This window comes from Struthio camelus, chromosome 9, assembly GCF_040807025.1.
Source record: "Struthio camelus isolate bStrCam1 chromosome 9, bStrCam1.hap1, whole genome shotgun sequence".
Taxonomy (NCBI): Eukaryota; Metazoa; Chordata; class Aves; order Struthioniformes; family Struthionidae; genus Struthio; species Struthio camelus.
Genome location: NC_090950.1, coordinates 2,391,199 through 2,530,787, shown reverse-complemented (window position 1 = coordinate 2,530,787; position 139,589 = coordinate 2,391,199). Strand labels below are relative to the sequence as shown.

Genomic DNA, 139,589 nt, shown 5'->3' with positions numbered 1-139,589 from the left:
GGACTAGCATTTCTAGAGCTCAGCCCTACCAGTGCCACCTGGTCATACCCAAATGGAAGTGGCTCAAGAGAAACATCCTCATAGGGAAGCTCAGGAAGTGTGGGCTAGATGAGTGGACGGTGAGGTGGATGATTGAGAACTGGCTGGATGGCAGAGCTCAGAGGGTTGTGGTCAGTGGTGCGGAGTCTAGTTGGAGACCTGTAGCTAGTGGTGTTCCCCAGGGGTCGGTACTGCCTCCAGTCTTGTTCAACGTATTCATCAATGACCTGGAGGAAGGCACAGAGTGCACCCTCAGCAAGTTTGCTGATGATCCAAAACTGGGGGGGGTGGCTGACACACCAGAAGACTGTGCTGCCATTCCGAGGGACCTGGACAGGCTGGAGAGTTGGGCGGAGAGGAACTTGATGAAGTTCAACAAAGGCAAGGGCAGGCTCCTGCACCTCGGGAGGAGTAATCCCAGGCAGCAGGACAGGCTGGGGGTGGACCTGCTGGAAAGCAGCTCTGCAGAGAAAGACCTGGGAGTGCTGGTGGACAAGTGAAGCATGAGGCAGCAATGTGCCCCTGTGGCCAAGAAGGCCAATGGTATGCTGGGGTGCCTTAGGCAGAGTGTTGCCAGCAGGTGGAGGGAGGTGATCCTGCCCCTCTCCTCAGCCCTGGCGAGGCCTCACCTGGAGTACTGTGTCCAGTTCGGGGCTCCCCAGTCCAAGAGAGACATGGCCCTACTGCAGAGAGTCCAGCAGAGGGCTACCAAGATGATTAGAGGGCTGGAGCACCTCTCCTCTGAAGAAAGACTGCAAGAGCTGGGCCTGTTCAGCCTGGAGAAGAGAAGACTGAGAGGCGATCTGATCAATGTATATAAGTATCTGAAGGGGGAGTGTCAAGAGGATGAGGCCAGCCTCTTCTCTGTGGTGCCCAGCAACAGGACAAGAGGCAATGGGCAGAAACTGAACCACAGGAAGTTCCATGTGAACCTGAGAAAAAAATTCTTGACTGTGAGGGTGACAGAGCATTGGAACAGGTTGCCCAGAGGGGTAGTGGAGTCTCCTTCCCTGGAGATATTCAAAACCTGCCTGGATGTGATCCTGGGAAATACGCTCTAGAGGTCCCTGCTGGAGCAGGGAGGTTGGACTAGATGATCTCCAGAGGTCCCTTCCAACCTCAACCATTCTGTGATTCTGTAAGGGGAATCTGTGATCCTGCCTTCCACATCCAAGGAAAACAAAGTGGCATATGGGAAAGGGAAAAGGGATGCAAAGCCCAGAGCATACCCTTGATGCGCAGAAGGCCATGGGCATTCCTTATTCACTCTCCTGGGTGCCCTCCCAGGTATACCCTGAGAGGTGTTAGACCTCTGCAGCATATTTTCTGATCTGTGCTGTTTTTCCAGCTTGACACAGCAGTCAGCCATGCAAAGCATGCTACTGACCCGAGCAGGATCAAACTGAGTACTGCCAGACCTTGCCATCGCTCAGTTTTTGCCCCACCACCCTGCCTCACCCTACACTTGCCTGATGTCTGTCCCTCATATTGAGACTGCAGACAGCAGCATGATCTGCAAAAGCAGACACTGGGAAGTACCTCACCCTGTCTGGGCCTGGCTCCTTTCTCAGCAGCGTCCCTGTGTGCTGGCTCCATGCTCAGAGGTTTCTACAGCCACAGATTTTGCTTACCTGATTTATCACGGGACATCAACCCTCCTCATTCCGCTGCTTGGTAGGACCTTGAGTGCATCCCCCTGCTCCATGCTGTCCATGCTGCTTTCCGACATTGCTTTCTGACAGGTAGCCTCAGACCATGAGCCTCAGGGTCCTTTAGCGTCTCCCTCCAGCATCTCTAAGGACACCCTGACTTGCAACGTGGAGAGTAACATCTGAGCCAGCTGAGGAGGCCATGGTGGCTTGAGATCAGCTCCGAGGCCCCCTTAGCAGGATCAGCCACCTCCGGCGCATGCCAGAGCCCCACATTGCTGCACTGAGGCTTGTCTGAGTCAAGGCAAGGACCTCAAGTCCCTGGGGTGCTCATGCTGGCATTGGCATTTGGCTTTTATGCATCCCTGTTTGCTTATTAAACTCAGATACATGTTGCACTGGAGAAATCCATGCCACACCACAGTATAGATGATATGGCTCTCAGAGGAGCAGACTTCCAGAGCTTTATAGTTAGCACAAATCACCATCACTTCTCATTTCCACCCACACTAATCCTCAATTAAATAAAGAAGCACTAGCACTTCCCCAGGCAGCCAACTGCTTTATGCATATACTGGAGAGCTGGTATTTGCTGTGACTAGTGTTGTTTGTAGGCAATCCTCCCACACCTACCAAATCTGTGAGCCAGCAAGAGCAGGACTTGCAGAAGGCCACAACTCAGTTTTGGCAAGGAACAATACTTTCTCTCATTCTATCTCCTTCTTAGTGTCTGTTTTAATCCAGTAGTTGATTGACAAGAATAAATTGCAAACCGAAGTGATGATAAAATATTAACCGCAATATAATTTATTCTTGTGTCTTTTAGTCAATATTTTACATCATTCCTATTTGTGCTATTTTTAATGGATTCTTCTAGCTGAGATTGCTACTTAAACAAGTTATGACACCCCAAAACATGGTATTCAGCCATGCTGACAACACCTATCTTATCAATGTGCAAATACACATGTGCACACCCAAGAAATCAGCTCTGAGCAATTAACAGAGGTTTGCCAGAGCTCCTGTTGCTGGTCAGCGCTTCCGGGTTGTCTCTGTGGAAACCTGAAAAGACAGACACCCTACCACTGCAGCAGTTCTCAACATGGATGCAAATCTTTTTTGATCCTCTTAGTGGTTTGCCTAGGGAAATGCCCAAAAAGCATAGACTGAAATGACATTGATAAAACCTGAGAGATGCAGATGTTTTTTTTTTTATTTTACCTTTATATATACTTAAATCCTCACTCCTCAAAAAACAGAAATGCAAAACACTTAACGTGAAAGTTTATTTGCTAAAGTGACAGGGACTTTTTTGCATTTCACAACTCAAATCAGGAGCTGACTAAAAACTTTAGCGAGTCACTGCCACGCAACATTGTGCCAGAGTGATCCCACTGCTCACAAATGGATCTTGAGAAACTGTTTGTCACCGATGTGTGGTTCTCACTCAAAAGTTTTCACTCTCACATTAGTAGCATGCTCCTTCTCCAGAGCACATGGATGAGGTGCTCATTTCCTCCCAGGGCAATTCATTAGCCATCATGCGCTTTGGGCACCTCTTATACAGGCAGCCAGAGACTGGCTGATTACAGCACTGTGGGACAGTTTGCACTTCTGAGAGCCAGATTTTGCATGCTACTGGGATAAATAAATAAAAGGAACTGACTGATGTGGGGAAACAGGGCTAGGGAGCAACTGTCATAACCCCTTTGCCTGAGAAGGATTTGGCACCGCATCCATTCAGCTCTGGCCAACATCATCCAAACGTTTCCGCAGAAGACACATCCCTCAAGGATCCCCCAGAACACGGGGGGTGTTTCTAGCATGCCCCCAGGCTCTATCACAAGACTTGGCCCCAAAATCCTTAGCCCCGTGAAACATCCTTGTAAGTAGGAATAGTAATCCTCCCAGCACCCCAGGCCATCCCCTGGCCCTTGAGCCCAGCAAGTCTCCTTCTCACTCACCTTGTGGGAGTTTAACATCTATAATTCCCCTTGTTTTCCTTTAGCCCTTCCTTCCTATGATCCTCTCTCTCCCTCCAAATTTCTCTCATATTCACAGTGTCTTAAAAAAAAACAACCCTCCTGGGATTATTGTCACTGGCTGCTTCCTCTCCAGACCCACAAGGGAGCTGAGTGGTAAGTCCTTGTCCCGCCCAAAGCAGCAGAACACACCCTAGAGGAAGCTGAAAATCAGCAAGGAGACATTTCTTGGCTGCTCCATCTTTCAGCTGAGGTCTCAGCCGCTCTGATGGCCAGCAAAGATTTACCATTCCTGAGTGCCACCAGCCCTTCCTCCTTCTCCATACCCATCAATAAGGGCTGGACACCCCGCATCGACTTTTCACCATTTTAAGCAGCTTTTGCTTGAGCGTGAGGAAAATAATAGCAAAGGCGACCAGGAGAGTCAAGCAAGTTGGCAGAGCAAGCACCAGGTATAGGAGAGCCAGGTCAGCTGTCCTCCACCGGCAGCCCTGGAGGATGGGCTCCGGCAAGGCCCTGGCACTCACTGTCCTGGAGGCATAGCTGCAGGTTACCTCCTGCCCATCGCGGATGCGCACCCTCTCAACTTGCTGCAGGGAATCCCACCATCCCAGCATGCAGCAGTTGTAGGGATTTCGACTGAGGTAGACCTCATGTAAACTCTTCCCCAGGGGTGTCCATATCACATCCTGTGGAAGAGCTGGGAGACAGTTATCCCTGAGGTCAAGTGTATGCAATTTGAGGATGCTCAAAGATGCAGGGAAGATGGTCAGGGAGTTTCTCGACAGGTCCAAGCACAGCAGGCTCTGAAAACCAGAGAAGTCAATGTCCACCACAGTGGAAGAGAGGCTGGTGTTTCTCAGAGACAAAACCTGCAAGGTTAAAGCAAGATCTTGCAGCCATCCCAGGCCCGCAGACAGTGCCTTCTGGTTGTCAGAGAGGTCCAAATGTGTTAGCGGTGTGCCCTGGAAGGGGTGGCTGCCCAGCTCTTGCAGGCCACAGTTGGCCAAGGAGAGACGAGTTAAGGTTGTGATACCTCTGATGTCTACACAGGGGGGATTCTCCACCTTGCCTGCGACAACTTGCTGGGGACACAGGTCTACCCGGTTGTGACTAAGGTCAATTGTAGTGATCTTCCTGGTGTAGGTGAAAAATCTAGCAGGAAGCACCTGCAGCCTGTTGGTGCTCAAGTTGAATAGCTGCAGGCTGGGCAGCATGTCTCTGGCAGGCAGGTCCACCCGCAGCTCCGAGAGCTGATTCTGGCTTAGGTCCAGGTCTGTCAGCATTGCTAAGGGATCCCCCTCTGACAGGTGAAATGTCTCCAAACAGTTCTGGTTCAGCTTCAGGTGGGTCAGGGAAGGCATTTTTGCCAGGAACTCCTCCGGCAGGTACCAGAACTGGTTCTGGCTCATGTCCAGGAGGTGTAAGGAGGAGAGATTGCTATGGCAGATCTCATCCCAGAGGCTGACTGTAGTGACGTTGGTGGAATTGCCATCAATGAGCAGGAACTGCACAGTGACATCTGCCAGGGATGTGGCATTGGGGAGATGCTGGTAAAAGCTCATCTCATTGTCCTTCAGCAGCAAGGAGTGCAGCTTGCTTTGCCGAGGCAGCACAGGGAAGAACAGGAGCTGGTTGTGGGACAGGTCCAGCACCTCTAGCTCAAAGAGGGCATCACTTTCAAGAGCCAGAAACCACTCAATGACATTGTTGCTGACATTGAGCACTCTGATCTGGGTCAGGTCAAACTCGGCTATGCATGGGATGTAGTTATAAGCCATGTTGAGCCTCTGCAGACTCTGCAGCCCTTCAAAAGCTTGGTCAATCTCAAAGATGTAATTCTTCTCCAGGTTCAGCTCCAGCAGCTGAGTCAAGTTTGTGAAGACGGATGAGTCCAGCCTCATGATGATGTTCCTGGCCACAGACAAGGACTCCAAGGAGGACAGGTTCCAGAGCAAAACCGATACCATGTCCTCAGTGAGGTGGTTTCCAGCTAGATCCAGTTTCCTCAGAGTTGGTAAAGCAGAAAGAGCAGCTGCTGTCACCGAGTAGTTTGTGAAGAGGAGGTTGTCTGCCAAGGAGAGCACGCGGAGGACTTGACTGCCCAGGAATGCACCAGGTTCGATGAGCTCCAGACGATTCTTTGACAAGCTGAGATGCCTCAACTTTTGGTATGCAAGCACAGAGGCATTCCCTAGGACCTGTATAGTGTTGTCATCAAGCAGCAACTCCTCTATATCATCTTGCAGATTTCTTGGGACTGAATTCAACCATCTTCCATTGCAGGTGGCAGTGCTCTGCACCTGAAGGAAGTGAATATGAAACATCTCACAGGAAGGGCAACTCAAAGGACCAGCGAATCAGTCTATGCAAATAGGGGTATGCACAGAGCATCAGAAGACTCACAGCCACTGCCCGATCTGTGCCTGCATTAGCGGAGCTCCCACATCTCTCCACTTCACTCTCACTTTGCAGCCAGGAGCCTGCACAATGCCATGAAGGCAGACGATGGCACATGTGAGTAGAAGCACCAGGGGCACACTTAAACAGCAGCAGGAAGAGGAGGGACAGCCCTGAGGCATAAGAAGGGGAGATGGGATGAAGGAGTTCAAGGAACAAAGTGTGAATGGAGAAGGTGGCTCCAGAATTAAAGCCTCAGCACCCCAGTTCAACCCTTAGCTCTGATGCTAACCCGATAACTGGGTTAGGGATGCTGAGATGACCGGGATTTTTAGGGTAGGAGCAAGACATCAGAAGAGTGAGGGTTTGCAAGAGGCAACTCACTAGTCTGCAGCCCCCAGGAGATGTTGCCCAGGCTGCGCCAGCCCAATTCCCCCATCCTGCTGCTAGAAGGACAAGAACCAGGGAGAGACCTGGGAATGGTGCCTCCATCTCAACAACAGCACTCCTGTGAAGACAGAAATAGAGAAGAGATGGTCAAAAGCTGCTGCCTGCTCAGCCTGAAAGGCCCAGGCTTCTCCCAGGAAACCTGTCACAATACCTGTCCTCCCTTGAAGTGCCTTCGGATATGCCCTTACACCTCTTCCCCAGCAGTTGCCCTGTTGCTGTGCTGGCTGCTCGCTCTTAGAGATCCGGGCCAGCTCAAGGCTCAGGGCTTCCCTCTTACCTCAGCTATTGCCTGCTCTGCCTGAAGCCAGGCTGACAGCTTGCATCATTCTGCAGTGGGCACTGAGAGACAAAGGGCAGCACAGGCTCCCAGGTGACAAACATCTTGTAGCAGTGGCCACCATGCTCTATGAGAGACCTGGGCCACTGCAAGTTTCCCAGCTTGTGCTCTGCAGCATGGGGCATAGCATAGGCATGGAGAAATGAGGAACATCCCCCTGCACCAACCCCCAGGCAGATAGCACTCCCCACACCAGCGAAGGGGCACCAGCGAAGGGGTCATAGAAGAGACTCTCATCCTCCCTCTTGGAGATCAGCCCCAGAGCTGAGGAGGCCCTTCAGGGTTGCTACCTCCTGGCTGGCCACCTGAGGGCTGGACAGGGCAAGGGACAGGGAGACAGCAGCCTGGTCCCTGGCAGCAGGGACTGAAGCAGGAACAATCAGCAGTGCTGGGCCACAGGGCTGAGAGCCTGGGGAGCAGCACACACATGGGCAAGGCACAGCAGATGTGCAGCTGCTTGAAAACACCACTGAACTGCAACACTTTAGAAAGAGGCTTCCTCCTCTTCCTGAGCTTGCAACCCCCCCCACCCCCGCCCCGGCCAGTGCAAAAGGCTCCCTTTAGGTGACACCAACCCAATCATAGCTGAGTTTGGCTGCAGGGAACTGGTCCCCTCTAGCACCCATCCCTTCCTGAGGCACCTTAGTGCAGCCTGGTGGAAGTCACTGCCTTTCAATACAAGGTCCAAAGTTACTAATTCTGTGAAACCAGGGGTGATGACATTTGCATCTGGGCAAAAGCTGAACTTCAGGCAAATGAGCAGCTAGGTCTTGACAAGGGCTCAGCAAACAGTTTCATAACTGCCAACATTTGAAGATGAAACTGGAGGTTATTTTTGGCAGCCTGAGTAGCTGGAGCTAGACTCTAGCACCCCAGATGGAGTGGAGGATGCATTCTGGGTTTTCTTCTCCCTTGGAATAGCCAAACTGACATTGTATTGAATTCCAAAAATCTGAAGCCTTATAAAATCAGTGTTCATTAATCCTATAGAGATGAAAAGAAATTCCTCCCTCTCTAGGATAGCACTGATGTAAAGTAGTTTATGCCCTTCCAAGTCACTGACCTCCATCAGTCCCTTGTGCCAGGACATAGCTAGCAGCAGGCTCAGGCAGATGGACCCTGCTGTGTCCTTGTTGCGATGCTGTGCCCACCAAACTAGGGGCTTTGGTTCTAGCTTGTCTTTGGAACCTGAATTCCTCTCCTTTGCAGAAGGTCTTGCTTTCTCTCACTAAGTTCAGCCCTTCTCCCACCCACTGTCTCTTTACTGCCCGGCTGTCTTCTCCCCCAACATCACAAGCTCCCTCCCATCTCCATTCTCCTGCAGCCCTCCCTGGTGTGGCTCTGCCAGGCTGGGGCCAGAGGATAGCATCTGTGTTAGCTCCCCCCTATTGAGGGGCTACCCCAGCCAGGAGAGCGGGCAGCAGAATAAGCAGGAAATCCTTGCCCTGACAGCCCTGTGGCAGCCCTGGTGCCTGCTCAGTTCTGGATGAACTTACAGCCCACAGGCGAGTGGTTTCTGAGCACCAGAGGTACTCCCCACTGCACATGCCAGGCCACAGGACCAGCCCACACAACTGCAGTTGTACAACAGCCAACTCTGTAGTTGGCCAGGACGCTTTTACAAGTGTGGGCATCAATGATGCACAGCCGCCAGGTTTAGGGGTGCTTCAACCTGGCAAAAGAGGTCCCCAAACTCCTACCTGGATTCTAGCTCCAGTTCAGCAAAAGCCTGGGCTGCAAGTATTGGGGGGCAAATACTCACCGCTTGGGGCAGTGCACAGGGTTCGCAGCAACTCATCTTGCAGCTAGTGGCCCACTCCAGCTAGGGCTCAGCGACTTCTTCGGGCTAAGGTTAGCTGCAGCCCGCTGGTTTTCTCTTTCGCCCGTTTTCTTGCTTAGCACTAATATAGCTTTTGCGGAAGGAGCTAACGGAAACTGCAGTCACATGGACCCAGAGAGCGCAGCGAGTCACTTTGCTTACTGAGCTCAGCACTTACACCCAGGGTCATGCACTCACAAACAGCTCACGAGCAAGGAGGAACCAAGGCAGGGAGTGGGGGCTGAGGTGGGAGAGGCAGGGGAGCAGGAGGGAGGAACTGGTCCCAGTCAGGGTGACACAAATTTTGCTCTCCATCTCCTCCTGGGGACAGGCTGAGGCTGGGGACAATCTTTGCACCATGGCTTCTCTGCACAGCTCAGGCAGAAGATCTCCACAGGGTTTCAGACAGCCAAGCCACGCGGAGCTACATACCAAGCATCTTGATTTGAGCCCACAGCAGTGTGCAAGCACCACTGCACAGAAAGTGTCTAAACGACACTTCCAAAGCCATGTGCAACATCCTCACACTGTCCAATGTTTTAAGGCTGCCTACACAACCCCAATACCACTCCCTTGCATAGCCAGATTGCCGTATCCTGCAATGACAGAGCAACCTGGCTTTTTTGTCCACAGGTCCCTGCCTCAGAGCATGCCCGGGCTGGAGAAAATTGACTGGCTGAGCAGCAGCAATTCCATGCTTTTTCTTCCTGCTGTTACACTTGCAACTATTCCTGGCATGTCCCTCAAGTCCCACGATTCTCTCCAGAGCACAGCACAAAGGCTTTGACAGAACTTACAGATATGTTTCCCACAGGAAAGGACAAGGTGCTGTTATTTTCCTTCTGCATCCCAAGCCAAAGTTGAACATGCCCCCAGATGTTGGGTGCCTGCTTTGGGACACCAGTACCCAGCCTGCTGCACTATCGAGGTGAGTTTCTGGTTGTGCAGACCTCAGCTCACACAGAGTTCTTTGGCTCCTGGGGCTGCTCAGGACTTTGGCAAACCCAGCACCCAGGGGGCAAGTCAGATCCATCTGGAAACAAGGAATTCCCAGATTTCAATATGTACATGAATAAATGACTTTTCTCTACGTCCTCAGGACAGAGACAGATGCAAATCCACGTTCCCAAGGCCAGATTGCCAGAGAGGCATCTTTCCTGCCTTACCCAGCCTTTATCTTCTGCACAGTGCTGGTGACACCAGTACAAGCTACCTGACAAGGCAGAGCCCAGCTCTCCCAGGTATGCGCATCCCACAGGGCCCTGGGAGACCCCACCACATGGTCCCGTAGGAAGGTCTGTATCATTGCAAGCTCACGGTGACAGCACCCTGCTGTGCACTTTATCATTGCTGACAGCAGGGGACTGACAAGTCTCCGGGGACTCGCACTCCATCCCAGGCCTGTAATAGGCCATGTGCCATGGGAGGGGGACTGTCCTGCCCTCTGCTCCCTGAGCTAAGCCCTCTCCCCAGCTTGTGTCATGCCCCCGCAGGCATTAGTGGTGTTTGGCCAGACCTTAAGGAAAGGTAGTGGGGAGCCCCTCTCTGGGCTTCTTTCTCACTGCGGTCTGTACCCCACATCACCCCTCCTCTAAGGTCCTCGAATACCACTGACTACCCGTCAAATCCAGCTCTCTCCCCTCCCAGGCTCCAATGGGGAAGCCAGCTCAGCTGGATTTGTCCAGTCAGGGAAGGGTTCAAAACAGTGTAGAAAGGACTCAGCGCTGCAACTGAGCTGGCATGAGGTGATGCGTCTGGCTGTGTTCATGATTTTGCAACCCCCCCCCCCAGCCCCCACCCCAGGTGAGTCCCTCAGCTAAAGCAGAAAAGTCTCATTGTGGTGCAAGATACGTGTGTCAGGTGCCACCCCATTGAAAAGACCCAGTAGCCCCCAAGACTGGTGGCTTACTGTAGCCAATTCTGCAGCAAGAAGGTAGCCAGACCTGCAGCTTCCTCTCTTTTAGAAGGAAATGGAAGACTACCTGCACCAAAAAGACAGCAGATCCCCCCTATTGCAGCAGCTTGGGAAGTATCTAGTGAGAGCAGTGCATCCCGTCAGGCAATGTTCAGTCTTCTGCTCCCCAGATCTTTGCCCCAAAAGGACCTTCTGCAACAGTTTGCAATAGTTGGGAGATGAATCCTTTTCATTCTAGCATGCCAGACTGGAGAAGCCCACTTCCAAGAGACATCGTGGCCTGGGTCACCTCACCCTGCAAAAATAACATCTCAAATGGTCTTCAAACTCCTGCAGGTAGCACATACAGCTAGAGAAATTGTTTTTTGGCTTCACCCTAAACTTCATTTCTTCTCTATAAGGAGACTAAGCTCTCCCATGTCACTCACAAAAAAGCCCTGTGGTTTCATTTCCTTGATTTTCAAGGAAGTTTGAAGAATAACAACCAAGAAGGAAAAGAGAGAAGCATTCATTGTCCAAGTGAACTGTAGCAGATGACAGAAGCTCTGAAACTAAGCAAAATTCCCATGATGTTGCTCTAGATCACAGGGAGGGCTGAGCCCTACAATTATAATCCTTCTCCTTCTCCCAGAACACCTGAAACGAGCTGATCCCACACCAAGACCCCTCATATGTTATGACACATTCAGAGAGGCAGGAGCAGTCAGAGATTCAGCAGAAGGCAAGGAAGTCCAGCCTCACCTGAGAAAATACCCGATTCTTTGGTGATCTAGAAGGTCCTGTGAAATATTCTGAAGAAATCCCTGCTTAGCTCTTCATGCATTGACACTAAACAAGGAGATCCCCAACGAGGCAAACCAGCCTCCCCTTTGCCAGCTCTCCCTGGCCCAGGAAGAGCTGGGAGAGAAAGCAGAGTGTGCTTCATCCCCAGCCCCTGCAGGGAAGAAAAGGGTATAAAGGGCCACTGGGGAGGAGCCAAGCTGAAAGGGAAGATAGCTGTGAAATCAGAACCTGTTATGTCAGTGACCATACAGCCTTCCAAGTAGAGCATCATCCCCTTAGAAGATACCCTGCAAGTTTGGTGCTTGTCCCTAATGCCCGACAAGGACAGCTCACTGAGTGACCAATCCCAAGGAAAAAGAAGTCAGAAAGGAGAAGGACAGAAAGCATTCAAGAATTAAAGAAAAAGAATCATCTTGAGATTTTCCAAAAATATCATTGCCAGTAAGCAGCGTTCAAACCAGATACACATACCCCCAATTCAATCTATGCACAAGGACAACATTACTCCTCTCTTGCTCCTCCCTTCAGACCTCTTCCACCCTTTCTCCTCTTCCACCAAGCAGTCACTTCGGCTGACAGAAGCCAAGGCCATGTAAACCCTCCTTTCACAAGAAGCAGAGGTGCTCACAGACGGAGCACCTCGGGGACAAGAGAGTCCTCCTTCCTGCTCATCCACCCTCCACCTGCATTTCTCCCACGCTGCTCTGTCCAGAAGGCAAGCGCACATCAGGCCTGCTCCCCACAGCCCACAGAGCAGCCACGCAGCTCTATGCTCACCCACAGCCTATAGTTAGGCACCTGGCAGCATAATTTATTGCACAGTTTCCCCATATCCTGTAGCCAATTGTTTTGAAAGTGTCCTGAAGCTGCTGCTTACCCTCCTCCTCTTCCTTTCCCCCAGTTCCTCTTGACCACTGTTATCCCTCTCCTGCCAGCTCTCCCATTGAGAACTGGGAGGATTTTTTGTTTGTTTTTTCTTTCATCAGCATGGTAAAGGTATAGGACTGAGCTGCCAGGAGCTGCTGATCTGATCAGCTCTTCATCAAGCTTCAATCCAGGTCAATGGCACAGGTAGATTAAATTCAAGGAGATTCTGCTGCTTGGAGCAATTTCCACATGGGCAGTTGCAATTCCTGATACTGCAGGAAAGGACTGGGATTATCAGTAAGGTTTTGCACTTGGAGAACTTCCTCCATTTCTCCTTTCTTTTTTCCTTTATCTTTTTCCCTTAACCCTCCAGTTGTCAAGTACAAACCAAGAGAAGAGCTGAAACAAGAAGGAAGCCTGGAGAAGCACAGCATTGCAGAGTTTCCAAGAGCTCACTAAGCTGTGGAAACAACCAGAGAAAGAGAGTCATGCTCAGGTAGGATGGATGGTGAGGGGGAAGGGAGGCTCTGAAGAAGATTTGAAATTTCATGAAGAACGGAGATAGTTATACATCCTATGGCTAGCTGCGCTCAGGAGGGTGATCCTGCTGCCAGCTGCTTCTTGCCTTCCCTGGCCAGAGGTTTCTGGACTGCTCCTAGCCCTGCTTTGGGCAAAAAGAGCTGCATGAGCTTAAACAGCATAACAAACCACCACGGGTAGCCTGGCACATCTGAAGCCAGGTGAGTAAGGAGGGAACATACAGCAGCTCTGAGAAGAGATGCAGAGGTGGCAAGGCAAAACGAAGACACAGGAGGCATTAGGGAAGGAGGGGAGACAGTAAGTCCTTGTTTGCTTCTGACATGCTCTTTTTCTCCTGTTCAGGTGGTACCAACCTACTGATGTGCAGGCACCAGGACCCAGAACAACAGCCTGTGGCAGAGATTGACCCTCCCGGTTGGTTGCCACAATGCAGCGTGGTGCCCAACAAAAGACACTGTGGGAATGGAGAAACAGCAACAGAAAACGGAAAGCAATTCACTGCTGCTGAGGAGACTTCAGCACGCTCTTCTTGTCCTGTAGGAAATATGATTTCTTCTAAAGTGGAACCACCAAGAGAAGAGGTCACTCACAGTTCAGACAGCTGTCCAGAGTGCAAGGGCCACAGCCTCAGCTTAGTCAGGACAAAATGAAACAGAAATGTTTCTTGGTAGGCTTCATCCGCTCCCACAGCAATGGAGAACTGGAGGTAATTAAACAAGTAGTCCAACAAGGGAGGACGGAGCTGTCCGGATTGTGCAAAGCATTACAGGCAAGCCTCTGGCTGGTAGTTGGCCTCTGGCGTTTTGTCCATCAGGACAGGAGCATGCCCTGCAAAGGGAAAAGGATATAGGTGCAGAAAACCAGCTACTCTGAAACTGGAGCCTGGGAAACACCTACAAAAGCTTTATGATTTCCAGGCTTAAGGGAAACTGCAAAACAGAGTTACAGAAAATATTAGGCAGGCTTAAGAGCAGCCATTCTATCTGCCCCTGCTGTTTCATTTGGTCTGTGCACAACTGAGGTATCCAGTTGAGATTTGCTCGGCCAAAACTACTTCCACTACTTCCTTTCTAAAATACACCTTCTATTTGAAGCCATATGGTTGCACAGGCACCTTCAGAAGGCGACCCAGACACTACAGCTAGCACCCGAAACCAGCACGCTGAAGAGCTTCTCTGCGAGACATTCACGCTGCAACCTCGTAGCAAGCGTTTCAGGGCTCTCTTGCTAACACCCCGCTTGTTGAACCTTGTCAGAAAGGTCAGAGCAGCCACATTGTGAAGAGTAGTATCTCTCCTGGCAATCTCCTTTCTTTTCTAGGCACCGCAAAGGTGCAGAGGCAGTGTTAGAAAGCAAACCTAAGGGGGAAAAAACAAACAAAACCCAATTCGATCTTCTTCCAATCCTAATTCTAATCCGAGGTGAGTTAGAGCAAGACCTGATCAGCAGCTTTGGGTTTCTGTTAGGGAGGAAAAGTGTTTCAGTTTGGAAACTATACTTAAATATTGGTGAGTAACAACTCAGAAAAATAAAAAAAAAATCAAAATTTTATTATTAAAACCTGCATCACGTTTTCATTTGCTGCTTGAATGAGGTGTGTACAGGAAATGCAAATGTATCAATATTCCTCTGCTGACTAACTTTTCTAACTCATTCCTCCTCTGTACTTTTGAGTTTCCTTTTATAGAGGAAAAAGCATTAAACTACATGGCAACACTTTGTCCTGTCCTATGTGAACAACAAGCCTATTTTGGGGCTGTTTCTTTACCCGGAGTATCAAAGGAGGAAGTGAAGAATTTGAATTTAATCACCTGCTCCGGATAAAGTGATACGATATGATACTACCTAGGGAAGCTGAAGTCCTACCACATCTCAGAAGCCACTACTTCTAGTCATAGTTGCCTCTATTTTAAAATGAACTATGAACATAATAGGGGTAACAAATCATTTGTTACGTGATTAAAAGCTGTATGGCTTAATTTTAAACTAAAGCTCTGAAAGTTCTGCTGGCTGAATTTCTTAGGTTTCTCTGTTTGCTGCCTTGCATTGTTGTATTCTGGCTGTACACTAGATGGGAACCTACCAAGTTTATTCTCACAGAATAATGAATTACGTGCCCACCCCTAGGATGGCTTGGGTGCATTGAGCTAAATATATACATTTATGTATGTATATACATACACACATTTCCACAGCCTCATTGCTGTAGCTTAACCGGAGCTTTACAGGAAGCCCAGCTTCTATCCAGTGTATTTCTTGCAGTAGGAACTAAGAGATAGAAGTCAGCAATTTATGATCAGCTCCAAAATCTCTTTTTTTTCCCCCTAGCTGTAGCCAGGATGACCTGCTTGCTCATTTATCTAACAACGCTTTTTTCTTCTTCCAAGGACACACTTGTGCTAACTTTAATGACTAAAACTTCAGGCTGCAGTCTCCAGTTTCACGGTTGCTCACCTGCTGGGGAATCTCAGCATTCAAAGCATCCCAGTCTGTGCTGACTGTATCAACACTCTTTCCAAAGGCAGCCCATGCCTGTGGCTCTCTTGCTCTACAATTACCCATTTATCCACTTCTATAAAGCAGCTTACCTTTGCTCCCCCATTTTCCAGTAGCTCAGCCATCAAGTCTTCTAGCTCTTGCTGTGTTTTCTGAGGGAAAGTCATCTGTAATTCTCAAAGTGAATTGGTCTAGAGATGCTCTTTTGCTCAGCAAATCTGATTCTGTGTGCATTCAGTTATATTCATGGACTCAAGCAGCAAAAATACCTCTGTCTTGAATGCATCAGAATTTTTACAGCAGCATTTGCACTGTCTGATGTGTTCAGCTAATAGTTAGCACAGCAGTACAGTGGAAGGTCTCCAATTGCAGATGTTAATGCAGGGATTTGTTTCTTGCCATGCATTAGTTCCATGGAGCCAGCAGAGCTGGCTTGCTTGCCTTTGCAGCAATGTGCTCATTCCCATGCTGGCACCTGCAGACACTGGGGCTCGATGAGCAGGGAAGATAACCCCCACGGACCGGCAACATACAAGAAGCCCAAAGGAACCCAGGTGAGCTTCCAGCAGTAGCAGCTGGGAAAATCATGCCTGTGGGCTTGGAAACTGAAGACATCTGACTGAGGATCTGGGCCTCAACAAGGAACCCCACAGCACCAATTTTCCGAGGGGAGCCATCCTTTAACCTTGAAAAGCCTCAGTCTCTGAAAGCAGCAAGCATTCTCCAAGACACTCAGAAGGCAGAAATAGGTCTTAGTAGAAAGCAAAACCAAGTTTCTGAAAGTGCAGCATTGTGAGGGAGCAGGTCAGTGGCATGGCCACATCCTCTTTCTGTGCTCCTGCGCCCAGGGGGGAAGCTGCACACCCCTAGTTCCCATGTAGGAGGGCAGGCATACACAGCACCTTTCTGTAGGGGTGACAGAGCAGAGGCAACACTATCTCTGCGGTCTCCACTCTTCCTTCTCCCAAGTACGTGAAATGTAAATGAGGAGGAAGTGAGCCACAGAGGAGATAGCCACAGAAGTCATCTCATTTCCCCTCTATGTACCCACACATACAGCCAGCCCACCCCTGTGGTGAGGCCCCTGCTTTCTCCTGTAGTGTTCATCTACCCATTTTTCCTAGACTGACGGTCTGAGGTCTGCCATCAATAGGCTATTGCAGAGCGGTGACCATCACACAGGCAGGCAATAAGGGATCCACCACCACTATAAAGTGAGCCGCCTTCTTGGAAAGTAGCGAAGCAGGCTAGAGAGCATCAACTCTCAACACAAGTTCTTTGGACTAGTGCCTGCAACAGGACTTCCCAGTCATCCAGTGTTGAAATACCTTGCATTTCTATAGCAACTGGGAGCTAAGTACATCCACTTTCTTATGAATCATGACTTCTGAAGCAAAGAATACTGGGAAGTTTAGATGTTCTAGATAACTGCTTGCAACATATCTGCAGAAGAAGCAAGCAAGTGCCTAAAGTTAGTGGATAGAGAGAACTACTAATTTTTCCTCCTAGATCTCCTCAAGAGCTGAAAAGCCTCATGATCAAGTTGCTTGAATCTATAGTTTGGTCTTTGGTTGCACCTAGTCCTAAAAGTGTTGCCCAAGATTTTCTTCAGGGTTGCAAGATATGGGTAAATTGCTCTCCATTTTTTACTGTACTGTGATCAAAACCTGCTCACAGCTGATTCTTCAAGACAGCAGGAAAAACATCTGACCAATCTACTCCAGCACGTTTACCAAGGATTTGAGCCTAAAATTGTCAGGACCAGAGGCTCTCAACTCACCAGAAGGAGGTTATTGACAAGTCATTGCCTTGACATCATTCAGTAACGCAAATTGTGACAAGAAAAATTACCCCCACATATACTGCCTTCCTGCTGTTGTTCTGCTTAAGAGAAGTGAGAAACTGTGTCATTAATGCAAAGGGAAGTGAAAGTATCTAACCTCCTTACAGAGCTAAGTGTATCCCCACCCAGCTTTCCCTTCTGGCCAGAAAGACCAAGTTTCCTACTATGCAGCAATCACATAACAATTCTCAGGGTGGATTTCAATCAGCATCTGAAGCAAGCTGAAGTGTTCACACTCCAAAGTCTTCCTTACCTTGGTTTTCAGCCTTTGGGCTTGCCATCCCTACTTTCCAGCATGATACTTTAGGGACCAGTGACAAAGAAAAGCTAATCTACAGGATTTGGGGATTGGAGTGTCCTCTTACACTTAGGGCACATTCCTTAGTCTAACATAAAACCCAGGAAAAAATTGCCAGGATATGAGTTTCTGTGTTTTTTTGGTTTTTAAGAAATTCTGAGGCAAAATGACATCATTATGATTGTTTCTGAGAGACCTCATCCCTGCAGCTGTATCTGGGAGAGACTCGAAGCAGGCTTTCATGTTTTGATTCAAGATCCTTCCCTCACCCCCAGGCACAGAGAAAGAATTAACAAAGGAATGCAAGACAGGGAAAAGTTCAAACAGCTGCTTTGATTAAGAAAGTAGATCTTCCCCTCTTGTCCTCTACTATCATTCTGAGAATAGCAGTAACAACCTACCACTAAAGACAAATCACATCCCAGAGATGGAGAGCAGGCTCTGCCAGACCCTGAAGACCCACCTTGGTGGAGCGAGAACAAAGAGAGCAAAACTGGGCCAGGGCCATGGATACTAGTGAGAAAACACTTTACTTCCATATTTCATACTCACCCGAATCCCTTTCATTAATGTTTGTTCAGATTCTGCTCCTGTTCTGCACAGGTCATTAATTATTTTTTCCAGGAATAAGACCAAATTTTATGTTCAAGGTGAGATAAAACATCTTAGCAGACTACAAAGCGTGAGACTCTACCCTTGAGCTCTGCTTTTGCACAAGATCCTCCCTAAGAGCTCAGGTACCCACTTTAAGACAAGATCCACAGCGTGACAGAGTTGTTGTCACCTGAGCACAGCAAAAGAATCCAAAGAGGTAACCGGGAAGCAGAACGAGCAGAACAGTCCCAGCCGCACTGCACTGAGGTTATGACTTTGGCAGTTTTCCCGGTGTCTCTCCCTCTCCAGATTTGCCTTCTTATCCTTCCTTGGTCTGTCTTGGAAACTTGCTGCCCTTTGCTGCTGGTAGACATAAAGGATGAAGAGCTTTGACAACAGTATTCAGAATACCATACAAAAAGTATGTTGGTCAACATCCGTCTCCTTATTGGCAGGTTTGGCCAACACTTTAAAAATATGAAGTCACATACTGATAGTCTTTTGGGTGGCAGAGCAGAGTCTTGAAATTATTATTTAAAAGCAATCGGGAACAGCTTCCTTCTCATAAGCATAGGATGCTACAGTAACAGAACTTCCTAACTTCCTAAACCTTTCTAGTTTAATGACTTGCTTGCTAACTTGAAGGCTTGTAGATTCAAGTTACTGAAGCCTCTCTCTGAGCTGAAGCTGTAACCAGCAGTACATTACACGTAAACAGGTACCATTGAGATTTTGTGCGTGGAGTACAACACTTGCTCCCAAGTTTAACATGTGATTAAGCTACACAGAGTCTAGGGAGTGATCATATGTACAATATATGCTCACCTACTTTGGCTGAAAATAGGTCTGTATTTCCTGTTATTGATTAGGTATTATCTTGCCTCAATTTTCTCAATTTAACTGCTACAAACCAAATTTGACATAGAGTGCTTGGAACAAAAACATCAGGAGTTAAGGGTGCCAGTGCGTCTTACCACAGCCATGTAACTTAGCTTGAATGCGTGCAAGAGGACTACATTTTGTACCTGTAGCATACATCTGTCATCTTTCACATCTGTCATTGGCTTTAGAACATGCCCCTAAAGATGTGAAGATATAATTGAGATGTTGTGCTAAGGTGAGCCCATAATGCATTGCATTCCTGCTCAAGTAGCCAGAAATACTTGGTACAAGCATCTTGCTATATGACATAATACTTGTACCAAGAGAAGAGGATGACATCGTCTTACTTTGCAACAGAGAGAGTGCAAAGGCAAATCACCTCCTCTGTGTTTTCAACAGCAGCGTACTGCTGCCCCCTAAGAAAAATAGGTGCACGCAGAGCAGAAAAGGTGACAGCTGCTGTGTTGCACAGGTGATCGGCTGTCCCAACTGAGTTTTTACAAGCAAAATAACACTCTCTGCCCCTTCTCAGAGGGACAAGATAAAAATACAGAAGCTTTAGCTGCAGAAACGGGGAACCCACAAGAAGATTGGACGCTTAACACAAAAGTCAGAAAGATATAGGGTTATACTGTAGCTTCACACTTTTCCCCATTCAAGCACTGTCTGCTGGTAGATACATCAAACAGGTATAACGATATGGACTATAAAATCAAGCAAATATGAAACAAGTCCAGCTACCCCACAACCAATCTGCAAGTGCAGCCTTGAAAGAAAAAAAAAACACTATTGTTTGTTTAGCTTGTAAAATTGCAGAAGCGTAAACAACTTACAATACACAATGATAGTTTTATTTTAAAATCCCTTTTCAATGACTTTTTCAGCTGCATTGGTGGTTTTTTTTTTTTTTTTTGTATAATCCTTTAAGAAGTCACCGTTCCCTGGTCAGAAATCCTTGAGAGGAAGAAAAGCAAGTCTGTAAAAAATTAGACTGATATGTGTTTGACTAGAGGTACATCCTACTCTTGAACAGCAGCAGTGAAATCTTGTTGGAGCCTCTCAAATCCCCTTCTACCTTTTATCTTGGAGTCTCAGCTCTTTTTACTGTCTGTGGAAATAAGAATCTTCTGAACTGAAAGGATTTGCTCAGCCCAGTTTTAGGTTCAATGAAGAAATATATTTCAAAAATTCTATTTCTGTTACCCATTGCTCCATGATAATTTCTCTTCTCTTTTTTTAAGAGGACATAAACAAATATCAGTAAAGAAGGTGCCACGTTAAACATGTATTTGGTACAAAACTTAGGAAACATAAAGTAAAGGCTCCCACAGCACTGTTGATTTTGCCCTCTTGTGGGGAGGAGAGAGAATTCATTTTATAAGTCACATAGCTTGTATAATAGTATGAAAAATGCTGCACGTCGTATGAATTAGCAAGTTCAACATCCTTGCAGGAAAGACTTTCAATATTCATTTTTCATCGCATTAATTTTCCTTCCTGTTGAATTATACCATAGTGCAAAGTGGACTGCAATCACTTACAGAAATCAAACATGTCCTACTCCTAACCATTTAAAACCTCAGTTTTGAAAACGTGAAAAGGATCCTAGAGCACATGTCAATAATGCAGGTTTTTGCCTATACATTTCACTGATTATCTACATTGTGCAATGTCCAGAGAGCGGAAGCACATACAGGACATGTAACTGTGCTCTTACCAGCAGCCAGAGTGGAACAACTTATCAAATGTGAAGCTGGTCTAATAGTAGCAAATCATACTTAGAGGCAATTATATCAGCAGGAAATTCCTTTCTACGCAGCTGCTGATGAAAGGCAGATTCAGCAGGACAACGAAGGGAGAGAAGACAAAGGAAAGTAAAAGCCCACAGGCCATAATACCCAGGGCAAGGGAGCACTGTTAAGTCCCAAGCTTTAAGCAAAATATTAGAAAAGCAGCAGCTTGCAGCCTACTTGCAGTTCAACAGGAGTATTCCATCAGCTTTTTATGGAAAAACATGTAAAGCTCATACAGGTAATAAAGTAACAAGGTGATAAAGTAAAAATGAGAAGAAATGTAAAGATTTGGCTAGAACTGAAATGTCAGTATTGAAATGTACAGATTCATGGGTAATTCCATATGAAATACTTAGAGAAAATAAGTTTTATAAGCAGTTGCATGATCAGACTATGGTAATTCTGAGTATTATTTGAATTCATTGCCGCTGTCATCATCCCAGAGAAAATGGGATAGCAGCCATCTGGAAAACATGCCCCTATGTTAAGGAAATTAAAAAATATATATCCTCAGTAAATGGAGAGAAAAGCTAATTTGTACCAGGTTGCTATTGGATTCACAGGCCGACAGAAGAGTACAGATAGGTCCTAGCCAACAGAAATTCGGCCTCAGCATGAGAGACAGCCCACAGGATCAAGGCCATCTGCTCCCGACTAGTTTCGTCACCTGAAACATGGCCAAAATTAACAAAACCAAATGGCATTTGCTAGGAGAAGTCACACATAGGATAATTCTATTCTCAGGACTCCCCAAAATACACACTCACTAGTGCATTTCAGTTAGAAAAAATACACTAAAAAATCTTCTCCCTAGCATGGCTAGTTTTCCAAACCTTTTTGCAGTATTAGTTTACTCTGGCAACTCCTCCATCATCTTATGGAAAAAAAAAGTCACACAATTGACTTAAGGCCAGTGCCACTATGAGCCAGTGCCAAAGCCAAGAACAGACTGCTGTCCCATAACAAATGACCATACTGAGTTCTTAGCTTGTCATTCAGAGTAGTTAATCATCTGATCTTTCAGGTCATGCTTTCAATCTCCCAACAGATTTCATGGCACACTTACAACCAAAGAAATTTAGAGTTTTACTCAGTTAATAAAAAAAATGCATAGCTCATCTATCAAAAAAACGCTGGACATCCTAAAGGACTCTGAAGCCAAGACCTGAGGATATGACTGATCTCTTCCATGCGAGCTCTGAACAGCTGATGTTCTTCTTGACCAAGGTAGTCAAATCACTAGTCAGAGAACAGAAGTCCTTCAAACACAGTTGTTTAGTGAACTCTGAAGTACCTTATGCTAGAAAAACTGATTCTAGCCTTTCAGCTTGAAGGCATCAAACCTCTTCACTCCTGAGCAAGCTTGCAGAGATGTTGGCCAAACATAAAAGGAAGTTCTTGATGCAGAGAGTTTGGAAGTGTGCCAGAATATAGATCTGAAATCACGTCCATCCAACTTGCATATGCTCTCATCTTAATTTGCAAATATTTATTCCAGATTCCTGTATTTCTCTCCCTCACTCAAGACTGTTGCCCACCACACATTGACCCCTTGCTTCAACACAGAGATGACAGAGTTCTACTTGTCTTTCTCTAAGGCCACCGTGTTATAATCCAGCTCAGCTCAGAGATGAAGAGCGACTGGCTGAAGTTGAACCTCAGCAAAACAGAAGCGAGTCTGCTGGAGAGAATAGAGTGCTTCAGAGTTCACAGTCACAACACAGTCTCCACTGATTACTGATTACAGTTGCTCAAATTCACATTGCGTTTCAAGAGTGTTCTTAGATTCCTTGCTGAAAATAAGACCTCTTTTAGTAGCTTCCACAACAATCATGATCTATCATATCTGGTTGGCTTTGAGATTCTGCCCCATCCTGCAGCACGTTGCCCTGGCTGGGCAGCTACTCTTCAGTTATTTGGACTTCAGCCACATAATATACACACGCTTAAGAATTTATCACTTTGAAAGCTCCAAGAGATACAGAAGGCTATAATACCATTTCTCACCCACACAAGCTACCAAGCACACATCTGCTTTCTCTCAGATGTCTCTGCAGGATCCCATCTAATTTTAGGTCAAACAAAGTTACTATCTTTGTCTGAACTATGCCCACAAATTGCATGAAGCCCCGGAATTAAATTTGCAATTGAATTCCTCTGGCAAAACAAAACTTGATATCACAAGGGTAAAATTCATCCATACAGAAAACAGAGCCTCTAGGACCTGTCAAAGAGTGGACCGATTCTCTCCCTGAATTCAGGAACAGCACACACCTTACCATTTATATCCAAGGCAGAAAATGGTATTTCCCTAACGCTTCTCTGCTCCCATTCCTGTCCCATATCTACATCAGAACATGCATATTTAAATCCTGCCAAAACAAAATGCTCCACTACATGCTTTTGCTGTGCAGGAACGAGGAAAACAAAGCAGGGCACAGAAGTAAGCCACGCTGCTTAATGCAGCACTAGAAATACACTGGATGAGCAAAGTCTAAGAACCTATCCAGAACAGAGCAAACAGTCTGAAACCAACACAGCCTAGCAAAAGCTAAGACAACATTTGTGGAAGCATCACATAAGCCGTGTAAGCAGGCACATATTCTCTGCTCTTTACAGCTTCTAGCATTCTTAAGGTGAAAGAGAGAAGACTGGGAAGGTCCCAAAGGGAAGGGGGGGGAAAAAAAAAAGCCTGAACAGCAATACCTTAGCACAGGGGGACCATTCTTCTTGACTTTCCACATAATGAATCTTACACCCACAAAATCCTCGTTATACCAAAATATTTGTATAATCAATAGCTAAAAGAGACCAGCCTAGGAGAGGTGTAGGGAAGAAGCATACTGGGCATAGCTCACAGATGAGAGATGAGAACTGCGTCTGAGTCCCAGCTCTCCGCTGCAGAATGGGGTTGGGCAGGCTACAAGACCTTGCTGCCTTCCCTCTTCCACATCTAGGCATTCAGATTACTCAGAAATCTCTGTACCAGTTGCAGAACTGCTTCAGCATGTACCCTCAGCTCAAAATTACCCAAGAGACATTGCTGATACAAATGATCGTCCTATCCCAGCCACAAAAACAGGATGAATTATTCTGAAGGCAGCTACGGACTTGGCCTTCCAGAGACAATGTTCTTTCAGTGGTAATCTTACCATCTGTTTTCTACTAAGTAATCTAGTCCCAAAGTATGGAAGATGAACAGAGATGGCCTCAAAACATTTTACCAAGTAGAAAAATCTGCAAGCAAAGGAGTGCCTGGTTTGACAAGATTCTTGACTTTATTCCAATTGAATAAATCCACACATATGGAACACGTAACAAGCTTAATGAAGTAAGGCCATTTAAAAAGAAATACGGATGGAGAAGGGTTAAATTGGATCTAGTAGTAAAACTACCTTGAATTGTTCATATTCAAGTCTGCTGCCTCTCTCACAGTAATTTTTAAGGATGGTGAGAAAAAAGTCAGAAATCAAGTTTCAAGTAAGCGTATCTATGTAATGCTGAATAATGAAATACTCGACCAATCCAGCGGAAGTGTTAGTCAGTAATATTCTCATAAACAGACTAGCTTCAAGCGCAAGCGGCCCGAATTTGAAAGAATGCTGACAGTGTGAGCGAACACATCCCTTTCATGACTTTCTGAAAGAACAAAACTCTCAAAACATTTCTGCAGTCCTCAATGCTCTGATTGTGTGGAGAAAGTCTGATATCAAAATACCTTTTATTTTCATTAAACAGCACCGCTCATCTTGGATCTTGTAACTGGGGGGTAAAATCCCTTTTTCATTCCAGAATCCCTACATCCTCTGTGAAGTACTGAGGAACACGGAACCTCCCTACTGAAAGCTCAACACAGAGAAGCTGAGAACTTGTCCTCGGACAGAAGGCACTGCACACAGCAGTAGGGTAGTGCAAACTCATGATAGGTAATTTGAATCAAGATACCTCCAGCTGCTAGCTCTTACCCCTCCCCCTCCTGTCACACAGGAGCATTCCTGTTTCAGAAAATGTAATTTCATAAGGACTGTTATTAGACTACTGAGTTTAAGTCCTCATAACCATTAGCCAGATTCTCTCCTTGTGAACACTCATGCAGCAAATCACACAGTAACACCTTCATCTTCTTGATGGTAAGAATTTGTTTTGACACACCAAATTACTACTCCATTTTTCCTATCAATACATCATGAATGTCATTACAACAATCACACAAATATTTCCTTCTGAATTATAGCAGTTTATTTTAATATTTTGTACAGCTAGCATTGGTCTCCAGTAATAAATTTAATCTTACATAAGTGAGCCCCCCCCAAACCCACCCTTAAGGAAGGAATGTTTAGCTTCCACCATTTCTAATTTAGAGGGAAATTATTTATAGGGTAAGACACAATTTGAAGACTGGAAAGAAATCTTTATTCACAAATTAAACCCCTCAGAAGTTCTCAGGGTTTTATTTACATGTACTCGGATTCATTAGCAAGTGCAGAGGTCGTGTTTTTCAAGACTGCACGAAGAATACATTCACCTAAGAGATTATTTTCTTCTCTGTTATGGGACAGGGTTTTGCTTCCTTTTTTCCTACCTCATGCCACCAGGTTCTGCTATGTAGATACATACTTTACGGTCTACAGACATCAACATTTTAAACAGATTTTTCCAAAAGGTACTCATATACCAGTCTCACTTCATTTATTTAGTTGTTCTCAGTACCATTTAAAACATCTTCATTTCTTCCTGTGTATTTACTTTTTTGAACACAGACAAGAGAAACTGATCTCAGCAGATATTGCCTTTAAGGAATAAACTACACATAAATAAATACTTTAAAATCCTTTAAAATGGTAATAATGTACATACTCTGCTCCAGTGCAGAACTTCACTATCTGTTAGGTAAAAAGCACCCCAAGTGTAGTTCTTCAGCAGCAGACTAAGAATCCCAGTCATCTGCTTGTACCACTTTCCTTACATTACTTGAGTAATGGGGAAAAAATGAGCAACCTAAGAGAAATTCCCTTCTCTCCTGCACTCAGAGATTTATCAGTGTTTGATATTAAGCAATTCACATTCTCTAGCATAGATAAAACAAAAAGAGGTTGCATAAACATTTCCTTCTCCCTCCCTAAAAAACACGCCATCAGTAATTCTGAAACAGTTCAGATAGTTCTATTGAACTTGGAGAAACACCAACAACAAGAAATGAGAGTCAAAAACTAACCACAGGCCTTACAGATTTCAGTGCCCTATTAAAAGGAAACCCACTTCGGGGGCTAAATTAGCTTTCTTTGCGTGAAGGCTGACAAACATCCATATCTCCACAGACCTTTCAACCTCAAAGGAATGCTGTTTCACCAAAAAGTACCTCTTTACTATACCCTTAAGCTTCACAGCCTTTTCAGCCTACTTGCTGAATGCCGTAACACTGACATATCAGTTGGTTTTGTAAGAAGTTTTTAGAGAAACAGTGCAAATGAAAATCCCAAATGCTGAACCTGATCCAGAATCTCCAGAGGGAAGTGAGAATTTTAATAGTCCTGACTGAAAATGGGCAGATGAATACTTGGGATTTTATTTAACTAAAGAAGCAAAATTAAGTTAGGTTAAGTCAAGTCTTAAATCCTTATGAAACTGATTAAATTGAAAATAAGATCTCAGCTCAGAAGCTGAATGTGGATTTTTCATCATTTTGAAAGTCTCATTTTACAACAGTGATTAGAAAGCGTAAGATTTCTTTTAAAAATATGTATTTTTTGGTGTCAAAAGGAAGATCAGCTCATTACAGTGTTGTACCTTTCACTCTTAAAAGGGACCACAAATTTTGGCGAGAAGAAACTCATAGTGAAATTTTCTTGTGTTTCTTACAGAGAACAAATATACTGCTAAAGCTATGGAAACTTTCAGCTAGGCAAAAATGGGCCAATGTAGCACCTTACTCCACAAGAGCATCCCAAAATGCTTCACAATACAACAGAAGAAGTATCCTTACATGAATGTTATATACCTGTCTGAGGTTTTTCTGATGCCACGTAGTGGGGTTTTTTTTTCCCCCCTTTAAGAAGTTATATCCCAGTTAGAATAAAGCAAATTCTTCCGTTTTAATTGTTCTTTTCAACATGTTCTATATATACAACCTTTAAAATACACTTAAAAATAGCTGCACACATTTTATATCATTCTACTGGAGAAGGGCAGTCCAGATAGACCATGCTTCTCAGTATATTAAAAACTGTAAATAAAATCCAACTAGACCTACTCTCCTCTGGTACCTGTGCCAGCCCAAAGGAAGGAAGGGAAGGAACAAGCAGTTTTAAAATGGGAGTCTTTCACAAAACACGCTACTTACAAATCTCAGGTTAATTTCCTCAAGTAGTTTTATATCAAATCCTTCCTTAAATATTTGAGGTCACACACTGCCATCTCAGCAATGAAATCTGTTGCAACATGCATGTGTCAGCTTCCCACTCAACCAACTGCAACCCTGAGGATATGTCTGGCCTGGTAGAAAGAGGAAATGTGACACAATTCCTGAAGTATGGCTGGTCCTCCATTTCAAAATTCTGTATGGTTTCCTTGATGGTTCTTGGACACAAACCCACACTTTTTTTTTTTCTAGTTCACTTTTCCCTCTAATCAACGTGCAGATTTCTCCTCCGAATCATTCACATCTTGATGTCCCAATGAAACAATCCACATCATCCATCCAGAGGTTTTCCCAGGTACACCAAAGTCACTTCCGTGTTACCATACACAGCAGACACTGCTGGATACAGGCAAACTTTTGGCAGTCCTCTGAATGCAACTCCCAAAAACTCATAGCCCCTCTCAAACGCTAACGTTTTGTCTTCCATGTCCAGGATAACTCGAATCCTTTCACCTATCTGGAAACAGAAATAAGAAGAGGAAGAAAAATAAAACAAAAGAAAAAGTCAACATATTCAAATAGAGACATGAAAAATAAAGCAAAGCCCGTGTACAGTACAGCAGATCACCTCAAAGGGAGGTTTTCCTGTTTCTCAAGATTGCACTACTTTTTCCGTGGAACTTCTCCATTTCACTGATACACGTAAGATTCTGAGCATCTGTACTGGCAGTTTCCAATAGGCAACCTATATCTAACCACCAGAGTAACAAACGTAGCCCTTTGCATCAGAACATCACAATAGCACTGAGAGTTAGCATAACATATGCCATTTACTTCAGAATTCTGCAGCTTGGGGAAGTTTTGTAACGGCCTCCACCCAAAGTTACCCAAACCCTGCATTTGGTTGCTATCACTGACCAGTAATGTCCGTGCTGAGCAATTTTAAAAGACAATGAACCTGTTTAAAAACAGGTAAGCGCAACATACAAACTATACCAGAATATTTTACTGACTATACAAGTACTGTCATCGTCAGAGGGATTCCTTGGTAGAAAGGGCAGAAAGAAATTACAGTGCAAAGCCTAGGTAAATTAAGTATGAAAAACCTAAATATATATATACACACGAATGAAAAGAACACTGAATGCAGTAAGATAATCAGATCACAACATACACAATGCTCCCAGCATTCACCTACTACATATTTTTCAAATGTAAAGGTAAGTCACAGACACCAGCAGCAAGCACAACATGATACAGCACAAACTTCTGATTCTCCACAAGCCAACTGCAACGTTGGCATTTTCTTCAAAACAACACATTTTTCTTCCAACACCAGCAAACATATAGTTACTTTTAGTGTATTATATACAAGCAGCTCACTGTGCTTGTTTTACTGCATATAAAGTACTTTAAAGGATCACCAATCTGAGCTCTAACCAACTTTTAAAAAGAAAAAAGCAAGTGCAAGACCTGTTCTCCCTCGAGTCCACATGAGAGTTCTCCTGGCTCTAAAACTTTTTCTTGCCCTGTGGCTGCATAAAGGCCTAGATACAGACAGCAGAAAATGACCACAAACGGTCAAGTCTGGAAAGTGCACTTGCATGTTAAAAAACATGCAAATAGAAAGCAAACTAAATCTCTTTAAAAACACTCATTTTAGGTTTTGTTTGCAAAAATGGCAGGTACAAGCTTCAGACCAAATCAGATCAAGTGCTTGGCAGCGAGCCTTTATGTGAAATTTAGGAACATCAGATACAAGTTCCTAAGCAAATCTTCACCCACAACTGAAATACAAGCTGCTTTGGAGTCAACATTCGTACAAAACCTTCGATATTATGAGTCAGGCATTATACTGCGCATGGCTGAAGTTGTAACGTGAGGAAATCTAGCAGTCAAACCATCGTGCAGATGGCCAAGAGAGCAAAGGTAAACCACTTTGATATGGACAAAAAGACAGAATGGCACTTCCTCTTTAATAACATCTATTTATCTGAACATCACATCCCAGCCTAAAGATGTCACCTTTAGGAACAGTGCCAGGGAGCAAACAAACAGCACTCGGCATTACTGCATTTTCTTGCAGGAAAACTCTTACCTAAGCACTAACTTCAACTCCCACTGCAGGGTAACAAAAAGATAACACAGCTACCACACACACAGTCATATCACTGACAGGCAAAATCTTTACTTAAGATAGCCAGAATGGCCTCGTCAGCTTCTTTTTCAAAAAGCAATTGTCTTTAGATAAGCACCCATAGTGTGTGTTCCTCACTTCATATTTGAAATAAAAGTTTATTTGTTGTCTTCAGTAGGGGAAACAACAGAGAATGAGTTGTACTGAACATTACACACAGACATAATCGAAGGAAACATTAAGGGGGAAACCCCTTGTACGGCACCATCATTTACCTCCTGCAGGGACCGTTTTGCTCTAGATGACCACTTAAGACCAATTCAGCAAGCAGCTAACTACTACATGCTATGAAGAAATTCTTGGAGGACAGCTGCTGTTCGAGACAGTAAAGCTCCCAGCCTGCGCCAAGTCTCACCCACCTGGTATTTCGGTGCGTTATTGCACTGAGGGAAACTGCCGTTCACTTCTCCATTATGCAGTAAATTATTGTCCACCAAATTCCAGCCCCAGCTCTGGTCATCGCTCCCCAGTAGTGCCACGTAGCCCTGGCACTGCATGGCAGCCCGCTTCGTGGCAATGCCGATGACAGCCACGGTGCCCAGCGGGCCCTCCCACCACACTTCCCACGCGTGGCGGCCCTCGCTGAAGCCGATCTTGGTCCTTGCCCCATCCGTGCTCTGAGCGATGGGGTTGCGGTGCAAAGTGAAGCCGTTCTTCTTGATGTAGACGTTCCTGGAGCAATCGTTGGTGCTAAAGGCGTGGTGAAAGGCACGTACCTAGCAGAGAAGGGGAAGGGAGAGGGCGTTCAGGCAGGAAGGGACAATCCAAACCCTTCTAGCGGTGCCGCTGGCAGGGCAATATCGACCGTCTTCCCCCCCGCCCCCCGCCCGGCTCCTAACGCGGGGCGCACAACGGCCCGCAGCCCAGCCCAGGCCGCGGAGGCCCCGCGGCTCCCCCGCCGACCCACCTTGCCCTTGTAGGTGGGCACGTTGCAGAGGATGTCGGTGCGCAGCGCCTCCTCCGCCAGGCAGCGGGCCGCCAGGCTGCGCCACACCTCGCTGTTCTCGTCGCCGTGGAGGACGCGGTGCCACAGCTTGCAGACCAGGGCGCAGCTCCGCAGCTCCCGCAGCTCCAGGTAGGAGAACACCAGCTCCAGCACCCGCCCCGGCAGCCGCCACCCCGCTCCCCCCGCCAGCGCCGCCGCCGCGCCGCCGCCGCCCGCGCCGCCCGCCGCCATCGCCTCAGGCGGCGGCGCCCCCCGCCGGGCCCGGGGCTCGAGGGCCGCGCCGCGCCGGCCGGCCTCGCGCGAGCCGACAGCGCGGGGCAGGGGGCGGGAAACGACGGGCTCGCCCCGCTTCGCTGGCCGCAAGCGCGGGCGGGCGGCGGAGCGCGGCGGCGGGCCCCGGGCCGCAGGCGCGCCGGCCGCCAGCGCCCGCCCCGCTCTGCCGCCGCCGCCGCCGCCACAGGCCTCACGGGGAGGGGACGCGCGCGCTCGGCGCCGCCATAACGGCTGCGGGCAGCGCCGCCGGAGGCCGCGGCCGCGCATGCGCGGGGCGGGGCGGGGCGCGGGAGCGGCCGGTGGAGGTGAGGGCGCCGCGCGGAAGGGGCTGCGAGGCCTGCGCGGCGGTTGGGGGCGGCGCGGCCGCGCCCGGCCGGTGGCTTTTCCCGCACCGCGAGGCAGAGCGCCGCAGTTTCTGTGACTGGAAACGCCAGCCGGCGGCTTTTAAAATAAGACCGCGCTCTGAGTCCCTCGGTCTGGCCGTGACGCGCTCTCCGTGCGGCCCTGCGCGCGGCCGCGGGGGCCGTTGCCCCTGAGGTGAGGTGAGGTGAGGCGAGGCGGGGCGCGCCCCCGTGCCGCGGGCACTGCGGCTCGCCCAGCTGCCCGTCGTTCCGCTTGCCCTGACTTGGCGTTTCCCCAGCATCCTCCGGTGTTTCCTCTCTACGCTCCTTCCTTCGTTCTGGTTACAGCCCCCCCCCCCCCCCGTTTTTCTTTCCTTCTGCTTGTGGCAGTGTCAGGGTGTCAGACTTGGTAGTACAGGAACCCTGCGAGCCCCTACACGAATACAACTGCATTAAAATAAATAGGACTGGCATTGGATTCAAATACACCTTTTAAAATGTATTACCTTTAAGCAGTCAACCTATATTAATGGCCTAAAATAATTAAAAGCATTGAGTTAGAGAATCAGTGAGCACAGTATTTACTGTTGAAACTTTAACTTACTAAACTTGCTGTGTAAGCAACTGCAAGCAGAGTTTCTTGTAACAGTGGAACAGCCACTGACAGCAGTACTTTTATCTAGCCATACAAACATATTTTTAACTGTATTATGAGCTAATTCTATTTCAATAACTCGTTTATTCAAAAGCTGAGAAACCAACTGGGAGAAGGTTTTCTTCCTGTAAAGCCAGAAACTAGATATATCAGTGAGATGTACTAGGTCCCACAGTGTGGGAGAGGGTAACCAGAAATAATTTTCTCAACTTCCTGAATACAGGAACATCATTTGCTAACAACATAGCTGGCACTTTGGGTAATTTCATTTAATCAAGAAGATTGAAATTCTGTCGGTGGATAGAATCAATTTTAACTACTCTTCAAATCCAGCTGAATAAAAATTACATACACAAAAAAAGTAGCATAGTACAAAAAGGAGTACTTCACTCATTGCTTTCTGATGTAATAAAAAGGTAAATGTTACAGTATGCTCTATGGTAACTTAAGCTCACTGGCATCCAGCCGTAGTTCCATCCTGCAAACCCCATGTTGTGTCTACTCCCTTGCACAGGTACTAGCTCTCCTTTGCCCTTGTGAGCTGGTTCAGGGAGCTAAGCAAGCTCAAACCTGCTGTGTTTTTGTGTTGCTTTTCTCCCTCCCTTCCTCCTTCCCCCCGCCCCATTTCATTTTCTGCTGGCATGGCTCCCTAAACTGTCTTATCATGGGCTAGTGCACAGGAAAGGGCCAGGAGCACAGTAAGCTGAATGTATGCTGCTTTAAGACCCTAGTAAATGTGCAGTAAACAGTGTAACTACTTTTGTTAAACTGCTGATATTTTTTTCAAACACACCTTGTGTTACTGTATGTCTGTTTAGGCAAATATGCTTTAGTGTTTACCAGTCAAGTGAGAATTAACTTCAGTTTGGGAACACGAAGTACACATGCAAAACAGTTTAAAATTTATTCATACTAATGTATGCTTTTAAACCATAATTAAAGTAGTCACTTCAGCATTAATCAGTTTATCCCCCTTTCACCAGCACAAGTTTTTTTACTCCAGGTATTACAAGGTTGCTTTACAAATTAATGTTGGATATTGATTATCTAGCATATCCATACCTGGATAAAAGGTATGTTCATATGTGGTTGCCCTCACACAGACTGGAACAGTAGGACTTCTCTGCAAACTGTAACAATCTTCCCCTTTCTCCTTTCCAGTAAGCCCCCCTTGAAACTGTGCCCCTAGTTCGTCAGACACACTATATCCATATTCACTGCAAAGAAATGGCAGAGAAAGCAACCCCCACTTAGGTAGCTACTTCAGAGCAGCAGATCTAATTCATGTCCTTCACAAGCACATATGCGATCACTTCTACCAACCCATTATGTTGTTGCTGATGTAGTCTGTTGATAATGCTTGAGCCAAAGCTTCCACCTGGGTACTTACCTATAGAGGTGTCTGTTTTCACTGGACACTAGAGTTTCATCTGGTGTGTGTGACTGAGTCAACCCAATAATCTCACTTCTTAGGTAAGCTTTACATCGTAATGAGAACAACTCCAGCTCAATTCAGTTTTCCGTTTGTTTGTTTCACAGGTGGCCCTGAAATATGGCAGTCAAATGGACTGATGGGCATTCCTCCTCTATACTGTGCCTGAACATAAACAAGGAAGGGCTGGTAGCTTCAGGAGCAGAAAGAGGCGAGCTCACCATCTGGGATGGAAAAGGCATTCCAGTAGGACAGCTCCAGCTTTGTAAGGCAGATGATGTTACCTCTGTTGTGTTCTCTCCCACCTGTCCTACCAGGCTGTACACTTCCCATGGAGAAACTATCAGTTTGCTGGATGTTCGATCTCTTAAGGAGCCTACTGAATGCTTCCAAGTGAACGAGGAGGAGATCAGTTGCCTTTCAGTGAACGAGACTGACAATTTCTTGGCTGCAGCAGATGATTCTGGGACAATAAAGATTATAGACTTAGAAAACAAGAAAGTCAGCCGGTCCTTGAGACACTCAAATATCTGCTCCTCTGTTGTCTTTCGACCTCAGAGGCCACAAAGCCTTCTTTCCTGTGGACTGGACATGCAGGTGATTTGCATAAAAGTAGACATATGGTTATTAGAGAAGCTAAACAGAAACTACACGTGTGTGTAGTGAGGCCCCAACACACTTTCACCACACTTCCACAGAACAAGAGGGAGAGTCGTACAGCCTGCAGCCAGTGGAAAGCTCTTTAACTTTCCTAAAGTAGTTTTGGCAGAGAAGCTAACAGTGTTGAGACTATTAATGCTGTTTTCTGCTCAGCAGTTAGTCTTGCGATTTTTGTCTTCATTAATAGTTACAATATAGAAGTGAGGGGGAGGGCATCAGAAGATGGGGCAACTGCATCACCTCTCTGTTTCACAGAGCAAAAACACAGGCTGTCTCTAGCGATCAATTACGGCTGCAAACAAAATTTTGATGGTAGTTAGGAAAATGCAAAATACTTGAAGCTGACAAGGTGCTAGCAAGAATACTTTAATATAGATAGATAAATATCTATCCAAGTGGTATGTACCACTGTAAGGATTAAAGTTATTTTTATAAATTTATTTTTTATCCTTTGTTCACAGTATCATCTTGAAAGTGTTAAATGTACTTTTCCTTTTTACCTTCCTCAAGTGGAAATTTTGTCATTTGCGTGCTCCTAAAGAGCATTTTTAGAAGAAACACTGAACCATGCTAGAGTTAGTGGAATGTTGAGTTACACTGTCAAAGTTGGCACCCAATATCACCCAAAGCAGATTTTTTTTTGTAATTACTTCCCCGTGGTTGACGTGTGACCACTTTCCTGTTGTAGAGTGGGGAAATGCTTGGGTGTTGTTTTTCCCCTTCTTGTCTGCACAGTTCACTGGAGACCACCAAGCACTGCAAAATCCAGTTTCCATCTGATGAGAATGCAATATTGCAAAGACATAAGCAGTCTTCTCTGTTTCAGAACACCGTTTTACGGATTCCTCTTAAGGTGTCCAATAGAAGAAAAATACCTGAGATTAGAACTACCAGTTCTCCAAAGGTTTCCGTGATTTTAGTGGTGTTAAAGATGGATTTTTCTTTGACAGCTGTAAGCAATTTCATCCTGTGTTCTTAAAACTAAAGTACCTCTGACATCAGTTAGGGTGAATGCATTTTGATATAGGTGATATTTTTCCATATTAAGACCAGGGTTTATATAAATTCAGTAAGTAGATATAGTTGAATAGAGGCTGATTAATAGAAGTTTTCCAAATTTTGACTTTGACAGATCTTCAAACACAGTTGGCTAAAAGATGGATATAGAATCTTAAATGAAGTACTTTGGGAAACTTCTTTTTCAGAGATACCAAAATATCAGTTTGAGAGCAGTAAATGCTTGGCACCTTAAAATGGTTATGTATTTTCAGGTACCCTACGTGCCAATTCACAAGCCTATGGCTAGAAACTTTTTATCAGAATTTTAATCATTTATATCAGATTTCAGCGTGAGAAAACTAGTTATTTTCTGTGACATTTTTAGTTGTAGTGTGTTTTACTATAGGCAAATTAGGTTTTACGTGAAAGTCAGTACCCCCAAAATAGTAGACATTTATGAGCATTTTTGTACAATGAAAAGAGCATTTCTACAGACATCAAGGCTGTCTTTAGGATATACCATTTCACAGAGAAGCTGAGCTGTAATAAGTAAGATACTTGCTTTTCAGAAAGCTTGTTACTGTTTGGGTGCTTTACCACTTAATCCAGATGTATTTGCTAAAGCTCTTGCAGCGCTATCAAAGATGAGAATGGGACTGTTTGCCTTAAGCATTAGACCCGGCCTCTCTAATTTGCTCTATGCTGCCGAGTCATCATGGAATGTTTTCCCTTTCGTTAGGAGCAAAGCAGTTTTACCGTAGCTGCAACAGTGAGTGCTCAAACACAAAAATGACAGCAAATAACTAATATATTTTGGATGTGTCTATGTAATTTGGCTTCTGTAAATTCAGATCCAGAATGACTCTTTTTGTGGCCCCAATTTAAAGACTTGGGTACTAAAGTAAAAGTGCTGTTACAGATGCCTAGTGGTAGAATATGTTTATTAATGACAGATCAAAACTCTCATTAGAAAAGCAAACAGTACATCAATGATGCATTAAAGACTGACTTATGCTTCCATATCTGTTGGTTCTAAAAATGCTAATCATCAATTCAGATTATTATAAATAATATTTGTAATTTTTGTAAATAATGACTGGTCATGTTTTAACTGATGCAGTATAAATCTATAATACTTGAATACCTGTATAACAGACACAGGGCGCATTTGAAGGCACAGTTATTGCCTCAGGAGGGTCCTGAAGGTGGTGTGGCATTTTAAAAGGAAGTCTAAAACCCCCTCCATCAGCTCCATATCTTATCAGGAAAAGTGTGCTCAGCCCTAATACAGTAATAACACCAACTAGATCTGCCCATTGTCTATAAAAGACACACATATATTTGTACAGAATTGAGGGAATGAACTACTGTTAGCCTTTTGCTGCTTCATTTTTCAAACAAGTTAATTGATTATCTTAGAACAAGTATGTAACAGAGACAGACCTAAAATTCAGAATGATACAGCTCTCTTCATTCACTGATAACGTTTTTGTGTCCCTTCTCTTTAAATAATTAAGAAGTACCATATATAATGATTTCTACTACTGAGATGAATGCAAAAGCATTTAGAACAGCTTTTTCACTCATTTCACATTCTAAAGGTTTGAGTCATTAACTCTATTGGGAAAGGCATGTGACAGTTTGGAAAGTGTGCCATAAAGATTTGCTTTATTTATCCAGTGGGGTTCAACCACTTCTCACAACAGATCTTGCATCTCTTGCCCTCTCAGTACAGAGTCTTTGATCTGCTAGAGCAATAACTTATTTCTTTTACCATTAGTGAAAAAATCTGATTTTACTTAGGAATCAGACGCTGCGTTGACAGACCATTAATTCTTAATTTTTTTAAGGTTATGCTGTGGAACCTGCAGAAGGCTCGTCCACTGTGCACCACAAACTTGCAGGACTGTGAAATGGATGAAGCCAATCCACAGACAGCTGGCCACTTCCTTAACCCGCCACTTGCACATTCCCTGTCTGTCGCATCATGTGGCAACATCTTTGGTTGTGGAGCTCAAGATGGTAAAGTCAGAATCTTCAGGGTCACCGGTGTTAAGTTTGAACATGAGTTAGGATTTAAAGGTCACAGTTTGGGAGTGTCACAGGTCCTTTTTATGCCAGAAGCATATTGGCTGCTGACTGGAGGAAATGACGGGAAAGTCTTGCTCTGGGATGTCAGCAGTGGTGTTGGGAAACAACAGAAAAGCCCGGCAAAATCTCTCCAGAGAAAGAAGGCCCAAGCACCTACTTCCACCAAAAAAGAGGGAAAGCCCAACAAAATGGTTTCAAATGAACATGCTAGAATTTTACCAAAGCTAACCATTGAACATGGAGAGAAGGTGAACTGGATCTCCTGTACAGAGATCAAAGGCTCTAAGAGAGTATTAGTTGCTGATCAGAGTAGTTCTATATCTGTGTATCCATTACCAGAAGCCTAGGTGCTGAAATGTTTAAGGAAATTTGTGGTGAAGAATCATTTCCTAGGGTGTTTGAAATGACAGTTTCAAACTGTCAGCTACATCTGCTGACAGTGAACTGAACAATGAAACCTCCTGTAGCCTCAGGAATGGCAAGAGATTTGCTGTGTTATTTCATGCAAATACTTATGATGTTAACTGACCTTGCATGGTATTTTCCAGTGGCTAGTATTCACCTCAAAATTTTCTGGTAGAGTTGGCAATTTGCGTCTTAAATTTAAGTGAAACTGGTTTCAATAGATTTGGGAAAATATTAGTTCAAAACTGACCGGATATAATTAAGATTGGAGGAAGAAATTCACTTCAACAGGGAAACCCACAATACTAAATTAGGATGCTGAGCAGTAATAAAGATGTAACTGGCTGAGCTCCTTGCATTTGTACAGGGAGTCTGAACTATTTCAGTGCTTTACTTTACCTTCCCTATTAAACTGTGTCACAGTTAGCTTAAATTGGACACAGTGTATTTTTCGTTAATTTGTCAGTGGGTGCCTTTAAGACTAAAAACACATTTGTAAATTAACTTCTCTAATGAGTAATCAAATCCCTGTAACAGTCACTGTCAGTTGGATTTTTTTTCACCCTGTAAGCAAAGGAACTGGAGAAAATGTTAACAAGTGTTTACTTGGTCAGTCATCTTACACATGTAATTTGCTTTCAAAAATGTTATTTACTCCAGGAGAGAAAAATAACTATTGCATTTGTCTCAATAAATGCTTGATCTTTCACTGCACCCTTGAGCTCATGCTCACGCTGGTATTACCAATCTTACGGGCTAAGCAAAATTGTACCACAAAGTAGATTTTATAGTCATCACAGAGTAAATGGAAAGGGCCAAATGCACTGCTCTTCCTTACCCAAATACTTCCATTGTTTCACAAAGCTGTTCTAAATACAACAAGTAGCATTAGGCCCTTATGGCTTGTTAGAAATGCTTCTTAATTTGCAAGTTAAAGGCAGGAAAAATGTAAAAAGTGGGAATGCCTCAGATCTTGACATGCTTAATTCATGCTAAATTTCCCATGCAATGGGCAGATAATTAAAAGAAAAAAAGCTTATTTTCTCAGGCTGTCCTGAGCTTCTTACAGGCAAAGAGTGAATGCGTTGTACTGGTTAAATTGCTGTTTTAATTCATTTGTCTGTGTGCTGTCTTCAGTATTTATGTTACCAGTCACACGTTACCTACCTTTTTTTTATTTTTGATGGAACAAATTTCCAGGCCTTTGTGTACCCAGCTCCTGCAAATAATTAGCCAGTAGCACTGGCTGTTCAACCATTATGGAAGACATTCTAACAAACAGCCTTGTTTTTGCTGTACTTCATTGTCAGAAGTAATTCCCAGCAAGCCAGTACAACTTGTCATTCTCATCCAAATCTAATTTTACTTAAAAAGAAATTTGCTTATGCAGTCTCTAATACCAGGAGGCTTTGGCCCAAGACAAGAAGTGATAGGCACTACAGCAAAATAAAGCCTAAACACATTAGAAACCAGCATAGTGTAGATATCCCCTTCCACATCACCTTCAAATTCATCTTATACATGAAGACAGACAGGATCACTTGGTCAGAGGAAGTGATCCAAATGCATAATTCACTATGTAATATGTTCATGAACATGTGTCTGTGCATCTATGAACTATATTTAGATGTGCAGGCTATAAAAAGCCTCAGTGCAAAACAACCTCCAGCAGGAATCAGATCCCCTGTGCATGTTGTTGCTGACTGCTTCAGGAGAGTGCAAGCCTATTCCAGCTTTATTTCTTCTCTTCTTGTTTTCCATGAAGATGACTAAAGACGGCGTGTCTCTGCGCTCCCTGAACAAGACATTAAACAGGTTATTAAAGGGTTGTTTTAATAATACATTAAGGGGCAAGAAAGGACAATCCTTTTCCGGAAAAAGGAGGTACGGGATGGGGCAGGGGGGGAAAAGACAAGACTATCCTGTAGTGGTCTGTTAGCAACATGAACTTTTACTTCCCTTGGAATTTTTCATGGGAAATAAAGAGAATATAAATATATATTGTGTGTATATGGAAAGGGAGCAGTTCATGAGCGATCTTCTCTTTCTCTCTTATTCATTTGAGAGCGGACGGGGACAAAGCAACACGCTGCACCACTTCATGAATGCCATTCTGGACAGCTTGCAAGCTGCTAGCCCCACGTGTTTTGCTACAAGGTTCTGTGCAATTGCTTGATCAGCAAAGACCTATGGCTTCTTGAAGTGTTGCCAAGCACCTATGGGTAAAGGGAAGTTCTAGTTCACACTCTGCTATGGTGCAGTTCTACATGATTTGTGCTGAGATTCGTGCTGAATTTCTGAATTTGGACAAACAGCTGAGAATCTAGAGGGTTCAAAGATAGGAAGTAAGCAGCTATAGTTAAGAAAGATCATCTATTTTTTTTAAAGATATGTTCTAAGAAACAAAATCACTGTCACTGAGGAACTGGGACATAGGTGATGCTGATTCACCTTCCATTTTCAAAGTCTGTACCCAGAAGAGGCTTGCAAAAATACTTGACCAACAGGTTCGTTGGCTTCATGTAAAAATAACCTGACACATGCTGCCCCTACTGCTATCAGTCCACACGTTCAGCTGCAGCGTGACATTACAGTCACCAGCAGACCGTGTCGCTAAGCAGCTAGGTAGATAGAAGGATCGAATGCAAGCCACTTGCACTGACAGACGACTTTTCTAATGCAATGACCACTGCTCTTCAGGAAGAAGGAAAGAGTTGAAAAAGGGTCTGAAATTCTCCAGTTATCAGAGACAGGCAAGACACTGTTCCCTTTCAGTATTCACACATATATGAAAATTCACTGTCTTTGAAGGTACTGTGCAAATAGCAAGAAATGCGTGTGTCAACTTAGGTGACATACATGTAAATCTAGTTTATGTGTAGTAAAAATGATTACTGTCCATCAATATTATCATTGCTGATGAAATGCAGTACTTCTGTCTATGAAATTAATGTTTCAGATATTGATATTTGCCTATATATTCAAATTATGAAAATACTGTAGTCAAAGACCAGGTCTCCACTGTAACAGCAGTGGTGCGGTAACAAAGATGATCTTTTCTCCAGACATGACAATTTACACTTCAGAATACAACAAACTTCTGTGCCACTTCTTTGCTCTACATAGTGTTATTTTATACCAACAGATCTCAGCTGAGGAGAATCCCCCAGTGTAGAGACTTAGGCTTCAAGACTTGAGCTTTTACTCTTTAGTTCCCTTCTCTTTTCTGGCTTCTGTAACCAACATGTAGTATAGACAAGGCTACAGTCAAAAGGAATTGGGTCAGAAAGACAAAGTAAAAAGCATAGTAGATACAACCGCAGAGGAGCCTAAGTCAAATCGACTCCAATGGGAATCTGCTGTTTGAAGCTGGCCACAAATGACAGATGTTAACAGAAGCCCCTATATACAGTATGAGATTGCTAGGTCTCCCAGAAATTAAGATGTATTTGAACGACTGCTGTGCTGTAAAGAGGAAAATGCTTTAATTCTGCTAAAACATTAATGAGCGCATCCTATGAAATAAAGCGTGACAAACACACATGACAGAGCAGCATGCGCTTACTCAAGTATAGTACTAACACCTTCAGTGTGTAACTCGGCCTGACACGGTTGAGCATGCTCTCTAGGATGCAAGTTGTGAGGAGCATTCGATAACATGGAAGGAGGAAAGAAATTATCAGTAGACAGCAGAAGGAATGCTGTGACGGGCTAAATGGCTAGTGTTGTGTAATGACTGGCTAAATGACTAGCTTTTTACAAGGTTTAAAATAACTCAACAGTACACAGGTATGCCTTGAAGCAGAGCTCAGAGGGTTGTGATCAGCAGTACAGTCTAGTTGGAGGCCTGTAGCTAGCGGTGTCCCCCAGGGTCAATACTGGCTCCAGTCTTGCTCAGCTTATTCATCAATGACCTGGAGGAAGGCACAGAGTGCACCCTCAGCAAGTTTGCTGATGATCCTAAACTGGGGGGAGTGGCTGACACACCAGAAGACTGTGCTGCCATTCTGAGGGACCTGGACAGGCTGGAGAGTTGGGCGGAGAGGAACCTCATGAAGTTCAACAAAGGCAAGTGCAGGCTCCTGCACCTAGGCAGGAATAACCCCAGGCAGCAGTACAGGGGCTGGGGGTTGCCCTGCTGGAAAGCAGCTCTGCAGAGAAGGACCTGGGAGTGCTGGTGGACAACAGGTTACGCATGATCCAGCAGTGTGCCCTTGTGGCCAAGAAGGCCAATGGTCTCCTGGGGTGCATTAGGCAGAGTGTTGCCAGCAGGTGGAGGGAGGTGATCCTGCCCCTCTCCTCAGCCCTGGTGAGGCCTCACCTGGAGTCCTGTGTCCAGTTCTGGGCTCCCCACTCCAAGAGAGACATGGCCCTACTGCAGAGAGTCCAGCGGAGGGCTCCAAAGAGGATGAGGGGGCTGGAGCATCTCTCCTCGGAAGAAAGACTGCAAGAGCTGGGCCTGTTCAGCCTGGAGAAGAGAAGACTGAGAGGGGATCTCATCAACGTGTGTAAGTATGTGAAGGGGGAGTGTCGAGAGGATGAGGCCAGCCTCTTCTCCGTGGTGCCCAGCAACAGGACAAGAGGCAATGGGCAGAAACTGAACCACAGGAAGTTCCATCGGAACCTGAGGAAAAACTTCTTCACTGTGAGGGTGACAGAGCATTGGAACAGGTTGCCCAGAGAGGTAGTGGAGTCTTCTTCCCTGGAGATATTCAAAAGCCGTCTGGATGTGATCCTGGGCAATATGCTCTAGAGGACCCTGCTTGAGCAGGGAGGTTGGACTAGATGATCTCCAGAGGTCCCTTCCAACCTCAAAACCATTCTGTGATTCTGTGAAAGTGTGACAGTGTGACAGAAAAGATTTTGTTTCAGAAAAGACTTTGTTTACTTGATTCTACCTTATTTTGGAGGCATTTGGAGTTCTGAGTTGTGCAACATCAAGTTCAGTAAGTCATTGAAATCAAACAGCTTTTAAGAACTATACCCAGCTCCAACAATCTATAATGTGATACAACAGGAGAAGGGAGGTTCTGAGAAATAAATATCCCTGTAAAGCAAGAGAGGCCTACCAATGAATATATGTAGGATCAGGATATAAGCAACTTTCACAAGGTTATAATGGAAATCTCTGGCAAAATGGCATACACAAAGTTTCCTGAGCCTTAGCCCAGAATATCAAACACATGGACCCCGTTTTTCCCTTCTCAGAATGACTAATGCAAAAGAAGTTAGCCCAGGATATGTATGAGCTGCCAAACAGATAATAAATTCAAGGTCAGGGAGCCTTAGAGAACTATGCCACTGCTGATGCATTTCCAGTTTATCCTTATTCAGAACAATTGAAGACACTTCCCAAAACATAAGAGAAAAATCAGTTATATGGAGGCACTGTTACTAACAAAAGAATGGCTTTCCTGCAAGGGCCCAACATTTATACAAGTGATTGCGTTCCTGTTCCCTTAAAACAATAGCAGCATTCTTGTCAGAGCTGACTCTGAACAGTTGGAAATCAAGTAAGTAGAAAATATTGAAATAGAGGTGTATGCTCAAACTAGCAATTAAAATGCCTTGGAATATATCACGTTTGCAGACCACCACCGCTATGGCTTTTTGGTCTCCAAACAAGAATTTACATTTTTAAATATTGTAAAGTATGTATGAATGAGAAGGGAAAACTATTGGTAAATGCATTGATCTGCTGTTTATACTCTCTAAAGTTTTTTTTTTTTAAGGGGGCAAGTAGAGATTATGCCATGACCAGAAAGCTACTGTGTATTTTCCCCTTATAAAAAAGTTCAGCCAAGATATACAAAAATAGAACAGTAACATGTCATTCTATCAAGGCAAAGAACAGTATTTTTAAGCCAACAAATACAACGGTCTTTCAAACTGTTTAGAGCAAGGCCTGCTTTTTTTTTTCATTTTGCTTTAATACAGTATTTAGCACAAGAGGATCCCAATTCAGAATCTGGTTCCCTAATCATTAGAAGAATACAATCCAATACTAACAATAAGTCTATGGGAGTAGCTGGTGTCCTACTGATAAATCACTTGTAAAAGACATAGTAGCTAGTTACTTGTTTGGTATCCAGGAAGGAATTTTAGATAAATGTTTTGATAGCTTTGAGATCCTCAAGGTCTTTTTCAAACACACATCTAAGTGCAACAGTTAACTGAGAATAAACTTAAAGAAAACTATCCTTAAGAAAGTCACTGAAATCAAACAACTGGTAAGAACTATGCCCAGTTCCAAAAAGAACTTAAAGAAAACTGTTATGTGGTTGATAGATTTATTAGCTTTTTAACAAAATATCTATTGTTTTTCTCTTGTTTTTTAAGAAAATGTTTTTTTTTGTACTCTCTTAAATTATAATAATAAAGTAGGATGTTTGAGCCTGCACACAACTAAGAAAATTGCTCAGTTTAAGAGGAATTATTGTGTCTAGGGACAAAATATGGCGGAATGAAAGTATTTGTATTTTGTGCACATTTGTTGCTCTTCATTATACTTGAAGAGTTTTATGTGCTAGGCTTCTTTCTTTCTGGTGGTATTTTTATTAAGAGAAAAACAACAGCTACTTAGAAAGTGAAAAAGCTAATAAATGTATCAACTACAAAACACAACAGTTACTGCTGTTTCATTAAGGACTTCTTATTTTACTGTTGTTCTGTGGAAAAAAAGTCTTGTAACACAAAAGGGAAAAGCAACAAACACACTGAGGATGGCTTGGCTTATTATTTGCATAATTTTTAATTTGGAGAAAGGGAAGAGGAAAGAATGAGAAATTCTGTTCAGTGTCAAATAAAAATGCTTCAGAAGATCATGCCACTTCAAGTAAAAGCAAAAATCAGCTCAAAAGTTATTAGAAAAAAGAACTGCGCCACTAACATAAGTTGACACCTGTGACTCAAATATAGATTTATCTATAAATGCAGACATTTCGTAAGACTACATCCATATGTACAAGTTTTAAGAGTTCTACACCAGGCAAGGGTCAAAGGCACGTAGGCTGTATCAAGAAGCTGAATTTCTAGCGGTATGTATCTGTAAAAGGAATCAATGTTCTCACACAACTTGCGGAGAACCTCAAAATTGCATCTAGAACTGTTTCAGTGGAATAGTAAGCGTCATCCACTTTTAGGGCAGAGAGAACAACGTGTTGAGACCCAAGTATCGAAAAGAAAGCCTCTGTTCTCCATTCCTCAGGGTAGAAAATAAGCTGCAGACCTTGGAAACTCAGTTCAAAGATCTGAAGTCAAGCTTGGACAAACTGGCATGGAAGTTTGAACGTCACAGTGAGATGCTGGACAATCAGATGAGCCAGGATGCAATGTGGATATCCATGTCAGAAGACAGGTGAGCAACAAGGGAAGGATCAACACTCAGTCTTGTCTTGCTCCCTACATGTGTGGATGACACTGATAAGGCTATGTGTGCACTTGACAATGGGGTTACACGGCAGCCTTCGCATACTGCTAATTTTTCCCACTTTGGATTGCTAGTTACTACAGAAACAGACAATATGAGGAAAGGAAGCCTCCTTCCATTCATATTAAAGATAGTTGCTTCTTTAAAAAAAAACTACTAAATATTAATACATTTAAATATAGCTACGCCACTTCTAAGAATACCAGTGACATGAAGCCTTTTTGTGTAACACTATTCCATAATAAGAAGAGAAAAACATTAATTCTATGATTTCTTTTTCCTACTTAGTAAGGCCTAAATATTCATACTTTTAGCACCTGAGGTTAGGTTTCAATAATACTTATAGTCTTTCCTTCTTGTGACTAAAAGTTCTGAAATTCTAGTGTTTGGAGCAGCTATTGCTTTCTAAGTACCTCTGAAGAAACAGACTGCTAAATCTAGGTGCCTTTTAGTAAGATCCTGAAGATATAGCTGTTTTTCACTGAAATGTTTGATTATTTAGATAAAATTATACACTAACACATTTCCGCAAGTGGGATCAAAATATGAGTTCCAGGAGCTAACTACAGGCTCTGGCTCTTGATTTTTGAAATAGTGGCCTAAATTATTACAGAAGGTAGTCAAAATAACTGTGCATACAAAAGTGAATTCAAATTGCAAGCATCATAGAGAGGCATTTAACATCAACAAGTACAACAGAAGCATAGTTAATTGCTAAACTAACACTAGATTTAAACTAAAACAGGATTCAGCAGAGAGAGAGAAAAAAATCAAGCTAGCATTAGATTCTATATCCTTTATAGACATTGTTAGTCTTTAGGAGGGAGTTTTTCCTGAGTTTCAAGCCCTTACTTTAGTGTCTTTATTTGGGCCTAGGCTCTGTTACTGGATTATGTTGTGGGCAACATAAATCATCCTGGCAGCTGTCAGAAATTAGTAACAAAGTACGACTATTTGCATTATCCTATTCTTTTCCCTTCTGGGTGGATATCAGTCAAGTTATAAAAAATCCAGAAACAGTTAATTAGGAATAAATGAGGTGAATACAGCCAGACCCGCAGGAAACAGAGTCTGCTCCCATTAGAGTCTGCTCCCATTTGTTGTTATTCAAGCTCCCCCACGCCCGTTCAAGGGACAAACAGCTCTGCGTACATTTGAGGCTCCCCTCCCCAGGGGCGACTGCTCAGTGGCCTTTTCAAAATACAGCTCATCCTGAGGCGGGTGGCCAGACAAGCAGTGCTCGAGTTGGCCGAAACCTATGACACTGCTTGTTATTTGAATGTGAACGAACCGAGATTTTTAAGAGATACAATTTCTTTGCCTGAGGAAAAGCCCCTGTCTCTCCCTCCTTGGCAGACAGACCTCTGCAGAGATCAACCTCCTGCTCAGCCGCACGCGTGAAACCCTGGCCTCCCTGTGCTCCCTGGTGACGGCCCAGGTGCCTGACCTGGCAGCCGGCCTCCCCAGCACGGCCGCCGTCCTGAGGCGCAAGGCCAGGCACCCGAGGATCCAGCGGGCACGGGAAGCGGCTCTGCAGGGCCTGGCGCTGCGCGAGGGCCACGTCAGGGCCCTCCGCACCTTCTTTGTCGCCTACGGCCACCAGGCGCAGTACTGCGCAGCCGCCCAGAGGCCGCTGCGCGCCAGCGACATGGCCGCTACGGTGAGCGCGACGGTCAAGAGCGAGAGGCTCCGGGGCAGCCTGCTGCGGGCCCTCGAGGTGGCGGAAGAGGGCAGAGTGCGGGGACAGGCGGAGAGCGCGACCCGCCTGGCCCCGCAGCAGCCAGCCCAGCGGCGGGGACGCCAGGACCGCCCGCCCGCCTCGCGCCCCGCAGCACCTCAACGGCCGCCGCCAAAAGCGTCGCGCGGCCGCCTGCGCGTGCGCGTGCCGGCGGCGCCCGCCCCGCCCCGCCCCGCCGCAGCTCGGCGGAGCGACCGGGGGAGGGGGGAAGAGGGGTCGCCGCGTCGGCGCGCCTCGGTTGTTGCGTGCAGAGACGCGCCGGCTGATTGGCTGCGCCGCCGGCGGGGGCGGGGCCGCGGCGGCCGTTTGGCGGGTCGAGGCGCGGCGATGGCGGTGACCGTTACCACAGGAGCGGGGCCTACCTTTTCCCGCCTCCGCGGCTGGCGGAAGTGGGCCTGAGGCGGCTGCTGAGCGGTCACCGGGTCCCGCTGGGTCCCCTAGGCCGCGGGGCTGATCCCCGCTCTCCTGGCGGTGCGGGGAGAAGGGCTGGGAGCGCTGCGCCAGCTGCAGCTGCGGCGAGAGGCTCCCGCTGCCTCTCAGGCCTGGACCGCGCCGTCTCTCGGCTTTCGGCCGGGCCGCCAAGCCGCGGTCCGGTGGGGTTTTTACTTCGGCTCCGCGTCTTCCTGCCGCGCGAGACCCGAGGAGGAGGTTGCCCCTCAGGTAACAGCGCCGCGCTGCGCCTGCAGTAGCAGCGAGCGCGGAGGGGCTGGCCGGGCGGCGCCGCTTTCAGGAGGGCACTGTTTGCAAAACCGCCCGTCGGCTTTGAGCGTAACACGCGCCGTGAGAAATGCGGTGGGCTGACTTTAGTGCTTCGCCGGCCGAGGAGGCAGTCTGGCTTTTCCAAATCCTTTACTTTGTCTCTGGAAAAGGTGTCTTCGGGCACCCTTCGGAGCCGTTTGCACTGGCTTTGATTTCTTCCCTGCTCTGCAAAAGAATGGCTGACCCGGATCAGCCTGCCTGCGCAGCAGTTATTTCGGGTTTTATCTGCGCTTTTTTTCTACGTCGATTGTAAAGTCTTATATTTGAATGTTTCTGTGACACTGTTCTTGCGTTGCTGCAGTGGCTTGCTCTGCAAGCTTCCTGCGTTAATTATATGTTCTTCTGCCCTCTGTTCCCCTCGTCTGTACCCCTTAAGCTTTCACCTATAAAGTTCCTCTCTTGTATGCCCATTTTCTGTTTTTTGCTATTCATTAAAATGTCTATATTCTGTGGTGTTTTTTATTGTATTATAAGGTAGTACTCTGCTAATACTATATTTACTCTACTACACTAATCATTCTATTTAGGGATTTAGACCCTGTTCAGTCCTCAGTTTGCATTCATAATCTGTATATTGAGTCTTGAGTTACCCTGTTTTCTTTGGTTTACATAGACACTTCCTTGGAGGCAAAGTTGCATCTTTTTATGTGCTGGGCCCTGGAATTATTGGTGTATATGAGATCCCCTCATCATGTAACCATCTCTGCACCTTCATTTTCCTTCTCTCACTCTTGAACTTTCACATCTAGCCTGCTTGGGAACTTTTTTTCTGCGTGTGTGTGTGTGTGTGTGTATACACAATTGACCAGGAATTATTAGGCTTTTTTGCTAAACTGCCTGTAAAACTGGGTGTTTCAATGTTATCTAACATCCTTCATCTTAAACAAATGGCTTGTTTTATTAACAAAGCAGTAGCAGAACCAACAAAACTTGACTTTGTGTAGATCTGCCTCAGTGCTGAGTTCCTATGTGCATTATCTAGGCAACATTGAACTCAAATTACAGCCTTTATTTCAGAATAGCTAGTTTTTTTTGGTACTTTTAAGAACTTCGTGGTTCCTGTAACTTAGAAAATACCTTTTGTCCCTTTTGCTGTATTGAGGTCTGTCTTCGTACTTTCTGTTTCATGGTATTTCTGGGCCAAAGGAAAAATCCTGTGAGGAGGGTTGGTGATAAAGTGGTGAGGATCGTCTAACTTCCCTAAGTCATACAGGTCATAGTGGAAGAGCCTCAAGTATTGAACATATTGGCTAGTTCTTTGCTTATATTAACAAGAACAAAAAATATTTTGACTATTTAGTTCCAGTGTAATCAAGCAAATGACTGGGGAAGAACCTTCTTTCTGAAGAAGAACCTCTGTTGATCCATAGGACAATGCTGTATTTCGTCTTCAGAAAACGATGGAACTAAGTCTGTATCAGAAGCGGCTTTTGAAGGACATGCAGATACTGAATAATTGACTAAATGGAAGGCTTAAGTCGATAACTGTGAGAATATTTGCCAAATATGAACGTAGGTTATAACTACTAGAAAATAAATGTTGAAAGAACTTATGCCTTCTTCCCTTCTTTTCTTTACCTGGTTGCTATCCACTAGAAACACGCCTTACAATTCACAGGAAACCACTGTGGAAAACAGTGATGTAGTTTCTCAGTGAATTCTGGAAAGACTTCTGGACTCACAGAGGAAAACGTAATTTCTGGAACAGTGAACAAAAATAACTAATTAAACAGACTACTCAGATATAGCTACCTTATAAACATCACTGTAATATAAACAGAGCATTTGCTATTATATTCATTACAGGAAGTAAAATTCACATTTCTCTTTATTTTCAGGTACTGATGTTGTATTAGCCTTCTTCTGCTTTGAGTCAACATGGCGAAGAAATCGGAGGCTCCACTTTCCTTAGCTGACTGTCTCTGCCAAATTTGCATGGAGATCTTTGTGGAGCCCGTGACACTGCCATGCAGCCATACCCTCTGTAACTCATGTTTCCAACTGACGGTTGAAAAGGCTAGTCTGTGTTGCCCTTTCTGTCGTCGTCGAGTCTCTTCTTGGGCACGATACAACACCCGCAGAAACACTCTTATCAACTGGGAACTCTGGGAAAAGATTCAGAAGAATTACCCAAAAGAGTGTGAGCGCAGAATTAATGGACAGGATTTGGAAGATGAAAGTAAGTAAAATGTCACTTGTTCCACAATGTCTATGCATTACCCCAGTGATTAGTGTTAGTGGACTTTGGATGTTGTGAAATAAGAAACTATGCATAGACAGCTGTGTTATTGCTAGAAAGTGCTGGAAAGTGTCAGAGCTCTCATTTAAAAGGGACTAACTAAGGCAGAGAAATGGTCGTGCCTTTTTCTTTTGTAGTATAGAGAGGGTAAGTTATATATAAATTTAAGTGGATGTTTGTTGTTTTTGACACAAACTATTGGTGTATAGCTCACTGCTTGTAAAGACAGTAATGCATTACTAATACAACTTCAGCTGTAAAATCTGTAAACGAAGTTCAAGACTTTTTATTTAGTTATTTTTCGTCACTAACATGTAAGTGAAGTGGTGAAAATGTTTCAAGTCTCATATACTTCAGTTTATTAGCCGATTAGAAATTCCAGGGCTTCAGTTTATCCAGGAATCTCAATAGATGCTAAAATTGGGATGTGAGACGATACGAAGTGAAATCTGATCGACACCTTGCAGGAGGGTGGTTTACGTGTGTATTTTGTGTCTGGTTTGTTGTTATTGTTGGGGGGGAGTTGTGTGTGTATGTGGGTGGGGGGGGTTGTTTGTTTTTATAGACTGTTTTAAAATTTGACATCTTCTGACAGTTAATACTGGGGGGAGGCTAATTTTGAAGCGGCAACATTTTCTTTCCCCATACCTCTCTCCCTGTGCTTCCTAATATGTTCAATAGCAATACTGGCAATGATTGTTTAACACAAATCAGGGAACAATGGATGAGGTAACTTTAGAATTTCTCCAGTAAAGCAAGAACAAAACGCGTGACCAGATTGTTTTTGGTGATCTTCAGGTCTGTTGCATTAGAGTGACTTAGGACTGAAGATCTTGATTGTGTTGAGGGGCTAACTTATCCCCTCAGCAGATCATAGTATTCTGCCTAGGTATGTATAGCACAGTCAGAATATCCTTGGAAGAAAACAAAAGATTTAAAGTTCTGAATGGTTTGTTTTGTCCTTCTTGATTTTATGAGACATTGATCTACTTGCAGAATTATGAAGTCTTTTTTAATTGCAGAAAGTGAAGGACACTGTTTAACATACATACTTGCTTTGTATACAGGGCTTGGAAAATACTGACTGTTCTTGTTACTTAGTAACACACAGGCTACTCTTTTTTTAACATAACACTTGATTTAAATCAAATTATTCATGTATCAGCAAGGAACTTTTTTGTTAATTTTTTGTTGTTGAATGTCATAATTTTACTTTCTTCCTTTATTATTTTGGTTTTTTTTTTTTTTTTTTTCCTTTTCTTCCTCTCTGAATTAGTCTGTGTGTCCCAGCCACAACACCAGCTGAGCAAGCCTGGGGAACTGAGACAGGAATATGAAGCAGAGATTAGCAAGGTAAATCTAAAAATGTTTTCGAAAGTATAAATGTTTTGTATCTAGTTATTTTAATCTGAGAAGTACAGAATGACTTCATTAGCTGTTCAATTTTTTTTTTCTTCCTTTTCTGTATGATGTTTTGACACAACGATGTTATATATTTTCTAGTGGTTGTGGCAGCTGAAAAAAGCTCTTTTCCTGGTGGTTCATTTGTCTCCTGTTAAATCCTTTAGGGCAGCTGTATATGTCGTAGTATGGTGAAATGGATCAAGGAACTAGATCAGTCCACTGATCTGCTTCGCTGTCTAGTCCCCACAAACAGTTGTAATGAAATTTAGAGATACTTAAATGGAAAGATATTTAGAAGGCCATTGTTGCCACAAGAACACAGTAGTGATTCCCTAAAGATGAATTAAATTTTATCCTTTACTGAAGAGACTCTAAGGAGGATATATACTCATAGTGTACAAAATCCTGAATAGGAAAAAGAACTTCATATCACAATGATCTATAATCAAGTATGCAGAGACATTAAACTTAATGACTAGAAATGAGCCTGTCACAGAAGAGGGTTCCATGTCCATTTATGATACTGTCTAAAGTGTTCTGCTATTGGCATGTCATTTGTAACATATGAATACCATTTTGGAAGGAAAGAAGAAAGGGCAGGCAAGGAGAGTGCATGTTTTTAAGTGGAGCAAGCAGTTGTTGTTAAAGTAGAAATTACAGTTATTTTGCAGTTCGGACACACAGTTGACATAAGTTGAAAGAAGCAGACCTTGCTATTAGTTTAGCTGTTTGTGCTGGTACAGAGGGCTGTGTTTTCTGACAGTAGCTTCAGCTTGTGCCAGCTTAGTGTTCATCAAACTGCAGCCTTCTGGTCCGTGACTGTAAGTCAAGGTTGCAGGGTTAACTTTTCTAGACCTCTTGCTCCTCATCCAGAGAGTTTGGGACTTAAAACTCTTACCTGTTAACTTTTTTCACTCCTGCATGTTATGCAGGAAGTGAGGTCAGATAACTCGAATGATTTCATTTCAACTGACCTTTTATTCTTTTAATTCTAAATAAAAACATACCAATGTCTGTACTGGGTCAGACCACAGCCTCTATAGTTCAGTGTCTTTTCTCTAACAGTAGCCAAGAATGGTTGTCCAGGGAAGACTGTAAGAATGGGATAAATACGTATAGTTTTTCCACTGAGCACCTTCCCGGCCTTCAGCCATTACAGAGAAGAAACTTCCTTGTGTTTGACATAAGGCCACGTTTCCAAAGTTTTCCTCTGCCAGTTGAACTGTACCTCCTACCTTACCTTCTCAGTTGTTCCAGTATTTGTGGTAAAGGTAACATAACATGTCTTTTTATCTCTGCCAAGTAGGTGTGCTTCACAGGCTGGGAAATGCACCGAAGTATCAATACAGCAGAATGCCCAGGCAGCTATTAGTCAATACCTCACACTTCCCAAATAGAAGAGTTCTTCCAGGATTTAAGTGTCACCTTTTTGTTATCTGCATGCCTGCCCCAACCTTAAAAGGCTTTTATAGGTCCTCATGTGCACATACAGGTATTTCAGACTAGCAAACACTAACGTTTGGAGCTGTTTTGGCTTTCTTGTTGTACTCGCCTTCGTGATTTCCCTGAGTAACTGACCACAATTAGATGAACTTCAGTAATGATCATATAGTGTTTTCTTATTTACTGACTCCCTGTGTTATTCATGTTCATTTGAAAGTCGGAAAGGGAAAAAAAAAAATGTTTGTTTACTCATGGATCCTTCTTCATCCAATTCAGACATGGTACTAGTAAGAATTTCAGTTGGAAATAGTATCAGAATGCTCCTTTTTCCTAAAAGTGTTGTTCTTTGTTACAAGAGCAAGGGGAATGCGTGAAGTACGTGACCGTTGGATTCTCTTCTTGTGGTAGTTATGGGATGAGATTGATCATCAACAATAGCATCAATGGATAGTGGAGAGGGAAAAGCAGTGAAATACGAGGGGTATGAGGTGCTGTTAATAACATGTAGATATAGGCATTACAGACATATAATTTTAAACGAAGTCAAACATAAAGCTTGTGAATTGTTGCAGCTGTTGATGCTCTTCCCTAAAGAAAATTTCCAGATTCACTATCCAGTTCAAGAAAGCTTTATTCATTCTTTAGGTTACTCCAAAACAGACAGCGAAGTACTTAAGTGATTTCTTGAGTGCTTATCTGACTGAAGGAAGGCAGGCAGGTTCTTGCCCTGCTGCTTTGGGTTTTGCGTGTTCCAAGCGAATATAAGGACACAGAAGAGATCTGTACCATCTTCTAGACTTCCATGTTAATATTTGGAAATATGAAGATAAAAATAGACTGAGCAACCACTGCAGTCTAGCTCTCTTCCAGCCTTAAAGAATCTTAATTTTAGTTTCTCTGTAGATCCATATATTTGCAGATCTCTAATTGTTGTTAGTAACATTCATTTATTCACCTTTTGAAAACACATTTCCACCTTTATTAGCAAGGTTAACAGTGTAGTCTTACAAAAAACAAAAGGTAGGGCACAGTTATCAAATTGAAGAATAAAATTGATACTGTGCAGAGTCTTGCATCTTTGGAGTGTTCCTTAATTAAATATTGGTCTTGAAGTGTACAGTGTGTCTTTGAATAGTGGATCGCTCGCATTAAATGAATGTCACATAGGAAGACAATTTACAGAACCTCCTATAGTAGTAACCAGATACTTTTAAAAAAAAAAAAAAAATCAGGTGGAGGCAGAAAGGCGAGCACACGAGCAAGAAGAGAACAAAGCAAGTGAGGAATACATTCAAAGGCTACTAGCAGAAGAAGAGGAGGAACACAGATTAGCAGACGAAAGGCGGAAGGAAATGGAGAAACAGCTAAAGCAAGATGAAGAGTTGGCATGGCAACTGAGTAACAGTCTGGTGAGTTAGAATCAAGGACAAGGTTAGAATATGTTCATTTAGCGCAAGCAACTTAGACTTTTCAGAGCAAAAGTCCTAATTGAGTAATTTAAACTTATTTGAATTGTAGTTAGAAGCTGTTGTCAGCCCTCAGTGCTCCTTGACTGACCGTTAATGAAGAACCAGTTTTTGAAGAACCAGTTAGAGGGCAAACTACCCTAAACATGTCAACGTGTTTAATATGCACTTGAAACGCCTGCTAGAAACTTTCAGTGTGAAAAATTTTTAAACATTGTTTTTCTCCTTTTCCCCTTAATTTCCAAAATACTTGGAAAAATATCCATATCTATAACCTGCATTGAGAAAGGGAAAATACAATTACATTTGAGTAAGTTTAACTTGCAATATTTTTTTGCTACCTGATAGTAGTAGTTGTAATGATAAAACCTGAGGATTTACTATTCAAACAAAATCTCTTGTCCCTCAATGCTATAGGAAAGTGTATGCAGCCTGTAACAGTTCTTATTCTGTTACTATCTTACTTAGTTTTGTGAATTCCTTGGACAGAAATAACCAATTCTGTGACAGAAGTTTTCCAGTTTGTGTTTTACTTTGTTTTATATAAAGCTATTTTTACTTTTGAAGAATGAAGATGCCAGAGGAAACAGGCTCAACAGTCCTTCGCCAGCAGGCACTCTCTCATCTGAAACATCTCCAGTTAATTTATGCAAGATGAAGAACAGATCAAGCAGCTCAGGAGACATTCAGAAGTAAGTGGTCCAAGCTTCTGTTCTATAATTATTGGTCTGTTTCTTGGTATAGTGTATCTCTGCTCCATTTGCTTCATTGGAACCTTGCAGTCCGACTTCCCTGGATAATCTGGGGCAAATGTAAGCTGTTGAATGTTAAAACATGTCCTCATAGGACAATATGTAGGACAAGGGAAACACTGGCCTTGCTTCTGCTGTTTTTGTATGTCGGGGTGAAACTGAAGATCTTGATTAATGAAGGGGACTCATACTTCAAGAAAAACAAGCTTAAATAAGGTTTTTTTTTCCCCCCCACCCCCCTCCCTTTAAGGTATCTGTCTTCAAAGTCTCATCCTATGTTGGGATCAACATCGCTCTCTAGAACAACTGAAAGAGGCAGGACTGACTCTTGCTCTGTGGTAACTAGAATAATTTTCTATAAACTTCACTGTTAGTAATTACTGATTCCTCCCCCCCCCCCCCCCCCCCGGCCTCGCTTACAGTAATGCACATCAGCACTGGGCAATATCTTTCCCTTTATGAACTCCCTTTAGTATTCATGGTTCCTAAAAATGGAAAGGGAAGAAACCACGCTTGACGGTCAGCAGCCACACACCAACAGGTTGCTTGGATAGTTACCTTGTATAGCTAAGCAGAGGTTCCAGTTAATTAAACTTTACAGTTGAGAAGAACTTTGAAGTTTAAGTCTGTATCTTGTGCAGTATTTGTCTGCCCCTGGATGCTTGTTTTTTCTCAATTCATGAGTTATCACAAGTTCACAGACAACTCTAGTTGCTTTAAGTTTTTCCTCCAATTCCACAGCTTTTTTGAAGGTTTCAGTAACAGTTACTCCTCTGGTTTTGGAAAGGCATAGTTACTGTTTACATAAGCTTCTTCAGCAAGCTCTGGCCTGCAACTGATGACATATAAACTAAAATGATGATTCTACAGCTCATTGGCGGAGGTTGCACTGACTATCATTCACCATTTCACCAGTCTGTCTGTATATGCCTTGGTCTCTCCTGTTAGGCTCTTAAAGAAAATGAGCATGCTAATACCTGCAGAAGTTGATTTGAGTCACTGATAAGAGAAGAGAAGGCTGCCGTTGCTTTTTTTTTTTTTTTTTCCCAGTCTTCTAGCTAGGCTTTTCTGTAGATTGTTTTAAATACTCTTATTTATTTAACAATTTTGTATTTTTAAGGAGAGTATCCAAGGAGAAGTATCCAAGTTAATATCCCAGAGTAGTCATGAGCAGTGCATTTACAAGAAATGAAATTTGCATTTTATTCGTACCCACTGGTTTTTGATAAATTTATTTTATTGGGGTGTCTCTTTTCTTCAGGAAAGCAATAGCAATGAAAGCAGCAATTCTGTGTGGCAAGATGAGCAAGAGGAAATGCCAACACTGTCTCCCCAGCTGACCAGTGTGATTAAAGATTGTAGTGCTAACGATTCATTTTTAGAATCATGCATGAACTATTTAAGTGCCTCAGCTTCAGTGGAATTCACCACTGTCAAGCAGGAAAAAATACCAGGACCAAACTGTGCAGGAGATGAAGTTCCATATGCCATTTGTGGAATCGCAAAAGGGGAAGGGTCTAGAACTGTACTTCCTAGACTCAAAGGAGAAGCAGATGGAATTGAGTTGGACAGTGGCAGTTTAACACATGTAGAAAGCATAAAACTTGAAAGCTCACCTGAAACTACTACTTATATTCAGTCAGCAACCAATTCCATGGTGTCTGATAGCAGAAGTATAATTCATGGTCTCATGAAGGCAGCGGGAAAACCAGATGAAGAGAAACTGGAGAACCCTAAGGAGACCCCCAAAAGAAAGTTGGGGGAACCACTAGCTGAAGCAGTGGTTGACTTGGGCTTGCTTGATAAGAGGAGAAGAACTTTTCCAGAAACTTCAGAGGACCAAGGGGAGCAGATAAACGATTTTAATGTGCAAATGCAGAAAGCCTTTGAGCAGGAGTTCTATGAAAGGCGCATGCAAGAGGAGCAGGATAGGCTTCTGGCTCTGCAGCTACAAAGGCAGATTAACAAGGAGGAAAGGACACTTAATCGACGGAAGGGCTCTCCAGATGAGTACCACCTTCGCACCAAACCACCTCAGACTGCGAAAGACTCCCCTACTAGAAAGGGAAGTTCTAAGGTCGTGAAGGACTCAAAGCTACCAAAAAAACAGGCTGAGACAAATCACCGCAAGATTCGGAAAGGTTCTTGCAATGAAAACTGGCAGTCCCCTACCAGAGTCCGAATGAAATCGCCCAGCATCAAAGGCGGGAAAATTTTGAATTGCGTTGTTAATACCAGTGACTCAAATGATATTTGTTCGTTACCAAAAAATAAGCAAAAGACAATCCTTCAGATGTTTAAAAGATCTGTTGCAGAGTAGATCAACAGAACTACAGAGGCACGGTGAAATGAATGAGAATTAAAGCCATCGTAATGCTTTTTCCTGTGTTAAGGCAAAACTTCCTGTACAGTTTTAAAGTTGATGGTTTTGAGGGGAGTCACTTTGGGCCACAAGTGCAACCAAAATTGTGTTGTGCATTCTGAGAAGTTTTAGTAACTTATGCCCCTAGACCTTAAGTTTTAACTGGTCTTTTCTTGATTGCAGTTTATTTTCCAGGACTGTTTTTCATTTACATAGTTTTGAATGTAAAGGCTGTTTAAAAACTAAAAACTTAAAGTCTTAGAATGAAAATTTAGAGCCTTTTATGGGAAAGATGCGTATCTGCTGGAGGAAGCAAACAAAAAACTAGTACACATATACAGCTCTCTGCCCAACTGCAAGGTTGAGGCTTCACTCAGCACAACCACAATTTTGTTGAATTGAAGGAAGTTGCTGGAATGTAGATTGTTTGTTGAATGGCATTGTTTGCCTGGCATTTAACAAGTATTACCAGACAACCAGTCTTGCAGACTCTCTCTTTCTCTCTTACTATAATACACTATTATCCTAATTTTATTCAAAGAAGAAAAACTAGCTGCTCCTCCCACTGCCAAAGGGAAGGATCATTCATAGATGACAATAATGAAAATGGTTGTGGGCTTGTATTTGCCTCAGTTCATAGAAGTCGCTTCTGTAAATCTGACTTTCAAGACAGATAGGAAAAACATACTCTTGTCTTCTTAATTGCTAATGTTCTATAACTTTATAGTTAGATAGCAGTAAATATAAGTAATATTATAATTTCCCTTCTTAACCTGGTTTGAGTTTGATGAAAAGCATATAATAAAAAAGTAATTAGACCAGGAGACAGTTCTGTTGGCGGGGGGGGAAGCCAAAAGGGGAAAAACAACTGAAAACTTGAGTTGTCAGTAGTGAATTAACAAGTACAATTAAGGATTTATTTAATTCTCAGCTTTAGTTTAGCTATGGTGGCTGGGTATAACTTCCCCGTTTTTTTAGAGGGACTAACAAATACTGTCTTCCAGTTGGGTTTAAAAAGTAATGTCATTCAAATAAATAACAAATTAGACATGCAGAAAAGTTGATGTCTGTGAAAAGTGAGCTAGCTGCTAGTCAACAGACTAAGAGTTCCTATCATATTTCTTTCTCTGTTAGTATGAAACCAACTTTTGGCCTTTGTTTTGTACCAGTAGTTGCATTTTGTGTGTTTTTTCTTTTCTTTTTGACTAAATGTTTTTGAAGGAGAACAAAACATTAATCTCTGAAAAGTGTGTGTTGGTCACTGCAATTTAGCAAATGTTTCAAGTGTATACTTACTTGGACCTCACTGAAGATCGATAGATTGTTAACTCAGTTCTGGGAAACGTACAAAAAAACTTCTGACATTTTACATTTAAAAAAAAAAAAATTAAACTGAAGTTTTCTCAACAGCATGAACAGCCCACTAAGCCAAAAACATGGGTGTGGGGTTTGTTTGTTTTCTTTGCTTGTTTGTTTCTAGCAATTTGTAACAGTTCAGGAATGGGTTTCTCATAACTGGTTTATTCTAAGATGCTTTTTGAGAAAGTTACAACAGGCAACCTGTTATAAATCATTCACTTGTCTTCTCTTGTTGCTGCCTCAACCATTGTGCTTGGAAGCCTTTGTTCAATATGGATCTGTTCCTGTGCAGTCCTTAAGGTTGTTCAGTTCATTTTCTGTGCCACTTATCTTACCCAGCTGGTCACATATAATCCTCCGTTGATTAAAGTGTTTCTTTAAGGCAGAGGTACTGACTCTTTTTGGTGGTGGTTGTTCTTAAGTCATTTCTTCAGTCCTAGTTTACAATCAATTTCTTGAGTCTGATGTTCATTTTTTAACTTGCTCAGATGTTTAGTTTTTACTGTTGTGGGCCAAACAGTCTCTACTCCAGGACTTGTTACTTAATTTATTGTCAATTACCACAAACTTTTGATCACTGATTTGAGTTTTGAGAGAAAAACGTACACAATTAACACAGGGAAACACTTTTCCTTCCCTTTCCCCAGGCTCAGGTTCAGTCAAACACTGTTCCTTACCCCTTCCTAGTGTCAACCTCTCCTATTTTTGCTGAGAATTAGACTTCATCAGTGAAGCAATGAGTGGCCCAGGAGGTTGGGTCATGTGCCTACTGGTTTCTACCTGCTACTCTTTGCCTCTTAGTGAGGTTTTTCCAGCACTTACTTCTACAGGCTTCTCCATCTTGCTGCTGGAGCTTAGGGCACTGGTGAGCTGCAGTCACTCCCACAGAGTGGCTCGGCTGTGGTCCTTCAGGGTGTCCTTACTCTGGCATGGAGTGCCTACTTAAGCAAGGGTGCGTCTCCAGGCGTCTCGTTCCTGTTTGCTCTGTATCTCCTCACCTGTCTCCAGACGTATCGCATCTCCTCGCGTACCTGCCCTCCTAGAGGCTGCTCCTCTTTCTTAAATGTATTTGAGCAGAGGCATGGTATGCTCCTCTGCTTCGTTTAAGTTTTGGTGCAATGTGTCATCTACAGTTTCAAAGCCACTTGGAATGGGTTTTAATGGTGCAGGCAGTTCCTGGCCTCCTTCCACACAGGTCACCCCTGCTACCACTACCCTGCAATTATTGCCAATACAACTGCCTTTGCAGTTTGAAAAGCTTGACTTCTATGGCTGTGACAGTGTTTCTGTACCCCTATAAGGGTTTTGGATTTTTGCCTTTTTCTTCTGAATCACTTCTTTTAATGGCTAGCACTGAATCTCTGGTGTTTTGAGCTGCTATCCATTTATATGTAAGAAATAATCTTAACTACAGTATCAGAAGTTGTAATACATTTAATTAACTGTATTTTCCTCAGATCTGACCAACATTTTACTGCAGTACAGCTGACAGCCAGGTCCTGGTGTTTGTCATATACTCAGTGAAAAAGAGTGAGACAAAAGGGGGCTAGTTCTGACACTGTAACAAGCTGACACTGAGTAATGCATACTTAATCATAAGGAAGGAGGCATTTCGTTTTAAAAATGCAGCATCTGAGTTTATTGATTCAGCAAGGTTGTGCAGTCTAGCTGAGAGTAGGTTTCTACAAGCTGCAGTAAGCTACCCTAAGCTCTCAGCACTTGTGCCGGCTTTGGCACTCATAGACTCTCTATAAGCTAATTCAGCAATTCAGCTTGTTCATGGCTTATGGGAAGCATGCGGGGGGAGAGGGGAGGGGTTAAGGGAGAAGTAAGTCTCCCCTCTTCTGGCAGAAATGAGCCATGTGCAGCTAGCTCAGCTGCATATGAAAGCATGTCCTGATGCTTGGAGTTGCCATATTTAACACCAGTTTCATTCTCTCTTCCTCCGTTAGTCATTTTTGTGGATTCTTTTTTTCCTCCCCTTGTAATGTGTGGGTTATGTGACTCTTCCATATGAGGCTTATGAAATGCACTAAACTAATCCCAGTTAGAAGCTGGGTAAGAGGCTGTGGTGGGTTTTTTTTTTTTTTTCATCGTACTCCACTCTTTCACAAACTTAGTTCCTTGCAATAAATGGCAAATGAGCCAGTTTGTAGCTATGATTCCACTGAAAATAAAAACAAGAATTGCAGAAAGCCATTTCAAAGGTCTAAATAGTACATTGCTATATTTTGGTATTTAGTTATCTGTGGAGGTTGATGGGGTTGGGGGATTGTTTGTCTTTTTCCCCTCTACTGGATTTTGTCCTCTTGGTGTAAGCATGATCTTTTACATAAGAATCTTCTCTCTCTCTCCCTCTCTCTTTCCCCTCCTCTTCGTTTTAAGCTGTTTGGGTCTATCTTTTGACTTTGCATGCCCCACAGCTCAAGATTTTTCTTCTTTGTTCTGCATTTACACTTTTCTCAGCTTCTTAGAATTCACTTTAGCTTTGGCTTGACTGGAACAATCCTCATGTTTTGTAAAATACATCTTTCAGTGTAGAAACGTTTCAAGATTGTTGCAGTACGGATAAAAGCAAGACGAAAAAAAGGCCATCATCAGCTAACCGCTAACCTTAACTGGAAATACACCAAACCAAGAAGCTAGACCGGAAGGCCCGTCCCACAGCCCCTCAGAGATAGGTTTCTGCAATCGCTTGGGTCCCAGAGGGGTTCACGCTCGCTGGGCGTGGGGCAGGGTGAGCCCTGGCAGGCACTCGTTTGGCCCGTCCTTTTGGGCGTGGGTAGAACGAGGCCAGTGCTGAGCAAGTTTTGGTGGCACCCTATTTCCGTTGCTGCTGTGTGAAGCAGGTGAAAGCAGCCTTGGGCAGTTTGGGCCAGGTGATGGTGACTGACAGCCATTTTGTGGTGTCCCATTTGGGAAGCCGGAGTCCTCAGTTAGGCTGCCTGAGCCTATATAAGGGTTTGCTGCTGCTCAAAGGGGGTGAGCTCACCTTTTGCCTCGAGCTAGCTCAGCTCACCCAGTTGGCAGGAAAAAGAAGTGCCAAAAAGCAAAGAGTTTGGCGGGCTCCGTTGTTTCACTGGGGTCCATAGAGGATCCAGAGCCGGGTGGGAACTGGGGGTGGGAAGAGGAGCAAGAGAGGGAACCCCTCTACCCATTTTCATGGCGTTGTCCTCTGGTCTCGGGGACGAGCAGCGCGGAGCTGCTGACGGCCGCAGCGGGAGGGAAGGGGAGGCCGCGGGGCGGGGCGGGGCGCGTCGCCACGGCAACGCCCCCGCCCGCCCGGCGCGCAGTGTCCCCGCGGCGGCTCCCAATAAAGCTTGACAGCGCCATTGAAGGCGCCTCCCCGGCGGCGGGGAGAGGAAGGGGGCGCGGGCGGGCGCCGCGCCTGCGCAGAGCGCGCGGGCCGGCGGCGTGCGTGTTGTTGTGCGGCGGCGACAAGATGGCGGCGCATGGGGGCTCTGCGGCCTCCTCGGCGCTGAAGGGGTTAATCCAGCAGTTCACCGCCATCACGGGTGAGGCACACGGAAGCCCGGGCTCGGCAAGACCGTCGAAGGCCGGGGCAGTTTCTCGTTTAACGGGCTGTGGCTCCCCGTCTTCGCTGCAGCGTCCTGGCCGCCGGGGAGAGAGGCGGCAGCCCTAGCGGGCCGGGGGCGGGAGGCCGGGCCCGCCACGGTGGGGCGGGAGCAGAGGCCTGCGGCGGGAGGCGCTCCCCCCGCTGCGCGGGACGAGGCGGAGCGGTGCTGGCGGGCGGCCCCGGGGCACGTTACCGCGCGTCTCCCGAGGAGGCTTCGAGCGCGGGCGGGGCCGCCTCCCGCTGCCGTCGCCGGCCGCCTGGGTGCAGAGGAGGAGGGAGGGGGCCGGGGGGGGCCCGTCGGTGGGGCCCTCTCCGGGGGACTGGCCCGGCCCGGCCCGCGCCGGTGGCCTGTGCCGGGGGCGCCCCAGGGCTGGGACAGGCACCGGGATCGCGGTGTGCCGGGGCTCTGCGAGGCGAGGTGGCGGCTCCGCCAGCAGTAGCGGAGTTTCCGTGGTGCCTCTGCCCTGTATTTCGTGCGTGTGCTGGGATTCCTCTTCGGTTTTGAAGACAAGAGCATAGAGACTCCTTTCAGTTTTTTGCACCTGCCTGAGCTTCTGGATAGTAAACTGGAAGTGTTCTCTGTCAGTTAGCAGTCTTGATACACTGATTCTTATTCTCTTAACATAGTAAAAATAAAATACACAGTAGAGATGGAGACTAGAACTTAACCCTGAGTTTATGTTTAAAAAAAATCTCTTCAAAAAACATGGTCAACTTACTGAGAATTTCATTTTAGGTATGACCTGCTATTGCTGTTACAAGTCTAAGTTTACTTTAGCTTGTGTACTTTGAGCACTTGACCCGCTTTGCATGTAATCTCATAAGCAAGGGGGAAACTATAATGAAGCAGATTGCATATCAAATACTGAAGGAGTGTTTAATAAAACCTTTGTGAAAACATCTTTCTTTTTGAGTAGAAATAAATGAAAATACTTTTATTTCAGTGACTTTAACCACTTAAATTTCAGGTTATGCCCCTTTACTCAGACTTTAGTGCATTCGGATCTTGAATACAGGTGTTGAGGATGTTAACTGGTAAACTGTGAATGTACTGGTAGGGTGCTCTGGGAAACTATTGATCACTCGCTCGTTTTTAGAGAAGCCACTTAAAATAAACCCTCTCAAATAAAAAGAACCTACAGCCAATATGTTTTCCTTACAGTGTATGCCTGTGTGCTCTTTTCTTTTTGTTGGTTTTTTTTTTTTGTTCGGTAGAGCCTGAGATATTTGCAAAAAGCTAACGAGGCACGTTGGAGTCACGCTAACTTGTCCTTCCTCACAGCTTTTCTGTTCATACAGATGGTTTGTTAAGCACAAGAGCCCCCATCTTACACGTTCAACAAGAAAATAAGAACCTACTTGACTTCACGCATCCACTATTAAAGTAGACTTTGGAAGTTTTGTTTTTTCATTTTAGCAGAATGTAACATTATATCTAAAAGTCTCTTGTGGAGCTTGTCATGCCGCTACTGGCACTAAGTGACACACGCTCAAAAGTGCATACCCTCAGTGGTTTGTATTACCAGCTTTCAACTTTGATTTGTGAGTGTACAGAATTACTAATTATTTTAGGGAGGAGACTAAATAAATAGCCTATGACAGTTTGATTCTAGAGAACCTGATAGTGAGGAATGAGGAGAAATAGTCCTTGAATACATTTCTCTTCTCCAGATGGCAGAATAATTTTGTTTCTTTGCTGTCCTTATCAATAAAAGTAGTGCTAAAAGAATCTAGCTCCTATATATCTTTACCAGTGAAATTATGTGATCTCTGTTATCATGTTAATGTTTTTGGTACTTGTCTTGGCCAGAAGACAATATTAAATATTTGTTAAGTCTCAAAACAAACTTTGATTTCTTTAGGAGTGATGGAGAGTTGGTCCAAACACTTTGAGTGTTGGTAACTCTTTAACAATACAGAGCTTGATATCATTTTTCATCTAGTTCTTCTAAATTAACAATTTCACAGGACTGTAAAGTGAGGTTGGAGGGTGATATGTCTATTCCAAACTATAGAGGTATTGTTTAATTGTTTCAGTTAAAAGCTGATTAATTCATTTAATTAATTAATTAAAAGCTGATACCGAAATGAGCTCCTTAAAATACCAAATAACGGTTTGAATGAACGGATGCTTTCACATCTTTTTGTAGATGTCATTAGTTTTACACTTTTTTCAGTTTGATTAAGGACTTAAAATACAGCTGACTGCCGTCAAACTACACTTTTCCTCGCAAGTTGATTTAGGAAAACTAGTTCACTCAAACAATCTGTCTTTCTTTATGATTTAATGCAATGGAGTAGGTCATTGAGAATTGATTTATCTGGACAGTTTCAAAGTGTTTTACTTGCTAGACCATTCAAGCTAGAGCTTCTTGAGTCTTTTCTGGAAGATCTCAGAAACATCTAATGAAAGACAGTTAAATGCATTTTGTCCAAACAGATGTTGACTCTGATTCTGATGCTAGGAAGCAGTGTTTTCTTCACCTCAGTGACTTGCAGGGAGCCTTAAACTTGTAAGAATGAGTACAGATCCAAAGCTACTCCCAAAATGGTTCATTTGCATTTTGCTGTTGTTCTGCTCTACTGGGCTTCATATATACTATTCAATAACCCACCATCTCCACACAGATGCTGGGGTAAGCAGACTGTTAAGGGAATGGGCAGCGAGAGATTCCAAAGGTGAAGATGCTTTTGTTGGTTGTATGATTTTTGAGAAGGTCTTGGGGAGGTGAGCCTGACCCTCTGAGGCAGAGGTGATGCTAGGAACTAGTGTTTCATCTTGAGCACCAAGAAGACGACTGTGTTTAATTGGGCTTAGGAGCTGTTTGAATGAATGTTAGTCATTACGCAATTAACTGTGCAGACAGGTGCTATTTTCTGCATTTTTGTCAGCTGTTTCTTAACATCTGTGCTTTCCAAACTGAGCTTCTGATGATGTGCTTTTGCCCTTTAGATATAGGGGTGCAATAATAAAGCAGGAAACCTTTTATTCTATCTTTAAATATCTGTTATAACTTGATGAAGTTATAATTTAATGAGAAGCTTTAGCTCCTGATATAGTATTCTCCCTGTTAAAATAGTAAGTGTGGTTTTGGGTTGTTGTATATCACAACAGAAGTCAAGCTTGGTATGCCTATTAACTGTTTGGAAATTTGTATCAGAAAAAGGTCTGAAGTCTAGTAAGGAACCTCACTTTGACTGGGACAGATCTTACTTTCGCTGCTAGTTGATTGTATTATCGTAATGCTTAGGGGTCAGCGTCCTGCTGTTTTAAGTGCTGTATAAACACAACATGTAGTTGTCTTCTGTCCTGTAGCTCTTTTTATGATTGTTACTTTCTGTAAGTTTTTTTCTGTTGTTGTTGTTAATAAGGTCTCTCTCATATGTACTTCAGAACTGTTTGGAAATTTGTGTCAGAAAAAGGTCTGAAGTCTAGTAAGGAAAAAGAAAAACCATGCTAAATCCCCTCAAATGGCTTCCACTAAGCGTTCTCCTTATGGAAAGAAGTCTGACTGTCTTGTATTCACATATCCCCTTTCCCCCTGAGATACTTGTGTTTGTCTCATTTCGTTGTTATACTTTAGCGACAGCTGGTGAACTGTTCTTTCTAATTACTAAGATGCTTTAAGAGTGTGAAAGCTTGCTGATGAACAGTTCCTAGCACTTCCAATCAGAATGGTTTCTGAAGAATGCTTTAATTTTTCTTTGACATTACAGGTGCCAGTGAAAGTGTGGGAAAACATATGCTTGAAGCGTGCAACAACAATCTGGAGATGGCTGTCACTATGTTTCTGGATGGTGGAGGCATAGCAGAGGAGCCTAGCACCAGTTCTGCAGGGGTATCTGCTGTTCGACCACATACAGAGTATGTACCTGATGAACGCCTATATAAATGGGTAGTCTGTGTAAAGAACTTAATTGTGAAAGGTAGAACAAATAAAACAATTGTCATTTCTCCTAACCTGCTATCACTTCACTACTTCTTCTTCACACATGCGTCTTTGGTGATCTTGTCTAACTGATTGCTCCGATACTGTTCTTATTTAATAAGTTGTTCTGGTAACTGAAGCACAGGATTTGGAGTCTGGGCAGCTTGCACCTCACTTTGACTGGGACAGATCTTACTTTCACTGCTCGTTGATTGTATTATCATAATGCTTAGGGGTCAGCGTCCTGCTGTTTTAAGTGCTGTATAAACACAACATGTAGTTGTCTTCTGTCCTGTAGCTCTTTTTATGATTGTTACTTTCTGTAAGTTTTTTTTTTTTTTTGGTTAATAAAGGTCTCTCTCACATGTACTTCAGAAGTACTTTCCTGCTTATAATACTGCTTTGGCAGGCAGAGATCAAGACATTAAAGTGGGAACCAGTAGTAAGAGTTTCTTACTTCTAAATTGCCTCAGCAATCTTGACTTATGTTAGCTTGTTAGCTAGAAAGAATTCCATTGTTTTGGTCCTTATAAAACGTGATGGTCTCAGTCCCATTTATAAGGCTTTTCTTTTGTTGTCTTAAATGCAGCTGGATTTGGCCTTGGAAGGGCTAGATCATGTCAACTAATATAGAGAAATAAGCAACTACAAAATCTACATTAGCATCTTGCACATCTGTTCCAATGAAGGACAAAACTGTAGCACTTGGTGGCAGAGAATCTTTCAGTGCTGCTTATTAATCTGTTTGCTTGGGATAAATAGAGTATTTTGAGTGGAAGCTGACTGGTATCAGTCACATTCCTTAAGTGTGCTAAATTAAACTTAGCCAGGCTTTTCCTCTTTATGAAAACCTCCCGTTTCAGGGAAACTTTTAAAGAACCTTCTTGCCACTCGTACTTCTGAAGCACATGTATGAGTTTAAACAGCTCTTTTGATACTAACCATTAAAACCGATGTTAAGTGCCTTCCTGCTTGAACCTTTGGCAGGTAATGAAGTTAAAACTCTGTAGGTATTAGTGCTCTTATTTCTAGACAACTTCTGGCACATCAGTGACTTAAGATTCAAGTTTTTATTGGAATCCTTTCTTTTATACTTGACACCCTCCAGGTGCTGGTCAGCTTAGTGTTACTTCTAGGAAGAGAGAGACATAAATATGCAAATGCAAAATGGAGAATAACTAGCTTCACAACAGCAATCAAAGATGTGGAGGTTAATAGCAAGGTTAGTGCATCTTGCTGACATTATGACATTATGAGAGCCACAAACCACCTACTTTAGACTTTGGAGAGTTTAGGGAAGAGGGCATTTTAGGAGTAGTTGTAGGCAGGATATAGCAGTGAATTTTCCTGGGTGAGCCCATGCCCCCCCCCCCCCTTTTTTTTTTTTTTTTTTTTTTTTTTTTTTTAGATCCATGGGCTAGGTGACCACACTGAGTATGTGATACTGTTTCATAGCCCTTGTTCTTTTATTTCTTGGAGTTATGATTACAGAATATCTAGCAGTGTCTGCAGCCATAGCTAAACTGCTGATTATGTGAGGGAGTCTAGCTCTGAAAGCAAAGAATTATATCAGGGAAAATGTCCATTGTTGTTCTAGCTTACTTGTTTGTTTATGATCTGTGTGATGGCATTCTACAAAATGGGATATCTTAACAGAAATTCAGTGTAAAAAAATAATAATATATATATTAGCTGTTTTGCTCTCCTTAGGGTAAGGCTTCAGCTGAATCTGAATAGTTCACCCTCCTTCAGAAAAAAAGTATTGGAAAATTGGAGAATCCAGAGGAGAATGAGATTTGGGAAAAGTTAACTTTTTCTTAGAGGATGTTGTTTTCCTTCCTCTGGAAAAGAGAGAGGGCTATGAGTGACAAGTGGAAGGAATAAGTTTTCCAGTGGGAGAAAGCTTGTAATAAGGAGGATACAAATAATTTATTTTCCTCTATGTAAATAATCAGAGGAGGAGGGTTGCCAGAGGATTAATTAGCAGCAAAGAAGTTTAAGAAAGTTACTACAGGAAAAAATTCTGTTTCAATATTAGAATGATAAAGCCTGGGATCTGGTCATCTAGGGATTTGTGTAATCATTTTATTTCAAGGCTTTAAAAGGTCACCCATGCCAGATCTTAATGCAGAGTGTACCAAGTCCTGCCTCAGTGCCATGAATGGGAGTAGATGGTCTTTTGAGGTCCATTTTGACCCAAAGTCTCTGATTCTGTGCAACAGTATAGCAGTGTTCTTAGCTGGTTCAAGTTCCAGGAGCCTTTGGAGTACAATGGGAAGTGGTTTATATAGGCTTGGAACATTATCATCTCTCTGACTTTTTTTTTTTTTTTTTTTCCTTTTCCTCTTTGTTAGGGATGAAGTGCGAGCTCCAATTCCTCAAAAACAGGAAATTTTAGTAGAGCCTGAGCCTTTGTTTGGAGGTAAGTATATGTTCTTATTCAGTTTTTGCATTTTCTTTAAATGCCCTGAGATGAGCTAAGTGACAAAAGAAAGATGGAACTTTCTGAAAACGAAGAAAGCAGTATATATTTTTGTTCTGTTTTTCCCTGCTACAACTCTGCATCCATGTAACATGATTGCATACTGTTATTAAAGACCTCACACATTAGAGAAGCTATATTCTCAGGGATATCAATTTGCTAACTCTTGTTTCATGAGACTTTGTGAGGCAACAGACGGTTAGCTCTGCTAAATATATACCAATGAGTTAGTAGTGTACTTGGGGTTCAGAACCGTGTGGTACTGCTGTAAAAGTGTTCAAGGTGGGTAGGATAAAAGCTTGAGGTTTGACTGACAAGTGAAAATGGGTAATCCAAAGAGGACAAACACTTGCTTCTCAGGGAGATGGGAGAGATAGGAAGAAGACCTAACCTATATGATTGCTCATCATTTTCTTCATTTCTCCTTTAGGAATTTAGTTTGCTCTTCAAACTGCGTCTTGCAGCTAGTTTTCATGTTTGCTGTATGAAGCTGGTTCTTGCTTTTGCTTTAGAAACATCTTTTGCTCTAATTAAAGAGGTAATGCAAGTGCTTTTGAGTGCTTACCTAATACACTCTCTAGCACTTTTGTAGTGGTACTTCTACAGCAGCATAGGAGTAGAACTTCTGTATCATAGCTGGATTGCCTGGTTCACTGTCCTCTCCTTTTGTATAGTTCCACATCTGTATGGAGATCTAAGGCTCCCTCTGTGATGTTCCTCTAGCCTTATGAGGCTCTGTCCTTATGTTTACCAGGCTGTTTCTAGCTGTCTGTATGGCTTTCATCTGGATTCCAAGTACTACCCTTTTCATCAAGGAAAGGCATGCAAGCACTCATCTTTAAAGCAGCCTCATACCTATAGGAGATGTGCTTTTCTTATTGTTTAATTCCTGTGCTAGAGAGGAGTGTGATGCAAAGCTTCAGATTTAACCTAGAATTGACTTTCTGTTGATCCTTTTGCCAACATTAAAGTGGTCTTTCTCCAGTATGAAAAAGCTTTGAGGTGATTCGAGAGGAAGATCCCCTGCTGAGGGCTCTTTGAAGACACAACACCAGCTTGTTTCTGTTGCTTTCTTTGTGGCCCAGCGGTTTTTGACAAAGGTCTGCAGAATCCGATGGTTTCAAGAACCTAAGAAGTGCAGGAGTAAGATCTGTTGACCCTTTTCTCTTGGTCCTTCTCTACCCACCTGTCACACACTGGTCATAGGCACGCTGTCCCTGAGTGCCATACTAAGGCACGCTGTCCCTGAGTGCCATACTAAGGCAATCTGTAGCTCGGTGGTGACCTCCGAGCTCGGAGGTCTGTAGCTCGGTGGTGACTTTCTCATCAACTAGCGGTAATATTCTCACTAAGGCCACTTCTGTTCATAGCGTGAAGCAGCTGGACAACTCAGCTGAAACTGGAAAGCTGCTCCACTTCTCTTGGTCCTTTCAGCTCTAGCCTCAAGTGGGGGATGTTCCAGTTTCTGGGTGTCACAGCACCACATAAGAATGTTCACATTAGATTGGGGTCTCTTCTAGTTCAGGAGATGACCTTATCCTTCCACCAAAGCCCTCTTGCCCTACAATGAGCAAACATCTACTTGGACAAAACATCTACTGGTGGACTGCTGCGAACATCTTCACCAGCACTGGACCATTGCTCAGCCTGGGAAGGCAAATGTTGCTTTTTCTGAAGTCATCCTTCCAAGCTGCAGTTTAAGTTGCTTTAAAGATGGCTCTAATAGGTTGTGCTTGTGGCTAAGCGTTCAGAGGAGAAAGAGATGTTGCTTACAGGAGTTAGAGGCATTTCACACAGGAACGTTCCTCTTCCAGTTTTGCTTTCATTTATCTTGATACTCTGGACTTCAGAAGAATGCAATGAACAAGAATTGTGTCCCGTTCTTTACGCCCTTAGTGCGAAGCAAGATGAAAGATGCTGCATGCAATATGGTGCAAAACCAGAAAGATCTCTAAAAACAAGTTTTGGAGGTACTTGCTTTCTGAACTGTGCATAGGTCATTCTTTCTCCCAGTAAATAGATTTTTCTTATGGATTTCCGGTGCGTATATGTTCTGTTTCTCTTACTCTGTTTAACTTGTTTAATATTTATCATGTCTTGTAACAATTAAGGCTTGAAAGTACTATTTTAAAATAATTTTTCTTTCAATTAGTAGAAATTCAGAAGAGTAGTCAGATTAAGTTTTGATAGACAATTTTGTTTTGGGCCCCAAGAAGAGCAGTTTTGCTGTACAAACAGGACTTCAGTCCAAGTCATTAGTTGGAAGTGGCAGAGGCCTTTTAGATACTGTGCCCATTACCTGCCTGGGCCACTGTCTCTACCCAGCTGCAGTTAATTTGTTGTAAAGATTTCCTTACAGATAATACCTGGATCTAGTGGAAGAGTCTGGCTGTTGCCAACCCAGCCAAGAATTTGGGACAAGATCTAGATGAGAGATTGGACAGGAGTAGCAATGCACTGTAGGAAGAACAAACGTGTTTCTGTTAACAAGGAAAATTTCCTTCTGCAGGGTTTCATTTTTGGAGGTTTTTATCTACTTGAAGGCCTTTTATAAAAAATCCTGATTGAAATTTTGACAGTTTGATGCTGTGATAGCATTTTTAGTACACACTGATGAGTCTTTGGCGTGCTTGATGAACCCATCAGGGAAGGCTAACTTTAAACTTACATGTATCTTTGATTTATGTTTTGCTTCTGTGGTAAGGCTTGCTGGAGGGAGGATGTGATAGAAAAGAAGAGGTCTTATAAACTACCTATTTCCATGCTCCTTCAGGTCTTCGTTCCTCCTTTGTGTATGCTTTGAGTTCTTATTCTGTTGTCCTGCAGATGTGATATGAAGTACTAATGCATAATACTTTTGATAGTATACCTTTAAAATAATTATTGAAATACTTTTTTTTTTTTTTTTTTTTTTTAAAGCTCCTAAAAGACGCAGACCTGCCCGCTCAATATTTGATGGCTTTCGGGATTTTCAAACAGAAACCAGTAAGTATGTGCAGATCGGTATGTTAGAAGTTTTTTTTTTTTTTTTTTTTTAGTGCAGCTGTGGTTATGTAATTTCCACTGTTGACTGTGACAGGTTTCAGTCATCAAATGGTTTTAAATTGCGCACTGTATAACAAAAGTTATTTTGGAATAACGTTATTAGGCTGCTTATTGTGGTGCCAGTACTGTTTGCTGACATTTCTTTTCCACATGTTTGTGGTTCATCTAAAGTTGAATGTTTATTTTGGGGGGAAAATCTTAGATTTTTCTGGGATGACTGAAGGGAAACTACTCAGTAGTGGACATATGAAGCAGATACTGAAGATGCTGGTCCAAACACTTGCCTGTATTAGCACAGGTGAAACAGTATGCCTGTTCTCTCTGGTCTGGTATGGCAAATACTTTCTTGGTAACTCAAAAAATATATTTTCTGCTCTGGAAGGAATTGAAAAAGAGAGAAGAATCTAAAACCTGTGTGGGAATTGAAGTTCATCCACTGAATTTTTTTTAGATGGCCAGTGGTGTTTCTGGCACTTAGGTTAGGTTTGGGTAGCCCTGGGGCTTTTTCCTTGGCAGCACACAAAGTTCTCATGAATTTAATAGCTGTTTACCACTGTCTATTCATTAATATGCAGACTCTCTAAATGATAAAGCTTTGGCTGTTATTTAAAGCATTAAGTCTCATAGAAGATGATTCTATGACAGATGAAGACCAAATATATCATAGCTGAGTTAGAGTGGTCATGCAGCTGTTACCACTTATGTTCCCATGTAACCATGGACCAGGTTCCTGTGTAGTTAAGTAATGTTTGAATGCCGAACTGAAAATGAGCATCAATAGTTTCTGGTTTTCCCTAACAGGTTTTGTCAGGGTTTTCCAGTAATAAACTAATTACATACTAAAGGCTGATATGTAAATTAAAATTCACAATTTACATAATTGCCACACCCTTAACTTTTTGTCATGATCTCCATTCTGTTGTAAGACATTTAGAGAGGCACAAAACGCAAAACTGTTGTGAAGGTTTATAATGAAACTTTATAATGCTGTACGGTGATGCTTCATAGGTAAATATCGCGCTCTGGCTATCTCTGAAAAAGTGTCCCTGGCCATAAAAGTCCGGATTATTTCCTGGTTCCAAGGCCCAGTACACAGGGATACATTTTTCCCCATGAGCATCCAGTATCTACTCAAAAATGGTTTGTATGCTATGACCATTGTCAGCTATTTCACGACTGGAAAGCTTTTGGGTCGTGTGTTTGTTATTCCTCATTTTAACTGACTTGGATTCATACAGATGCACTGATGAAGTGCATTTTATGTAAGCAATTGTTGTGATTTACTCCTATTGCATATGGTCATGTGTATGTAGGTAGGAAATGTGTTCTGCATCGTTTTGAATGGAAGTGATACCACTGACAGAAACCTGCTCAAAATATGGTACTTAGTGTAAAGGTCTGAAAACCTGCTCACCTGTGAGAGATGGTGGTATCCTGAGTCAACTGTGGGAAGATTAGATATTTAATATACACTTCTGAAGATATTTCTTCACATAAAGTAAATATTTTTGTTCTTTTTAAGGAATTACCTTAAGGTCAGGAGATAGAAACACCAATAGAGGAATATTCCGAATAAAGATTATGATGTTACAATCTAGCTCTAAGTTGCCCCTTTTGAAAGTGTTACTGAGGAAAAGTCAATTGTTTTCTTCATTTGTTTGCGAGTACTGGTATATGACCACCTCCGCTGATATTCACGTTTCATAAGAAAATGTTAAAGTGAAATAAATGCCCACTGCTTGAGAGAAAATGGAACAAGCAGGGTGCTTTCAAGGACCTGCTTGATAAGCTCAAGCCTGATCTTATTAACAGTTCATTTTGTTCATTGTGGTCCAACCTTATGACTCTCGTGCTGAATTTTTGTGTACAAGGGTATAGCCAATAATAAATGTACTTCTGAGTATTTTGTCTAATTCAACTTCCTTTCCTCCTGGGGCTATGCAGTTCGACAGGAACAGGAGCTACGAAATGGAGGGGCAGTAGATAAGAAACTTACTACTCTGGCAGACCTCTTCAGGCCTCCCATTGATCTGATGCACAAAGGCAGCTTTGAAACGGTAAGTCTGTAACTTGTGCTGAAGTTACTTATGTGTGTACAGAATGAAAGCCCTGTATTAGGCCATTGGCTGATGGATCCATTTATAGAGTGATCGTATAATAAGTTACAAGGAACCATTTAATGATAAATACTTGTCTGACGCACCGCATGTTGATGACTTGGGAAGGATTTAACTAAAGGTGATGGACCACTTTTATTGTTATGTTTAAATGTCAGTGTGACTAATTGCACTTGGTCAAAGACTTCTGTGCAAAAATGAAGCTGGTCAAAATGGAAAAATTGTATCACTTGAAGTATGTCTGTAAAGCGTGGTATAGAAATAGCTGAAGTAAAACTGCTTTTGATAGATGAACAAGTACGTTACAGTTACAAGGGGCACCATAGTTTGCAGCGCAGCCCTGCTACGAAGCTCTCGGGCAGAGCTATGCTGACATGGCTAAACAGTTTCTGATACCTGACCTAGTACAGAAATGTATCTGTACATGAGCTTTATATTCAGTAGAGGTCTTGTTCTTGTACAAAATCACGGTGGCTGTCTTTCGCACCTGGTAGCGATGGATAAAATATCCACGAGATTGTCTCCCTGAGAAAGGCACTGTTAGCTTTAAATAATTTCGGGTGTCACCTTTTCTATCTGTGTAGGCATTCGTGAGTCTAGTCATAAGTTATGATTTGGATCCAGTTACCTAACTCACAATTAGACATTATAAAAATCAATATATCTTTTCATTGTTTTTAGTTTATAACTTCCAGTTATTCTTACTTCAGAACTTGAAGCAAGTACTGAACTTTCACCTGGCTCACTTGAGTAGTTAAATATTAGAGATGATTTTATGAGAGTGCAAACTACTGCTCAAATGATGCACCACAGATGCTGCAAACAGTGATGGAGATCTGACTCCATGAGCTGAATGAAAATATTATCTGGTCTTGGGAAAGACTTCATTCTTTTTGTGTGCAGAGTCTAGTAAAGTTGATTCTAAACTTATGAAATATTTTCTTCTAATACTACGCTCACATAGTAGAGCACTGCTGGGGAACTTCTGCAGAAATAATACCTTTATTGAGTCTCCAGCTCACATCCTTTTGGCCTCATTTCTGTTTTTCAGATAGCCAACAATCAGTGTCCTGTGTTCTGATAGTGTCTTCCGTATGTTTCCTTTTCCAACAAAATTCCAGATTTGAAAGGGTGCTGACAGAGAATAGCGCTGTCTATCTCAACAAGTAATCTGGTGCAATAGAAGCAGATTGGTAGATTGAAGAAGCTGGTGCTGAGGCATCTGCATGATGATGTGTGGTTCAGGGTTTACTTCAAGGAAGATTGTATTTGGTCCCCTGACTGAATATCCCCACCAGACCTGTGGTTCAGAGCTGTCTGTGACGCAAACAAATGCTGTGAACCAAACAAATGCATAGTTAAGAGGAAATAGTAAGGGGAGTTCACTGAAAAACAGCCACTGCTGCCCCAGACAAATGTATGCACAACTAGCAAGTGCCCTCTTATCTCTGCTGTGGAATTTGAGATCCATTCTGGTCTTCCATCGTGCCTTACTGAAAATGTCAAGACATTAGCAGTGTTGATAGGGCAATGTATGATTCTGCCATAGCCAAAAACAGTTTCAGCATATGAAATAACTGATTGATGGATGTGACTGTTCGAAAGTTTCTACTTTCTTATTTAGTCTGGTTAATTAAGAAAAAAAATCCATTTGTATGTATATACTTTGTCCTGCTTTTTGCAGTAACTCAGATTGAGATGTATGCTTTCTGGTATCGGCATTCACCTTTTTACATTCTTACACAATTCCTCGTCCTATGGAATACCCTTGATTTCAAAGTGATGGTCCTCAATTTCCTTACAATAAAAATCTTCAGCTTCTCAATTTGTTGACCATTCTCTCTTTCATTTTTTCCATTTATGACTGTGCTGCAGTACTACTCTACAGTTTAGGACAGTGTCTGACCCGCTGTGAACCTAGTGATCAATCTTCCTCAAAATTCACCTCTAGCAAACTTCTTTTAGCTCTGCAACTTACTCTGCTTCTTTCTTCACTGTACACTTTGATAAACCTATATAAGCTAGGTAATAAACCAGAGATGTGTACTGTGTTCCAAAGTCATTTTGATGCTCTCATGTTTTCATGTAAACCTAGGCATTCTGGGTTTTTTTTTTTTTTTGTGATATGTGGTATATTCTAAGCCCTCTGGAGGGATGTGCAAGAACATTCTACCAACACTGTGCCATACACATTTATGACTTCATTCAAACTTAGCAAGTATCTGGTCATACTAAGGTTGCCTGTATCTTAGTTATTTAAATTTGATCTTCATCTTAAGTAGATTCAGTTACCTTTTGTTTTCTGCCAAGAAAACTCAGTTACTTTCAAATACAAACAAATATTATTAACAGGAAAATGTAAAATGTTGTGGTTTCATTTTAGCTCTGTAATTCTAGCTTTTAAGAGTAGATGAGAATTAACTTTCCTTGAAGAGACATTTTCAAGTGTTGAATGAGCATTGATTTTTAACTTATAATCCAGCAATGAATAGTGTGCTTCACATACAGCGCAACTTAGGATCATTATACTTGTAAAGCTAAGTCTATGTTTAACTTAATTACACTGTGGAAAGTGTTGATGTAGAAAAGATTTGAGGCAGAAAATCTATAAAAGATTTTATTTTAATTCTGCAGGTCTTTTGAACATGATGAGTGAGCCACTGGATATTAGTTATCATTAGTTAGTAGCTAGTAGACTTGTGGAACAGGGCTACATAAACCAGAGGCAAATGACTAATGTGCTAGCAAGATGTTATCCAAAAACATCCTTTTCTCCTGCTAGAAAATTTCAGAGAAACTTTCAGAGCTTAAATATGCAGTGTCACCAAAAAGTCTGTATTTGGGGAGTGTTAAATGGTTATATAATTACAGAATAATATATGTAATATAATAATTGTAGATGTTTTTCTTTTCATACTTAATGTTGTACGATGTGATTTAATTCATGGAGGGTACCTACCAGACTGACTTAGTTTAGTGCATTTCTGTTTTGGGGAGCAGATAGTTCTAGTGCACCTAGTTCCATACTTTAACATTCACTACAATTTCAGTACTACTTTGAAGTAATTATGTGTAGTGTTGCTGAGTTTCAAGTCTTGCATCTATATGAAGTTTCTTCGTTTTACAAGCTAAATGTTTTGTAGCTGCTCCCCGCTTTACAGCTGATTGTGAATATTTTCTTTGTGTGTAGCAAGCAGTAATAGTTTGGAAGTGAATCTAGTCTTTATACTTGAGTGATGCTATTATCTTTGCATTAGGTGCTTCTAGACTGACCATTTGTACAAGCATAACCACTAGATGAACCAGCGGCCCAGGAACGGCTGGTTGATGAAAGAATGTGTTGCCCTGTTCTTCTGTGCTGGCCCAGGCAAGAAGTGCAAGCCTAGCACAGACAGGTTATCTCCTGTTCAAAAGTGGACCTCTTGCTCTGACTTTCTGTAACTGCTGTCTTCCAAACTGAACTGTGCTTGACTAGCAAATGTCTAGAAGGTCATAAGATGCTGGTTCCGCTAACTTGTTTCTCTCTGTTTACTGCAGGGAGCAATGCATTTCAACCAAGCTGAACAAGGAAGAACTGGCGCAAATATTTCCTTTTGTTTAAGGAGGATAACCTCTAGGGAATAGCCAAAAATTGCGCTTAGGGTTTTTTTTCCTGGAGTAGGACTCCTTGGCCTAAGAATGACACAGCTGAAGGGGAGATAGAATAGAAATTTGTAAGTCATGTGTGTTGCAGAAAAGTCAAATGAGAGAATAGAATGTGTTATTTAGGGTAGTAGGAGAGCTTGAGGTTATCCAGTGAAAGTCAGTAGCAAGTGTAAAAGGAGACTTCTTTCACATGTTGTCTAATCAGATTGTTGGTTTGTTGCAGTAGTGAGAAAGAATATGAATGGATAACAAGGAGAAAGATAAATTTATGGGAGACAGGTCTTTTTTGTGTCTGGCCCATTGTATCTAATGACCACTACCTCTATCTCTGGAAGTCCCTACCCTGCTGATTGCTGAAGGCTTGTACGGGAATGCTTGCGAGGAATGGTTGTTTTGTACTTGTTGTTTTCTTGTGCTTTTTGATAAGTGTTTGCTGATGGCTCTGATATCTCAAAGGAGGAGGAGAAATGAGAGGGTGGGAACTGATGTTGGAAACAGCAGGACTGAAGCCAGTAGACGCAGTCTTCAGTATATTCAAACCAGCACTTGAGCCCTGCGTTGTTATTTTCGTCACTTATCAAAATGAACCACCAATATAACCCACAATATTCCTTCCCTTTGCACTCTTAGCCTTCTTCCCTTCTTGCATCCCCTGCAAAAAATAATCAGCGGCTGTATAACAGCATGGTTGTATATGTGCGTTAGATGGCAGCAGTTTAACTGTGTCCTTTTAAATGTAGAATGTGAAGCCTGTTGTTTTTAGAAGGAAGTTAAAAGTGGTTTTAAGAGCTGTACCTGCTTTATGTGCAAAAACTCATCTTTGTAAATGTTCTGTGTGGATTTTCTGCTTGTATCCCTTAAAGAGAACATGAGCTAGACAGAGGAGAGGTAGTCAGCTTTTCGCTAGTGTTGAGGAATGCACTAAGTATAGAAGAATGAGATGCACTTTCCAGCTTTGCTAGTAGTGCATAATAATGATAGAAAATGGTATCATAGGTACAGTGGCCTTTTTTTTTTTTTTTTTTTTTTTTTACTTTTTCAAGTTTGTTCTTTTAATCCAGTATGGATTAAGTTAGACTACAAGACTAAGGCAGTCTGATAGACTTAAGGCATTTGTTGATATATGTTCCCTTTCATCTTGGGCAGTACCTCTAGGCCTGTTCTTAAACTGGTTGCCTAAAATTACTTCTCAAAAGCCACAATTAGCTCAAAACACTCTTTTAAATAAAAGCCTAATAAGTATATTTAAAACCCTTATCAGTTGTTTAGGTGCCCTCCACCCCACTTATCCCTTCTGTTAACAAAATACTGGATTCTGAGACTGGAGTGTTAGTGATAAGAAGTTAGTATGAAGTCATTTTTGGGATCAATATGACTATTCCACACTTTCTGCCCTGATTTTTTCTGTAAGATTCTTTTCTGTGAGTAAAATAAAAATAGGCTCTGCAGGCCATTTGGTCATACAGAGTAATTTTGTAGACTGAGATCCTGTGATGAAAGAGTAAGCTTATACTTTAATACCTACAAATTTAACTAGAGTATTGACGTTCTACCAAGCTAAGTATATGGGGTTCACACGTCTCAGTGTCTGTGTCAGATAGACTGACTATTCAAAGGGGCACAGGCTAAAATTCACTTTAAAAGTGAAAACTTTGGTTTGGGGTACAAAATACTGTCAAAAGCAGCGAAATCTTGTGCAAAATCCTAATTCCTCGGATTTGCTGTTAAGGACATTACAAGCAAGGTGGTGAACACACTTATAAATAATTTTTTTCCTTTTTCTTTTTTTTGAGACATTCATATGCTAGTTCCAGTCTCTCCAGGTGGTAAGAGCATTCTTTCTGTTGATATAGCCCTCTTTTTTTCAACAGGTATGACAATTCAGCGATCAGAATTACATTCTTGATCAAACTCCTACCATTAACCAACCAATCAGACAATGCCAGCTTTGTGACTCAAACCAGTAAGATTTCTTCCTGCGCCTTCCCATCTTCCTCCTCACTTACAGTCCGGATAACAAGCATCAAAAAGGGATGCCTAATTTTTCAGGTGCCCAGTAATAGAGAGAGGAGAAAAAAAAAAAAAAAAAAAAAAGGAAAGAACATACAGAGAGGGGGACCTCCTGTTGTATTTATGCAAGTTCGCCATCAGTTATGCCCTCCTATTTAAATAGAACAAGATCCACAGGTTTATCTTGAGAGTGAGCAGGTCTTTCCTCTGTTGTCAAATCAGTGTGATTGACTACACTCTGCCCTGAACAAATACTTAATTCACAGTCTTTTTGTTTGTTTGTTTTTCCCCCTGCTCCTAAAGTTGCTTTTCCCACTCTGTGCTTGGCTTGTTGAAATCCAGCAGCTCTGTTCATCGGTGTGATTCTGTAATTCAACCAATCTCATTTAAGCAGGTCTTTCAGCCCTGCCTTCTGTTTTGTGGATGCCTTTTTGCTAGTTCTATCCATCTTTTTCACTGTGAAGGGGTTTTAGTGAAAAATCTGACAGTGTTAGAAGCCATCACTGATCATTGCTGGCATTGTTTATGTCTAGCTCTTCAGTTTTGGCTAATGAAGCTTTTCTCTCTGCTTACAGGCCAAGGAGTGTGGTCAGATGCAGAACAAATGGCTCATGATAAACATTCAGAACGTGCAAGATTTTGCATGTCAGTGTCTCAACCGCGATGTGTGGAGCAATGAGGCTGTGAAGAACATAATCCGGGAACATTTCATTTTTTGGCAGGTGGGAAATGTAATGGGGCCATACTAGTAACTTGATGTCCTGGTAGATGGGTTGATGAAAACAGAATTCTTGGAATAAAATGGCTGTGTTGGTGTTCTTGTAGAGAGCTTCCGAAGTGGTGGCCCTTGTAGTTCAAGGATATGCATTTTGATGCTTAAACAACCTTTCATTTGTGGGTTCAAAATATTATCGCTTGACCTCTAATACATGAACTGTTAGAGATTTATACTGTGCTTGTAGGAGTTATGGAAAACTGAATGTACCACTTGTAGGTTCTACTGTAAAACAGAGAGAAACTTTGTAGATTTTCAAGATATAGTTTGTGTTCCCTCTGCCCCTGCCCAGTAACTTACTTCCAATGTGATACTCTGTAGGTATACCATGACAGTGAGGAAGGACAGAGGTACATACAGTTTTATAAATTGGCAGACTTCCCTTATGTCTCCATCCTGGACCCCAGAACAGGTAAGATAAGTTACAGTTATCTGCAGTTTATATATCCTGTAAGAAGGACTGGCAGTTACAGGCTAGAATACTGTCTTTGGCAGTGTGTGTTAGACAGCAACTGAAGCATCTCAGTTACCTTGTTCATTCTGTGAGAGACCACGGTGTTGCTGAAGAAGTGAAACAATATCCTTTGGAAGAACTAAAGGAATGAAACTCCTAAGGTTTGCTCAAGTTATGTGTGTGTTTGATTATGGGACTTTGTTTAGCTTACCAAATATTTTGTTTAGGAAATGAAATGAGTACCGCCTAGTGGTAAAACTGTGAATTGAAATTTATTGATGCTTCCCTTGGAACACTGACATGGCTGTAAGTGTAAAAGCTCTTAAAAGCTACTTGAAATCATGTAATGAATGAGCTAATATTAAAACCAAATGAATACAAGTCTGCTTCCTGTCCCTGGCACAATAGCTTTGTGAGGCTCAGAGATAACTCATTAAATTGTATCTTAATTTTGAAATGCCAGTTTGGCTTTTGGTTTTGTCTTTTTTTTTTTTTTTTTAAACTGAACAATCAAACTTCTTCGTTCACCTCCAGGTCTTTGGAAATCATAACTTTTTTTTTCTGTATCCCAACAGCCTTGTCTCTTTTATCATCATGTAATCTACTATATTAGCAATCTAGTCTCCTGCTTCTCAGCACTGAAATGATCACGTTCTTTGATGCAAAACCCCCAGAAACTAAACTAGTTCTTTGAAACTGAAGTTAGGGTATTCTTCTTAACTCTTTACATTATGGAAACAAATGCTGTCTACTAAGATGTAGAATCAAAGCAGGGCAGACGAAAATGTAGAAATTCTTCTTCATAAATTTAATTGCTTTATGTTTGTTTATTTTTTAATTGTGATGTGTAATTTACCATTCTGCACACACATTCCCATGAATATAGAAAAATGATGATAACTGTATTAAAGCAGGTCTGTCTTTGTGGCTCTACATGAGTGAAACCTTTTCAAGGCAGTGAAGGGAGGAAATGTAATTATCAGGAGGTGGCCTGTATGAAGCTGAAGTTCCACAAATGTGGACTCTTGCACAGTGTGTACACAGCAGTGAATTTGTTTGTTTGTTCGACAGCTAAGCTGCAATCTTTGGAGGGCTGTTGCTGAAGTTATGTTCCATGATGCCTTATGTTCCCTAGGCCAGAAACTAGTGGAGTGGCACCAGCTAGATGTAACTTCTTTCTTGGACCAAGTGACTGGGTTCCTGAGTGAGCATGGACAACTGGATGGGCATTCTACTAGCCCTCCCCAAAAATGTTCTCGTTCTGTAAGTATGAGGACTGGAGAAACTTGAAGGAAAGTCTAGCGTGCCTATTTGCAGTTGTACTGATTTCCCATTTGCTGGTATAAACAGACATAATGAATTAGAGCAAGAGTATACAAAAACAAAAAGATGATGCATCAGAGAACACTTTCTCCCTTGATGATTATTTTTGTTGTAAAAATTGTGCTCAGTATTTGTTTTGAATTTAGCAGTCACAGAATTGTGCCTATGTAGAATGAAAGAATACTACTGAAAAATATCACTCCATGTGACACTGCAAGGACAAATCCTTAAGCACTGGTTGCATGACTGGGCTTCCATGCCACTTATTCCTGAAAGCTTTAATAGCTTCCCTTTGGAACACTTTGATATGGATATGTGTCTAAAAGCATTCTTCTTACACCTTTGTGTTATGCCTGCGTTCAACAGGAGAGTCTCATTGATGCCAGTGAGGACAGCCAGTTGGAAGCTGCTATCAGAGCCTCATTACAGGAGACGCATTTTGATTCCTCACAGGCCAAGCAGGAAAGTCGGTCAGATGAGGAGTCTGAATCGGAGCTTTTTTCTGGAAGTGAAGAGTTTATTTCTGTTTGCGGATCTGAGGAGGAGGAGGAATCGGAGAATCCTGCCAAGTTGAGGAAGTCTCCACACAAGGACTTGGGGTATAAAAAAGAGGAGAGTCGGAGGCCTCAGCCTGAGCCCCCTGCAAGGACAGAGCCTGGAACAACACCAAATCACAGAGTACTGCCCTGCATTGATGCAGGGATATTGGAGGAGTCAACTGACAAGCCTGAAAGTACATTACAGGGCCTAGATGTGAATGGTAAGTTGTCACAGTTTTTTATAGTGACTTGCAAGTGTTTTGCTCTTTTTCTGAAAGTCTTCATAGACTGACAATTGTGGTTTCAGTCCTGGTTTTGAAGAACTAAATCTTGTCTTCTGTCTTCCTCTTTCCTTGAAGCTAAACATTTGGATGGGTCACTCTGCCTACAGCAGCACTTGGATGTGATGCAAACTGCACAGTCATGTTAGTCCCTGAGCTCAAGTTTCTTAGTTTAAGACCTTGTCTGAGAGAAATGTCCATTGGTGTAATACAGGTGCCTATGATGTGGCTTCTGCCGGTGTCATAGAGTGAAACAGAGTAACATCAGTTCTACCTCATGCTCCATTAGTTTGGCTGCCTTGAGGGTCTGGACTGAGTTTTAACAGTGCAAAATTGTGTTAATATTAACAAGTGCTAGGAGTCTCTGTTCCTCCCAGCAGTCTGAGTCAGGATGTAGCTGAGTAAGGTGGTCTCAAAGGCAAAGGGTAGCACCATGTGCTTTTTTCTGGGAACGCTGACATATGTCAGTCACTACAGAATCACAGAATCATTTAGGTTGGAAGGGACCTCTGGAGATCATCTAGTCCAACCTCCCTGCTCCAGCAGGGTCACCTAGAGCATATTTCCCAGGATCTCATCCGGACGGGTTTTGAATATCTCCAGGGAGGGAGACTCCACTACCTCTCTAGGCAACCTGTTCCAATGCTCAGTCACCCTCACAGTCAAGAAGTTTTTTCTCAGGTTCAGATGGAACTTCCTGTGTTTCAGTTTGTGCCCGTTGCCTCTTGTCCTCTTGCTGGGCACCACGGAGAAGAGGCTGGCCTCATCCTCTTGACACTCCCCCTTCAGATACTTGTACACGTTGATGAGATCGCCTCTCAATCTTCTCTTCTCCAGGCTGAACAGGCCCAGCTCTTGCAGTCTTTCTTCAGAGGAGAGGTGCTCCAGCCCTCTAATCATCTTTAATCATCTACTGCTAACTCTTTCAAAAGTCCTGAGTTTGCATATATTTGAATCACATGCAGTAGAAGTATCACTTCATAGACTGAAATCTTGTGCACAGAAAAACTTTGTATTTGTTTCCAATCGCTAACTCTACCGTCCTATGCAGTTAAGTGTACTACCTAAAATCTACAGAAGAGCTCAGTTCAGCTGCCTTGTTGTTTGTTAACTTGTTGTAACTTCCTTTATGCTAGGACCAAAGGCACAGCTGATGCTACGTTATCCAGATGGAAAGAGGGAACAAATTTCACTACCCGAACAAGCTAAACTTCTGGTAAGTGGAGTTAATTGGAATCCTTGTTTGAGTACAGGAGAGCTGAAACTAGAGAATTTCTTGTCCTGTGCTGGCACTATTAAAATTGTATCCAGTGAAAGTGGTATATCCAGGGAGTGCTTGCACTCGTTCTGTTGGTTTTTTTTTGTGTTCTTGCTCTCTTCTGATCAACAGACTCTGCTGGTTCTTGTATGTTTCCATTACTAGTTGGGTTGCGTGAGTATTCCGGTGACTTCCTTAGTCCCCAAACAGCTAGTTTCCTTTCTAAAATAACTTGAAATACCTTTTGCATTAATCATCAAATACCTTAAAATACTCTGAGTTCACTTGTTTGTTTGTCTCTAAAGGAAGAAGTTAAGTCATTGTCCATGGTCAGACAATGGTGAAATCAAAAGGCAAAACTTCTGGTTCTTGTTCTCCATGTCTTTCACCATACTTCCACACTCCCTCCTGGACATGGATGACAGGGTAAACTTCAGAGAAAGTTCTCCCAAAACCAAATTGTTACAGCATCATTTAATCACTCTGTTCCAAGTGTCCTTCTGAGTGATTGCTCAGGCTTGTTTATGTTGGAGAGGTTCACATTGATGGTGTTTCCATTAAAAGTCCACAGGAGTACACCTGGAAGCTTTACAGTGTTTAAAGAGACCACTGTAGTCCTGTTAGCTGTAAGTTTTCACGAGACGGTGGCCAGTAAAGTTCAGCTTTGTACTGAAGTCTTAGGTGAAACAAAAAACAACAACAACAAAAAAAAAACAAAAGCGTGCCTCTTCGGAAGGACCTTGCAGAGATGTAGAAGGAACTTAAGTGAAAATGTTTGGTTACGTCTCTTAAAGAAAATGAGACTGTAATCCATTCTGCCACGCTCAAGAGAGATACTTTGTCTCAAGCTCGTGTTCCCATTCTTACTCTTTTGCATGAAAGATTTTTTTAGAAATGTTGCTGCTGTTGCACTGTCAGCTCCTTTAAAACCAAGCATAAGTCCATAGCATATAGGCTGCATGAAGTGCCGGATGCAGGGTCCCAAGGCTGGAGTGCAAGTGCTGAAATGAAGACTGAGGGACACTAAGAGCAATACTCCATCATTGTGGGAACCAGTTTTACTTTGTCAGACTTTCATTTTTGCTTTGTCTTAGCAGTCATTTGTATATAATCTTTTCAAGTGTGCTTTTAGATCTTGCCTGTTTTTTGAAAGGTCTGTTAAAGTTCCAAAGCAAACACAACTGTAGTTGTATTATTAAACATATATATAACTTTTGAAATGTTTTAAGTTATGGTTGCATATGTAACCAACTTGTTTGTCCACAAGTCCATGGTCCGTGATTACAGAATGAATTTATTTGAAATATAACACTGATATATTTCTGATAATCCTGGACTTGTCTCCTTTTATGGACTGTGGTAGTTCACTGTTTAATGGAGTTAATCTCAGTATATGAATTCTTTTTTTTGTCCACTATATAGTTAGTTCTCTTAGAATTTAGGTAGGACAAGATTTGTAGGTGCAGATAGGTTTTCCTTGTAGAGTTGAACAGGCAGCTTTTGTGCTCTCATATCTAAAAGATGTGGTGAGCCTCATCTGCTTTTTATTTATTTATTTATTTATTTTTAAGCCATTTCAGACGGATCAAGATTGAGTCTCATACGTTTCTTCATAGGCATCATATCTCTGCTGATTTTTTCAGCCCTTAGTCGCTTCCATTTTAAAGCTGTCCAGAACTATAGCAAGAAATTGTCTAAGGAGACAGTTGCACATTGGAAGTTTTAACTTATGATAATAAGTTGTTCTCCCATCAGTACTGAATGTTTTTGAAAACAAGCTTTCTATCATTACACTCTTACTGATCAAGAATGGCTTTTTTACACGCTATTATCTCCAGGATATGCTTATGATTCAAATATTACTTGTCACCCTTTTCTACCCTGGCAAGAAACTAGAGTGATGAGAGAAAAAAGGCAAAAAATCCAACCCCTCGCATCTCTGTTTGGTTCCACTTAAGAGTTGGAATTATACCTATGTCTTCCTTTCTGAATCCTCTTAGCTTGTAAAGCAAAACTGCTTTTTCATAAAGTCATTGCTATTGGTACATAATAAATAGTTGATTTCACTCTGTTTAGCGGCTCAGGCCTGCAGCTGATTGGCTACCTGAGTAAACTATTTACCAAATGTTAAAAAGTGTGTAGGAAGGGTTGGCCTTAAAATTGAACAGAGATGTGGGCAGTGAACTTTACTGATTTGTTTTTTTTTTTTAAATACAGTGGTCTGTAAGGAATTGCAGTTACCCTTGTAGCTTGAAAAAAGAAGCGAAATCTGCTTACTTACATTAATTGCCAGACATAGGCTTTGGCAATCTGCAAAACCTGGTGGAGAGCTGTCCAAGTTAAAGAGGTAGTTGGGGTGACAGTCTCCTCATCCCAAAGGTTTTTGTGTACATTCTGATGAATTTGGAAGAAGTCTCTGTGCAGTTACCTTGCTATCTGTTCTGCAGTCATCGAATCATAGAGAATTCCAAGTTGGAAAGGATCCCCAGAGATCTTCTGATCCAACCTTCTGTTGAAAGCATGGCCATAGATGAGGTTATCCAGGGCCCTGTCAAGCTGAGTATAGAATACTTCCAACAAGTGACGTTCCACCACTTCTCAGGGCAACCTATTCCAACATTAAATTGCTTTCACAGTGAATAATTTTTTTTCTTATGTCTAGGCTTTGCTGTGGTATCAGCAGTCAGGTAACTCTATGAAGCACCCTCAGATGTAACTTGTCAGGTTCCATAGGCTTATGTATATATCCAGTTTATACAGATAGCCCCTAACTCAATGCTCTTCTACTGATGGCTTGCCATTGCTTTTTGGCATGGAGATTTTGACTGTGAAGACTAAGATGAAGATGGCATCAAGTGGTACATCAACCTCTTATGTCATTTGTGATGTAACTTGCCAGGTCCACTCAGCAGCGGACCTGCATCTTCCTTGTACTTTCACTTGCTGCGAACATACCTGTAGAAGCCTTTCTTGTTACTCCTGACATCTCTTCCCAATTTGAGCTCCAGCTGAGTTTTTGCCTTCCTAACTGCATGTCCAAGCAGTATTTCTGTATTAATATATTTGGGAGTCTGTCCCCTTCTCCATTTCTCATGCTTCGTTTTTGCGTTTGAGCTCTCTTAATAACTTACTGTCTAAACAAACTGTTATGCCTGCTCCTTTTTCCACTCTGGGAGATGAACTGCTTTTGTACTTTGAGAAGGCTGTTTCTGAATATCTCCCAGCACTCCTGGACTCCTTTACCCACCAAGGAAGACTGCCGTGGGAGGCCTCCTAGCAATTCCCTGAGCAAGTTGAAATCTGTTGTTCTGAAGTCCAGAGTCTTTATTCTGCTACTTGTCTGTAGCATGAAGTCACATCTCTGAACAAGTCTTCCTTATTCGTAAGCAGTAGATTGAGAAAAGCACTGCTCCTAGTTGGCACATCCAGTGACTGCATTAGGAAATTGTCCTCGGCACACTCCAGAAACCTCCTAGATTGCTTGTGCTCTGCTGTGTTGCTTTCCCAGCAAATATCAGCATAGTTTAAGTTCCCTGTGAGAATCAGGACCTGCAGAGCGAAAGCTTCTCTGAATTGTCTGAAGAAGGTTTGTTTGCCTCTGCTTCCTGATGTCAATAGTAGACAGCTACCACAAGTTTTCCCTTGATGTGATCCCTCTGATTTTGACCCAAAGGCACTCAACAGGCCTCTTTTCTCATGTTGAAAGCTAAACTCCATGCACTCAAAATGTGGTTGTGTGTTTTTTTTTTTTTTTTTTTAATATGAAGCACAACCCCTCCTCCTCTTCTACCCGCTCTGTCTTTCCCGAACACCTTTTAGCTGTCTGTTGCAGTCATGCAAACTATCCCATCAAGTTTCTGTAAACCCAGTGATATCGTTACCTCTGCCACTGCACGAGGAGTTCTTTTTCTTTGTGTTTCTTTCCCAGACGGCAAGTGTTGAGGTACAGGCACTGGAGATGATCCATCATCTGCCCCTTCTCTTGGAGGGAAGTGTGAGAGCCTCCCCTGTTTTCCTATGCCACGTATGCTCATGCCTGCTTCAGGAAGTTGGCTGGTCTGTTGGCAAAAATGTCTTTACCGCTTTTTGATAAGTGGATCCCAGTAGCCCACAGTCTTTGAAGCCAAAACCCTACCAGCAGCAGCAGCAGCCACGCAGCCAGGCGTGGATCTGTGTGATATGCCTGCTTCTGCCTGTACCCTTCCATTTGACTATCAGAATCAAGGAGAAGACAGCCTGAGCACCTGTTGCCTTCACTTTAGCCCCAGTGCTCTGTACTCCTGGTTGACCTTTTCTAGGTCACAGGAGTAGGGGATAACGTTCCATGGGCTTGATGAATCTTGGAAGTCTGTTCTTGATATTCTGGATCTTGGTTCCAGGCAAGCAGCAAAATTCCTGTGGCTTAGTGGCAGTTTGCCAGTTTGGTGCCTTAGTCCTCTGCAGAAGGACACCCCTCCTCCAATGAATACTTACCAGTTCTTCTTGCTGCTGGTCTTGATCTGTTGAGCAGGAGCTGTTGGCTCAGTTATCTCTTCCAGTGAAACTTATTTGTCCTCTCCGTTTATTGCCAGGACTTTATACCTGTTCTTCATCTGATTTTTCTCCAGATGAGGGGAGAGCTGCTGTCCTGTTGCCACAAGTCATGAGCCTCCAGGGTGTCTTCTCCTGCAAGCTGCTGTCCTCCCTCTGAGTCATGCTTTTGGTCATCCTATTCTGTCTGCACCACAAAGCCTCAGCTCTTGCCCTTGCAGTACTGCTGCTAGCAATCTACCAATTTCCTGCCCACTTTTCCTGATGCAGCAGGACTTACTGACCTCGTCTCCTTCACCTGATGGCTCAGGGATTCAATCAGGGTCTGTCCCCCATGGTGAGGTTCCCATCCTTCTCAGCTTCAGGGAGGAGCACCACACAGTCACTGCACCCCATCACATGAACCAAACCCATCTCCCCTCAGGAGCTCCATCTGTGCTTATGCCCCTGAAATATTAGGGCACAGTGCTGTGGGCTGCTACAGGAGACCACATCCTGTGTCCTGTCACCACCATATGGCTTCCAGCTTTCTCGCCAGAACACAAACACCAATAGTGAACAGCAGCCCTTGCAGTCTCCTGAGCCTCTTGCATGTGAGCTGCCTATGCTAGCTGTTAAGTCCTTGTTTGCAGCCACTTTTTCCAGCCCTCTGGGTCACTGTGGTCCCGCAGTGCCAGCTGAATAGCAAGTGGAAGCTGGGTGAATAATTTGTAGAAGTTTAATAGTGCTAATTTACCTCCTTACGCTTAATTCACTAGCACAGATTACCTACCAAAATTTTGTGAACAAGATTGCTCGGATGCCCTAATTTATTTCTTCATGCTTTCTGTTTTATTACATACTAACTTTCTTTTCTCTCTTTAAAAAGCGATAACTTTTCCTTCTGCTTCAGTCTGGCTGTGTTGCTGTATCCCATATATTGTTCTTTAGCCAGTCTCCATCTCTCAGTCCCTTTCTATTCCTACTTTATTGCAGATCCTTTACCCTCTCATCTACTGTGGTTCCTGATGAACTTGGGAAATCTGTGTCAAAGACGGGCATTAGCTGTTCCTGATGTATCTGCATGTTTGATCATGAGGCTGATATCTCTTCATCCTAATCCCCTCTGTATCCTACCTTTGATTGCTATTTTAAGCAGAGAAATCAATGAACTGAAAAGAGCTCTAAAATAAAAAAGAAAAAGCACTTCATGCTCCTTGAAGGCAAGAAAAAAGAAACTATTAGTAAAAACACTACATTTGGTTTTGCCAAAGTTACCTAACAAAGAAAAACACTTCTTTAGTGACTTTTAGGTTTAATGTAGGGGGAATATCTTTTAAACAAATGAGGGAGCTTCTATTTTGGGCACTTCTGGAAACCTATTTTACTGTGACTTGAATGTGTAATGTGAAATTCAGCTTGCTTAAATTAATGTACTGTTATGTATACTGTCCTTCTGCTTAAAGAATTAGTTAGGTAAGGGAATCACTTGATAATTAGCTTCTCTGATTATTCATGCCATGTGAGGGCCAAATTAGATAGTTAATAAAGGATCTGTATTATATACAAAATTTCAAGATTTTCTTTGTCTGTGATTGCAGACTTCTTTTTTTTTTTTTTTTTAAAGGAAACAGGGATGGCACTCTGACTTTTGAATTAAATAGCACCTCTTTACCTTTCTTTCTCTCCAGGCTCTTGTGAAACATGTCCAGTCAAAAGGATACCCTAATGAACGCTTTGAACTTCTTACCAACTTCCCTCGAAGGAAACTCTCCCACCTGGACTATGAGATCACGTTACAGGAGGCAGGCCTGTGTCCTCAAGAGACTGTCTTTGTGCAGGAAAGAAATTAGCACTGTGGCCTGAGCTCTCCCAGCCTTTCTTCTCTCTCCTCTCTGCCTAGGACACCAACTAATTAAATATGCAGTTGAGGGTCATAGGATTGCAGTGCTGAAATCAGGCAGGCAGCTGGCTGGCCCTTCTCTCTCTTCTTCCCTTCTCCTCATCTAGTGACCAAATGAGAATGTTCAGAGTTTTGTTTTTTTCCTCAGCTTGGACCCTGGGGAGAGCATTGGGAAGAACATCTTTCTTTGGGAAGAATGCCTTTCCTTTGTTTTCATGGAATAAAATAAAAGAGTAATCTGTGCATCCAGTATGCTGGGGCTTGGAGTGGCCATAACGTACATCCCCATCTCGCTGCTATTCTTAAATCTGTTTTGTTTAATTTATTTTTTAAAATACTGTGTGATAAGGCACTGAGTCATCTCTCTGTAAGGGGAGAACGTACTCTTAGTTGAGTCTTACCTTTATTTTTATTCTCTGCATGAAGGGTCTCCATTAACCTTACAGCCTTCTTAAGGGATCACTTATCTAGCACTCTGCAGAAAATTTATTTTTGGGAAGGACTTGGGGTGATCTGTGTTAAGATGCTCTGCTCCCATCTAATTTAAAGGCTTCTAGATTGCATGCATATTTTCTTCCTGCTTTAAATGCTGCTAGTGAACACGGTGAAAAACAGGTGTATTCAATATGGGATTGACTGCTTGGCCCAGAAGGAAAGCTGCTTGTCTGCTGTTTAGCAGTTGACTGCTTTATGAGTAGATGGCATTTCAATTTGTTCTCTCCCCTACATCCCCTAAATGACTCCTCCTGTTTACTTTAAGGATTTTACAAATGATGATGGAAGGTGGCAGGATGTTGTAAAGATCTTCGAATCTCTGGAAAACACCTATCATAAAGTTAATAATTAGTTGGCTTTTTTACCTTTTTTTTTTCCCCCAGAGGTGACTAGCCTTGCAGGGGTTTTAGAAACTGACTGTAGTTGGCTGGAGAGCAAGTTCTAAGCAGCGTTTCTTTTTTTAATTAAAAACATATACAAAGCCTTGACAGATTGTAGAATGAGTTAGTGCTCTATGAAGGATTTCCTAGTCAGGTGGCTTGAACCCTTAAGATGCTTTTTACTCTATTTTCAACTGTATCTATAATGAATTACCTTTAAATCTGGCAGGTTTTATTGAAAGCAGCAATTAGTTTCCCTATTTGATTCAGATTTTCTTTTCACCTATGGAAGCTGGCAATAGAAGTCCTGCAGGCATATCCTGTGTGTACAGCAGACAGTGCTGACTGCCCTAGTTTCCCAAGCTATTTTATCTTGATGTAGGGTTGTTGGTATATTATAGCAGATATTAGAGTTAGATAAAAGTTCATTAACGCGGCCATCCTCAAGACTAATGTGGAAGCAGAGTGTTTATTTACAATTAAACTCAGTCTAGTATGCTCTTCAGCAGTGAAGAAAAAGGTGTGTAAGGCCTACCATAAGTGTAACTTTTTCCCTGGACAAACAGGGAGGAGTTACAACAAGAAGTATTAGGCTCTCTCTGCTAGTGAGCTCCACGCAGCATGTCAGGGAGCGCTGGCTTCATGACATGACATTGTTAAATCGTTAAATCGCTATATTTGTTAAAGAAAAAGACTTAGTGATCAAAAACTTACTATAGGATAAAACTTTTCCAGATATTTTACCTTAAATTTCATACTCACCTGCATGTTTTGGAGTCTTTATATATAGGAAATCATGGAGTACAGAGAACAGTTCCTATGATAGTATTAGCTCGCAGCTGTCCTCTACCCCATAACTGAAGTTTTACATAGAATCATAAAATTGTATAAATTAATTTCCCTTCTATGTGAAAACTGTTTTGCGTTCCACTGCATGTTACAGAATGACAAAAGCAAAATATGATGGCAGCTTCCTGATCAGTGAGTGATGTGAAATCAGATGTCATTTTTGGACTGTAAAGAGATCCTTCAATGGAGGCTGCTTCCCAGCACTAGAAAGTAAGTGAATTGCAAGGCCAGTGGAAGAAGGGGAATGCTATTAGTTGGCCTGTGAAGTGGCAATGGCACTTCTAGACTGAAGGACCCTTTGTGTTTCTGGGGTATCCAGATTCATAACTGGGTCGTATGAGAGAGCAGGACAGAAGGAAACCCCTTCTGATTCCACTGTGTGGATCTATAACTTTGGATAGATGCAGGTTTTTATTCACTCTTGGAACATTTTTCATATTAACTTTTCTAGCAGTGAAGTTAAACATGCAATATTTTCTCTGATCATTCGGTCCCATTCCTGTGTGTGTTTTATTGGTAGCTTCTGTTTCCCCTCTTCCTCTCCCCAGTTGTACTAATGTGTAGCAGGAGCTAGGCTGTGAGCTGATGAAGTGATCAGATGTAAAATAACTAAGAGCTGTATCAGTAGTGCAGAAGAGGGCAGGCCGCACTGCAGGCAAGAGGATGAACTTCTTGCATCAATTCTGCTGTGCACCGTTTAGAGCATGGTCCCATATTGGGAACCTTTCTTTCCTAAACTCTTTTTCAGAGCTAAAAATATGTGAACTGTGAGGCAGCAGGCAGCTGCCAAAGCTCCTTCCCCTCCCTTCTGCTCAGCTCTAAGAAAAGGAATAATCTTACAGTGGTCATCTTGTGATCAAATGCAAAATTGGGAGCCCTGGGGTAGCTTTTTATTGCTTTGGTTATGCAAGAGCAGCTCGGTCACCTTGCACAAGGAAGTAAAGTTGTATGTTGAAGCGCTGCAGCAAGTTGTTTATTAATCCATCAAAAATATGCCTCCCTAACATGGTAAATGTTTTTGGCTGCTAGTGTAGTGGAACTAGGAGTTCTTATGGTCTCACTTGCCTTTTTTAGGAAAATGAAAACAGTCCTTTCATTTCTTAAATTTTTATTTAGAGAATATTAATCTCTTTACAACCTGAGAGGGAAATAAGAATGTCAACTGGAAGATCTACACTGAAAATGGCATATTTATTCTGTCTCATGGAAAAAATCCAAATGAATTTTTAGCAGTTCCAGGTACTTAAGGTTTTTTTTTTTTTCCCCTAGAAATGCTGAGCCTGGATTTTGTTTTGTTGGCGTGCTGTGTTTTCTTTCTTTTTTCTTTTGCTTTGTTTTGCCATCAGGAGGCAGAGAACAATTTTAAAAAGGGGAAAGTGTCCCTGCATGTTACTCTTCTCCCCCTTCGTTCCTCTCCCCTTTTCCTCCATCCCCAATAAAAACAATGCTATAGCACATGCATCAGCCAGCTGTGTTGTGGAGGCTGAAAAGTATTAAGAGACAGCACCAGCCTCTTCAGATTTTTCATCCATGTTGAAGCCCTTTCAGCTTTGGCGGAACATGTTTTGCAGGCCTGAGGGATGCAGCTGAAAACATTAACCAGTTATACATGCAGCTGCTTCTAAGTGTTAAAGGTATAAGCTAGTCCAGCTCTATTTAAAAAGAACCTTTGTCACAATTGCTTTTAAATATTAAATATGAAGTACAAACTACTTTGGAAAATGTTGGAAAAACACCTTAAACCGCTAATTGCAAAAGAAGGTGAAATTTGAAGTGCATAGCAAGTAATCCCTCAAAGGCTGTGTTTTGTAGCTTCCTATGAATGTTGTTCAGCCTTCATTTGCATGCTGTTTTGCAAGAACTGTCATGAATTCAGTGGAGCAGAGATGCTTTTAAACAGTGTAAGCCACTACCTTTGTGGGTAGAGAACTAAATAGAACTAATGTGCTTTTCAAGGTCTTGCTTCTTGCTAGTTTTAGAGGAAATTTTCTTTGCGTGTGCCCGTCATCTAACTTGTTTTTATTCTGGTAGCATTAGTTACTCGTGTAATATCTAACTCTGGCTAATAAATTGTCACAGTCACAACCAACATTCAGAAACAGAATGCAAAATGAACAGTGGCTTTCTCGGCTAGGTGCTGCCAGCCCATTTATTGCTGGATTCCCACTCTCAGTCCTTCCAGGACCCAGAGAAGGATCTCAGCTTTCCTATTTCCTGATAATCACATGCTCTAGGTCAAGCTGACTGACCGGCTTCAACCTTAAAACATTCTCTGCTGGCATAAATAGAGCAGATAGAGGCTGGCTCAAAAGTTTCGGGGTGTACTTGCATTACTTGCAGTGAGTTTTGAATTAAGGTTTGAGATTTTACACTTCTGACCTTTATGTACTGAAGTGTATTGTCTTTCTTGATAAATCAGGTAAGGTGACAGCTTAAATGTTAAAAGGATGTGTGTATACGTGCGTATAATGGCTTGCAAGTTCTAGTTTTCTATAAAGGTGTCCAAAGATCACATTTTTCATAAGTGGGTTTAATCAGCAATTCAGGTTATGTCTCAGCGTATTTTCTGGAAATCACTAGGTCTGCTACCTTATTATTACAGAAGAACAGCACACCTGTTCTGTAAAGTAAGTCCATTGTTAACTGCTGCAAATAGCTTGCATGTTCTGTATTCAGTTACTGTCATAGACACAAATTTTAAAGAATACCAAATTAAATAGCTGTCAGATTAAACACAAGGTCATACCAACTTATGCTGACGCTGTGGTTTGTATGCTTGCTACAGTCAGAAAGAGACAGCTGTTTTTAGTGCATGTTTTAATAAATAAACCTCGGGGGCCTGGCTTCTCTAACATGCTTTTAAGAAAACTTCCATATAATTGTGTGCTTGCTGTTTGATACACCTCCTGACTATTGAAAAAAAAATTTTGTTAAGCATCCTTTGAGATCTTCATAACTTCAACTGAAGAAGTTAATTCTGCATATGATGGCTTATGCAGTAGCTCTCTGAAGAGCAAGCCTTGTCTTTGGGCTGTAGTTCTTTGAACCCAGCTGCTTGACGCTGCCCTGTGACGGAGGGCACGATGCATCATTTGCAGTCTATGTGGGCAGCTAGTTATGGCCAGTTCTGAGCACATACTCCCTGTCCCTGGTAGGTGAGCCTCTGATTCCTTGCTTTTTTGAGATTGTTTTTAGGGCGGGAGCACACTGCTCAAGAACTCAAGAGCAGCAAGGGTTAAACTAAAATCCCGTTTTCTTTTGGGAGCAGGGAGGGACAGTGAAACGTCCCTTGGCCTGCATTTCACTGCAAAGATACATAGAATGGGTGGCTCTCTCTAAAAGCACGCAAAGAAAGGGATAACCTAGAACCCTATGTAAGAATGTCCTTGTGAATGGGAAGACGGATGTCCTTTCAGGAACTTTAAGGGAGAGGTTGTTGCTATATTTTACCCCTTCATTTGAAATCAGCTTTTGGGTTTTTTCAGTTAGTTTTTAGAAAACTTTCACTACTTCTTGTTTAATCCCTTTTGTATCAAGTTAATAATAAATAGGTAGTACTGTATGGCAAGACAGGGAGGGACTGTACAGATGTACCTCTGGTAGGTGAAGTGCTGAGCCTCAGTCTCATAGAGATTGGATGTGCCTTGTCTGCTGGCTATTTTAAAAGATCTGAACACATTCCCCCTGCTGCCACCCCCCCCATGTTTTGTTTTTTTTTTCCAGAAATGATTTCTTCTAAATGGAAAAACTGCTTTAAAGGCAAAACAAAACTAAATACTAGGGCATGTTTTGACCCCTATATTGGCCATCTTTATTACTGGAAAATCCCTTAATCACATGTTTTGGGTTAATATAAAATTTTTTTGATCCCTGGCTGTTGAGGCCTGTGCATGCTGTTGCTTATTGTTCTGTAAAGATCATCTTGTAAAGATTTTCTGAGTGCAAGATCTTACCGTAGTTTGGTTATATTCTGCTATCTGCTCCTGAACTGTGAGGTTAATGGATACGTGTTCTGTGATGTTGTACAAGATGACCTTTATTCCGGTCTCTTCCTGGCTGTGAGATGCTCAGTGTCTATCCACTCCCAATAAATATAGCCATATACACACACACACACACACACACAGATATATTTTTAATCAGAAAATGTGGCACTTAACATCAGTGTCTCAGATTGCCTCAGTAAAATTTTTTTGTACATCACTATATTACCGGTAACGGCAGAAGTTCTGGATTTGGTCCCTGTCATTAAATACTATGCGTGTCTACAGTACAGAGAAGAGCAATTCTGTAACTGATTGTTTAATGGTGCTGAGACTTTAAGATATAGAAGGATAGATAGTAAAAGTACATGGAGGAAGGCGATGAGGTGCTATTTTATAGAACAGCTTTATGTGAAGAAAATGTGGGTAAAACTCAACTCAGCAGTGTGGTGCCTAATCAGAGGCCCCAGACTATAGAATAGATAATTTTTTTAAATGAGTCTGTTTCCTCTGTTTGGTGAACTTACAGTTTCAGAATTACGACTTTGCCTGTCAATTTTTACAACAATGACTTTTTCCTTCAATGATGCAACTTAATGTGGGAGGAGGGAGAGAATTAAGCTGGAAGATTTCAGCTCACTGTGCTGGGAGGGACCAAACTCAAGGAAGCCTCTGATCTGTATACACAACTGCTGCATTTTTTATAAATATATGTAAATGTCCTATTGTAATATTTGATCCTGGAAATAAAACAAACTGTTTTCAGTAGTTTTCTTCATCTCTTGTTTTCTTTTTGTTTATTTGTTTTGTTTCTAATGAGAGTCTGTGTTCCTGCGTTATGTGGAGGGTTTCTAAGTTTTTCCTCAAGTTTATGGGGTAGAAGAAGGAAAATCAAGACCAAGTTGCCTATTTGTGTGTATCTGACTTTTTAGTGAAATTATCAAGTTAGGTACTTTTATTTTTCCTTTGCTAATGGTCTAAATCTTGACTTGACAGAATAAGTCACAGTGCGGTACCATCAGTTGAACCTCTGGAATAATACCCTAGAGGCAGGGCTGTTCCTGTTTTCTTTGCTTCCGCATGGAAGAACATAGAATATAGCTTTCTATTCTGAAGCCTAAATGGCTTATCCAGAGAGCTGAGCGTATTCTGCTTGCTTACTTGAGAAGGCAGGAGGGATCCAGCTCTGCATGCTTTTCATTATTTGGTGTTTACCAAGCACACTACCTTATTTCTATGCCGGGAATGTACTCCCTTCTGGACACGTATTCAGCAGGTACAGTGAAGTAATTAACTGCTACTTGGGGAAAAAGCTTAAGACTATGATCCGAAGTTCTCCTCATGCTCCTGACGTTGAGGTTTTATTTAGCATGACTGTCGACAGTCACTCTATTCTATATTTTGGAGAGTTCAAACAGGGAAAGACTAGGACAATATTGTTTTAATGGAGGTCTGCTTATATTCTGCCCTCATTAAAGCGGTGCTCATAACTCATTTCCAAAATGTAGTTGTGAGGAATGCAAAAGCCCTTGGTGCTTAACTTGCTGTGGTGTATCTAAAACCAAAACTTTTAAATGGGAGGTCTTCCAAGTTATGTAATGAATCCTTTCTGGGAGACAGTAACCTAAAATAGAGCCTGGGAGAAAGAGCTGTTTCTGTAGCCAGCTTTTCAGTGGTGTCCTGCAAGTGAGTTTCTCTGCATGTCCTTCATTTTCAGCACATGCACCTCTTGCATCACTATGTTAAGACACTGACAATTCCAGTTCCTGTGAGGAAGATTCATTTGCCCACCTCTCAAGTCTGGAAATCAACATGATTTCAAATTGTTTCCGGTCTGGCTTAGAAAAAGATTTCCCATTCTAGCTGAGTCAGAAATACTCACCATTTTCATCACAGTCTGTAGGTCAAGAAACTACTACAAAATAGACTCATAAGATCTCTGTCTCTCTTCCTCCCTGCCCTGGAGACTCCAGCTTTTAACTGGGTTGGTTTATCTCATCTGAAATAATAATTTTAGGTGAAATTTGTAAGAAAGTTAAAGCAAATACAATATTCCTTAGCAGTGCAATGTTGGTATTTCTTAAATCTGACTTCTAGGCGCAAACTCTGCACAGCGTTTGTCTAGAGGGATAACCTCTAGCTACCTCCCCTATGTTTGGAAACATTCTAGCTACGGACTGTGGTAGAAATAAACTTGCAGGAACTATTCAAGAACTGTGAGAAAGACCTTTGAATCATACTGAGCGTCCTTTGGATGGCAGCAAGGTGACATTTGGTTTGGAACAGCATGAATTTAGCTAGGCAAGTCCCTGTAGGAGGGTTCTTGTTTACTCAGCAACCCAGAAAACCTAACCTGCCATGCAATTTCCAAAACCTCAGAGGGGTTTGGGGAAGCAAAGAGCAGAGGAATAGGGTTAAGAGAAAGCAGATGCAGTAGTTATAAGACTCGCAGACCTTAAAGTTCAGAAAGATCCTTTGTCTTCTCTGATACACAAAATGTGGATTGGAGAAGCACAGTGCTTTGAGGTGGGCTAAAGTGACATGAAACTGTTACCATACAAATAAGTAGTCAGCATCTTTTCAGTTACTGGTTAAATGGTGATCCATTTTCAGAGCAGGAATTAGGCGGAGTGTTTTGCCAAGCCACAGCCACTCTGCGTGGGAGCACATTTGATAACCCTGGCCTGGTGATTTGGCAGTAAACTGTTTGACTGTAATTGCCACACTGATACTTCCGTAATAAGGTTCTCGTGCTAAAGGGAGACATGCAACTGCTCACACCACTCAGAAAGCTGTGCTGTCCTCCTATGCAGGGCTAAAATTAGTCCTTTTTTTATTATCATGGAGTTGGGCTGGAGTAGGTGTAAGCGTAAGATCAGCAATCCTGGGGGAAAAGTTCATTCTGATGCTTCATGCTGAATGGCATGTTTTTCTTCTGTGGGAAATGATTGACCAGATCATATGTTGTCAATGTAGGAAGCTCAGATTGCCGTGACGTAGAAAGGGCACAGGATAAAGTTGCAACACATTTTTTTCCATGGGAGTGAAAAATGCTTCCTCTCTTTCTATGTAAAAAAAAGAAAAGAGAAATTGGATTATTCTCTGCTGTCAGCTGTCCGGCATTGAAAGCGTTTCAGTTTTCCTATTGTCTACTTTTTAGAGACTGTGTCATCTTATTTAAAAATAAAAAGGGGATTTACATGCTGACAATCTTTCCTCTCAGAGGAACTATCATTTTGTCCTGATAATCTTTTCCTTCCAGATTATTTTTCAAAGAAAGATAACCCAGCATCACTTGTTCTTTTTGTGTGTGTGTCGGTATAACTGAAGAACTCTAACTCTCTTTCCTGTTTCTCTTGACAGAGAGCAGTACGGTGCGCTTGGAGCAGGTTTTATATTCTTGAGATTCCCATACTAGTTGATTTGAAAACAGGAGAAGCCATTTGGAAATGCATTGGCAAATAACTACTCATATGTGTTACTCTAGGCAAGCCAGTTGGGTTATGAATTGTCAGGTGATTAGAGGTAGCTCTTTAGTTCCTATTTGTCTACTGTACTGGAACAGGACTGCCTCCAGGCTATAGCAGGGCTGCACTTATTCTTTTACCCCTGTGGCTATGCCTCTTGCAGAAGGGACTCCCCCATGTCCCAAGTGTCTGATCTGCCTCAGGTTCTCGTGATAAATCCATGAGGAATACGGAGCTTCTCCAAACTCTCTTCTTTGACAAAGACTTCCCAAGCTCAGTTGGCAGGGGCTGGTATCAAGCACTCTGCAAGGCTTTGCATCCGGAACCGAGGGATGGAGTGGGTTCAGCTTGCAGTTCAGCATTGGCTTTCCAGGCTGGGAGTCTTCCTTTTCTCGGTCAGAATCCTACTTTCCTTGTTCAATGTGTCCTCTGACTCCCACTGAGAAGGGTTGGTGGTTTCCATGCTTGGAAAGTGCTGCCAAATGCCTCCCCCAGTGTGCCTGTATGTGCTGGGAAGGTTAGGGAATCTGTTGTCCATCAGGGAGCACTCTGAGAACCTTCAGGAAGCCTTGCCTTTGGGTTATAGATGGCAATTCTTTCTTGAGCAGACTGGTAGTGGCAGTCCTCACTAAATAGTATAGTTCTGATGGCAAGCCCACAAAACTCATTTTTCTTCTGCTTTTCCAGAAACCGGGGATTTTCCCATGAAACAAAACCTAGGAGTCTTCCTTCTGTGCATACGGCCCCAGAACACCACTCGTATGGTGTAGGCTGCTCCAGTGAGGAACGCTCCTCTTCGCTAGCACTGCCTGGAACTTGTTGGCCAGAAAAACTGTCTCACTTTTGCCAACTTTTGTACTACAACTTCCCTGTCTCCTGATCTCAGACATGGAGGCAACATTCTCCCAGTCCCCTTTGCTGTTAAAGTACTTATCTATTGTGGAGCGGCTATGATCAGACCTTCTCTATGAGCAAAAAAGTGTGAGCTTCCACAATACACGTTGTCTAATTCACAGCCATGAGCAGGCCAGATAGGACTTTTTAATTTTGGTCTCATAACGGAAGTGGTGTCATCCAGTAAAAGCAGCCACCCAGCTAGTCCCACTGTTCAGAAACTATTAGCACAACAATTATCAGTTAAAGTATTCTCTCAAGTTCTCCTCGCAGCCTTACGAGTAAGCTAGTGTGCTTGGTTTATCGCTCTTTATACCCTCCTACCTGCATACAACTATTTGGCAGTCAGAAAGCAGTTGATGATTTGCAATACAAATAAACCATAAAAAGCTATAAAAATAAACCATAAAAATATCCAGAAAGAACACTTCTTTCTAAATGCTATCACCAGCGTGTAAGATATATGTAACAGGGCACGTGTGAACACTTGGAGGGAAAGCTGGGCCATCTGCAAGAAAATGAAGGGCAGGAGTTAGGAACCAGCCCAGGGGCCTAGCCCCAAAGAAAAGATGAGATGATCTCCAAAGGCAGAGGTGAGGAATTGCTTCTTGCTTACTATCAGCCATAAGTAATCTGTAAGCACCTGAGCGCTTATTTCATCTGTTTTAGGAAAATGCTGAGTTATGTGTAACTCGGGAAATCAGGAAGACTTTTTTTGCTGAGTCTTGCTCCAGCACATTTTCCCAGACAGTTGGCAGTCACTACCAGTTTGTGTGTCTCATGATGGCCTGCTCACCCCCTTTGAAAGTGGTGCCACTCTCCACCCAGTCACAGGTCCAATACCAAAATTGGCAACGCAAACAACATGTGAGCCAGACCCGGGCATCCCCTTAGTTGGCACATGATGAATTCATGCCCTGCTTCAGAAGAGAAGAAGATGTGGGCCAGACTGTGACACCATGGTTACTCAAAATCTTATTGTGCTCTTTTGGAGGCAGTTGTGATGGTGGGGCAGACTAAGAGCAAGATTTCTGGAAAGCACTCAGGAAACGTCATGTGTCTGGGACCTCGGTGACATCCTGGTAAAATTTTCTGGTCAGAGCTATTTGAGCACTCCTGCTTGTGTCAGCATTACAGCTTTTATTTGAGATTGCCAGCAAGGTTTTCAGTGTAGAATCTTGCTGCAACTTCATTTTCGACAGATGGAAGCTTGAAGATGGCCCCAGTATACCAGCCTTTCATCCATCACAAGCAGGAAGGGAGACAGTGTTTAGATAACTGCACCAGCAAACTGAAGTCACAGGAGCCATCTTCTGGACTGAAACCTTTCATGAAACATAGCTATGTATTCTGCAGCCTCTGTCACACAATGTCAGCATGTTGAAGGATCAGCCACCACCATCTTACTTAAAAATGAGGCCCTGTAAATGATGAGACGTCATTGTACTGCACATCAACCTGTAGCCATGGAAAGTGGACTGAATTTACACAGCCAGGCCCTCAGACAATACCACCTCTGCTCTGAGGAAAACATTTGCTAAGTTTCTTCATCATCTGAAAAGCAATCTTCACCCAAGAGTGGAAGTCCTTCAAGAGAGATCCAGATTGATCCTAACAGGTCCTCAAATACTTACCTACAAGCTGCAGCACAAACAGAAAGCTACCAAGTGTGTCGTGCTCGCCCTACATTGGAACTGGTGTAGATAAAAATTAAATTATAACCTGTACTGAAGAAAGATGACATATGGAGATAAATTTTCTCATGCTTCCCCTTCAACACTCTCAGGCAACTCCTACCTGCATCCAGTCTAGCACCAGAGCAAACTTCTTGGGAGACCAAAAAAAGAACAGAGAAGCCATACCAGAGCACCGAATGCGGACTCTGTCCAGATGTCCATGCAAACACCACCATGTCCGACCTTCACCAGCACCAGCCAAACCCAAATGCTTTGGAAAATGTGAGCACTACAAGCAAGCGTGGTAGCTGGTGTCGACCAGAATATCCAGTTGTCTAGCGGAGAAAGCTTTATCTGGGATTCCTCAGATCTTTTAAGAAGTCTCTAAAGGCCTACAAAATACCTAGAAGACGTTGAGTCTGCAAACTAGCGTTCAGTGTGTTTCTGGACATTAATATTCTCTTTAAGAAGGGCAGGAGAAGTACAGTCTGTGCCTTGAATTAGATGATGTCTCTAAAATGTAAAGAATGTAAGTATTAATGTGTAAGCCTTGTGTCCCATCAAGAAACTATATTATTTTAGTATTCTATTCTCACCATATTTTTGTGCTTTTTTTAAAAAGCCACAGCTGTCAAAATAAAATGGCTCAGTTTTGTCCTGTATGGACTTTGAATGTTTCAAGATGTAGCGTTTTGCTAGCAGTTCCAGATTGTTAGAACTGCAACTCACAGAAATTTAAAGAGGTCTTTCCTCCTTCATGTCTAAGTAAAGTTATTTTGTTCAGTGAAATACTGATTTGAAACAGCTCTCCCTAAACTTTAACAAGCAAAAGATTAAAATACCTTCCACGAGGTGCAAAGTTTTCTTGCAAGAATATTGTGTGTTTCCCTGCGTTTATATAGACAGTACATGCCTTTTCTGAAGGAGACACACTCAGCAGACTGGGGCTCTTTTTCTGTCGACAGGAGCTTGATGCTTGTGAAGCTTAATAGTGTCTCAGTGACAAACAATAAATGCAGTAACTCCGGCACTTGAATTGGAGGGACACTCACCGCTGTGGTCGGGATGTATAGTCTTAGCAGTACTCGCCTGGTCCTTCAGGGCTCATCAGTTAATTGACCTCGGACTCCACTGCTCAAGGACAACTAGGCTCCACTTGATTCATTCTCCATGCTGGATTGTATCAGCTTCCTGGCTATGAGAACAGGGCGTTCAGGAACGGAGATAACTCGTGTTTTCTTGCAAGTCACTCAGTTGATATTTTCCCCCTGCTGGGGCATGGCGTGGTTAGGGAGCAGGTTCTATATTGCTCATTCTGCCTGAGCTTCTACATTCATTTGCCTTTTTGCTTAGTTCCCCCAGAGAGACAGCTTAGAGAAGGAAATTAGATGCAGTCATTCTTCCTTTCAGGCTCCCCATTGTGTGGGAGAGGCAAGGCATATGACTGATGCAGTGGGTGGAGAATGAGCAGGACCTCAGAGTGGATGAGGAAGACATGGAGCACATGCTAGGACATTATAAATAGCCACCTATTGGTGATGCCTCTGCATGTTATCCGAGGACAATCAGCAAGCCACTCCGAGAGGCTGTCTGTTGGGGAGACACTGCCAGCTGCCAGCTCAGCCTACCCAGCTTTCTCCTGCATTGTTCCCTCTCCTTCCTCCCAGGTAAGCCAGGAAAGCAGGACAGATTCCTCGGGTTTTAGTTAAATCCTATTGCTTTTCAATTAGCTGTGGAGGCATGCTGGGAGGAAAGGCGTCTTTTTCGTTTGAACACCCTCACAGAGACTGGTGCAGTTGCACTTCTGCTTTAGCTTCTTTCTTCCTCTATAGGGAGTTTTGTCTGTCTCTAGTGGCTGAGGTAGAAGAAATCATCTAGTATAGAACTTACTCCTTGTTCAAGGGGAGCGCTGGCAGGGCAGCAAGCTAAAGAAAGCTTCCTGATGGAAGGAGACCTACTGCCTTCCAGAGGTCCTGTGGACATCTTACTCTCTGGATAGCCAGGAAGCCAAGCAGCTGCACTGCATTCTGCTGCATCGCGGTTGCTCTGTGGCTGGAGGGGTTGGCTGGTTATTTCTATGGTATTTCCATGCTTCCTGTGGCTATGGAGCAAGGGAGGAGGGTCCCCCAGGAGGAGGGCAGTCCTGGCAGAGGATGGGAGAAGCCTGCTCTAAGAGCTCCAGAGGAGCAAGAGTTATTCTGGAAGGTCTTCCAAAATGGCAACCCCTGAACTGTGGATGAGACCACAGCAAGGGCGAGAGGTCCTAAATTCCTTGTAGCCAAGGTCGATAGGATAGGAAGGTACGAAGCTGAAGCCAGGAAACAAACATGCAGTTTCTGTTCCTCTAAATCCAGAGCAACTCTGAAATAAATTAGCCGACATGTGGAGTAACTTCGGATTCACGGTGTTTGTGCAAAATAGGTTAGAAACCACCTAGAAGCCAACAAAATCTGAGGCAAAAACAAATGTCACCTGCCCAGGGTAGAAGAAAACTGGGGAATCTTCCGCATAACCTTGCCTTAAGTGGTATGTTCTGGCAAATAAGTTTGCTTGTTAGTTTAACTCTGGGCCTTTTGCTTTGCATCTCAATTAAGCAGTATAAAGCCAAGTGGATTCAAGGCAGTAGCAAGATGGCAGTACAGGTCAGTTAAAGTGGTCCCAAAGTTACCTATGGACACCCCCCTCTTTTGTAGGTACGGTAGCTAATTTTATCACATGGAGCTGGCTAAAGATCATCTAGGTGAACTGATAACTTATTAAAATAGTAGAAGAGTTGAGTATCTTGCCCAAAGACACATGGTGACCTTTTCTTAATTAACTTTAATTAGTTTCATTATATTCATACCTACAGTAGGACCAGTCCTCTAACAAACGTGCCTTCGACTGCACAGCTAGGAGAGAATTTCCGTTTGATTCATTTAGCATTTGTCGTGTTTCTAGTAAATAGAGATCTATCAGATGGAGTGCTGCTATCTTGCTAGCTTGCATTATGATTATTAATTAATGTAGTGACAACATTATCTCCCATTAACCTATGGATGGCCTTTTACAAATGGCCTAAGAGATAGTCTTATCCCTGGGATCTTTGTCCAATTAACTTGTTCCTTTTCTGACTTCCTCTTGTTCATTGTAAATACTTAAAGACAGCATAAATCTCAGGTGGCTTTGACTTTATGTTCTTTGCTGCACTAATTATTGGTATTTTTTTCTTGCCTTTCTCTGCTGTTTGTGCAGATTTCACGAAGGACAGTAAGATGCAGGTATCTGTCTTTTTCTTAAACCATGTCATCCTTTTAGCAAAATACTCGTGGGTGCTCCTTGTCTAAAGTTGGCCTTCTACTTCTACAGTAAAATAGCTCGACCTTAGGAACACTATTCCACAACAACTGATTGACTTTAATAGCAATAATTTAATGCAGAGAATTGATGTCTCTTCATAACGTTATTTAGATGGCATCTTCCTTAAACTTTATTGATGTCCCTGCTTTGTCTTCAGCAATCTCCTTATTTGCTTTTAAAAGTCTTTGCATAATGAGAAATAACCCTGGCTGTTGAGCATGAAGAGGTTATTTTTGCTGCCTTGAATGTTTTCTTAACTATGCATGAGAGGTTGGTGCAGTATGGGAAAAGAACATTTCCATTTGAAATTACTCTTAAATAAGGGCAGTGCCTGAGTACCCATACTGGGGACTGGCTCCTGTTAGCTCAACTTCCCTGGTGGTGTTAGCAGGCAGGTGTTAGAAGGCAGTTCCCCTCTCCCCTTGCTCTCTCTTGGTCTTCTTGGAAGATTATTGCCCAAAAGGTGTTCATAAAATGCCCATGAACCATGTGGGGCAAAGGGGAAATAAACCGCTCCTCCATGTTGGAGCAGGCGTGAGTGGGAAAGGTGAGGAACAGAAAGGAAATGCATTGAGTGCATCTTCATTTTCACTGTTAGGACTTCCACGCCAATTCTGGTGCCTCCTGAGTCAGTCTTTATGCACTCAGAGCTAAAAACGCCAGACATTTGCGGTGTGGTAGGCCTGGATTTAAAAGCGAGCTGAGGCAAGAACCAATACACTCCTGTCTGCCCACGGTTTTGAAACAAGCCCTAGATGGTGCACGAAGCTTGGGAGCAACAGGGAGGCCAGGCCTGCAAGCAAAGGGGTGCATGGTCACTCCACAAGACTGGCACGGGCTGGCTGTGCTCGCAGCTGGAGGGCCACAGGCAGATCATTCCTTTTTTCCTCTCTCCACTGCCCCCGTGCAGGGTGGCCATGTGTGTAGGGAAGTGTACTCGGATTGTGGGCCCCTGCCTCTTGACCTTGGGCACGCTCTCCATCGTGGCCAACGCCCTCCTCCTCTTCCCTGGCTGGGCATGGAAGTATCTGGCAGATGGGCACATCACCAAGCAGGCTAAGGCGGTGCCAGGCATCTGGGGAGGAGGAATAACTGTAAGTAGTGTGGTTTTTCACGTTCCCTGTGTGAATGTGTGTGTATTCGAGACCCTTTACCCAAGGGACTTGCCACCCAGTTAGTGTAGTGCTTAGTATGCACCAGGGCTTGGCTTCCATTCTTAGCCCCAGAGTTTCCTTACCCAGATAGGCCAACAAATCACTCTGTGCCTCAGTTTCCTTCCAAAAAAATAGGGAGGACATCTTGCCCTGAGCCCAAGAAGTGTTGACTGACGTTATCCAACCTTCAGGAAAAAAGGGAGAATTCATACCTCAGATTTACAAGTTTTTTGGAACAACAGTTGTGCTAAAGTACCTGGTCTTTCTTGGATGCTCCTGTTCACTTATGTGCAGATTGGAGTGAATCCTTTCAGTGGCTGCCAGATACAGACACTTGTTGATGCGGTGTATCCCTTTCAAAGGTGTTGGGAACTCTACTTCCTTGCTGTTTCCCAGCTGTCTGGATTTGGCTGCTGCCAGTGCAGTGTGCTGGGCTAGCAGGACCTTTGTGCTGCCCCAAAGCCAGGGGAGCTAGGGACCCACACACCTTTGTGGCTCAAGGCAAAATGACTTGTATGGCTTTCTGCCAAAGCCCTGGTGATGGGACTGGGTTCCCCATTCAATTTCCGTGAAGAACAACATCTGGTTATGTGCTTCCACAAAGACAGAGTTGGTGGCCCCCTCCCAAATGTGGGCCACATTGGCACACTATGGGGTTGGTTTTGCTTCATTTGCTCTGTTAAGCCTCAAAAATCCTTGACTCAGTAGCAAGATATGCCCCAGCACTGGGCTGTTTCAGACAGATATGAAATGAGAGGAGTATTTCCCCAGCTCTCTGCAGAGCCATGTCCTTTACACTGGGACTGTAACAGCACATACTGCACGAGGCGAGGGCAAGGCTTGAATTTCAAAATGGAGGAGGAAGGGCCAGAGCAGGCTGTCCCGCTCATTTTTGAGTCACTTGTTCCTTCTTGCAGGTCCTGCTGGCAGCGACTCATATCACGGCTGTGGGGTGGCGATGCGCCAGCTGCTCCGACTGCGGCACCCGTCGGAACGTAAGGCAGCGCCACGGCACAGTGGGCAGCAGGCTCCCGAGCCTGCAGACCCCTTCCCCAGCCCTCTGGCAAAGCAGGGCTCCGCTCCGCCAGCAGCTAGCATGGCCGACCTGACCATGCTGTGCCAAAGCTGTCCCAGATGCTTTGAGGGGAGACAGCAAGGAGAGTTGCCTGCTGACATGGCTGCCTGCGTTGGGAAGTCGAGAGGACAGAAACGTTCTGCACTGGGGTTGGGAAGGCTGGAAGTGTGTGTTTGAGGCAAATTAAATAGCAGCTCTGTGCCCCAGATGCCCACAGATGGCTTTAAGCTCTTAGACAGGAGTCTGGCAGCACAGTGTGGATGGGGCAACTGTGCCCACATGCTCCCTGTGCCGCCTTCTGCCTGGCTGTAGGCACAAGTCCTGGTGCAGTATTTACTAAGCAAGTCTTCTGGTTCAGTCTTGCCCCCAGTGGTTACGGCAGCTGCCAGCACCTCTCCAGAAGCAAAGGGGTGTGGGCATTGAATAAGGGCCTGTGTGAACCTTTTCTCATCAGCCTTCTCACTAGCAGGTTTCCCCACCTTGCTGTGTCCTCTGCCAACTTTTGTTGGACTCTCTAAATAAACCACCTTTGGTTTATACTAAACCTCACATCCATGGGGCTTGTGCCTCTTTGGGTGTAATTCTGGTAGAAAGGGGAGTTTTCCTCCCTTAGTTCTTTAAGCAAACTTCACAGATAACGCATAGCCTACCCTTTCCTCAACTGTGTTTTCAAATCCACCTGTCTAAATTAGAGTACAGAACAGACGGTTTAAGAACAGTAGATCAAGCATTTTGATTTTTAGGATTTCCATCCACCTGCCCCCACCTAGCTTACCCATCGGGTGCTCTTGCCTTCCAGAGTAGACTTGAGAAACTTATTGGGAGCTGGGCCCTGCTTGTATTACAGAGTGTTTGCCCTGCAGGCATTCCTCTCCGTTGTGCTGTCGAAGCTGGCTCTGCTGGGCTCTGCTGCCTGCTTCATCATGTCTGGGGTGGGCCTGACCAATGGGCCCCTCTGCCTGTACAACACCTCCGTCCATGAGCATGGCCACGGCCCTCGCTGGGGTTACCCCTTCTTGGACCCGAACAGCCAGACTTTTGACACCAGGTAATGCAGATGGAATTAAATTGTTGCGATAAAACCAGCCCTGATCCTGTGATCTCAGTGTCTCCACCTTGCATAGGGGAAACCTAATGATCCTATTGCTAACTAAATCAGGGTTATGGCAGTGGGACCGATGGGCTCACGTGAGGAGTTGCAGTCTGGGATGAATATCTCTTAGAGATTAAAGTCACTGATCCTATTTCCTCTCATGTTTTCGCAGTCAGCTAAGGCAGGTGGCCTTTTCCTCACAGAAGGATTTGGGTTTTTTTCCATAGACAGTGGGAAATATTTCTCTAACTCAGACAATGTGAACTCTGGAGAGCCTAATTTCATTTCAGTGGCAAGCATAGCTTAAGATGTCCCCATCTTTTAGATTTTTTTAAAAATGATATTTGTCATCCAATCACTCTGCTGACTATGACCAGTGATATCAGCATAGCGGCGAGGATGATGGAGAGAAAGAGGGACCAAAGATGGGAAATGCCCAAGATAGGTCTGAGACTGACAAAAATGTAACATGAAGCTACCCTTTTAGTGAGATTGCAAACTGAACAAAGGGTACAAGAATGCCAGTGGCATGGCTTGACAACTTTTGTCACCTATTTAACTGAAATGGATTATGACAATTTTGAAGAAAATAGTGCTTGTTAAAAATGAAGTGACCAACCTTCAGTGAAGGACTGGAAGTTTCCAGTACACCTCCAAGACTCTGAAAATGTCCTTCCAAAATGGCAAGGCAGATTAGATGAGATTCCGGGCTAGTTTCAAAAGCTGCCTTTGCCAAATACAGTGAAATAAAGCTAGAGCCAGTGTTTAAGACAACCTTTGCAGATGACCTTCTCCAACCATCCTGTGCAGGATCTCCATACAGACTGAAAATTATCTCTATGACCAGAGTCTCTGGAGCACCTGCCTGGAGCCTGCGGGCATCGTAACCTGGAACGTCTGCTTGTTCTCCATCCTGCTGCTCGTCAGCACTGCTGAGATGGTGCTGGCCTCTCTTCAGATCATCAACGGCTGCTTTGGGTGCCTCTGTGGCTTTTGCGATGGGAAATAGGTAATTTCATTTCCTATCGTTTCCCATGTGCTGCTTTTCTTTGCTCTGACGTGTCAGGGTGATGTGATGAAGCTACCTCATTTGAAGTTGCGGCAGTAGGTGAAGGAGAGAAGGAGCAAGCAAGTGTCCGGATGAGCCTTGTTTGTGCAGCATGAGCCAGGACGTGGACCCACTGTCACTCTATGGTGCTATGAGTTGCAACTTGGGTTTGAACACAGCACTCACCACTGGAAAATTGGCATATCCTGTATCTCGCTGCTCATTATTGTCTTGGCTGATGCCCTCACATACAACCCCCCCACTCCTTGCCCAGCATGAAGAACCAATACTGGAGGACTTATCCCCCCAGTATCCTCTCTGAGCTCCTTGGCCAGTGGCAAGTGCTAGGGCAGAGAGACAGAAATATGGCAAGTGCCACAATGCAGAGCTGTATGAGGAAACCAGGCTTTGTCTAAACCAGGGTGTAAACCCAGGGAGAGCTTAAGTCTGTGCTAGTCCGGCTGTGAACATCCAAAAGGCCCTGGGCCATGCAGAGTCCAGGCTGCTCGCACCACCTTGCTGACCTCACTTTGCCCTTCTGGACCTTTTGTTCTAGGAAACAAGTAACTGTAAAGAAGTTTTAAGGGACTAAATCACCCACTACTTTTTGCTCACTGGTGTGGTGGTACTCACTGCACCTGACACTTCTGTTGCACTACTTCGCTGTGAGGAGCACCAAGTCTTATACTGCTACACGGGTACTGAAGGCTAAACCAGTCTCAGATTGCCAGTAGTTGATCCCTACAAGGAAAGGAGTCAGTGAGCTGATAATGCTGTTTCAACAGCGTCACTGCCACCGAGTCACTTGTGGACGACCTGAAGTGGCAGGAATGGTTGTGTTCTCTTTTGCATTGCCTTGCCCCAGTGCAACCTGTGTGCGAGTGTCTGTCTGAGGGCTTGGACAGGTACAGTTTGCACAGGGAGAGGACAATGTCTGTGTCTTCTGCTTACATCAGCCTGGAGGAGTTAACTGCTTTTAGAGCCAAATGCAAGAAGGACAAACTCCTTTTCTACGGAGGACAAACACCTAAGCCTGGAAGGGACTAAATATCAAAGCAGTGTGTGTGGCACATTGTGGGGCTTCGGTATGCAAAGGATTCTCTCAGTAAGTTCTCCCTGGGTTTTACCTCTTTTTCCTACTTGGAGCAAATTAATTCAGGTACTGGCAGCAAACTGACCTTGGAAATCAGCCTCATGGGCTCATGAGTCATGGAACAAGGAGAAGACACTCTGGAAGGGATGTGCGACTCCAAACTTGGCTTGCTGTGAGTAGGGAGGAAGTAACACAGCTTGGGAAGTGGCAAGCTCTCTGACTGTTATTCATCTTCCTACATGTTCCACTTGCACAACATGGGTAACATCTGACTGCAAAATGTGACACAGAGATTATAGAGATAATATATGGAGGCTTAACTTATTTTCATTAATAAATTTGCATTTAGGGCATTTTGCTTTGGTATTTTCATCTTCTCTGTGGAACAGCTCAGGCCAGGGATTGCAGCACTGCTGGGGAGAGGTAAAGGAAACCAAAGGTGCCAATGTGGGCTGCAGCTCCCAGTGTAGCCAGGGGGATGCTGAGGGCCTTGGATGGAGTCATGCTGGGCGAGAAGGTGCTGGACATCAGGTGTATGCCCCGAAAATGCATGTGCACACATGCATGCATGCACACCTTGTGGCGATCTGTGAGAACTAGCACCCCCAAGGCCTAGAGCCCACTGGGCAGTCACCTGGTGGTGACCGATCAGAAGCTGACTGAACAGGAGCATGGCTATACATGTGTAACTGCAGCTGAGACTATAAAAATATCTGGCTAATGGACATTCGAATAAATAGGTAGTGACTGGGGAAGGAGTACAGGCAGGGGAACCCAGCCAACATCATCCCTCTGGATCAGCTGTTCTTCAGCCTATCAAAGGTGAACGATCAAGCCAGAGGCCCTGTTGCAAAACCCACCCAGGTGGCCCAACAGAAGAAACTCACTGCCCAGGGTACTGTGCAAGCTAAGGGGGATGACTGCACAAGGGGGTACAGGATTTATGATTGGGCATGTGATGCAGAGGGAATGTGGGGACTGGACAAAACACTTTTGGGATAGGATAGGGCTAGTTGGGTGATGTTTAGGGGAAGACCCAAGGGATCAAGGTGGATTAGAGAGGAACAAGTGTGGGAAAATGGAGGGCAGGGGAGTGATAAAAAGGAGCCAGCGGCATGTATGCAGACTGCTGAACGGTGTGCTTGTGTGACTGAGCTCTGTGCCTGATCACTGAAGGCTGTCCTGTTCTCTTGTTAAATCATATTTTCTGTGCAAGTGTGTTCTCATTTCTCTGTACATGTGGGCTCTGGTAGCAAGCATCAGGCTGGACTGGCCAGCAGGTAGACTGAGAAGACTAGGAGCTGGGTCCTGGAGAGATGAAAGGTTTGGGAGCTAGGTACTGGTGAGACCAAGGGTCTGAAATTTTGGAGACCAAAGGTCGGGGAGCCGGATGTTAAGAGACACCCATGAAAGGACTCATCCTTAGAAAATGGGTCAGCTTTTTGTGCTGTCTCTGCTGATGCGGATGCCTATAAAGGCACTGTCCTCCTGTCTGTTAATCTGTGTGTGTCGTACCTGTCTCTCTCCCTCAATCTCTCTCTCTCCCTGTGTGTGTGTGTGTGTGTGTGTCTGTCTGTCTGTGTGTGTCTGTGTGTGTGTGTCTGTGCGTGTGTGCACACGCACATGCATACTAGGAATTTGTGCTCAGCCTCTCTGTTGGCTGGCTTGGCAAGGGGGCAAAGGAGCACCGCTCATCCTAGCTGGTGCAGGAGCCAATGAATTCCCCAGCCCTTTCAGTGCCTGGACTTGGCCACCCTCGCAGACTGCTTTGGCCACTGGGTGCACGGCATTAGCTTTGGGTAACAGGGCTTTTCTAACACACCTCTGACACCTCCACAAGATGTTTTCAAAATTTCCTGCTCCTCTTTCAGAGCGTTGACATAGTATTTGGCAGATAGGTGGGTCGGACACAGCAATGTCCTTTGCCACTGACCAGGGAGGGAGGGCAGAAGGAAAGTATTGCCATCTAAGAGAAAGGCTGAGGCTACAACTGCCCTGTCTGTCGTCAAAAGTTTGTTGTCTCTCCAGAAGAGGGAACGCTCTGAGGTTGTGTCCAGCATTTCCTTGACTGCAGCAGGAGGCACAAACCTGTTCTTATTCCTCCTGTGCTTCTCAAGGACAAGAGACCCCCGCTGGCCCTCAACCCTACCCAAACTTTAAACTTCTTTTGGGTGCTGCCTGTGGGTACTGTGGGGGACTCCACACCCATTGTTGATACTGCGGTCTGGATAAGAGCAGCAGGTAGGGACATGCGTGCAAACATAGCCTGTGATCAGACAGCTCAAAACTGCCTGTGCAGACAGGATTTTTGCCCAGAAACTGATGAAATTAAGAAGAAAGTAGCAATGATGGAGCAAGCTTAAAACAGCTGTCAACCGGATTAAGTGATAACCAGGAGATTGCCAAGAGACTTTTGAGAAAAGGAGGAGTCAGCTTGAAAAGAATAAAAACAGGAGCATAAGTATTTATTGCTGTGGGAGCAGAGCCCTCGAGGGCAGAAGTGGGAATGGAGCAGCAGTCAAGCCAGGTGTGACATGGCCAGAAACGGCCCCGTGGTTTTCAGGACCGCTTTGTAAGTAAGTGCCTAGTATTGTGGTTTATCTGCTGTACTGCTAATATGGACCCTAATGTGTAGTTCATTGATTGCTAGTTAATTATGTGTCCTTAGCAAAGTAATACACTGCCTTCGTAATGCAAGTTGAGCGGTTTTTTTCCCTGCGCAAAGCACCTAGTTTTGAAACTTTCTTGCTGGCAGTGTCTGTTGATGGGGAGAAGGAGCTCTTGCCAGGAGACGTCCTTGCCCCCTTCCCTCGGCTCACACTGCAGTTACCCTTACCCCATGCCATGACCAAGAGCAGTACAGCAACTACTTTGTCCCCTTTGAGCACCTTTTTCTATTTCCAGGTCAGTGCAAAGATTGCCCCCTCCCCTTGCCCCCGAGGTTATGAATGGTGCCTTTGTTATGGAGAAGAAAATTAATTTCACCGTCCTGCTGCTCAGTTTGCAAAGCCTCCTTCTTAGAGGGTACATCCTGAGACTTGGTGTGCCTGGAGCCACAAGCAGGGTTTTTCTCTGGTACATTCCTTCTACTGTAAAATGCTGTTCCTGAATCTAAAGCAGTTCCAGAGCTGCAGGATCACCTTAGGGAAAAATTGATTAAATCAGTTTTATTAACATCATTTTCATTGTACATGCTTCCTGGGCCCAGGCTCTTCTTGCCCTCTTGCAAGGCGATGGCAATTCATTTCACTGTAGCACACCTCTCCTGCTAAGTGCTAGTGCTTCACCTGAGGAGCTCAAGGCCGACATTGGAGCAGAGGCCAACAACTACATGTTGCTCTGCTCTACCTGGGTCTTTAAAATAAGAGTTTCATCTTTGAGAAACTGGCCCATAGCACCATATGATGAAAAGCTGTGGTTGCAGGTAAGACTTCAGGCAAACGGCAGTCTACCCAGTGCAAACCTGACGCTCCAGCAGCTCAGGACAGCCATGAATCTGCCCTCTCTTTCCCTCTGCTTGTTTCCAGCTACTGCCTCCCTGTTTTACCCAACAAAGACATGAGCAGGGCTGGACACTGCCCCTGCCACAGGCAAATGATTAAGCCATTAAGCAGGCTTTGGGATGAAGATAAATCAACAGGACATGGAAAACTACTAGGCATGACAGAAAAACTGCCAGATATGACAAATGACAAATGACAAAAGTTACAGATAATGCCATGAAGGATGGCTGGATATCCTAGGCAGTGATGTGAGAGATGGCCAAGCTGCATGGATGGAGGGGAGCACTAGGGACCTTTGAGGGGGGTACAACCTTGCAAGGCCACCAGCAGCTAGGGAACTGTATCTGTAATGCCAGGTAAAGATGAGATCTAGGTAATGGTATCAGAAATAGCAATTTTGGAGATGGACCTAAAACTGGAATCAATACGGAAAAAGTCATTAGGGGTTGGTTGTTTATTTGGAGGGAGGCTGACTGGAAAAAAGGAGGTACAAGGACAAAGAGAAGCAGGGCCAAGACATGGGAAAAGGGATAATAAGCTAATAATAACTGTATCTGCTCCAGGCCTCATGGCATCAGCAGCCACCTGCTACTTCACAGCCAGGCATTTCCTTCCCACTTACAAAACGGCCTTTTGTTCACTTGCTAGTTTTTCAGTAGGTCTGTCAGCTTGCACTTCTGCTGAGCATGGGTGGCCCATGGCTGGGGCGGAGTGTCCTGCTGCCAAGAGTCCCCTCCAGGCAGGGAAAATGGTCAGCTCCCACCTCTGCTAGGGCTGAGGATCCCCCCCCCCAGCCAGGCCACAGCCCCTCTTGCAGGTCTGGGAGGGCTTGGGGCATGCGGCCAGCACTGTGCCGGCATGCAGGCAACCCCCAGGGACACCCAGCTTTGTGGCACCAGCCCTGCCTCATCGCCTGCAGAGTCAGATGGAGGGGTGTGACATGCACCTTTGGGAGCTAGTTGAAAATGGGGGAGATTCCTGAGGTGCTGCTGTCACAGAGTCCCCATTAAAAACTAGCATTTGGGGTTTTCCTCAACTTCACTTTAGTGCTGGAGAAAGGCCCAAAGTACAGTGGTATCCTTACTGATAGTGATATTGGGCAAGCCTGCTCTCTGGGGCCCTCTCCCAGCTCAGCTCTGTCTCTTCCTGGTCCCTCTGTGGTAGATGCGAGCCTCTGGCCTTTATCACATGGCAACAGTGCAGTAAGGTGAGCTGAAGGCATTGGTGGTTGTAGTTACATGAGGCAACGCACGCTCAGAAAGAAGGCCTTTGGCTGGGGAAGTGATACAAGTCTCCAAGCCCAACATACCACTTAATTAAAAAAAATAAAAAAACATTAAAAAAGGTCTGATAAAATCCTATTTGGGTATAGTAATGTCTACCTTCAGTTCGATCCAGCTGTGCTCGCTTGCAGCAAGCCAAATCCTTAACTGGTCTAAATCAGCACAACGAACAGTTTCATGGGGCCCTTCCTGCTTGCACCAGTTGAGGGTCCGGCCCTTGGCACCACTGGACCCAAGTTGAATAAGGAGGCTTGGCAGTCTAGCTCTTTCACCTTGCAGCCTCCCTTGGCCAGCCTGGCTTTGGAGATGGGGTTTTGCTGCAGGGAGGCTCTAGGAGACAAGGCAGCTCCTTCCCTTCTTCTTCCTGTGGCTCAGTGGGACATTGTCCCGCCCCAACACCGTGGATGTCAAGGGGATGTTCTGGAGCACATCATACAGCGTGAACATGCTGAAGGAGATCTGCTCATAGGGCGACTGTGTCCCAGTTTCATACAAGCAGGCAAAGGCAATAGCTGGCGTGCCAGAGGCAGAGTACTCAGAGTAGGGCAGCTCGATGTAGGCCAGATCTGAATAAGCACTTGGGCCTTCATATATAACCCATGGTTCGGTCCAGCTCTCAGCATCCCTGGGGAATGTACTAAGGTGAACCCCCATGTTGACCCGTGACACGGAGCTTGTGGGGTGGGAATACAGCACCCATGTTGGTGTTTGAAAGAAGACAGAGGGTTTGGAGGTAGTTTTGGGGTCATACTCTCCTGCGTCTTGGCCCAAGAAGGTGACATCGTGGACATCACTATGATGCCCTCCGGAAGGACAGACCTCCTTGAACCCTGCTTGCACTTGGCTGCCTGCAGGCTGGCTGCTCAAAGCTGTGGTGGGTATGTTTTCACCAGCTGCATCCCAAGCAGGAAGATGACGAAACCTGGAGAACTTCCTAGAGAGCACCAAGCGACCTAGACCTCGGAGGGATGCTGTGGGGGTCCAGGAAGCAGCAGGGACATAAACAAAAGGTGCAGGGAAGCCAACAATGCTGCCATGACAGCCGTGTGGCGGTTCAACTAGCCGCTGGACTAGTTGTCCAACATGGAAGACAGCCCCATCATCAGTGCTCAGCGCCTGAACCCGGAAACCCAAGGGGCTCCGGGCATTGCAGTAAAGGACATTTGAGCCATCCTCCTCATCCACAGAGACCAGCTGGCACTCACCCGTCTGTAGGTTGGGGATGAACTCCCCAAAGCGCCAGCTCTGGCCATGGTCATCACTGTAGAAGGTGAAGGAGTGTGGGGTGGTTTTGCAGAGCTTCCCGAAGCACTCCTTGCAGTCAATATGGTAGCTGTAGGCAGGTACCAGCAACCGGCCAGATCGGAGCTGGATCCCATGCCCAGGGCCCAGGGCAAATGTGGCCCAGTCTGGGGAGAAAAGGAGGGATGAGTGTAAGGAGCAGCCTGGCTCCTGGTGCTAGCCCCTTGAAGGAAGGAGCAGACAAGTGTTTTCCTGGTGCCCCTCCCCCCAAACCTTGCAGGGCAGGGGCTCCTTTGGGTCCATACTGCCCTCCCACATCAGTGTTCAGTTCTTCAATCAAGCTTCTATGGAGCAGCAATAAAAATTATCAAGCCTAGCCTTGTAAGTTTGCTGGGCAGGAGGGCAGCAGAGCCTGGGGGTGCCTAGTTTTCCTTATGCAGGGTCTTAGGAATGGCCACTGAGGGTGAAGGGGGAAAATAAAAGAGAAATAGATATTCTCCCCGTCTCCTCTCCCCTGTACTTGGGGCCCTCTTCCCTTTCTCCTCAACCCTGTCCTTTAATGCTCATTGGCTTCCCTGCCCTGGGACATGTGGTCACAGCCAGAGACTGACTCCAGCTAGGGCACAGGTTGATTCTGGAAGCCAAAAATCATGCACTTCTCCCTGACTGGTCTCTCCCTCTGAAGGTGCCCCTTCCTCTCCCCGTTCTCACACGATCACTACCTTTGATGGCCCTGCCGATGACCTGCTGTGTCAGATCCGTGGCCTTGCTCCAGCTCAGGCCTTGGTCAGAGCTGGTGACATAGCAGAGGCGGGTGACGTTCTGGCCGGTGATGATCTGGTAGGCTTCTGGTGTCTTTCCCAGCACCGTGATGAAAAAGAGGAAGAGGGTGCCTGTGAACTCATCATAGAGCGGGCAGGGGTTCATGGATCGGTGATGCTTCAGAGTCGCAGTCTCGAGCACTCTCATGTCTTCCCACTGCCCAAGTAGAAGAGGACTGGGAGGGATAAGAAGACCCCACCTCCATCCCTCCTGGGTGAAGACCTCTGCCTGCTGCCTTGCCGGTCATGTGCTCTACAGCTTAGTCTGGGTTTCCCTGCATCCCTTGCCCCCATTCCCTGCACACAGTCACCAACGGGCTTCAGACAGCTCCTGGCATTCAGCTGTGCCGTACACAAGTAGTACAGAGGCAACCAGTGCACTTGGAGGTCTGACTTTTGTGGGGTCCCAGTGTGTCCCAGTCCTCCTAACCCAGTGCCATGCCCAGAGAGAGCTTCCTGCCCTGCCTGGGATGCTTTTCCTGGTGATGCCCCCTTCCCTTTTGTTTGCTGCTGGTTTTTGCTATTTCTCACCTCCACATAGTTCCTGTATATGGTCCCCCGTCGCAGCACCAGCAGGTTGGCATGGGCATCATCTGCACTCAGTCGCTCCTCAGCAAAGGCCAGCAGCTTGGCCAGGCAGGGTAGATAAAGCAGGGCTGGGACACGGTATGTCACTCCATTTGACTCCTTCTCAAATAGCACTGTCCGGGCTGGGAAATGCCGGGAGCCCATGGTGACTGCAGCAAAAAGAAATGCACCAAGTGAAGTATGGGTAAAGAAGGAAGGGTGAGGGGGGGTGCTGACTGCTTAGGACAATCTTGCCTTTTCCAGAGCTGAAGGGTACAGGGTGGAAGCGCATAGGGTTTTACTTAGCTGTAAGGGGGTTGCTGAGCCATATTTTTTTGCCTGGTTAGATTGGCTTTTGGGAAAGATAGTGAGAAGGACTCGGCTTAGAGAGAACTCCTGACTACATATGTGTAGGCCTGCCTCAGGGACATGGGAAGTGCTATGTAGGCTACATGCATGATATTTCCAATATTTTCCGGAATGACTGCTTCTGATGTGAGAAGTTGGCAATCTGGCTTTGTTGGTTGGCTGTTGTTTTCCTTCTTTAAGAAAGCGTTCATATTATTTTTGTGAAAGAGGAAATAACCCTTTCTCCTTTCTACAGGGATCCTTGTTTCCCACACAGAATTACACATTAGCTGTAACAAGCTTGGGACACAGAGCAATCATGAACAAGTCAAAGTGCAATTGGATTTCTCACAGTACACAATGAATCAATGAATGCTACCCACAAACAAATACAGTCTGGAAAAAAAGGTAACTAGCTAGCTTAACAAAGGTCAGTGTTTTAGTTTAGAGGACAACTGACTAAACAGCTGACTTGATACTGAGAGTATATATTCTTCGCACTGTGGTAAAGCATCCCCACCCAAAGATATGAAATGACTCTTACATAACACTGATGAAGTAGAACTGGGCAGATCCTGGAGGCTTGGCTACCTGTGAAAGCAAACCTGGAGCAGGGTCTGGCCCCAAAATAAAGTTAAAGTGATCTCCAAACCAGCCTTTGAACAGGGATTCCAGTAAGTTCAGGCCAGTCAGCAGAGTGGGATGTGACCTGTGGTTCCCCGTTCCTCACTCCTATTATCAGCTGTATTGTGGCGAGGGCAAATTGTCAGTTAGCTTAGTGTGGCCAAGATACAGGGACTAGCCCAGGATCCTTGTGCAAATCTTCAGAGCACACTTTTGTCCTGGATTTCCCTGGATTTTCCTTCACCGCAGCTCTGCAGCTGAGCCCAGCCCTGGAGAGAGTTGCAGGATGCTATGCAGGACGCATATCCCTCCCCCATAACCACTACATGCATTGATGGCTTGCTTAACATAGCCAAATTGACAGCACTTCTCAAAAGGACATTTGTATTATTTCCTCCTGACTGTATGTACTTGTCCAAGAGGGAATGCCTGGTCTCAACAGTGAGACCCAGAAGATGAGATTTTAAGCATCTGAAAAAGAAGAGCTGGCTTCCAGAGCTGGCTCTGGTACCCAAACTGTTCTCTCCGCTGCATGCCCTGGAGCACTGTGTAATAGAGCCAGCTTTAACCTGGGAAAAGACAGCAGGGCAGCCTGGCTAGCCCAGACCTCATGTTGGCTGCAAAACTTCTTGGCAGAGCCGGACTTCGTAAGGCTCAACCAAGGCGCTTACCCCAGCATGCTGGGCTGAGCTGCAGAGAGGGAGCCCGGACCCCAGCTGAGTGCTGGCTCGGGTGCCCAGTGCTTGCTCAAGGACCCAGGAGGGTTTTGCAGCAGTCTAGGAGCTCCCAGAAGCCAGAAGTTGCTGCCCCCGCTCGCTCCCTCTCCCCTCCTCGAGTTAGAGGATGTCCGTGCTTCTGGAGAGTCAAGACCTGGGTGCAGAATGGGTGCCCAGCCCTCAAAAAAGGAGAGCCAAAAATAATGTTGTCCTCAGCCTGCAATTGTGCAAAGTCTGGACTAGGGAGGGCTTCCAAACACCAACAGGCAGAGATCTAAACTCACTCCTTGTTTCTTCCTACTGTGGGGGTGAACCCAGAAGTGCACAGCATGCTAGCAAACCAGCAATTCCTGCCATGGCTGCTGACATCTGAGAGCAAACTATCACTCCCCAAAGACAAAGGGCATCGTGGGCATACTTGGTACGCACCGCTTAGGGCCCAGCCCAAGGGAGGCTACCCCTGATCATCCCTTCTTGGGATATGGGTTACCAAGGTCATAAATGGTGTTGATGCTGCCACAAGTGGTGAAAGCTGCCAGCCTAGCACGTGAAGCCAAAGCCGAGGGCTGAGGAAAAACCAGGAATGCTCCTGGGAAGGGCTGTGCTGCAGTTACCACTGCAGACAAGCGCTATTGGGGAAGGGAAGTTGCCCGTGTGGCTCCTTCAGGCTTGCTCCCTAGCCAGGCTGTACCTGGGACACAACGGGAGTTCGTTGTGTCCCTGCGACACTGAGGTCAGGGTGTAAGCTCTCACAATGTGCATTTCCTTTAGGGACAGCAGCAATCCCAAAGGGATTCCCTGACCGAGGCCTTGGGGCACAACCCCTGTTCGTCTAGGCAACTTAGACCTGCTGAGGCCACTTTCCATCTCTGCACTGGTGTGCATGTCTGTGTGCCTGGTAATTGCAGGTTGTGTTTTTTGCTCTCCTGCTCTTATCTTCCTCTTTACAAATGAGTAGGTTTTATGAACAGCCTTAAAGTGCAACCAGGAAGGCCTGGGCTGGAACTGAATGAAGCTATCCCAAGCTGTACAAGGTCAGTCCATCCTGGAGATGGGGGAGACTCAGTGGGGCTCTGCTTGGGTTGACACCGACCGGGCAAAGCTATGCAGCCTCTCCTGGTCCCTTCTGCTGCTCTCCTTTCTCCTGCGCATTTCCACGGGGCGAGAGATGAGAATATGCAGTTAGAAGATCAGAGCCGGGCCATAACACCACCGGAGGAGAGTGGCTGGGAGTAGCAGGTATCTATGCATCCTATCCCTGCATGGAAATGGAGTGGCCTCTGGGATACCGAGTTGTTTGCTAGCAGTGCCTGCTGCTGAGAAAACAGCCTTGGATGGAAAAGGTGGGATCGAGTGGGCCTTTCACTCACATTTTTATCAGGAGCTTTGCTGAAAGCTAAAGGCTTCACGGAAAAAGCGAAGGCACTCACCCAGTCCCGCTCAGTTTGAGGCATCCTCGTTTGTCCCACAGCTGGTGCTGGCAAACTGCAGTGCGCTCCTCACCCTCTTTTCTGCTGCCATGGTGGCTGACAGTGGCTTACAGAGCCACCCAGGCTCCAGCTAGCTTTTCGCAAAGTGCATTCCCCTTGTGTTTCATTGTCCCCCTTGTGTGACCCCCTGCAGCGGGCTCCCCCCACTGATGGGTCACGGGGCTCTCCTGCAGCAGCGATCATCAGCGACCAGGAAAAAGGCCTGAGTCAGCAGCAGTAGCTCGAGCAGCAACACAGGGCAACAAAGGCACTATTATCAGTGAGGGCTGGAGCTGAATTCAACAGAGCCCCAGGTGCCTGGAGCCTCCCACTTGCAGATTTGTCTTGCTCAGGCCCACAGGGAGATGATTTAAGGACAGCATGGAGGGTGTGATTCTCCTGCCTAAGTTTCACTCCTAACTTCTCACAAGGCATGAGAGGAGACTCACACTTCACAGGCTGGGAGAAATCTGATTCAAAGGAGACTCACATTTTGCTTTTTTCTTTCTCCTCCCAGCTCCTGCTGCAGCAATCCAAAACCACGCATTTGGAAAGTATCCCTTAATGTAGGACAGGGCTGGAAACTGGAATAACACAGGGACCAGGAAGTGGGAAAAGATAAAAAAGTGTAAGAAGTTGGTTTTGGCCTACATAAGCCAAGGGGAAGTTTGTGACAAGCCAACAGTGTTCAGACTCTGACTGTCACAGAAACCCATGCAAACTTTGGGTGGAAAGTGATGCCTTGGGTATGTGAGGCAGGGGGGGCAGCTGATTTGAGATACCTTGAGGCAAAGGAATACCTAGGGCTTGGCAAGACCTGCTGTGGTTATTTCAAAAGTTTGTCAGCGGCTGGACCTTTAAGGCTCACCAAAAAACTGGTGGATAACGCTAAAAATAAAAGAACACAAAGGGCAGAACTTTCTAGTCAGGTCCAAACTGCAGGTGAACGAGAATTCTTTGCTGGCTGTGAGACAGAGGTCTCGGCAGCCACGGGAACCAGAAACCATCTGCAGTATGACAACAGGTCACTCGCAGCTGCTCTTTTACATGTTGCTGCTGGAGGCCCCTCTCGGCTTGTCAATGCAAACACAGGCATGGCTACATGAACACAGGGAGATTTATCTCCAGCTTTGCTGGAGGTGTACCTATCTCCAGCCCTGTCCCCTGCCCATCCTGGGGGGTTTCCCATCTCATCACCGCATTGACCTCAGCCCTGACTTTTTACCTTGCCTTGTCTGATGGCTGTGGGGCTGTTATGTGGCAGAGCCCATCACTGTCCCCACCCCTGCTCAGGTGCTGCCTGTGTTGGTGTCACCCTTGGCTTCTGGCTTATTCTCCCCATGGAAAGCAGCCTGTGCAGCTCCCTGATATTTATCTCTCTGCTTTCAAGGACAGTAATAAGTACAAAAGGCACAACAACACATCAGGCAGGAGGAAAGTAGGAGACAAATGAGATCATGGTCAACCTCGTCATCATAGGTGGAACAAAGTTTCCAGTGTCAGCATGACAGAATTAAAATTCCTTCCTGAGGGTGAGGATAAGCATGCTGTTTAGATATTCAGTGATGGTATGGCTACATTATATTTAATTCCCAATGTAAACCTAGGTAAAGGACTTAAAGTTCATACAGCAACTCACAGACTAAGTGCTACAAGGCAAAAATCCATCAGCCTTGGGATGTGCACATGAGCAGTTCATGTGAATGGCAGCCCAGAGAACTGGATGGGGAAGGCCCTCAGGAATACAGAAGTTACAGCACCTATGGCACCAGGGAACATTACAAGGGACCTCAGATTGCCAGTTTCTTCTCTGCCCTACCTAGTTAAGAATTTATCTTAAGCCTGTTAAATTTTAGCTGTGATTGCTAGATCAGAAACCCATTATGGTACCATTAATTTCTACATCATTACTGTTTTACTTCACATGGTCTTGTTGCTATGCTAATCAGAACACAGTTGGAGATCAGGTAAGCACCGCACTGAGTGAGGCTAACCCTTGTCTCAACTGTGACTGGAAAATGGTCTCTCATGCTCCCAGTAAGCACATATCCAGTCATCAGTGCTTCCCTTCCCTTACCTAACTGGTGCCATTCATTATTCCTCTCCATTATAGGAAGGTTTGACTTTGACAGTTGGTCTGTTGGGTCCCTCTGGGGATAAAACTCACTGATGGTCGTGAAGTCCTGGCTCCAGACTTTGGTGAAGGGCTTGCCTGACTGTCTTCTCGATTCAAATGTAGCCAAGTAAAATCCTAGCTCTGTTTTTGATCCCCCCAAATGTATTAGTTCTGCTGCTCTCCACAGAGTACTAGGCAGTGCATTTCAGGCTGTCCAACTCACAGTTCCCTTCAATTTCTACTGCATGAATTATTCTCTCTAATTTTCTAGACTGAATTGCTGAAAGGCTGTTTTGCCCCAGAGGTGGCTGTATTTCAGCTATAAGCAAAGTGACCTTGGATCACTTATCAGAATCAAAGTATACGAATAGTTCACTGGTTCATAAATTCATGTAAGGTAACTTTGAATGTGTTACTAATAAGCAGGTTGGGCTGTTGCTACGCAAAAACATACCAGGAATGCAAAGCTGCACAGTTAGCAGCAGCTGAGACCTTGGGTGAGCACACAAGTTCCCTGGGAAAAAAGAAGCCTTTCTCCTGTCTGTCTCACCCCAACTGCTGCTCCATCCATCAAGAAAAAGGGAATATTTGTTAAACTTAAAAATACTGTACCGTTGCTATGAAAAGCGCATTGAAAACTGGTGATGGGCATTTCTGCTCTGGAAAACTATGCCCAAGGCTGCTCACTGCTTTGTCCAATAAATATGCCTCCCATGGGTGCAGTAGCAATAATTAATGACTGTGACGTCAAAAACAGGTCACCAGTAGAGACAGTTTGCCAATTCATCCGTAGTGTTGTTGTTCTGGCGAACCTTCCCATCACTTACGCCAGTGGGAAGCTGACATATGGAGCAAAAATGTTCCAGGCAGGTATATCTTTTTCAATAGTAGGGAAACACCCTAAATGCGCAGTGTCCCTGTCTCCATTAACCCACTCTCCTAATCAGTGTTTGAGATTTTGGTCACAGGAACAGTGAAGACCTAATGACGCCCCTGCTGTCCAGGGACACGGAGCAAGAACTTGGGACCTGGGGGAAGAAGTTTGGTCCAGGAGACGAAAGGAGTGAATGTGAAGCTATGAAAGTCTCAGGGTGTGGCTGACTCTTGGTTACGGCCCATAACCCTTGGCTAAGGTCTCTGCAAGCACAAGGAGTATAGTTTCCAAGGCCTGAGTTTCCAAAGCAGCAACGGAGAAGGCTGTTCAGAGACATGGATGAAATTACAAGTATGTGCTATGTTAATCACAAAATACATTCTGTCTCACACTCTGAATCACTTTTTATTCTTAAACCACTTCCACCATCCACCAACCTTGAGGCACCCACCAATTTATCCTGCCAATCAAAAACAAAGAGAGAGAGATAAGGACAGTTTTTATCTTTCCAGCAAAACGATACTAGGCTTTGACAGCTGAGAAAGTGTAAACATGCCAAAGGAATGTATGGCAGGGAGCAACAAAATGTGACAACAACCATAAATGCTAGCAGCCCTGGATGGCAGCTGTGGGAGGGGAAGAGGGAAGAAAAGGAGAAGGAAGGGGAAATCAAGGGATGTGGAGCATTTTGTAATGTTTAAATTGAGAAACCTTGCCTGTGTTCTCTTTGACCATCCACAAAAAGAAGGTACATGGGATTGTATGGTGTTATTGGGACAATTTTCTGCGCTGACATAAAACCAGGGCAATTATGAAGTATCAGCAATGTCCAGTGCCCTGGGGACAGGTGAACTAGGATAAGGACAGCATTTCTTTGCCACATGATCCTCTCCCACTGCCACATGGTCTGCTCCTAGCACTGGCAGTGGGAAGCCTGGGGGAGAGGCACACGTGATGATTGGGGGACCTCACTTTCTGAGAGCAAGGCGAAATGACATAACAGGCCCTCCTGAGCAAAGGAGAGCACCAAACTATCCCAAACAACACAAAGGCCCCCCACCTTGTGACACACATGGGAAGAAATGAGTAACAGGGAAGTCTCACATTCTCCTCGGAAAATGTGCACTCCGAGCTGCTCCCGGACCAGACTGCCCTGCTTTGGACAAACCCTCTTGCAGACCTCCAGAGGTGCAAGCCAATACAACAGGCACATTTGTCCAGTTCCTGAGTCTACCCACAGGTTCAAAGCGAGGCAAGCTGTTCAACATCTTGGAGTGTTGCACTGTTATGAAGATGCCATAGCCAGAAACTTCGGGCATCTAGCTGAAAAGTGGAATACCTAGTGTCATGTAGTTTACTGGTTAGACCATACAGCTGAAGCACAAAGCACACTTTGAATACAGATGCTGGTGGACTGGAATACTGACAGACAGACAGCTGGAAGTAGCCTCACAGTCACAGGCCCTGGTTCTCATGGGGGACTTCAACCACCCTGACCTCTGCTGGGAAGACAGCACAGCTAGGCACAAACAGTCAAAGAGGTTCCTGCAGAGCATTGATGATAATTTCTTGACCCAGGTGGTGGAGACGCCAACGAGGAGAGGTGCAATGCTAGACCTTGTACTAACGAACAAAGAAGGTCTAGTTGGAGAGGTGAAGCTTGGGGGCAGCCTTGGCTGCAGTGACCATGAGATGGTGGAGTTCAGGATCCTACGAGGAGGGAGCAGGGCAATGAGTAGGATTGCAAGGCTGGACTTGAGGAGAGCTAACGTTGGCCTCTTGAGGGACCTCAAGAGGGGAATCTCCTGGGGTAGGGCCCTAGAAGGAAGAGGGGTCCAAGAAAGCTGGTTACTATTCAAGCATCACCTCCTCCAGGCTCAAGAGCAGTGCATCCCTCTGAGGAAGAAGTCCAGCAAAGCGGGCAGGAGACCTGCATGGATGAGCAAGGAACTCCTGGCCAAACTCCAGCAGAAGAAGGAAGTGTACCGAATGTGGCAAAGGGGACAGGCCACTTGGGAGGAATATAGGGACGTTGTCAGAGTGTGCAGGGATGCGACAAGGAAGGCTAAGGCCCCTTTGGAATTAAATCTGGCAAGAGATGTCAAGGACAACAAGAAGGCCTTCTTCAAATACATCAATAGCAAAAGGAAGACTAGGGAAAATGTGGGCCTGCTGCTGAATGGGGCGGGTGCCCTGGTAACAAAGGAGAAGGCAGAGTTACTGAATGCTGCCTTTGCTTCAGTCTTCACTGCTAAGGCCAGTCCTGAGGAATTCCAGACCTTGGAGACCAGAGAGGAAGGCTGGAGAAAGGCAGACTCTCCCTTGGTGGAGGAGGATCAGGTTAGAGATCTTTTGTCCAAACTTGACATCCATAAATCCATGGGCCCCGACGGGATGCACCCACGAGTGCTGGGAGAGCTGGCGGATGTTATCGCTAGGCCACTCTCCATCATCTTGGAAAGGTCATGGCAATCAGGAGAGGTGCCTGAGGACTGGAAGAAAGCCAATGTCACCGCAGTCTTCCAAAAGGGCCAGAAGGAGGAGCCAGGGAACTCCAGGCCTGTCAGCCTCCCCTCCATCCCGGGCAAGGTGATGGAACAGCTCCTCCTGGAGGTCCTCACTAAGCGTATGGAGGACAAGAAGGTGATCAGGAGTAGTCAGCATGGATTCACCAAAGGGAAATCATGCTTGACCAATCGGATAGCCTTCTATGACAGAATGACTGGCTGGGTAGGTGAGGGCAGAGCAGTGGCTGTTGTCTACCTGGACTTCAGCAAGGCTTTTGACACTGTCTCCCATCACATCCTCGTAGGTAAGCTCAGGAAGCGTGGGCTGGATGAGTGGACGATGAGGTGGATTGAGAACTGGCTAGATGGCAGAGCTCAGAGGGTTCTGATCAGTGGTGCAAAGTCTAGTTGGAGGCCTGTAGCTAGCGGTGTCCCCCAGGGCTCAGTCCTGGGTCCAGTCTTGTTCAATATATTCATCAATGACCTGGAGGAAGGCACAGAGTGCACCGTCAGCAAGTTTGCTGATGATCCAAAACTGGGGGGAGTGGCTGACACACCAGAAGACTGTGCTGCCATTCCGAGGGACCTGGACAGGCTGGAGAGTTGGGCGGAGAGGAACTTGATGAAGTTCAACAAAGGCAGGGTGCAGGGTCCTGCACCTAGGCAGGAATAATCCCATGCACCAGTACAGGCTGGGGGTTGACCTGTTGGAAAGTAGCTCTGCAGAGAAGGACCTGGGAGTGCTGGTGGACAACAAGTGAAGCATGAGGCAGCAGTGTGCCCCTGTGGCCAAGAAGGCCAATGGTCTGCTGGGGTGCATTAGGCAGAGTGTTGCCAGCAGGTGGAGGGAGGTGATCCTGCCCCTCCTAAAAAGGTGATGACCTTGTGCTTACACCTACCAAGATATCTTAGCAGAAGATAGGCCACACATGTGTTGACTCTTCAGTGTTTGTGATATGTTTGATCTTGAATGCTTTTGCCATAAATAAATGGCACTACTGTGAAAACCAGCTGATTGCTTCCTTGCTTCCACACTCCAAGAAGAGATCCAACCTGTGGGTGATGAACTAGATGATGCCAGAGGCACCAGTAAGGAATTGCAAAAGGATTTTTGTCCTTTAAATCTTTGTCATGGAAGAGAGGCGCATGTTCCCAGGTCAGGAGAATCATTGCTGAATTAGCATATTGAGAAGAGGTGTGGGTTTGAGGTGCAATTGACCCCAAACCATGACAGTAACCACCAAATTAGGGCTATATAAGACTGTCTTAAATCCAAGACTTTGCACAAAGATTCACCAACTGGACTTATAGAAGCTCAATCATCCTGTCCACACACCACTCCTCTGAGTTCTGCTTGCCACACTCAGTGCTGCTGGGCTACTCTGCCCTTGCAGGAAGGAGACTCCCATGTGGCTAAGGAATCCCAAAAATAACCTTACCATCACTCTTGTGTTCAAGAGTCCTGCTGGTTAGCCACGTGCTAGACAACATTGGCAATACAAACAACTGCAAACTGATGGGAAACTGCAGCGTGCTCTAGTTGCGGCTGGGTGATGACTTGTTTCCTTGGATACTGCTCCAAAACAAGGGAAAGCCTAGTTGCTTCCCCTTCTTGTGTGGATGTTGAAGAGCATAAAGATAGGACATGTACTGGAGCTCTGGCATAACTATTTTCTGGCAGGCTCTCAGAGACATGTTGTCTAAGTCTTCATTGAGGTTATAACTGAGGATATTTGCAGCCCCTGACTGGAAAGGCATGAGAGCTTTGTCCTTGAGGTGAGTCTTCTTTATTGGCCTCTGATCCGAGAGACAGGTCTCCATGAGTTCCTCCTGTCTTGCTCGCAAGTGGTTCACCTCCTTTTCCAGTTCCTCTAGTCCCACAGTCTCCTGGATTCTCTTCCAGAAGCTCTGGTTGAAGTGCAGATAGAGTTTCCAGTCAAGTGAGCACCACACTTTAACCCTCTCCTTGCTTTCAGGAGTCAAGGTCTGGACAGTGTCCTCGCTTCTGGAATTGAGTTTAAAGTAAATCACATCATCTAGATCCCAGCATAAAGTGTGTTTCAAGAGAATCATGGACTCATCAAAGTAGTCTGCTATCAAGACCAGGTGAAAGTTCTGTTCAATCTCCTCCAAGACCGCCTGGATGTAGCTTTCTTTATCTTCTGCATTGTTGTCATAGCCAAAGTCAAACCACATGTTATTCTTGGCGTAAATGTTTTCTTTGTAATTACTCTTATGGTAATAGTCCTTTGGTGATGCCAAATACTCATTCACATCCTTTGATGTTCTGAACGCGGGGGCAACATCCTTATAATAGACATAGGAGGATTCCAGCTGAGAAACTGGGTTCCTCAGGATGGAAAAGTAGAAGGTGTTCTCTGCCATCACTTTTTGCACCTGTTTGGGGGAGAGGGGGAGGGGAAGAAGAGGAGCTGTTAGTCTGGAGACACTGCTTATTCAACAAGATTTCTCAGCAGGAGAACTCAGGAGCCATGGATCTTACCTCCAAACGGTTAAACCGCAGGTGGTTGCACATGATATTGTAATTTTGTCCTATGGCTTGAAATTCCTCTACAAAGCTGGTCATGAAGGTCTCCGGATAGCCCAGGTGGACGAGCTGGTCAGCTGGGAGGGCTATGGTGAGGTTATGCTTCTCTGTGAACCGGAACAGGATGTTCAAGATGGTGCTGCTGGCGGTCTTGTGTGTCTTGAGGAACATGACATTAGTCTTCACATGACAGGGCGTGCGAGAGGTCACCAACACTGCAGAGCTCCTCCAGAATCTGCATAAACATAACACAGGGGGAAAACAATCTCAGCAGTCCTATGGCCCGTCTCTTACATCTGGCAATGCTTTTTTTTCTCCTAGCTCAGCTGACCAAACCACCTCTTTCTTTTCTCACTGCAGTAAAGTTTCAGGAATCAAACCCGAGCAGGCTTTCCTTCTGATATCGCACTTGCAGCTGGTGCAAGTCACTGCACCAAACAAGCCCCTTCCCTTAGCTCCAGATGTCAGACAGTCTTTTGATCTTCTGCTTCCACTGGTCCTCACTTACCAGGCAGAGGAGGGAGGGCTCAAAGGTGTCAGCCTGATCCCCTTTTCCATTTCTGCGTGACAGATTTTGCTCAGAAGAGTTGCACTTTGGCTAATTCAATCATTTATTTGCATGCTAAAATATGGATCTAGGACCTAATTTTGGGCTGCTACTCTTTTAATCTTAGCCAAAATCTCATGAGAGTTAAATGAAGTGTCATAGGTCAGTTTCTTACTTCCCTGCACAGATAAAGTCATGTAACCAGATGCACTTACTACTGCTGAACTTACGGCAGAATGTTTTTATTCACATGGAAGAATCCAGACAGGAAGACAAGTCCCAGCCAAAGGTTGAAAAAAATGAGATATTTGATATGCCTGGAAAGAAAGTAGAGTTTCAGTGAATCTTATCTGATAGAAGATAACCTTTTCCCCAAACATGATGCACCAAATTTTGCATGCTGCCTTTGGGACTTTATCACCTGGATCATTGTTTCTTCTTGATACCTTTGATGCCCCCCAGCTGTATTAGTAACTTTGGTACTTATAATCACTGTCTTTTAATTTTGACTTGCCACAGCACAGAAGCTACATCAAACAGAGCCTGATAAACACTTCAAACAGCCTTCCGCTCTGTTCCTCTGCCTTTAATTTTGTTTTGCCTTTTGGTTTCTGGGGCTTTAGAGGGTAATCATTTCATCTTTTCTCGCTTTTCTCAATAGCCACCAAGAGCTAGAAAATTACCACTTAATAGGGATTATAGGGATTTCCTTAATAAAAAATCCCAACTCCTTCTACAGTTTAACCATTTGGAGGTAAAATCCGTGACTCCTGAGTTCGCCTGTTGAGAAATGCCCCCAGAATATGGAGATCTAAGAGAAACACTGAACTGAGTTTTTCAATATAAAAAAAAAAAGAATAAAAACCCAACAGAATTGGCAACAGACTCTGCTTTCCAAACCAGAGGACTGCTTTCCCTCTGCAACCACATGCGCACCTTTACCTCAATGACAGCTTCTCCTCCTCAGCCTTACCCATGCCTCCGTCAGGCTTTCATCAGCTTGTCTCACCTTGATCGGACTTTAAATTGCCTAAGCTCAGCGACAGTGGTCTGGACCAGGCACCTTATCTACTCATGGCTACTGTTTTGCTTGAAGAATGAAAAAAGGTGAATGAAACCCTTTGATATTACACTAATTAGGCACCCAAATTATCACTTTATTCTAGCTGGCATAGTTATAGAATATTTCAAAGGGCTGCTGTCATTTGATGATCAACTGCCCACCAGAAGGAAATTTTCACCAGCAGACTTGAGCTAGTTTCTCTTAACTTACAAGTTTTTAAACTTAGCGTGAACTCCATATTTTGAGCTATGTTTTCCAAAATGCAGTGGACCTGGCTTGGGCTTTAAGTTATTTTGAGTAAAAACATTCTCATTTACAGAATAGGACATTCATACTCCTGTTCCCTACTCTCCCAAGTGCTCATGAGATTCATCTGGCATCACAGTGACTGCTGGCAGGAAGCCTGAGAGTCAGGTAATGAACTCCAACTAGTTGCAAAGTTTGGATAATATGCACTTGTAACCGGTGGATAAAAGGCAATACTGAATATTTGCCTTCTTCCTGGAATGCTGTCCATCATAGGGAAGCTGTCCATCACGGACCCACAGCAAAAATGGGATGTTCTGGGCCATGAAAGAAGCTCCTAATGGAAAGACCTGAACGACCCAAGTTGCAATGTGGAACATAGACATATTTGACTGCTGAATTTTTTTTAATACAGGTGAATTCTGTGACTTTTGCCTTAGATTCTTCAAGCAAATATGTGAATATATATGAATGGAAAAATTGTATAAACTGTCTTCTTCTGTAGTTGAGAAATAGGAATACCTGAATGGAGAAGATACCAGAGCCAAATAGGTCACCGTTAGGTCTCTGTGCATGTGGGATCTGGTAGCAAGCATCAGGCTGGACTAGCCAGTGAGTAGCCTGAGAGGACTGGGAGCTGGGTCCTGGAGAGACTGAGGGTCTGGGAACCAAACGCTGGAGTGACTGAAGGTCTGGGAACTGGGTACCAAAGATATTGCGGGTCTGGGAGAGACCAGTCTGGGAGCTGGATGCTGTGGTGACTCATGAAGGGAGTTTCCTTAGAAAGCAGGTGTGCTATTTCTGCTGTCTGTGCTGATGTGGGTGCCTATAAGGCACTATCCTCCTGTCTGCGTTAATCTGTGCATGTGTGTGTGTGTGTGCATGTGTGCGTGTGTGTGCGTGCGTGCATGTGCGCGCGTGTGTGTGTGTGTGTGTGTGTGCGCGCGCGCGCGCGCGCGCGCGCGTGCATATGCGTGTGCCTGCATGTGCATACCAGGAATTTGTGCTCAGCCTCTCTGTTGGCCGGCTGTGGCAATGGAGAGAAGGAGCAGCCGCTCATCCTGGCTGACCCAGGAGGGGAGGAATACCCTGGGCCCTTCAGCCCCTGGACTTGGCCACCCTTAGCAAAAGCGCAGAGAGTATCACAGCCTTCAGCATGCCTTCTCGACCTGCTGTTCTGCATTCACTGTCTTGGCACATTTCTGTAAAAGCCGGTATTGATCTAAAAGACTGTTCCCTTTGCAATAAACATACTGTTGTTACAGGACTGCAAGTATCTAACTAAGCCATTTCAAAATATTAAGTTAGTGTGTTGGGCTACTGGCCTAAAATAACTTCCATCCTTTAGTCCCTTATAGAAAGACACATCCCACTTGTCTAAGAGCTTATTGCTATTGCTTATCTTGAGCACAAATGTTTAAGATGAGTAGTGTAAATATCCGGCATTACAGAAGACACACCTAATCTTTCATATGTTTATCTGTGAAACACTATGAACAGTTAAAACACTAAGTAAGCAGAGTGATTTCATAACTGGCAGGTATATCAGTGGGAATGTACAGAGCATGATGCACAACTTCCTGCTGCAATATTTTCTTCCTTCATAGCATGACAGCAAGGAAGCTTTTCATCTGGAGTACATGAAGCCTACCATAACTGAGAGTAGGAGAGTACATTCAGAGCACCCTTTGCCAGTGAGCCACTAGCTACTTTATAATTTTTGTTTACTTTTATTTACTTTATATTTCTGCTACATAATACAGTCTTCTAAAAAGAAGGTTCAAGAGAGAAAATCAGAGTATGAACTTTGGATAGAAATTATCTAGCCATCCACAGTGTGAAAATCAGTGCTCTGAAACTACAGAATCACAGAGGGGTTGAGGTTGGAAGGGACCTCTGGAGATCATCTAGTCCAACCTCCCTGCTCCAGCAGGGACCTCTAGAGCATGTTTCCCAGGATCTCATCCGGACGGGTTTTGAATATCTCCAGGGAAGGAGACTCCACTACCTCTCCGGGCAACCTGTTCCAATGCTCTGTCACCCTCACAGTCAAGAAGTTTTTCCTCATGTTCACATGGAACTTCCTGTGGTTCAGTTTCTGCCCATTGCCTCTTGTCCTATTGCTGGGCACCACGGAGAAGAGGCTGGCCTCATCCTCTCGACACTCCCCCTTCACATACTTGTGCACATTGATCAGATCACCTCTCAGCCTTCTCTTCTCCAGGCTGAACAGGCCCAGCTCTCGCAGTCTTTCTTCAGAGGAGAGATGCTTCAGTCCCCTCATCCTCTTTGGAGCCCTCCGCTGGACTCTTTCCAGTAGGGCCATGTCTCTCTTGGACTGGGGAGCCCAGAACTGGACACAGTACTCCAGGTGAGGCCTCGCCAGGGCTGAGGAGAGGGAAATTCCTCTGAGAAACCCCCCCTATGAGTTGATCAGACCCTTTAAAGACAAATCCTTCCAAGAAGCCTAAAAACTGCCACGGCTGTCAGCGTGACTATCACCAGAGGTTCAGCTCTGCTTTCTAAGCTAAAGTGTGACATCTTCCAGGCGGGAAGAAAATGAAAAAAAAAAAAAAAGAAAACCTCTGAGGTAGTGTAACACTGGATGGCACTGAAAACTACAGCTCAGGTTGTAAATGTCCTTTTGACAAAATGGTAGCATTTCGGATATGTTGCTACGGATGCTTTAAGGTTTAGGACAAGAATTTTGTTTATTTGGATTAAACTGAAAATCAACAGACTTCTGAAGATCTGTGTTGACATAACAAGATTCTTTCAAATTAAAAGACCTGGAATACAGCAAGAAACACTCATGGCAAAATTAATCTCTGCCCTGGAGCAAACTGTAACTAATTCCGTAGCTTATTAATCACTTACACGGGTTACTTGAACTATTTAAATTTGACCTTTCTACAAATACATTTATAATTCTGCGCCCATGATGTTTCTCTTCGTATGTCCTTACCTTGAAATGCACCCAAGGCTTTTCATGTTGTCCTCTTGCTGTGAGCTAGAAAATATCTCCTTTTCAAAGCAATTCAAATACTCCTTTCCTTTAAGGGCTTCTTCAGCTCTTAGTGTGTAGATGTCTCCGTCTCTGGCATCCCATCTCTTCTATAAATGTCCGGGACAGGTGAGGACAAAGGGAGTGGCTACCTGTTCCCAGGGGGTGGGTAGAAGTGAATAAGCCATAAAAAGATCTGCCGTAGAAGACAGGTTTTGCAACAATCTTTCAGGGAAGTAAGGACTTAGCAGGACCCTTAGTGGGAAAGTCACCTTCTCTTGAGAGCACACACGCAGCACAAAGTTATGGATGAGGACACACAAGCACACACAGGCACTTAAACACATGCTCAGCAGCCGGAGGGAGGCACAGGCGGATCACAGCCCCATGTCAGGCAGGATGCCTGCCTGGAGGGTGGAAGGAGGCATCATATGTTCCTTCCACTTCCATCTGCTTGTCACCCTGCAGAGTGCTTGGGGGCACCGCTTAGTGCTGTGGCCAGTGCCTACTGCATCATACCTCCAATTCTTGCTTGGTGATTTAGGATTGTAATTCGCATTGGGGCAGCAAAACCGGAATGGTGTTCACCGGTTGGAAATTCCTCGCCTTTTTAAGAAGCACCACTGGCTCAGAAACCCCTATTCACAAGGCTTTTAAACTTCAAACATTTACTTTCCCAGTGAAAATCCAGTTATTGTAACTGGAGCTTAGAAGCTTAGATACTTTCTGTATCTGGGCCTTTGGAGGGAAAACTCCCACCCTTAAACCAGGTGAGTGTTATTTTATGGTTTGTCTATGAACTGATTGGTGTTATTAATGACCATGACAACTTGCATTACGCAGGAGCTTGAGATTCTACCAAGGCTCCTTTACAGCATCGTTTCACAAAACCGGGTCTCAGGGTATGAATAGCCCTGGGAGATCAGGACTTACCCTGCAGGTCTAGGGGGCAGAGTAATCTCACCCCACCCCATGTTGGGCTAATATCCTTGCTGCCTAGCTGGGGAAGGCAGAACCTGTGGGAGCAGGGCAGCCTCCAGCTGCTTCGGCACATCTGGGTGGGGAGCAATTCCAGGACACCTCTTGCAAGGAATGGGTCTTGTAAAGCCTCGCGCTGCTGCAATTCTGTTCACCTGCCTGCCTGTCCTGGCACCACCTCCTGGCACAGACGGACCTTTGCAGGATGGCAAGGGAGGGAGGGAGGAAGAAAGCATGAACAGGGGCTGGGCTGTTCCCCAGGGAGAAAGTAGAAGTTTTGCTACGTCGTTCATCAGCAACGAAGACTCTGCCTGACCCCATTCTTCAGCTTCTTCCATGTGCACACACTGTGCTGCAACCTCCCAGGCCCTAAGCACAGCAGAGGAATTTACAGTCAGGTTACGTAGTTGAAACATTCCTAATTTGGGCAATATAAAGCTTACCCATGCCTCAGAGGCTGGCATACGGCATTGAACAGATGCTTTTGGTCTTTTATGCCTATACCACTCTTATGCGGCACAATCAGATACGGTCCCCTTCCCTCACCCCTGCTGCGACCTTTCCAGTTCTTCTATGCTGATAGTGTGCCAAACTGCCACGCCAACAGGCAATGCAGTACTCATCGTTCTGGTATCCTTCACCTAAGTTTTATTAGCGTGCTCAAATATACTGCATTTCTTCCCTTTTTAACAACAGTTTCCTTGCCCGGGGTTCAGTGTTTAGCAAGGTACAAGGTTGCTTTCCCTAATTTTCTTAGTAGAATGTGACACAAAGCGTTGTTCTAAGACAAATTTCTAGGGTTACTCCTGGCAGAGTGTCAGCTACTACTAGCAGCCTGGCAGAAGGGTCATGTTTAATAGACTTCTTGCTCCTGTTATATTATACACGTCAGCTCTGTGATTTCTTTGTTCAGAGGCTGGTAGAGTCCATGAACACAAAAGAGCATTTTTTACACATTTAACATTGATTTATTGCTCTTTCCTGTGGTGTTGTACAAGAAGTGACGCACCTGTTCAGGTTTGATTACCGAGAAAAATGTGATGCTGTGCAGAAACACATGGCTTATTTCTGAGCTCGTTTGCTCTGAGACTGGAAGCAGTGAAGATCTGGCCATTAATACAGACGATACCTGGGGCAGGATGCCTCCACTGCCCGGGCCCACTTGGTGAGAGGGAATTCAACTGTTTCCTCACTGTGCCATATCAACATCACGTCAAGGTGTTGAGCACATGCAGACACTTTGCGTTATTCCGATATTTAAGTCCACATCAGAAAAAACAGAATTTTGGACAAGGAATTCCTACAACAACGATTCTGTATATAAAACAAACACATACACACACATACACAAATGTATGCTCTCCCTCTCTCCTTCTTTGGACAACAATGAACTAATATTTGAAAGCATCATTGAAAACTTTAAGTAGAAATGTAATACTGGTAAGTTCCAAGAAAGATTATAATTTAATCCTACGATAACTCCTCCCTTCTGCTTCCTCCAGAAAAGTTGCTCTCCTGTTCAGCTGAGACTCACTGAACTTTACGCTGGACTTGCAGATCTCTCAGCATGTAGTGGAGATGGCTACATTTAACTGGGCCAGAATTCCTCTTGCCACAGTAGAAGGTTATCTGGCAGCTCTGAGCCTCTCCCCAGTTCTCTCTGCATAGTAGCTGTAAAAAAGTAGCTGTAAATAGTAGCTGTAAAAAAGCTGTCAGTAAGGAAAGTTCACTTTCTTGACACAACCACTCATATATAAAGCCTCCATTTTAAACTTTTATGGTCTTTAGGGGGGAAAAAATAACAAAAAAAAAAAGTAGGAAAAAGGCAGAGAACATAAGCAGTTTGATGTTGAAAGAACAGAGAGCATCAGCCTAACTTCGCAGAAAGCAAATCATATATATTTCTTCTTTAGTAATAGCATGAGCTTTCCATATTTTTGCATCGTCTCGTATAGGGCTCCCATAAACAGCACAGGCTGAATGTGTTTCACGTTGTCTTCTGCTTGCTAATGATGGCATGAATCGCTCTGCTTAACCCTCTTCAACTACAGTAACTCTAGATTTTGGGTTGGGTAAGCAACTGGCTTGAGCCACGCATGACATGAAACTCTGCACAAATATAACATGTCTACACCCTCCTCAGATATAAATGAATCTCTTCTTGCAGGGACACCAGTAAGCTGATTCTGTGGTACATCTTTAACTGAAAACTACACAAGAACATTGTTGCTGGAATGCACCTGAGTTTGGTGACTGAGTTTAAGTCTTAGGCAGCCCCCATATGAATTTTCAAGGAGCAGAAGGCCACCCAGCAGCATGCTGTTTCAAATTATGACAGGGGCAGTTTGCAGAATTATTTACTCTGGGGTTGTTACTCCTGGAATGGACTAGCATCATCTTGAGGGCTACTCTAAAGAGCATCACAGCCTGAATTACCCCTTAGTTACAGGAAAATGTAAAGATGGCAAAATGCTCTCAGCCTGGGGGCTAGAGGCCTGAAGGATGAGCTCCTCCCTGAGAGCTCCTGAGGAATGAAGACCCAGAAAGGTAGGGAGTCCCTTGATATCAGAGAGGAAGAGACAGGGACCTGAAGAGGAGAGACCAAAGGGCAGGCCCAGATTGGCGGCACCACAGGTCGCATAACATATGCAGCTATGCATACTAAAAGCACCCATACTGCAAAGTTGAGAGAGCTGTGATCTTATATCATGAACAGTTTGGCTACACAACAGTGCCAAGGATAAGCCACCATCCTTAATCCAGCATAACAGCTTGCAGCCTTGTAGAGAAGGTGTTCTAGTTCAAATAGAAGAAAAAGACTCTTTAGGATGCTTTTCTTCCAGGAAAAAGAATCTGTATGGGTCATCTATTTCACTGTACTATGAAAGAGTAGAAATAACTGAAAAAGCAGCTAGCAGAGAGAAGCTGCTAACAGAGAAGAGAGATACTGGATAAGACAATCAATCACCTTTCCTGGTCTCATGAAGCCTGGTGAGGCCTCCCTAACTAGTAGCCTAAATGGGGACTGGTGGGTGAGATGGACTCAGAAGCCAATTGGACCGAGCAGGAGGATATGGCTCTAGGAGGATGGAAGCTAGCTATTTCAGGGGCTCCTCAGTGATGAAAGAAGGATTTGGTCTCACATTTCTACAATTTGGAGAAGAGGCCAGTTGGCAGGGCTCTTGCAGATTGTTTCTGTGCTGTAGAGATTTGTAGCAGAAATACTAAGATTTCATGAATTCATACTGAATAAATTAAGACTGAGTGAGGTCTGAATGGAAATGTGCGTGTGTGGAAGCGCTAGAGGGAACAATAGAGCCTGAGTTAAAGAATGGTATGTATTGGTAACCAGGGATGTGACTGTTATCGACAGTAATAACACTGGTAAATGTTGAGGAATGAATAGTTTACTTCAAGACCTGAAGGCCTGAGGTTTGATAAGGCGGCAGCATGGATGACTCATTAGCAGATGTGCAAGGTGATAACAGCAGGGCAGCAACCAGGTTACATCTGATTGTGCAAGCCATTCTTTCCTGTCATCCCAAAAGGAGACAAACTGTAGCCAAACGAAAAAAAAAAAAAAAACCAAATTGAGGAAGCAAAGACAGTGCCTGTATTCATGGAGGAAGAAGAAAACATGATGCTGAGTCGAAAGAATTGTGTCATAATAATCAGACTCCTAAGGGGTATAAAAGACCTGTCCAAACAACCCTTATCCTCCATGTTGCTTACAATAGACCCTGGCCAGACTATGTGGGCACATGTCACATGTGACACATGTGCTTGTCAGCTCGTGCATGTGAGAGGGCACGAAAAATCTATGAAAGAATGAGCATGAGCAAAATTAGTTTTCTTTAAAGATAAAATCAATCCCTCCTTCCATTAGACCTTTCAGTGAGTTCTGATATATTACTTTCCTACAATACCATGTTCTTTCTCCTCTCTCTCGCTCTCCTGCTTGAGTAAGCCTACTTTTCTCATTCATCTTTTGCAAGTAAGGAACCCACCAAATGCCAGATATGCTGTTTTTATTTTCCCATATTCCCAAATACAGATGTGTGAGGGAGTCGCAAGGCAGTGCTGTCGTGAAGGGGGACATATTCTGTTGATGCTGCTTGAGGCCTGGCACAAGATCCCTGGGCCATCTTCACTCACTCAGCTCCTCATGTTGCACTGTCACAGCTGCCTCACACCAGCAATCTGACTTTTTTGTATTCCGACGTCCTGACTATTGCTGCTCTTCCAAGCTGCCTTTGCGGAACAGCTGCCCGTATCCTTTTGTGACCTCGCCAACTCAAGCAGGGCTCCAGATATGGGCAGCAGTCGGCCTGCTGAAAGGAGAGCCTCAGAACTGCCTCTGCCAGTCCAAAATATGCCCTCTCCCAAGGAGGCAGCTGGGGAAAAGAAAATTTTTTAGCCAAATACTGGAATGGCACAGAAATCTCTTTGGCCTTAATGCACCACATTCACAGTAGAGAGAAAACCTGACTATTTTAACATCCAGCCTAGTCTAGTTTGCTGCTTGGGTAGGGTATAGATTTAAATAGCTCCATTAAATCATTTAGACACTGCCTCTTATCCTCCCTGATACCAAGGCAGGACTTGTTGTCAAACAGATTGAAAGTTAAGGAAGCAGGAAATAATGGCATGCCTAAAGCATGACCTGCCAAACAGATGTGTTAGAGCGTCTTCCCTCAGCCTAACTGCTGGCATTTCCTTTCCTACCGATTTTTTTTTCCAGAAGC

The 139,589-nt window shown here is 44.2% G+C and overlaps 8 protein-coding genes and 1 long non-coding RNA gene across 22 annotated transcripts; 4 read left to right on the top strand and 5 right to left on the bottom strand.

Moving 5' to 3' along the window:
- Positions 1 to 2,472: 2,472 nt before the first annotated feature.
- NRROS (negative regulator of reactive oxygen species) lies at positions 2,473 to 16,218 on the bottom strand. 5 transcript variants are annotated; one of them, XM_068954354.1, is made up of 4 exons: positions 15,370 to 16,218; positions 12,252 to 13,609; positions 6,455 to 6,578; positions 2,473 to 5,973 (listed from the first exon to the last, which is right to left on the bottom strand). In XM_068954354.1, the coding sequence occupies exons 3-4, from the start codon at positions 6,560 to 6,562 to the stop codon at positions 4,000 to 4,002; spliced, it is 2,082 nt and encodes a 693-aa protein (XP_068810455.1). In that variant the 5' UTR covers positions 6,563 to 6,578; positions 12,252 to 13,609; positions 15,370 to 16,218; the 3' UTR covers positions 2,473 to 3,999. The 5 variants fall into 5 exon arrangements, with proteins under 5 accessions (XP_068810455.1, XP_068810456.1, XP_068810457.1 ...); XM_068954355.1 differs by having other exon boundaries at positions 13,372 to 13,609; XM_068954356.1 differs by lacking the exon at positions 15,370 to 16,218 and having other exon boundaries at positions 13,135 to 13,365.
- An 8,685-nt stretch (positions 16,219 to 24,903) lies between these two features.
- Positions 24,904 to 30,419, bottom strand: FBXO45 (F-box protein 45). Its single transcript, XM_009666876.2, has 3 exons — positions 30,150 to 30,419; positions 29,602 to 29,958; positions 24,904 to 27,562 (listed from the first exon to the last, which is right to left on the bottom strand). Exons 1-3 carry the CDS (start codon positions 30,417 to 30,419, stop codon positions 27,377 to 27,379), a joined length of 813 nt encoding a protein of 270 aa, XP_009665171.2. The 3' UTR covers positions 24,904 to 27,376.
- On the top strand, positions 30,176 to 37,758 carry WDR53 (WD repeat domain 53). 4 transcript variants are annotated; one of them, XM_068954941.1, is made up of 3 exons: positions 30,176 to 30,317; positions 32,997 to 33,486; positions 36,399 to 37,758. In XM_068954941.1, exons 2-3 carry the CDS (start codon positions 33,010 to 33,012, stop codon positions 36,984 to 36,986), a joined length of 1,065 nt encoding a protein of 354 aa, XP_068811042.1. In that variant the 5' UTR covers positions 30,176 to 30,317; positions 32,997 to 33,009; the 3' UTR covers positions 36,987 to 37,758. The 4 variants fall into 4 exon arrangements, with proteins under 4 accessions (XP_068811042.1, XP_068811043.1, XP_068811045.1 ...); XM_068954942.1 differs by lacking the exon at positions 30,176 to 30,317 and adding an exon at positions 30,710 to 30,766; XM_068954944.1 differs by lacking the exon at positions 30,176 to 30,317 and adding an exon at positions 30,743 to 30,998.
- An 8,732-nt stretch (positions 37,759 to 46,490) lies between these two features.
- On the top strand, positions 46,491 to 58,382 carry RNF168 (ring finger protein 168). 2 transcript variants are annotated; one of them, XM_009666842.2, is made up of 7 exons: positions 46,491 to 46,871; positions 48,809 to 49,149; positions 50,486 to 50,562; positions 53,289 to 53,465; positions 54,090 to 54,214; positions 54,525 to 54,612; positions 55,536 to 58,382. In XM_009666842.2, exons 2-7 carry the CDS (start codon positions 48,849 to 48,851, stop codon positions 56,592 to 56,594), a joined length of 1,827 nt encoding a protein of 608 aa, XP_009665137.1. In that variant the 5' UTR covers positions 46,491 to 46,871; positions 48,809 to 48,848; the 3' UTR covers positions 56,595 to 58,382. The 2 variants fall into 2 exon arrangements, with proteins under 2 accessions (XP_009665137.1, XP_068811035.1); XM_068954934.1 differs by lacking the exon at positions 46,491 to 46,871 and adding an exon at positions 46,963 to 48,457.
- Positions 58,383 to 61,341: 2,959 nt separating this feature from the next.
- On the top strand, positions 61,342 to 96,317 carry UBXN7 (UBX domain protein 7). 4 transcript variants are annotated; one of them, XM_068954935.1, is made up of 11 exons: positions 61,342 to 61,510; positions 65,290 to 65,437; positions 67,856 to 67,923; positions 70,903 to 70,968; positions 72,973 to 73,085; positions 79,376 to 79,522; positions 79,897 to 79,987; positions 81,165 to 81,292; positions 81,719 to 82,112; positions 83,309 to 83,388; positions 89,631 to 96,317. In XM_068954935.1, exons 1-11 carry the CDS (start codon positions 61,438 to 61,440, stop codon positions 89,790 to 89,792), a joined length of 1,470 nt encoding a protein of 489 aa, XP_068811036.1. In that variant the 5' UTR covers positions 61,342 to 61,437; the 3' UTR covers positions 89,793 to 96,317. The 4 variants fall into 4 exon arrangements, with proteins under 4 accessions (XP_068811036.1, XP_068811037.1, XP_068811038.1 ...); XM_068954936.1 differs by having other exon boundaries at positions 61,381 to 61,510; positions 81,806 to 82,112; XM_068954937.1 differs by lacking the exon at positions 89,631 to 96,317 and adding an exon at positions 83,736 to 89,615 and having other exon boundaries at positions 61,381 to 61,510.
- LOC138068215 (uncharacterized) lies at positions 95,642 to 102,774 on the bottom strand. The gene is made up of 2 exons (XR_011142919.1): positions 102,639 to 102,774; positions 95,642 to 98,614 (listed from the first exon to the last, which is right to left on the bottom strand). It is a non-coding gene; the product is annotated as an uncharacterized lncRNA (long non-coding RNA).
- Positions 102,775 to 103,103: 329 nt separating this feature from the next.
- Positions 103,104 to 110,741, top strand: TM4SF19 (transmembrane 4 L six family member 19). 3 transcript variants are annotated; one of them, XM_068954945.1, is made up of 6 exons: positions 103,104 to 103,253; positions 104,821 to 104,846; positions 105,836 to 106,019; positions 106,997 to 107,074; positions 108,018 to 108,202; positions 109,095 to 110,741. In XM_068954945.1, exons 1-6 carry the CDS (start codon positions 103,125 to 103,127, stop codon positions 109,132 to 109,134), a joined length of 642 nt encoding a protein of 213 aa, XP_068811046.1. In that variant the 5' UTR covers positions 103,104 to 103,124; the 3' UTR covers positions 109,135 to 110,741. The 3 variants fall into 3 exon arrangements, with proteins under 3 accessions (XP_068811046.1, XP_009665134.2, XP_009665136.2); XM_009666839.2 differs by having other exon boundaries at positions 109,058 to 110,741; XM_009666841.2 differs by lacking the exon at positions 104,821 to 104,846 and having other exon boundaries at positions 109,058 to 110,741.
- Positions 110,742 to 113,076: 2,335 nt separating this feature from the next.
- On the bottom strand, positions 113,077 to 121,005 carry NEU4 (neuraminidase 4). The gene is made up of 4 exons (XM_009666873.2): positions 120,923 to 121,005; positions 117,769 to 117,974; positions 117,139 to 117,394; positions 113,077 to 116,583 (listed from the first exon to the last, which is right to left on the bottom strand). Exons 2-4 carry the CDS (start codon positions 117,967 to 117,969, stop codon positions 115,505 to 115,507), a joined length of 1,536 nt encoding a protein of 511 aa, XP_009665168.1. The 5' UTR covers positions 117,970 to 117,974; positions 120,923 to 121,005; the 3' UTR covers positions 113,077 to 115,504.
- Positions 121,006 to 124,337: 3,332 nt separating this feature from the next.
- GAL3ST2 (galactose-3-O-sulfotransferase 2) lies at positions 124,338 to 135,135 on the bottom strand. The gene is made up of 5 exons (XM_068954939.1): positions 135,000 to 135,135; positions 133,828 to 134,018; positions 129,784 to 129,870; positions 128,962 to 129,241; positions 124,338 to 128,855 (listed from the first exon to the last, which is right to left on the bottom strand). Exons 2-5 carry the CDS (start codon positions 133,851 to 133,853, stop codon positions 127,995 to 127,997), a joined length of 1,254 nt encoding a protein of 417 aa, XP_068811040.1. The 5' UTR covers positions 133,854 to 134,018; positions 135,000 to 135,135; the 3' UTR covers positions 124,338 to 127,994.
- Positions 135,136 to 139,589: the final 4,454 nt, after the last annotated feature.

Coding starts and splice junctions, on each gene's coding strand:
- NRROS (XM_068954354.1), bottom strand. CDS start 6,562: ATGGAGGCACCATTCCCAGGTCTCTCCCTGGTTCTTGTCCTTCTAGCA. Junction 5,974..6,454: donor CTCCTGGGGGCTGCAGACTA/GTGAGTTGCCTC, acceptor CACTTCCTTCAG/GTGCAGAGCACTGCCACCTG.
- FBXO45 (XM_009666876.2), bottom strand. CDS start 30,419: ATGGCGGCGGGCGGCGCGGGCGGCGGCGGCGCGGCGGCGGCGCTGGCG. Junction 29,959..30,149: donor TGCCCACCTACAAGGGCAAG/GTGGGTCGGCGG, acceptor CTTCTCTGCTAG/GTACGTGCCTTTCACCACGC. Junction 27,563..29,601: donor ATAACGCACCGAAATACCAG/GTGGGTGAGACT, acceptor TTCTGTTTCCAG/ATAGGTGAAAGGATTCGAGT.
- WDR53 (XM_068954941.1), top strand. CDS start 33,010: ATGGCAGTCAAATGGACTGATGGGCATTCCTCCTCTATACTGTGCCTG. Junction 33,487..36,398: donor CCTGTGGACTGGACATGCAG/GTGATTTGCATA, acceptor AATTTTTTTAAG/GTTATGCTGTGGAACCTGCA.
- RNF168 (XM_009666842.2), top strand. CDS start 48,849: ATGGCGAAGAAATCGGAGGCTCCACTTTCCTTAGCTGACTGTCTCTGC. Junction 50,563..53,288: donor ATGAAGCAGAGATTAGCAAG/GTAAATCTAAAA, acceptor AAAAAAAATCAG/GTGGAGGCAGAAAGGCGAGC. Junction 53,466..54,089: donor GGCAACTGAGTAACAGTCTG/GTGAGTTAGAAT, acceptor TTACTTTTGAAG/AATGAAGATGCCAGAGGAAA.
- UBXN7 (XM_068954935.1), top strand. CDS start 61,438: ATGGCGGCGCATGGGGGCTCTGCGGCCTCCTCGGCGCTGAAGGGGTTA. Junction 70,969..72,972: donor GGATTTTCAAACAGAAACCA/GTAAGTATGTGC, acceptor GGGGCTATGCAG/TTCGACAGGAACAGGAGCTA. Junction 83,389..89,630: donor CCGAACAAGCTAAACTTCTG/GTAAGTGGAGTT, acceptor CTTTCTCTCCAG/GCTCTTGTGAAACATGTCCA.
- TM4SF19 (XM_009666839.2), top strand. CDS start 103,125: ATGCCTCTGCATGTTATCCGAGGACAATCAGCAAGCCACTCCGAGAGG. Junction 106,020..106,996: donor TCTGGGGAGGAGGAATAACT/GTAAGTAGTGTG, acceptor TCCTTCTTGCAG/GTCCTGCTGGCAGCGACTCA. Junction 107,075..108,017: donor ACTGCGGCACCCGTCGGAAC/GTAAGGCAGCGC, acceptor TTTGCCCTGCAG/GCATTCCTCTCCGTTGTGCT.
- NEU4 (XM_009666873.2), bottom strand. CDS start 117,969: ATGGGCTCCCGGCATTTCCCAGCCCGGACAGTGCTATTTGAGAAGGAG. Junction 117,395..117,768: donor TATACAGGAACTATGTGGAG/GTGAGAAATAGC, acceptor CTACTTGGGCAG/TGGGAAGACATGAGAGTGCT. Junction 116,584..117,138: donor CATCGGCAGGGCCATCAAAG/GTAGTGATCGTG, acceptor TTTTCTCCCCAG/ACTGGGCCACATTTGCCCTG.
- GAL3ST2 (XM_068954939.1), bottom strand. CDS start 133,853: ATGAAAAGCCTTGGGTGCATTTCAAG. Junction 129,871..133,827: donor AGCCTTGGGTGCATTTCAAG/GTAAGGACATAC, acceptor CTTTCTTTCCAG/GCATATCAAATATCTCATTT. Junction 128,856..128,961: donor TGCGGTTTAACCGTTTGGAG/GTAAGATCCATG, acceptor TCCCCCAAACAG/GTGCAAAAAGTGATGGCAGA.